General features: G+C 42.3%; 3 protein-coding genes across 7 annotated transcripts in view; 2 read left to right on the top strand and 1 right to left on the bottom strand.

Moving 5' to 3' along the window:
- Nucleotides 1-4,643, top strand: part of FAM89A (family with sequence similarity 89 member A) — an 8,758-nt gene extending 4,115 nt beyond the window's left edge. Inside the window, exon 2 of the mRNA XM_050949212.1 lies at nt 1,978-4,643. Within this exon, the coding sequence (XP_050805169.1) occupies nt 1,978-2,136 (159 nt within the window). The 3' untranslated portion in view covers nt 2,137-4,643. The remainder of the gene's footprint in view (nt 1-1,977) is intronic.
- A 17,026-nt stretch (nt 4,644-21,669) lies between these two features.
- ARV1 (ARV1 homolog, fatty acid homeostasis modulator) lies at nt 21,670-44,368 on the bottom strand. Its single transcript, XM_050949192.1, has 5 exons — nt 44,160-44,368; nt 28,964-29,083; nt 25,046-25,199; nt 22,974-23,198; nt 21,670-22,355 (listed from the first exon to the last, which is right to left on the bottom strand). The coding sequence occupies exons 1-5, from the start codon at nt 44,256-44,258 to the stop codon at nt 22,249-22,251; spliced, it is 705 nt and encodes a 234-aa protein (XP_050805149.1). The 5' UTR covers nt 44,259-44,368; the 3' UTR covers nt 21,670-22,248.
- Nucleotides 44,369-44,487: 119 nt separating this feature from the next.
- Nucleotides 44,488-125,500, top strand: TTC13 (tetratricopeptide repeat domain 13). Of its 5 annotated transcripts, none has more exons than XM_050949045.1 (23): nt 44,488-44,759; nt 51,662-51,756; nt 64,070-64,145; nt 68,364-68,434; nt 71,795-71,860; nt 74,184-74,276; nt 79,003-79,119; nt 80,771-80,881; nt 86,502-86,599; nt 88,194-88,335; nt 90,030-90,204; nt 90,623-90,779; nt 92,913-93,043; nt 93,652-93,784; nt 99,426-99,518; nt 104,248-104,331; nt 105,336-105,420; nt 107,516-107,622; nt 110,930-111,065; nt 112,159-112,238; nt 112,710-112,788; nt 122,002-122,081; nt 124,801-125,500. In XM_050949045.1, the coding sequence occupies exons 1-23, from the start codon at nt 44,525-44,527 to the stop codon at nt 124,922-124,924; spliced, it is 2,568 nt and encodes an 855-aa protein (XP_050805002.1). In that variant the 5' UTR covers nt 44,488-44,524; the 3' UTR covers nt 124,925-125,500. The 5 variants fall into 5 exon arrangements, with proteins under 5 accessions (XP_050805002.1, XP_050805001.1, XP_050805003.1 ...); XM_050949044.1 differs by having other exon boundaries at nt 107,513-107,622; XM_050949046.1 differs by lacking the exon at nt 86,502-86,599 and adding an exon at nt 82,858-82,940.
- Nucleotides 125,501-139,790: the final 14,290 nt, after the last annotated feature.

Raw genomic sequence — 139,790 nt, 5'->3', positions numbered from 1 at the left:
TGCTAGCTGCCATCTTAAGGATGTAGACTTTGCCTGGGCTGCTAAATATTCACTAGCCTTGCAAGGCTGAATAAGATCTTATACTGTGATTTGAGCGGAGTAGGGGTTTAAATTCAGCCACAGGTATCCCACTCTTTTCTCAGTCATGCTCATTCCCTGGAGGGGAGTTGCATTAGTGCTGCTGCTTTTGCACATTGTGCTTCTTTGCCATGGCTGAGAGAAACAGAGGAGAGAAAATGATGTGCTCCTGATCCTGCTTCACTTTTTGATGGGAGAAAAGTTTGGTGCTGGGGTAGCAGTACATGGACAACATTGGCGGGGAGGAAAGGGGGTAGCAGCTAAAGAAAATAATGAAGATGGGGAAGAAAAACAGATGTGAAGGTTATGAGGGAGTTGTGGCAGTGGTCTAGTGACATCTAACTTGAGAACTGATGTCCAGCTTTCTTTAAGTAGAGGGAAGCTGTTTGTGGGATATTATTTTATCCCTTCCTTCACTTCAGAAATGGAGGACCCCAAACAAAGAGCTAACCCTGTCTCACTTTTATCTTGTTTACCCTGTGTTGTATCTGCCCATCCTCTCTTCAGGTATTTAAATCGTAAGATCTCGGGGGCAGGCACTGTCTTTTTGTTTAGTGTACATTACCTAGCATAGTGGGGTCTTGATATCTGATTTAGGCCTCTATATACTACCACAATACAAGTAATAAATATCTTTTCCCTTTCTCCAGTTATTAGTTATGGTAAATTTCTTCCCTGGGACTAACCCTCATTAGGCACTATGTGTCAACCTAATTTTTGTTCTCCGAAATTGTTCGGTATGGCAGTTCACTTAAATTTTAGCTGTGTAGCATTTTTAACATATCGCAAATAAAGGAGATGTTTGGTTTAAGCATTTCCTTTGGTCCGCGGAATACTCTTAAAGGTATATTGGCACTTCAGTGCCAGAATGAGGCAATTCTTTCATATTAAATGGCTAGCTCTGTTGTTCTCCCCTCTGGTCTCTGCCTGCTTTGTACCTGACGGGCGTGTGTATGCTTGCCCACACACCGAAACATGGTGACTTTAGTTCTTGTAATTCTGGTGCCCTAGGTACATGGGGAAAGGTCAGCTCCTCCTACTGCTCAAGTCTGATCTGTCCAGGTTGTCTAGGGTAAAATTTTTAAAAGTACATAAATCGCTTGTTTAAAATAGGACTTTAGCTCTTAACCACTTAAATGCTTTTGAAAAATTTACCCTTAGTCCTGGACTCTTTCTGAGAAGTTGGCACGTGAGGCAGCTGACTTATGCTGTTGCCCTGTGTCAGGGAAAACAAATCAGTGTAACACAGTCCAGCAGGCTACTTGAAGGCAATTAATAGCTACAATCTCCTGAGCAGTGAGATAAATGTATACACCATAGCTTCCAGTCCTGCAAATTTCTAGAATGCTTTGATGTGGGTCCTCAGTAGCCTGATTTTTATAGTCCCTGGGTTATACAGATTTGATAACTCTTTAGTTACACTCTAACCTCATTGGTCCTGAATTTCTGAAACAGAATAGTATCTTGCACACAGTTTGTGTATGGAAGATGAGTAAATGGGACGGATGTGGTCGCACCCGTAAATCTGTCTTGAGCCTCACAGGGCGTACAAAGTGTTTTGAGTTCTCTTACATTGCAGCACACCTGTCTAGGGTTGCACAGCTTTTTGCCCAGTAAACGGGGCATGGTAATATGACTGAATCACAAGGAATGCTGTGCTACACTTTATACCATGGAACACAGCTTTCTCCACAGCTCTTTCATCTGGCTTATTCAGTGGGGTGGATATGGCCTTCCTTAGTACATTCATTAAGCTGCCATATTGCATAATTGTTCAAGATGACACACAACTCATCCTCTGAACCTGAGTAGCTGTGGGGAAAAGTGTGCAAGTGCCACCATATTGCAGTCAAATCACATTTGAAATACCAACATGTCTTTATTTTTTCCCCTCATCAGGTTGGCCTTCGGCAGCTGGATATGTCATTGCTATGTCAACTGTACTCCCTTTATGAATCAATACAAGAATACAAAGGGGCGTGCCAAGCTGTATCTAGTGCAGACTGCACATATGCTTTGGAAAATGGCTTTTTTGATGAAGAGGAGGAATATTTCTAGGAACAACAGAGCAGGGACAAAAGTGCATGGATCAGTCTTTCACCCTGTGTAACTCCCATTTCCAAGAAAGATTGGAGACTGGAATTTATCTAGACATCTCTTCTTGTGGGGTACACCCCCGCTACCTTACCTCATTTATTTCTGGCAGACTGTCAATACAAGTTACACATGCATAAGCTACTTCTGGAAAGTGATGTGCTACACGTTTTGAGGAGTCCTCCAGCATGTTTGACAGGTGGTATCATTTTTAGTTTGCAGGCTGGGTGTTTCCAACCTACTGATTTTTGGCAAGTAACTTACAGCTATAATTTTGATCAAGAGAGTGATAACATCCTGAGTATTCTAATAACTCTTTTGTAATTGTGGTGTGAATAACTATGGATGGTATGCATTTGTCAACAGTACAGATAAATACAGTTTGCAGAAATGATTTGATACACACATTCCAAGCTGTACTAAGCTAGTCTGCTCTTATCAGCCACGTCACTTAACTCCAGTTCTGCACTGGGTGGATTGTTTACACAATTTCTCAGATATTTGTCTTTCCCCCTCTCTACATAAAACCATATTTTGCCACGTTCTTTTCGTCCTAGCCCAAAAGTTATATGTATGCTAGTGAATGTTATCAGTACCTTTTTTTCCTGCTGATCTAATTCACTTTCTTAGTGCTACCAAGGGGCTATAACTTTTACACTGACTTCTAGAGATGTCTTGCATAAACATAGTTCTGTGACTGCTAACATCTGTTTCAAAAGGTTTACTCAGCTTTTACTGTATTGAATAGTAAAAGCATAGGTTCAGTCAGTCTGTCGGCCACTGTGTGGCTTGTAATAAGCCAAACTCTTATGCAAGTGTTTTCAGTCGCATGAAGATGAAGTATCAGGAAACCTTTAATACAAGATACTGGGACAAACTGCAATATTTTGTACTGGGTGAACTTTGTTTCTGGAAGGTAACCTTCAACTTAAAAAAACAAAAACAAACCTACAAAATAAATATATTGGGATTATAGTTTGCATAGTTAATACTTTTGATACCACCATATTTGCTTAGAACTAAGCTTGAAGTATAATTTTTTTGTTTTCAGTGCTTTTTAAAGCATTAAACTATGTTTATTACGATTTAATAGTGCAAGTGGGTGTGTGCGCATGTGTGTAATATTGAATGTGTTCAACATGTATCTGGGAGTAGCCAGCTTTTTTGCACCATTTTAAAGTAAAATAGCAGTGTTCAACATGGCTAATTCCCTTTAAATTTAGAAATTTAAAATCTGCTGTAAAATTCTGACATCAGACTTTGATACAGTCTAATAATTTGAACTGCCTTGAAAGAAAGGGAGAGAACAACTAATACATCTTGGACAATTTAAGTAGTTTATATATTAGAAACTTTCTGGTTTCCATTAGTGAAAGGACTAATTTCCAGGAATCAGTGGTTTATTAAGGTGTTCACTTGGCTATCTCAGATTACACTTTTAGAGAAGCAGCAAAGAATCCTGTGGCATCTTATAGACTAACAGACGTTTTGGAGCATGAGCTTTCGTGGGTGAATACCCAGTTCGTCTGATGCGCATCCGACGAAGTGGGTATTCACCCACGAAGCTCATGCTCCAAAACGTCTGTTAGTCTATAAGATGCCACAGGATTCTTTGCTGCTTTTACAGATCCAGACTAACACGGCTACCCCTCTGATACTGTTAGAGAAGCTATCCTGAATTTAGGATTTGTAAAATGCTTACCTTGGAATACCACACTTCACTAGCTATGCTGAAGGCTGGTTGTAAAGGAAAATGACACTGTACACTTAGGCAGAATACGGTGTCTCAAAGCAATTATTGTAGATATAGTATCTGTGAGCCTTCATAAGACACATACCCACATTGTAGCTACATTTTTGACCTCTGAACTAAGTCTTGTGTTGCGTCAGTATAGAGCTGCCTTAACTGGCTGCAGTTTCTGTTTTAAAAACAGTGACCTTAAGGGCTTATTCTTCAAAGGATGTTTGCCTGGTTCATGTGTTGCATTGACGTAAGTGAAGATAGTTTAGGTTGCTGTTTGTGTGTATTCTCCTTTAAATTGCGATAGTAATGGAATCTAAACTCAACAAAAGTAGAGCTGTTGTATAGGAAAAAGCTATTTCATGTGCAGTAATTTGTGTTTTTACCTCTTTAAATGTGTACTATAGAGTTCTTACATTTTAAAAAAATAATTTCTGACCTAGTTCACTCAGTAAGTGAAAAATGAAAGAATGGAGTTCTGTAAGTTTCATATAGCTAACTTAGTAATCAAAAAGACAACTTCTGTATTTAGATAATTCTCATGTTTGTGTGTATATTCAGCAATTGTACCCTTTTCACCGTGGTTAGTCTTCCAAATGTATTAAATGTAATTATTTGGATACAACTTGCTATACTCTTGGCATTAAAAAAGCTTGTCCTATTCTTTTTACATCTCCCTCTTCTCCTGACCCATCCCTGAAATAAAAATGTGTATAGCATAAAATGTAAATTTGCATGAATGTTAGTTCGTTGTACTGAATTTCAAAATACTCAGTTCTAGAAACAATCTTTTCCTCCTATATCCTGAAGCATAAGCCATGTTCTGGTCATATTGGAAAGCACATTATATGGAAATAGAATATGTATATTTATTTGGAATAGGAATGCTCCAGTATTCTGGTTCAGTTGGTTTCAAATTAAAACAGACATAGATTTTTTTTTTTTACTTGTAATTTAAGGGTCCAATCCTGCAAACACATGTAAATCAGTTTACTGATGGATGAGGTCCTAATGCCTTCACTGGGACTGTGCTCATGAAGAAGATCACTCGTGCATGTTTTTGCATTACTTGCCCTAATAGAGCAACTTCCTTATGAGCAAATGATGGCTTGATGATGGTTTTTAAATCCCAGATGGTCCCTCTACATACAAAGTTTTCAGTAGAGCCCTACAGCGGGACTGGGATCCTGTGGGTACTAGATGGACCCGCTGTCATAATAGTGGGAGTGGGATAAAAATTCAAGAAACTGTGTGGGAGCGAGTGTGAGTGGGTATTGCAGGACAAGACAGGAGCAGGATTAAAAAAATTGTTCCACATAGGGCTCTAGTTTTGAGCACAAATGAATTTTTGTGTCTCAATGTTCACTTCAGAAAAAATTTGAAACTATTAGGTAAGTCTTGTAGCACCTTTAATTTTAAAGGATCCAAAAGCGTTTTACAAATTGGAGTAGTGTATAGCTAAACACAACTGAAATGTAGTCACAGCTGGTGCAGAAGTCAGTAACCAGCTAGTCCACTGCACAATAACAATTTGGCCAGGAAGATCTGGACCACCTTGTAAACTGGAGTAATAGTAATAGGATGAAATACAATAGTGAAAAGTGCAAGGTCATGCACTTAGGGATTAATAATAAGAATTTTAGATATACGTTGGGGACGCATCAGTTGGAAGCGACAGAGGAGGAGAAGGACCTTGGGGTATTGGTTGATAACAGGATGACTATGAGCCGCCAATGTGATACGGCTGTTAAAAAAGCAAATGCGATTTTAGGATGCATCAGGTGAGGTATTTCCAGCAAGGATAAGGAGGTGTTAGTACCGTTATATAAGGCGCTGGTGAGACCCCATCTGGAATATTGTGTGCAGTTCTGGTGTCCCATGTTCAAGAAGGATGAATTCAAACTGGAACAGGTCCAGAGACGGGCTACTAGGATGATCCGAGGAATGGAAAACCTGCCTTATGAAAGGAGACTCAAAGAGCTTGGCTTGTTTAGCCTGGCCAAAAGAAGGCTGCGGGGGGATATGCTTGCTCTATATAAATATATCAGGGGGGTTAACGTTAGGGAGGGAGAGGAATTATTTTAAGTTTAGTACTAATGTAGGCACGAGGACGAATGGGTACAAACTGGATATTAGGAAGTTTAGACTTGAAATTAGACGAAGGTTTCTAACCATTAGGGGAGTGAAGTTCTGGAACAGCCTTCCGAGGGAAGTAGTGGGGGCAAAAGACTTATCTGGCTTTAAGACTAAGCTTGATAAGTATATGGAGGGGATGTTATGATAGGATAGTTTAATTTGGACAATTGATCTTGGATTATCACCAGATAAGTCTGCTCAATGGTCTGCGGGGAGATGTTGGATGGGATAGGAACTGAGTTACTGCAGAGAATTCCTTCTTGGGTGCTGGCTGGTGAGTCTTGCCCACATGCTCAGGGTTTAGCTGATCGCCATATTTGGGGTCGGGAGGGAATTTTCCTCCAGGGCAGATTGGCAGGGGCCCTGGAGGTTTTTCGCCTTCCCCTGCAGCGTGGGGCATGGGTCGCTTGCTGGTGGATTCTCTGCAGCTTGAGGTCTTCAAACCAATTTTGAGGATTTCAATAACTCAGTCCTGGGTTAGGGGTTGTTATAAAAGTGGATGGGTAGGGTTCTGTGGCCTGCCTTGTGCAGGAGGTCAGACTAGATGATCATATTGGTCCCTTCTGACCTAGGAGTCTATACCTTTTGAAAAGCGCCATGCAATCTCTGATGTCTACCCAGAGCAGCCGGGTCCTTGTTTTTACGGTTCCACTGGAATGGTACCACTTTTATGATACCATTTTATCTACATTGGAAGGATATTGGACTTTTGAACTTAGAAAGCATGGTCATTTCTAGAGATTTCAGAACAGTTGTGGTCCCTGCTCCTAAGGCTTTCTATATCAAATGCAGAACTGTAAGCTAGACAAAGGAGGGTAGGAAGAAGCAGTTTGAGGATTAAAACTAAATACTTGTATTTATATAGTGAGCATACAGTGTTGCAGGGATTTCTACATCTGATATATTTAGATCACTAAGCCATACCTCTCTCCCAAGTTATCTGACTAGACAAACTGAAAGGGTGCAGTAACTTTGTGTGAGAGATGCTGCCAGCTCAAACCACACAACAAAGCTTTTCCTATTCATCTCCCTATTTCCAACTTTAATTATATATTACCTTTTGAAGGACGTTCTTGAGGAAACTCATAAATTGTCTGTCTGTAATACCCTCACGTATTTCTGTCAGGCTTTTAGCAGATGAATTTGTTGCAGCCCTCAATTTTTTCTCCCTACATACCAAAAAATAAAGCTGAAATGAACATAGCTGACTTGCAGCTATTTGTAGAATGTCTTCTTATGGCAAAATACTTTAAGGTCACTAGGAGTAGGACTGAGCCCCTGACTTGCAGGGCCAGCAAAATTTAAGCTAGTGGTTAAAAAGAAAAACAGCAGCGACTAGTTGCCCTGAAACAGATATTTACTAGGTCAGTATAGAAATGACTAACTTGTACAGTATCTTTGTGAAATAATAGAGCTTATTACACTCAATCTATCTTACTCTAAGGAAATAATAGTTGACACCTACTACATATTCTCTTCCCCTCCACAAATAATGTAAATCCCTGCTAGGTGATAAAACAGGGTGTGGTAGAAAGTCAGCATCCCTATGGAGCAAACTTATGACTGGCATGTGATAGTTGGAATAATTAAGTCACAAAGGAGAATTTTTCAGAAACTCATGAATGATGGAAAGAAAGGGATTATAGTTGAAACACTTTACAGCCTTACTAACAGTGTTTCCTACCGGGTGAACACTGAAGTTATAACTATATTTGTCCTGCAAGTTCTGTTTACTAACTTATTCTGGCATATGCCTTCTGATGGTACAAGCAGTGAGTTGGATGCTAAGTAAATGATGTATCCCCTATCACGGCAGTGTCATCCAGAGCGGTCAAGCACATCCATTCACCATCAGAAGGATAAAAAGGGCAGTCCATAAGCATAAGTTGAGCTCCACCGGGGCAGGGTGGGGAGCTAAAGAAGCCTCAGCAATAGTTAACCCCACCCTGGTGACCACAATAGAGCCTGCCATACAAAGAAGGATCTTTTGGTTCATATAGTTGTTCTCAGGGGGGCATGTGAGAGCTGAGCCAGAGAGATGAGGGGACTCAGATCTGCTAAGAAATGCACCACTAATCCAAAATACAATCCCGCACCACCTGTTGCTGCTGTTCTGATGTACTGTCAGAGAGGCTCAACTTTTTCAGAACAGGAGTGTCTTGACTTTAACTGGGATTTTGATGTGGCTTTGAGATGAAATCATGAAGTAAGCTGTCTTGATAGTTTACCACATATCATGATGTGGCCAGGGCCCTGCCTTCACACCTAGCTGCCAGGGGAGCATGGTAGTCAGGACCAGAAGGTTGGAAATGAGTTGTCCAGGTTGCACTGATGATATGAAGGGCAGTGTTGATCACTGAGCTTTCCACAATGATGTCTGGAGCCCCATGCGGCTGCGCAGTATTTGGCAGGTGCAATAATTAGGGCATTGGAAGATGTCTATAAGGTTGCAGCACGTCCGCACTATGAGTTGCCAACAGAAGGAGTGTTACTCTCGACTGGATTTTAGGACGTGTCCTCTTTGAAAAGTACTTAGCCAAGATGTCAAGATCAGGTGACAGACGGGACTTCAGTGCCTCAAGCTCCTTCTGGCTCTTGCCAGGTAGATGCCGTTAGTGTACATGAACTTAGCTGCCTAGGTGGACAGCAGGTCAGCTATATATATATATATATATATATATATATATATATATAAAAGAGCATCGGCACTAGTACAGATCTCTCAGGAAGTCTGTTGTTCATACAATATGAGCACCTGGAACTGTCTCCACTCTTGATGATCACTGTTCTGTTATAAATGAGCTGCATAATAAAATCTACACTTTTCTTGTCCAGGATGATAAAGTATATTTTCAGCTTATTGGCAGTTTGTTTTACTAACTGAATAAGGTAAAAGCAATTTATATTTCCAAGACTACAAGAAAGGGAAAAGTATAAATGTTTAACCTCTTACTACCCAGAGGTGGACAGTTTTTCCTGCCTTAGTAAAATATCTTGAGGGTAATATTCCACTGCCAAATCTCCACCTTTAAAAGAAAAAAGATCCCCTCCACTTGGCAGTTTTACAGACTCATCAGCTGTGAGTTGACACTGGTTAAAAATGAAAAGAGTAATTAAGGCTTCTGTTACTAAGGCCATGTCTACACTTACAAGCTTACAGTGGCACAGCTGTACCAATACAGCTGTTCTGCTGAATGGGTGCTCATGTAGACTCATTATACCAACGGGAGAGAGCTCTTCCATCTACATAAAACCAGCTCAATGAGTGGCGGTAGCTGTGTTGGCAGGAAAGCATCTCTTGCCTACATAACGTTGTGCACACAAGCGTTTATGCCAGCAAGACTTATGTCATTCACATCCCTGTGGGACAAAAGTTTTGCTGACATAAGTGCTAATATAGACACAGCCTAAGTTACTTTTTGATTTTATGAAGTGTACCAAAGTAACAGTAGAAGCCATAAATGTCACATTGTTAAATTACTATTTAGTTGCTTTGAAATGTTCTCTATTGCCAAAAGGAGAAAAAAATCTCTCTTATGGGCATTCTGCTGCTATCGCCCCTCCCTCATGAATCAAAGTCAAAGTTCCCAGGAGCCAATGGCTCAACAAGCTGAGGTGACTAAAGCACAAGGTGTCATACCTAATGGAACAGAAAGGGAGCAATGTGGCCAACATCACATCCAACTGCCTTTGACTGCCCTCACCTGCTGGATCAGGTACCCAGGCTGGCCTTTCAGTGTGAGACCAAGCAAGACTCAAACCCACACCTTTCAGGATTGTGGTCAAGCACTGTAATAACCCAGCTATCTGTGGCAGCCCCTATAAAGGGATGGATGGCTGCAGGTCTTACAGCTATGGTGAATGGGTTTTTAGGACCAGATCCAGATTCTGCAGAAATCAGTAGAAGTTTTACCATGTTTTTTAATGGAGCTGGATCAAACCCTTAGTAAAGGAGCTCAAAACTAAAGCTAAGTTGAGTTAGATTATTTCTGGGACTATGGATGATTAACATGAAATGACATTTCAACACTACTGCATAGGAGGTGCTTAGTTAAAACCTTCAAATCCTCACTGTACATACTATTTACGGTGTAACAATGAAATCTCTCTTAAACCATTAAAATGACGCATGAAGCGTGGTTGCTTAACAGAAGTAGCTTTCTAACAAAGTTGGAGCAGAAGTACTCTGTATGTTTGGGATACTTTGGGCTAGTCTCTTAAAACAAGAGGTTGCCTAATAAGGGTGGTGTCTCTTACAAGTTTCACTGTAGACATTGTGAAGTGGAAAGACCAGGTGTCCTAGGACTGTGTCCTTGGATATCTACTGGGAAACAGATGTACAAGGGATCAACACTTGAGCAACAGTGACAGGCACGTCCTTGTCAAGAGTCTAGCCATGCCTTATAGCTGCAGATTACTTTGAACTGAACTTGGTATAGATTACACATCTTACCCCATGCTTAATTTCAAATTACTAGTCAAGATTCAGAATAATGGACACTCAAATTCTTCCACACTTTGGAGGGGAGAAGACATGTCATGTTGAACAGCAGTGCACATTTTTGTCTGTCGAGTCAAACAGAACAGATTCAGTCTTCCCTCTATGAAATAAAGAGCCATCTGTTTTCAGTTCACTAGAGCTAATATATTTGTCATTTCATACTTGACAAATCATTTACAGCCCTGACCTGCTTTCAGTGAACACCATGGGAGTCTCTTCAGGGACTGCAGTGGGAATTAGATTGGGCTTTTATCAGTATAACAAATAAAAGATAATGTAACTCTGAATTGTAATAGAGAATTACTTAAGATATAATGTTAATACTGAGGCCATAGAAAAAAGATTAATGCTGATATCTGAATTTAAAGCCATTGTGATTAAAGCTTTCTTTCCAGCCAAACTATGAGATTTGTTGATGAGAAGAAATTCATACTGAGATTTTGACATTGCCAAAGCTCTTTGAACAGGTTAATTAGGTGACAGGAATGTTTAAGTGCAGAAGAACTGGATAATTTTGATCATGGCCCTGATCCTGCAACTTGTTCCATTTGAGTGCCCCTTGAGCCTGCACAAGTCTATATTGACAGGAGTCTGTCCATATGGAAAAAGTTGCAGGACTGAGGACTAGATGGATAAAATGATTGGTTCCTGAATAGTCTTTTAATATGTTGTGTGGCATTGCTTTTTATAAGCAACAAAATGTATCTATAAGCAGCTGGGTTTTTAATTCCTATTTGCTTTATTCCTGGCTCTGTGTTTTGGGGAATGGGTATTTATTTGAATTGCTCAAGTTGTTTTTCAGGACTGTTTTTGTATCATGTTTTTATTTTTATTAAGATAGCCTCCAATGAATTAAGTCTGCAAAATTATAAATAAAATGGCGAAGGGGAGTGAAAGTTCCAAAATCCTTGTATAGTAATAGCTCTGCCACTTACTGCCCACTTCTTAAATGTGGTTCCCTACCCCTTTTCTTTTTCTGTGTTCTTTTTCACTGTGGTTTAAAGACTGGATAACTATACTTTACTAGTTGTTATCTTAATGAGAAGGTGAGTTACATCCAGTTGTTGCAGGGATGCCAGTTTGCCTAATTGGAACATACCTGCTGTAATTATGTTGCTACATAGCAAAACCAAAACAATTTTATTTAAAAAAGTAGGTAGTACTAAGATTAATGTAGCACCTTCAGCTAACTAATTCCCTCTCCCCCAGGGAATTTAGCTAATTGTAAGGTGAGAAACTTGAAACAGGTGGACTAACAGGTATGTGTTATGGCCTCAACTATTTGTCAAAACATAATAATTTGTCATTTAGCGTCATCTGCAAGCTATTACCAAATCATTTACATCTAGTTTCTTGGTGCCTGCCATTTGAGGTCACATTGAGAAACCTGTTTAAGGCTCATATTCCTTGTCATACCCTGCATGCATTTTCTTAAAGGACAATTAATTTAGTTTGAATGCTAGATAATGCAAGACTAAAGAGACTCATTTAGAAGGATTTCATTTGTCAGTTGGCTCTTACCGTAACTTACATAGAAGTAATTTATGAGCCAAACCATTGCCTTACTTACCAGATACTTGGTTTTCTGGTGTGCTTAAATACCACAAGGCTCCACATAGGGTGGGCCCACAAAGACCATCTATTCTGGGACCAGATCACCTGGACAAACAGCCATAGCCTACAGTTTGTGGAGGTGCTCAAGTCTGGATATAGTAGATTAAACTGTGCAGCTAGGCTTGATTTGTGCTCTGCTGGGGTCTATAGCTAGCAGGCAAATAAAATTGATCGAAGAGTATGAGGTGTTCTGTGATCTTATTGATTCACCTGGCAAAGGTACAGGTTCAGTAAAAGCACACTAGACTGAGGTACACAGAAAATACCCTTTGTGAATAAACTAATCATTTTGGGCCAAGTTCTCTGCTGATATAGCTCAGCTGACCAGCAGAGAATTTTGCTCTTTTTTTAAATGACAAAATTCAATATTTTTGGATGACACTGTCATGTCCACAGCAGGAGCCCATTTCCCCTGCTTCCTTGGCTTCCTGTTGTCCCTGTTAATCAGGAAACTGCACCAGAGAATGTGGAAATAGCAGGGAAATGTTGCGCAATCTGAAACTGATCTAATTTCAGAGGAATGTGCTTTTAGCAAGAGAATTTGTGTTTTATAGCTAAAGGTGGTAAGTAATTTAAAGAGATTAATCCATTTATTTTTGAAACACAGCACTATTTCAGTAGTCAACTGAACTTCATTATTACTGTACTATTGTTGAAAATTAATGACTATTGTGTTTAGACTTAAAAAAAAAACAACCCTTTTCCTGGACCCTCTCAATTTAAAATCAGCACAGGAAGTTCCCCAAAATCCTAGATTATATACACTTTGGAAACATGGCAGCCATTGACTGCAGTCTGCTGTTCATTATTGTATTGTAGCATATTGTGGTTATGTTTAGCTGTCAAATTATGTCTTAAATTCATAATGGCAGAGAGTTTTCTTCATTCCTGCAGCACTCTGTGCTCCCCTTTCAGAAACCAGGAACATTTCTCACATAGGTCATAAATCTCTGTTTGTGATTATCTAGGTAGACACATGAGTAATAGTTCTAGAGCCCTGTCACAAATGATAATTATGTCTGTCTGAGTCCTATCAGTTATTGCTTAAACTGTTCTGACTGGTCAAACTGCAAAGCCATTTGAAACATTAAAAAAAAAAAAAGCCAGTGTGTAAAGGTTATTATTTCTTTGGTAAAAGTAGCAGTACAATACATGGTTCTTTTTACAAACTTCCAGGGGGAGGTTGGTATTTTGTTAATTTTCATCTAATCTTGACCCTTTATTGTGCCTTCAACTTCAATGAATCAGTATGTCATTTTAACCAATGCCTCTATCACTAATCATTTAGATTAAAAAATAACATTCAGGTTTTTATTATGAGCAGTTTTGGTATTGGTATGTTCAGGGGCGGCTCTAGACATTTCGCTGCCCCAAGCAGGGCGGCGTGCCACGAGGGGCACTCTGCTGGTCGCCAGGTGGCTCCGGTGGACCTCCTGCAGGCGTACTGGAGCCGCTGGACCCGCGGACCCTCCGCAGGGACGCCTGTGGGAGGTCCACCGGAGCCACCTGCTGCCCTACCGGCAATCGGCAGAGCGCCCCCCACGGCATGCCGCCCCAAGCACGTGCTTGGCGTGCTGGGGCCTGGAGCCGCCCCTGGGTATGTTTAGAGGATAAAAATAAGAAATGATCCAAAGATTTGAATGAGAAGAAAAAGCTCAGATAAGACCCATTTTAGTAAAAGATGCGAGTTATAAGTTGTTGTTCAGCTTTTAACAATACCACTGTATGTTTGTTGTCCATGCAATAGAATGAACCCCATTTTACATACACTACATTATACTGAATAGAAACCATTTCTCTGAATCAAAGTGATAACATACTTGTTTGAACTAAGATGAAGTACTATTGTCTTATCAGAATCAGCTTGTGATGAAAAATTTACTTCAAATGTGGCAGACAATTATATTTTCTCTCACAGAGTTTGAATTTCAAAAGCCTCTTTTGTCCTTCAGCTACAGCCATTTTGTCTTTTAACCACAGCACTTCTATATTTCCTTTAAAGGTATGATTTTAAAAGTCCTGGAGTGCTTTCTTTTTTCAGTGTGATATTCACCACGGAGTCTCAAATCTCTTCATATCATAAGGGGTCTTTACCAGTATCTGCAGATTGTCTTTGTTCTTTCCATACATTTAATCACATCTTTCAGCTTGGAACAGATTATTTTTTCCTCTTGCAAAGCCATTATAGCATATCATTTACTTGCAGAGAGAAAGAAAATATAATGTCGATTCAGCATATCATTATTATCATCTCTATATATTTATTAAGGAGAAGAGACATTTATGGGCAAAGGTCTAATGTATTTTGGGAACTGTAATTGGACCAATAAAGGATTAAATTTTAATGATAAGCAATTTGGGGTAGAATAGGATAGAGCACAGCTGAGAGGAAAGGTCAGCTTCCCCATTTGTTTCCTATATTGCTTCTCTCATACCCTCTTTCATGCCCAATGGGTTTTCTTTAGATCTAGGCTTATCAGATATAGATCTAAGATAATAGCAAAATATTGACTCTTGACTGGCACAAATGCTATTTTATGATTATGCAATTAGACTTTTTCTCTCATGTCTTGTCACTAGCCATTCATGCAAAAAAGTCCTTTTTATTTATGCTTTACATGCATAGCTTTTCCACAACTGTAAATATTATACATTCCTATGGCTGTACAGCCCTCCTCTGTATCATTACATTCTTATGAGTATATATACAAAACTAGTCCATCAGCCAGTCCTACAGAGGTCAAGGGTATATCACCATTTCTATAGACACACTAATTTGGTGGTGCATTACTCAACGTAGGCTAAGTGCAACAATATAGGCTGCAAAATATTTCTGTTATAAGCAAAAAGAGAGATTATGCACAGCTGTGTTTATTATCCTAGAACAGGGATTACAACTAATGGGTCATCCCCAACCACCTTTTCTTCCATTTTAAAATCATTTTTAAAAAATGTCACTAACTCTTAGGGTTGCAGCAGTGATCACTTTTTTTTTTTTGGTTTGCCATGTATATTCTAATACAGGGGTGCGTTCCTGAATCTAAAGACAGCCTGGAATAATAGCTCTAAGAGGTGTGAGCTGCCCTAGTCAAGTGCATATGGACTCTGATATTCTGCAGGCATGGAATTTGACATTTTTCCAATATACCACAGATTGCAGCAGTAGCTGGCAAAGGATTATGGGGCATGAATATGCTCACTAAAAGGAAGGAGCACTGACCAATTTGTAGACCACACCTCTCTCTTTACACCAGACTCTTCACATTAAAGCTTATACATTTATAAACTCAGCAGACTGTTTAATTAAATGGCAATACTGTAAACATGAGCCCCTCTGAGTGTCATATTAAGTGTCACTACACATAGCCAAAGCTGCCATGCCTCAGAACAGGGGAAATTCTGATTGGGAGCCCATATCTTGGATGCTGGGAGTTGTTGCTGCCAATCAAGTCAAAACAAAACAATTCCCTTCTCCAAGAGAACAGGAATCTGACAAATTCATGATCTAGGTCCAGGTGTTCAGGAACAGCTGTTTAGATGAGTTCAGGAGAGCCAGTATTTATTAATACAGTACAACTAAATAAAATTACAGCTGTGTCATCATCTGCCCACCTTTTACTATTTTCCATGCTGAGTGAGATGGCTCCATACATAGACATCCTGTTCTGCTGTGTTCTGACAGGATGTATTAGAGAGAGAGAAAAAAGTCTTTGAAGCTTTCTACAAATCAGCTCGTGCAGCTGAATTGGATTGATATCACTGTGTTGGTATTTGCAATGACAGAGACCAAGCAATGAGAGGAAAGCCTGGTCTACACCCATTTTTGTACAGTTTATATTGGTACAGTCCCCCATGTGGATGCAGTTATACCAGTGTAAAGATACTTTATACCCATATAGCTTATTTGCCTTTCTGTGCAGGCCTAGCTATACCGGAATGGGCATCTTTCTATTAATGTAACTGTGTCCACACTGTGGGGAAGGGACTATACAATTTTTGTTGTAGACAAGCCTGAAAATACAGAGGCTTCTCGACTAGGATTATACCCCAAGCTATTTGGGCACATTGTTCAATTCACCAGGAAGCTTTCACAGAAAAGAGTACGCCAGTGGAAATGAGAGGTACTTGACAAGGCTGTTAAAGATGTGAACTTTAGTAGATCCAAGCCTCTTCCCTATTTTATGTGAAGAACTGGGCACCCAGCATTGGCAGCTCCTCTGCCACAGTGAAGTTTGTTAGCTTTCACACAGTGAAAATTTGAAGCTCTTGCTTGAGTGCAGAGACATACCAAGGGTTTTCTTTACTGAATGTGGCTCTGCCCCTGCTGAATACTTCACTGATCAGCAATGGCTTACGTTGAATGCACTTCTCTGGAGGTGCAGAAAGTGACGGAGGTTTTTCAGCCTGGGGGTTGTAACTCACCTGCCCTTCCCATATTGTAAGTGGAAGGGAGGCCCCAGCAGGGAACAGGTTGAGACCCATTGTCCTAGAAATGATTATATTCACTTCTCACACTCTCTAGCCCAGACATTTTTCCTAATATAGGTATAGTGTTGGTACTGGCTCCTTGCTGTTTTCAATCTCTTCTGTACCTCATTCAACATTAGTATAAATTTCCACTCTAGTTAGTTGTGATCATTTTATTTTAGCTTAGGATTTTATACTGCTATTTGGATTATGTGAACACATTCCTGATTTAAAAAATTAGCAAAGGCCATGGTGGGCTTCATGGAGTCTGTTTCCCCTCCCATCCCTCTTTTTTAATGAGATAGAAAGCTCCACTTAGGATAGGATTTTTTTTGTTAGTTTTTGGGGGGAGCCGGGGTTGACTTGACAGGGGAATGTCTGCTATTGTGAATGTTTTTCTGCTTATGTAGAAAAGCTTTAGCAAAGCAAGAATGTTGTGTAGTTTCCTAAAGGCTGGTCAGATTCTTGCTTACTCTGCTCTATGGCCGTTCATTCCACCTGTGATCACCTCAGTTAAGAATGTTTTGCTGTCAGTTTAAATGGGCATCATTCTGGACTTTGTGAATGGTATTGTTCCAGCAGAGCACAGCAGACTTGGTAATTTGTAGAGAAAAATACTCTCTCTTAGCAGGCATTTGATCCATTATTTGCTTTGAAGATTAGAACCACTGCCTTAAAGAACAGAGGCTTGATGCATTTATGACAGCCTAATTTGAGGAGGCGGCAGGCAACTAATAGGCACGAATAACACAGGTAGAAACAGCAATATGAAAGTGATAACCATAGTGGCTTATGTGAAATACTAACTCTGGGAAAAGCACTGAAGGTGGTTAGAAGCACTGCTAAGGTGTTTTTTGTTTTTTTTTTAAATGCAGACTACAGTACAGATCAGATATTGGATTAATTGTTCATCAGAAGACTGTTTGTTCTCCTTACGATCTGTTAACTTTCATCCACCATCTCCCAAACTAATTTCATGCTTATTTGGTACAGGGCAATGGGAATAACATCTAGAACTTCACATTAGGGAAAACAGAGCTTTCTGTATGCATTGTGAAGAGTCTGTAGCTACCTCTGCTATGGAACTGTGTTAGGAAGAGTCAAAGTCAATGCTTCACTTAACATAACTAAGAAGGATTCTTTAAACATGCCATTGTGAATAATTTCATATTCTCAAGTTCTTGGCTTGTCAGTTTTCATATCAGAGTTCAGAGTACTTTGACTTCCAAACTGCAGCTAGGAGAAAAAAACCTCTTATTTTCATCTGCAGACAGCCAGCCATTTAATCTTCTCATTACTCCTGCAAGGCAGGTATTGTTACCCCCATTTCACAGACAGAGGGACAGCAGTACATGACTTGGCCAAGGTCACAGAAGACATCAGTCTCAGATCTGGAAGAGAGTTCAGAATATCTTGTTTTCGATTCTTTTGCTCAATTAACCAGGCCTCTTGCTCTAGTTTATGAACAGCAATCCTATTAGCAAACAATGATTCAGAGTTCTGGCTCTGTATGATAAGTTTCTGTGGGTCATCTAGATTTAGGAATTTCAGATAAATCTTACCCAAAAAACCAAAACAAACATCATCCTTTCATGAATAACAACGAAAGCTTTATTGAGACTATCCCTATCATAGCACCTTTTCCTCAAATTTGCTGCTTTTTTATATAGTACCCAAACATGTGCTAGGGCTTTAGGAATGTAAGCCAACAGGTCATGTTTTTGAACTTTTTAGAAAAATGCTACCCTTCTTGGTTCCTCTTCCTAGCCACCCAAAAATGCTCTATCACTAGAAAAGCAGCACTTTAAAAGCATGAGAGAAAAACACAAGTCACATTAGTGACTTTCTTGCAAAATCCTCATTACCATATCTGGGGCATGATCCTAGTCCCAATTAACTCAATGACAAAACTCTGATTGATCTCCCTTGCAAAGGAGCAGCCTCACACAGCTAGCAGGTGTAGTCTCATTGAACATAATGGTACTACTTCTTATAATCAGAGTTTGCACTATCTTGTAATCTTAAGCAGATGTCCACTGCAAAGTAACTTGCATTAAAAAGGTTTAATTGGTGACTGTATAATATTATGTGCCTTTACTTTTCAAGTAACCACAAAACCAGTTATTTTACGTACTCTATCATGAGCATTATCATCACTTATTTTTAACACTTCTATAAAAGTAGAATAAAACGTTTAATTTAAAAAAAATGAATTTGTAAAGGTTTACATAAAAAATTTAAAGTGTTAAGCCAAAATATTTAGTTTTGATAAACTGGAATGAAATTTAAAAGGAAAAAAGCATACATCAACTTCCAAATACACTTTCCTATTGGACAGTTTTGAAAGCAAAACTAAGTCCCTTTCATTTTGGACTCCAGGTGGCACTTTGGGCACTAGTATTGCTTGGTTGGGAGACCAGAGATGAAATACTCAAAAAACATACCGCTTTCTCGACAGACAATTGCTTTCTTTTTTTAAAGGAAGCTGGGAAATAAGTTTTAAATTGAGATTAGTTATTTTATTCCCTGTTCCAGCCACAGTCTATTAAGACTAGGCTAACAAATGTTAGTATATATGTCTCTAGCTTGGCTAATGGGTTGACAGAATACCAGTCAATGAGAAAGGAAAGAAAGGCCTAGCTGACTTCCTTGTGTTTAGTCTGCTAATCAGGACATCTTCATTACAATACATTCTCAAGGGATGAGGCTATCATATTCCCTAGGGCTATCAGTATCACATTCTTAAGGGATACTATTAGTATCATATTCCACAGTTTAGGAGTCCTTGCCCTCAATGTTATGAAATGTTTCTTGGCATCTCTTTATACCACGTTGGCCCACTCAAATAATACCAGTTTCTTTAACGTTTGTCCTTTTAATATTTAGAGACACATATGATATCCATATACACAATCATATAATCATTCCTCATTACGTAACCCCTTCAGACTCCCTCGTCCCCTTTAAGTTTATTGCGCCTCTCTCAGTTCCACAAAGCTTACAGCTGTCTTCCTAGCACAGGTGTGCTTGGAATTATGCCTAGTATACAAGGTGTAATCTCACCAGTGTTGTACTGAAATTTAACTCCTCCTTCTATGACATGTCCATAGAGATAGCTAAAGCTCACATTGGTGGGTTCTTCTACCATCTCACATTGCAAATTTATCTAATCTGCTCTTGAAGAGAAATCCTAATAACATTATTGATTTCCATGTATTTTCTCCTACCAAACACTGTGTGATTTGGATATATTTGCTCTATTTTATTTATTTTTCGCCATGAGCTATACTGTGCCATCAGTTTTTAAGCAAAACTCCAAGAGCATTAAGGGGGGGCATTTTATGACCCAATGTTTTTAACCCTTCTAGGTCCTTTCATATAACAATCTTCCACTGGATTATTCCTAGGTATGAAGAATGACAGGTAGATTGTCACAGTTTCTTTACCATATAAAAGATAGCCGGAGTTACATATTGGACTATTCATCACAAGGGGTTTCATTATGAAGAGTAAAGAGATCGGAGAAACTATCTCAAACAGGAAGCCTCTTAAACTAGCCTATGTTGTCTCTGAGGTTTCTTATTCCTGACAGAATTCATATGGTCTGCATATTTCTGTGCCCTCCTGAAGAAAAATGCAAAAGAAATCTGTGGGGGGACACATGCCTCTTCCCCAGCAGCCCAGGTAGCACATCTGTCCAGGCCTGGACTCCGGAGCAGCCTCAGAGATACAAATCACTGCACAGGGAGAGGGGCTGGGCATGCCTGGCTGCAGGGGAGACGTTGATCAATGTCAGGAGCGGGGCTGGCCAATAAACAAGAAAGACTCTGTCCCTCTCTCTTGCTACTGGGGCTCTCCGGGCAAGGAGGGGGTAGGCCTTTTTATTATGTATGAGGAAGGCTCTGGCCCTGAGGCAGAAATGTAGCAGCCTGCACGCCTAGTAACATGTCTATAAATCAAAAAACCACAATTAAATATTAGTACCGTGTTACTGAAAATTGTTTTTAAAGAAGATAGCTTTTCAAAAAAAAAATCCCATGTTTTGTTAATGTTGCTGTTGATGGTTAAGTGATCTCATTCCAGAAATGTAGCAGCCTCCTCTCAGTCAATTCCCCCAGGAGCATAAAATGTGTAAAAGTTTTTAGGCTCCTACCTTGCCAGAGTGATGTAAAGCCATATAAAAGACAGTAAGGGAATCAGCTAGGAAAATTTATGTGCTTTTTCACTTCTTTCTTGTGCCAAAGTGGCACAATGGGGTTAGATTACAGCTCAGGATTTATTTTACTTCCCCCTTAAAAAACAAAATGATTTAGAGGGCAAATAAGACATTTACCAAGCAGTCAATAAAATGTAAGGACAATGAGAACCAAACAATTCTAAAAGAACCTAGCCAGGTCCAGGACCATGATTAGCAAAATTGTATGACTTTCCATGTGTGAAAGTCTGAGCAATTTAAAATGACCTTTTTTTTTTTTGGCTGTTTGGTGTTCTGTAATGTAATTTAAATGAAAATCCAGGATTATAACCTGGAATGCAGAGTATTAGTTACCAAGTGTTTGTAACTTAACTTTCATATGTTTAGGAAATGCTGAATAGTTAGTGATTTTTTTCTGTATTGTAGTTTAAATAACTTACCAAAACAACTGAAAATGTTGTGATTATATTGTATTATTTTGACAAAATTTTCAGAATTTTTCAGTGCAGAATCCCCCCGGGGTAGTTTCTGAAGCACTGTAAAGTATCTTTTCTTAAAGGCATAGGCCAGATATTCAGCATAAACTGGCAGATTTACAACAAGTTAGGATCTCACCTATATTATGTGTTAGACCACTTCAAATCAATTTTACCACATAGTTTGGTTTGTTGTTGCTGTCCCTTGGAACCCCACCAAATACTGAAGTTGAAAATTTTAAATTAAACCTAAACTGATTAAATGAAATAATCAGGAGCCTTTCTAAACAATTTTTTAAAAAGAAAGACATTTAGGGTTTTCAAACACATCCTTTAAAACACTGTCACAATTATTACACTTTGTAGATTAAAATACAAATAACTGCTTTATTGTTTTGGCTTGTTTCACAAATATCCAAGAATGAAGCTTAGTCTGTCCATTGTAATCAGTCAATTCTGCCCATACTTAGTTCTTTATCTGTTGATGACTCTTAGGAAAACAAAACCAGTACTTTCTCAATTTCAATTTTCTCAGTTACTCCTTTTCTCTCCTAAGGAAAATATCTCATCCAGCTCCTTCTGAAAAAACATCTGAAGTAGTGATTGGTGGTAGTACTGAAATTGTTAGCCTCCATTTTTCTGTTACAGCTGGATCTATGGAAGCTATTAGGCTAGTGGCACACTCATATTTTTGGTGTGAAAGTAAGCAAGTTTAGACTGACATTTTCTGGTATAACACATACAGTTGCCAGACTACTGGAGTTTTTCATTTTAAATCATAACTGTTTCCAGTCAATTACCATGGAAAGCTTTTGTTCATAAAACTATTTGAGGCTGATTTGAGGCTTGCTGTAGGAGGATAATTCTTTGAGAATGTACCATGTTGGTTTTTCTTTAGATTTTCAAAATAATCCAAGATTTAGAAAATGGACACTGGGCTGCCTTTTCAAACATTCCATCCCATTCTCTGGAAGAAGTAGACTATACCATTTTCCAAAATTAATCCACTCAAGATGGCCAACAAAGTGAGCGTTTGGCTTAAATTCAAGGTAACTGCAAAAGAAAACAGAACAAAATGCTCAGTATGTCCAATAGTTGTATTACTGTGGGAGAGGTTTAAACAGTTTGGTCAAAACCTCTCTGATGTCAATGGAAAGTTTGTGTGAGGCTTTTGATCAATATGTATATTTAAGCAGGTCATACAGAAAAGATCTACTTTAAGATTCTATGCACACCTGGGAAGAAAATGCCTCTTTAAAAGCTAACACACAATTTTCAGCTTCAGTAAAAATGATGACAATCAAACTAAATATATGTTACAATATTACACAAACCATGAAATCAACTTTCCTTCTATGTCTGAGTGACCCACATTGAGTTGCCTCAATTTGTACCTGATTTGCACCTACAGAGACAATTATTGTGAGATAAGTTTAAGTTTTCCACACACATTTTCTGCTTCATTCACTTTTGATGAAAGGTCCAGTGTTAAAATTTTAGGCTAAAAAAACAAACAAACCACCCCTATTTCAACAATACTTCAGACATGAAACGTTTTTTAAAATCACTGAAAAAGTAAGTAGAACAATGTGTAGTGGTAACTTACGTAACAGCAACAGTATCTCTTACATTTAACAGATATTATACTAACAAACAGAAGCAGAAAAGTACCTCTAATCCCTTGAGAGTTTGATGTCAGGACAAATACTTTTATGAGTTTGAGGCACAAAGGCGTATAGTCGTGTTCCCAAATAACAGCTGGAATCAGTAGAAGTTTTCCATAGCTAGACAACAGCAGAGCTTTCAGAAGAAAGATGAAGTCTGACTTGGTTTTCAGGCTCTCAGGTCTCGCTAGCCAAAGGGCAGTAAAGATGCCAACCAAATATGCAGTTTGTTCTGAGTAGAAAATGGGACACACCAAATCAAAACCTTTCTTGATTAATCTTAGTAAAATGACAAGTGCCAAATACAACTGAGCTTCTGACTATTTAAAGAAAATTTAATAATCAGTTATGAACAAAACATCCTCTCATTGCCTCCGCACCCACCATATATCTTTATTAACCTAGCCAAGTATGACTCATTCTACCAATAACCCAAATCAGTCCAATCTCCACAAAAGGATTCAGTCACTTCTATCTATATGACTGCACACAACAGGAAAATGAATCTGCAAACTTTTCTCTATTTCTACTTTTCCTTCCTAAATACAGCCTGTCTTTTCAGCTAGTCTTTACCCTGTTAGCCCATGTTATCACTAGGTATATTCCCTGAAAGGTTAGCAACAAAGAATCTTTTGGCTCAGGGAAGAACACACAGGCTCAGTGTGTTACTGAACTACTAGGCCTTCCCTATACTAGTAGCTTTTGGATTAATTCACCATCAGTGCTGCTCCAGCAATGGTAGCATTGGAGGAAGTGCTAGTGAAGACCGAGCTCAGAGGCACTTTTCCACTCTTTAATAAAACCTGCTCAGAGCAATGTTAGATACAGCAATATAAACACCGATCCTCATCTACAGTAGCACTTTTGCTGAGGATATGCACAGGTGATGAATTAGTTAGTTTTTGGTAGCATAGCTACACCCCTAAACTGAAGTTATTAAGGGTTCTCTCAACTTTGAAGTTTATGGCTCTATTAGATGTGTCTAAATTAGACAGAAGTACCACAAGGATTTAAATATACTTTAAAAGAAAGTTAAATTTTTATTTTTTCCCCTTCTGTTGTTTCAAATGCACTTTTAGAAGCTTGGAAACAACATCTCTTCCCTACTTACCAACCAGACTTGTCATTGTTCAATCTGACAAATGTTTTAAAAAATTTATTTAAGGTTCAGAAGTCAACATGTTTTTTCCTGGTTACTGTTTATTTTCATAAGCATCATCGTCAATATCATCTCAACTCTAGGAGTAAAGTTTGCAGTGAAACAATATGTAAGGAATTGATGTTTCCAGTTGCTAATTGCCTCCACAGTAAAAGAATTAAAATAACATTTGTCCAGTCAGGAGAAGTGGTTTTAGTTTTCTTTTCTCTCTTTCTCAATGGCATGCAAAACAAACTAGCTATAAAGAATCCATACAATATTTCCCAAAGTTTCCTAACATTTTTAGAATAGGACAAATTCTAAACTTGAACTACTAATAGGATGCATTAAACAGGTTATATTTAGAAGCAGTATATTTTGGACTGATCTAGCTTCAACATGTGGAAAGGCAACTGGCATTAAAATGTTATGGTGGGCAACCTAAAAAGACACAAAGCACGTGGCAGAACATGTTCATTAACTGATATTTGAATCAATTATACCTTACATATAATGCAGCATGCTGCTTATAGCCTAGAATAAGGCATAGCTGTCCATTACCCTTTATAAACACCACCATGTAAATGGATGCCTATTCAGACCTAGTATTCTGAAATACTGTCATCGTCTGGCACTTTGATATTTAATGCTGATCACCCCAGACTACACTGCAATCAGGTGATTGCCATGTACAGTGGCATTAAAGGAAGGCAGGAAACAGAATATGAATAAATGAAGTAATTTATGTTGTGCTATTTTTTCCTGAAGAACCACAGAAATGTTTTCAACTGTCTACATATAAATCTATCAGAGAAATCACTCAGCCACCTCTGGGGTGGAATATGTCATGCATTCTGTACTAGCAAATTCTTCAATGTATTCATCTTTAAGATTTAATATAAAAGATCATTTGATAATGATATGAAAATCATAGTTCTCACCTAAAGAAGCAATTCCAAACATTCTATAAAAGTCCCATTCTTTGGCATATCTGATTAAGTCATCAGGGTCTGTGTTTTGGCTTGAATCCTGTAGCTGCAGCCACCTGAGATAAGCTTCACAAAGCAAACAGAATATGCAAAGCTTCCCATGAATCTGATATGAAAGAATGTTGACAGCATTAGTATTAAGTATTTTAATTCAAGGTCATCTCTTAGCATCTCTAGGCACACAAGTGAGGTAGCTTTATTACTTTTGCTCAAGAATAGAAACAAATGACCTTTGTTCAGTTCTACTAGATTAGCACACTTTTTAATAACAATTAGCTGCTTTAACATATTAGCCCAATTGGAGAGTTTGGGCTTGACAAGACATATGAGCAGCTGGAGGCAGAAGAAAGCATAAAGTTGTGGTATGTGAGTGTGTTTGGATGTGGAGGGGAAGAAAAGGGGCTCAATGCAAGCATAATTCAGTGTCTAAAACAGAGCTTAAACTATCACCAGAAAAATGTGACTGTAAAAAAAATGGCACAGGGTGTGTGTCCCCAAAATAAATGTGTATCCATATTTAATGTGCCTGGTTTATAAATGAAGTGATCTTCCATCACTAGCAATAGGGAAACTCTGTCAGGGATGTGACTATCAGCCTAGTTCAGGGATAGTCTATTTTTTGTCAAGTTCCAAATTTCTTGGTCAAAGTATAGTCAAGATTCAGACATCCATCCAGCTCCCCTCCCCCCGCTTCCCAATTGCCTGCTAGCTCCCTGCCCACAGAGTTAGGTGATCTTATTTCCCTAAACTGAAAACAGGATGCACGGAGCTGGCCTGAGCCACCTGGCATTGCTGCTTACCCTCCCCCCTGAAATGTTTCCCCATGCCCCCAGTTGAGCCAAGTAGCAGAAATGGAGTGGGAGGGAGGGAGAGGAATGGGTATGGGCTGGGACCTGGGCAGCCAAGCAGGGTGTGAATGTGTGCTTTTTGAGCTTGGAGCCAGGAGGTGAAGCTATTGGACTATGATCCATTGGGGACTGGGTAACAGAGGGACAAGAAGGAGGCTCTGGGTCACAGGAGGGACCAAGGAGACTCCAGATAGCAGCCTGGGGAGATAGGGGGAGGCTGGGATGTGGCAGAAGTGGGTAACTGGAGGTGGACTGGGGAGGTCAAGAAGCCAGTTGGGGCTGGAAAGTGCTCCAGGGACTGGCACCAAAGGACAGAGGGTGGGGAAGACATGAGGCCAGGGTGGGTGGGCTCCAGCGAGCTCTGAGGGCAGGTGGGCACAAGGCCTGGATGGGTTCTGGGGAGGGGGACCTGAGGCTGGGTGGTGGGTGCCAGAGACTGCTTGGGGGCATGGAGTAAGAGGATGGCGTGGGGTGGTGGGCACAGTGGTGGGGCATTGGGCTCTGGGGACCGCTGGGAACACAAAGCATAGCTCTGCATGGCTCCAGCCCCAGCCCCAGCTCCAGCCCACGTGTAGAGGTGACACGTAGCTGTGGCTAGCGGGGAGGAGGCAGGGGGAACAGATGAAAGGTTCTGGAAGGGGTCACATCATCCCCCCCAAAATTTCTCAGGGTGCCCAGAAACAAGGAGAGCACCCCCTATGGCTGCAGCACAGGGAGGGAGAAAGCAGCAGGATGGCTGGCTGAGCTCCTCCTCCTCCCCCCTACATTGGGCTGATTTGCCTTTCCTGCTGGAATCCCATGCATTGCCTCTGCTTCCACGTCTCCCTCCTGCCCTCACTCACCTCGGTGGATGATCGGCAAAGCAGGCAGCAGCGCTGGGACTCCAGCAGCAGGAAAGGCAAAGCAGCCCCACCGGGGGCAGGGAGAAGAGCTTAGTTGGATGCCCTGCTACCTCCCCATGCTGCATGGACCCTCTGCTGAGCAGTACCAGAATTTGAGGCCTTGAAAGTCTGTTTCCCATTCAGAGCCGAAATTAGTGAGCTAAGAGTCAGATATTTTCGTAGTGTGGTTAGTTTGATTACAAGATATACGTGAGTCCTGCTTTCTTGGGCAGAGGTATTCACAGACAAATCCCTCTTAGGTCTGGTCTGCACACAAAGCTGTGCCAGTATAACTAAAGGTGTGATAAACTGGTGCAACGTTTGTGTGTATTCTATCAGTTTAAAACTGGTTATATAACTTTACAGGTGCAAGCAAAACTGGTACAAGCCAGGTTTAAGCCATACAAGAGTCCACACAAGAGGTCTATAAAATCATGACGGGTGTAGAAAAAGTAGATTAAGGAAGTGTTGTTTACTACTTCTCATAACACAAGAACTAGGGGTCTCCAAATGAAATTAATAGGCAGCAGGTTTAAAAACAAATAAAAGGAAATATTTCTTCACACAGTGCACAGTCAACCTGTGGAACTCCATGCCAGAGGATGTTGTGAAGGCCAAGACCATAACAGGATTCAAAAAAGAACTAGATAAATTCATGGAGGATAGGTCCATCAATGGCTATTAGCCAGGATGGGCAGGAATGGTGTCCCTAGCCTCTGTTTGCCAGAAGCTGGGAGTGAGCGCCAAGGGATGGTTCACTTGATGATTACCTGTTTGGTTCATTCCCTCTGGGGCACCTGGCACAGGGGGCCACTGTCAGAAGACAAGGTACTGGGCTGAATGGACCTTCGGTCTGACCCAGCAGGGCCATTCTTATGTTAACTAAACCAATTTCAGTTAGATTGGTGCAATTTCTGAATATAGATAAGCCCTTTCAGAAGCCTCAAGTAAGACATCTCTATCCTGTCTCCAGAAGCAGGTATTTTGCCCCTCAAGTCTTATTGCTTAAACTCTGTGTTCCTTTTCACCCGGGAAATCACTAGTCCACAATTGCCCACCAAGATCACATGGCCTAGAACGATGACCCTGAGTGATTAATTTTCCTTTTGTGCAGCTGCTCTGCAGCACAAAGGGCTTGTCTACACGGTGTGATAATGCACACTAGAAGGGTATGAATTCTAAAGTGCACCAAAGTGTTGTGCATTAACTGGCTTATGTAAACCCTGCTGGTGTGCATTAAGAGTTTTAGCAGGAACTTTCTGTGCACATCAGCAGGGTTTACATTGGCCAGTTAGCGTGCAACACTTTAGTGCGCTTTATAATTCACACCCCTGCTGTATGCGTTGTTGCACTGCATAGACATGCACATAGGAACTTCAGAATTTCAACTGCCAGACACATGAAAGTGCTTTAACCCACACAATACTCTCAACAGCTCTCTGGGTCCTGTCATTGCATGGCAGCTTTAGCTCTTTCTACAGCACTTCACCGTGGGTACTTACGTATCAGCGATTCCTAACATGCAAGCCATCATCATCATTTGCCATAATTTTTGTAACTTGTTTTACTGCAGTAGAGGAAGCCTGTAAAAGAGTAATACTAGTCTTTTCTAGTATAGTAATATGGTAGTATTGTACCTTATATTACTGCTGAATTTAAAGAGCTGCATTTCTAGTGGTGGTTGTAATAAGCAATTTGCAGCAGAAGCAGACCTCTTCCAAAGGCTCTGCTCAGAAAACAGACTACTGAAATATGGCCCCTTCTTGTTCAACAGCTCTGCTCCTTGTCTGTATTCCAAATCACGTGTGCTCACTCTTCTGACAAAAATAAGTTTAACTCTTGCAAGCAATATCTTTAATCTGACAGCTATGTTTGCTAACTCTACCTGGATGGTAGCTCTCCTAGCAGCAGTTATAGAGTTTGGTATTCCACATGCTTTGTTTATAGCATTAGACCTTTAATTTGGGCAGACAACAAAATAGTAGTTAAACTTTTTAGGGCTTGTGGAGGGGCAGGAGAAAGAAAATAAACTCTTAGGGCAGCTACTAAATCTTGTTTTCACTGTGATTCTTATTTACTTGTCATCAGAGTCTCATACATTGTGTACAAAGCCAAAGGAAGAAAAAGACCTAACAACTTACATTTATCTGTGTATTGAAAAGAATATGCCTGTAAGCCTGTGTTTTGCATAAGATGGCATTAATCAAGATGATAACAGGATCATACTCAATGTACTTGTCCACAGGTTTCTGGCAGGATTTCTGAAATTAACGAAGTAACAAGAAGTAAGAACAAGCAAACAAGCATGAGTTTATTTTAAAACCTGCTGTTTTTATTTGTTTACAACAACACTATAGTGGCATCAAGTATTTCTTAAAATTATGTCAGGATTTCTGTGATGAAGCCCCTCTTTGCAATGGATTTTAATTCAGGCAAAAAAAAGCTAGCTTCATTTTTTTTATCCTGGCATTCAAGCTTTCATTTAGTTTCCCCACCCCAACAAAATAAAAGATATCAGCTATTTTGATATGTTCTAAAATAAAGTTCTGATTTATACATAACAATAAATTACACTTGGGTGTGCTACATGGTATTTTGGGACATCTCAGTCAGACAACGGAGTGCCTTCAAACATCTAAGGAATGCACCAGCATCGCTGATTTATATTTTCATTTTTTAAAAAAAACTAACCTTATATTGCAATAATTTCTGTTATGTAAAGAAAGATAGTTCAGAGTAGAAAGCTAAGAGACCATGTTGGGAAGAGAACCCTTTTCCTTGCTGTGAAGCCCTTTCACAATACTGTAAAGGCTGTGTTATCTGGCCCTGTACCAATCGGAATGCTCTATAAACCAGCATTTCTAATCTTCAGAGAAAGTCTGGTTTATAGTCCAGTTGGTGTGGGGCCGGTAGGCTCCCTGGAAGTGGCGACATGTCCATGCTTCTCCTAGGCGGAGGAACGGCCACGAGGGGTTCAGAGTGTGTGGGGGGGAGGAGGGATGTGGGGCTGGCGTGCGGGGCATGGGCTCTGGGAGGAGTTTGGGTGCAGGGCAGGGAGTTGGGGCATGGGAGGGGGAGCGGGGTGCCAGATCCCAAAGGCGCTCACCTCAGGCGGCTCCCTGCAAGCAGCAACCAGTCCCTGCACCCCTAGGCAGAGGTGTGGCAGACAGCTCTGCGCACTGCCTCCACCCTTACCCCGCCCTGAGCACTCGCTCTGCAGCTCCCATTGGCCGAGAACCTCCATTTTTAATTCTGTTATTGTTGGAGAGTTTAAGAATTCAAAAACAGTTAATGAAATTTACCAGAAACTTGACCCCATCAGTAGTGAAGCCACCATTAGGTGCACTGAGTCACAAGGCTTTGTGCTAGAGCAGGGGCGGGCAAACTTTTTGGCCTCAGGGCTGCATCAGGTTTTGGAAATTGTATGGAGGGCTGGTTAGGGAAGGCTGTGCCTCCCCAAACAGGCAGGCATGGCGTGGCCAGGCCCCTACCCCTTATCCCTACCCCCGCTCTCTGTCCCCTGACCACCCCTGGAACTCCCACCCCGACTGCCTCCCACCCCCCATCCAACCCCTCCTCTCATTCCTTACTGCCCCCCTGGGATCCCTGCCCCATCCACTCACCCCTTCTCCCTGCCTGCCCTCAGAACCACTGCCTGCCCCCCGCTGCCCCATCCAACCCCTCCTCCTTCCTGACTTCCCCCCAGGACCCCTGCACCCATTCAACCCCCGTTCCCCACCCTCTGACCGCCCCGACCCCTATCCACACCCCACCCTCGACCACCACCCCAAACTCCCCAGCCCTCTATCCAACCCCACCTTCTCCCTGCCCCCTTACCGCGCTGGCTACAGTCACGCCACCTGGCTGGAGCCAGCCATGCCACCACATAGCACAGAGCACCAGGTCAGGCCACAGCTCTGCAGCTGTGCTGCCCAGCCGCTGAGAGCATTGAGCTGGCGGCAAGGTGTGTTGAGGCTGCACGGAAGGGGGACCAGCAGGAGAGGGGCTGGGGGCTAGCTTCCTGGCCCAGGAGCTCAGGGACCAGGCAGGAGGGTCCCACGGGCCAGATGTGGCCTGTGGGTCACAGTTTGCCCACCTCTGTGCTAGAGGTATGGTGCCCCCCCAAGCCAGTATATTTTGGCCAGGTTCTAAGGGAACCACATTTTGGATCAGAGAAGAAAATGTTATATGGGATTATGTAGTAGGACAGAGTTAGAGGTAATGGATTCAAAAATTGACTCAATTAACCAGCAGTTTGATAGGCTTGAAATTAAAGTCAGAGAGATGGAAGAAAGGGTACAAATAATTGACGAATGTAATGACCATTTAATAGTGTGTGAAATCTACCATGGAACAAATTACAGCTCTAATTAAAGGCAATGTCTCACTTCTTTCATGATTCTTCTTTAGAAAAAAAAATGAACATTCTGAAAAGGCAGTAATTTACACAGGCTTCAGGCTGGTGTAGCACAAGAAACGTGTAAAGAACTGTTTGGAGTTGTGTTCATAGAAACTGTGGACAGTCAGAAGCAAACTGAACTCACCTTTGAGTACAAGGGAATAATGTAGGTGCTTGATGGAGAGAGATGCAAGGTGCCCCCATGTTCGCATTAAAAAGCACAAAACTTTAAAGCATGGATGCATAAGTGGAACTCTAGGAGAGAGTTCTCTATTTGGAGCCAACAAAAAAGTAAAGGACGACAGAACCAAAGTAACGGGACATGCAGAAAGACTACACTGAAGAAGATCAACTAAGCAAATGCCTGTGTCAAGGATACAAGTAGCATGCTGTTAGTCAGGGGTCGGCAACCTTTCAGAAGTGGTGTGCCGAGTCTTCCTTTATTCACTCTAATTTAAGGTTTCGCGTGCCAGTAATACATTTTAACGTTTTTAGAAGGTCTCTGTCTGTAAGTCTATAATATATAACTAACTAAACTATTGTTGTATGTAAAGTAAATAAGGTTTTTAAAATGTTTAAGAGCCTTCACTTAAAATTAAATTAAAATGCAGATCCCCCTGGACCGGTGGCCAGGACCTGGGCAGTGTGAGTGCCACTGAAAATCAGTTCACGTGCCACCTTTGGCATGCGTGCCATAGTTGTTTACCCCTGCTGTTAGTGAATGATTTGCATGCAATTTAGAAATACCAGACCATTCCACTCTACCCAGACTAGGAACAAAGAAATCCCAATAGGGATTCCTGTGAGGAGGCTGCTGTGAACACGCACATACAAATAGCAATTTTGATGACAACTGTGGGTTTTCTACTTTGCAGCATCTGGAAACCATATACACACAAAACATATGAAACAGCCAATGTAGCATCATGATGAGGAGTTCTAGTCTGTCACCACCAACACACACTATACATAGAACACAACAGAAAGAGGATTAGTAGGAACAAAAGTTTGTCACATCACAAACCCATGGCTGAGCGTTTTGACGAATTAAATAGTCTGCAATAACTGCTGAAGTATGTAAACTGATCCTTCCTCAGCCATCTTGCAGAGATAAGATGCATTGAGAAAAAGGTAATTGCTTATTATTAAATTAGACCATTTAAGTCTTAGATTGTATTGAAGTCAAATCCTCTGCCTTTATCCTGCCAGTGGCCCAATTTGCATGAACTCCCTCAGACTAATAGAAGGGAAACACTTTTACTACCACATAATTCTGCTGAATTATGTATATAAGAATAACACAACATATTTTATTTTCAGTGTTGCTTTTGGACTCCTGGTAGCTTCTTTGCCCCGGCTCCACCACATGAATACTTAGCCCTCATCCCTGCTTTCTCTCCTCCTTGCTGCTTAAAAAGGGCTTTTCAGTTAAAATTTAACTGCAGATTGTGTGTTTATTGCTCAATTAATCCAGCTGTTTTATTGTAAAGTGTGAGGGAGAGATTGGTTGAATGACATAAAAGTGCCTTGAATTGCTAATGAGGTGTCACCTAGGACTATGATTTTTACCCCACTGAAGCTCTCCTTTTAAATGCTAGGTGCTTCCCTGCCTTCTCTTTCCTTCCTTCTATCAATGAGGTTTGTTTACAAAAACTGAAATTTTCTCTCAGTTTTTGGGCATTGTCAAACCTTGATAACTTCCCTTTACTTTCTTTGCAGCGTGTCTTCAGGATGGGAAGCAGGATCACCTATTAACTATTAATACCCAAGATAAAGGAAATCATATATCCTCTATCTTCCCTGGAGCACTGAGGCATGGAGGAGACTTCTACTGAAAAATGGCAACTGATAACCAATATGTAGAATTTGGTGAATTTATGTATGGATGTCCACATGGCCATCTAGTAGATCTCATTAGTGGAGACATGACTTCTTTGTCCTCAGACTGTGCTCTTACAGTCTGAACTATGATGCTTGACGGAAGGAAGACTATTTCTTGAATTTACTTTGTGACTAAATGTTATGACAGTTGTGAAGACTACCTATCTGAACAACAATACAATAGTGGGTCTTGCCCAAGAAGGCTCCCAACTTCAAAAGCTCATTTGATTAGAGATAATTCTTAGAAAGCCTGCTTTAATGGATAGAAAGAATAATGACACCTGCCATAGGGGTTCAAGTCAATTCTTTGAAGGACCAGAATGAAATTCCAAGGTTGTGCTGTATAGCCTTTTGGGACTGGAAACAGGGTAGCTGCCCTAAGGAAGCATGTCAGGGTTTGATAAAACTTCCTCTTCTTGAACATGCTGATACCTTATAATACAGACACTTGATCTTATGCTTGGACAATCTCATACACCCTTCCTTGAGGAATTCAAAGCTATGTTGCATTTGGTTAATGCGGTAGTTAAACCACTGACTTTGCTTTGGCCTGTAGAACATGTTCTATTTGTGGACTACTTTCCAGGGTCTGTAAATGTGATATTTACCTCATCCAAGTATCCATTTTAAACCTATTTGGTGTGGGATGGAGGATAAGTTTTGGCAACAGCTGACCTCCTCTGTGAGGTAGACACATTGGCTGGTCCAACTCTAGGTTAATCAGGCAACAGAGATATAGGCTCTTCTGGCATACACAGAATCACTGCTGCTTTTTCCATGCTATCTTTTGCATGATCCTAGGGAGGCATCTAGCAGAGACCTTGCCCCACTTTGCGAGAGTGATCTATCACCTTGTATCCTGGGTCCTGATGCACAGAGATGCCACCGGGCACTTGACTGAACTTTCTGCATCACCAATCCATCAAACTGATTTACAATGAATAAGGATACTTCTGGGTGCAGGTTTCAACTTCTGCCATGTAAGAGATCAGGCAAATCCAGAGTCTGACCATCTCTGGGAAACAATGAAAAATCTTCCTCTTTGAGAAAGCCTTTCCACCCTGAGGGTATGGCTACACTTACAGCTGTACAGCGCTGGGAGTTACAGCTGTCTTCGTACAGCTGTGCAGGGAAAGCGCTGCAGTGCGGCCACACTGACAGCTACCAGCGCTGCAGTGTGGCCACATTTGCAGCGCTGTTGGAAGTGGTGCATTATGGGCAGCTATCCCAGAGTTCAAGTGGCTGAAACGTGCTTTTCAAAAGAGGGGGGTGGGGTGGAGTGTGACAGGGAGCATGGGGGAGACAGAGAGAGTGGATTTTTGGAGCTGACACTGTGTCAGCTCCCTGCCTTGCAAGTTCTAAGGACTGGAAGATACACAGCACCAACCTTCAATCATTTTAAAAGTTTCGACCCCTTCCCCCACCCCTCTCTTATTCACTATATGCAAATAGCCTTCAGACCAGATAAGCAGCTGCTCCAAAACGGACAACCCCCTCCCCCCTGCCCTGTTGCTTCTCTCCTCAAGCAAACTGTGAACATTCCAAAGGAATCCCCCTGCCTGCCTCTGCTCGAGCAAACGAGCTGTATTTGTTTTTTAGATAAGCAGCTCCGGGAGCCCAGAGTTCACAACAAAACAGCAGAGTGGCTGCACAGGCATTCTGGGATACCTCTGAATACCTCAGAGGCCAATTACAGTGCTTTTGGTGGCCACACTTGCGGAGCAGGGCTGCATCACCAGCGCTGCAATCCTTATACCCCAGGCAGAGCAGGAGTGCAGCCAGGGAGATGCAGCGCTGTATGTGCCTTGCAAGTGTGGACGGTGAGTAAGTTGCAGTGCTGTAAACCCACCACCAGCGCTGCAACTCTCCAGTGTAGCCAAGCCCTTAGTGAAAGTGATCACAAGCATCCTTTTCTAGTCCAAACTGCTTCCAAACTTTCCACCCAAAAACCTATCCCAAGCAGAATTTTGACCCTGAAGTCCACTAGGGACTTTGCTACTGCTGTTGATTTTATGTGGCAGGTACTCAGACACTACAGTAATGGGCAGGATCACTAAACCTTAAGATATGCAGAAGATAGGTAAGCCTTGACATTCACCTCCACTTTGATGGGCACTGGAGCATAGAGTTATGAATTTCTGTACTCTGTCCAGGACAGAAGTTTTTTTCTCTCTCAGATCAGGATGATCCTGTTCTTCCTAATTTATTGATATGGTTTTCATAAAACATGTTGAACATCATGACAAGAACAAGACTTATCCCCTGGAAGGAAGATTGCCCTCAATGAGTTACTTGTGTTTCAGCTGGTCGATGCTGTGCCCTTTCTTTCTGGTACCCATTCTTTGGATTGAATTGAGCCCTCTCCATTATCCCCAGCTAGCATATGATATATGGACTGCTTTGCAGGGATTGCCTATGGGTGAATATCTTTGAAAAAAAATCTTATTTGCATTTACTATTTGAGAGAGTGGAGAACAGACAATGGGATCTTGACCTAGGCTAACAGATGTGATAAAGTGAGATGTGGAGTTATTGCACAGGGGTCATGTGAACACTGGTTCTCGAAGCAGGTCTGCATACAGGACCTACATTTCCAATAAGCTTCACTAAGAACTGGAGTTTTAGTTCTGTGACTCCACTCATTTTCCATTATAGCCATCTTCACCTTCTGTTAACATTCTTCTGAGATAAGACATTGCACCGAATAAGATTCATCCTCAGTTCAGGGCTATGAATGATTTCTGTGGCATCATGTGTCTGTGTTTATCAGGAATCCAAGATAGTACAAAAACCATATCCCGATCTGTGTTTGTTTCAGCTTTTTCTCTGTACAGAGCCCTAATCAGAACTTTCCAGGAAGAGATAGGAATTAATTTGCTTCTTTCTTAACCAATATTAATACTACCATGATCTTGAAAGAGACCCTGGAACCACTCATCACACTGTAATGATCGGAGTTGAAGAAAAAAAAAATCATTCATATGCAAAGTGGAGAATTGTCCATTGAATGATAAAATGGGAATGTGAAGATAAATATCTAAAGAAATTCCTTAATGAAGCTTCTTATGGAGCCTTGGGCTATTTATTCCTGATAATCTGAGGCCAGAAATAGTATGAGGAAGGCAGCTCTTGAGGGGATGTAGGTTATATTATTCTGATCTGAAGTTGATGATGTAGATTTCATCAATGTACTGACATTTTCCTGGGTGCTGGAGCTGCATGGACATGACTAATAGGGCAAAACTGTTCCTGTGATTCTTGCACAGCTCCACAGTGTACCTCCTTCTGAAAATATCTAGTGACCTCATAGGTATAGGCACTCCTTCCCCCTGGCCCTCAATATGAAAGAAAATCTGGCACTACTTAGGGGGTCAAAGTCCAGACAGGGCTGGTTGACAGTCATGAAGACTGCTCTAAAGCAAATCACCTCACATCAGCACCCTAGACTTGTTCCAGTCACCATTTGCAACGTGGTATTCTCTCTTGTACTTCAGGGACTACTTCAACTTGCCACATGACCTGCATTCCATTCTATAGTGTTGGCAGGAGCCAAGATTTTCCAATGACTTTGTAAATGGTCGGAAACTCTGTGGAAAGTTGAGGCTATCTCCCTAAGAGAACAGTGGGAACTGATATGCCTGGGCACTAGACCTCAGTGGTGAAGGCGCCATATATTTGCATAAAACAGACTAGCGTTTCTCTACCTCCCCCCCGCGCCCCGGGAGATCACATTGGTCTATTTAACTAGGTTGAAAGGGACTATACTTGCATACTGACCACCCATGTTGGCATTGGTTGTGAAAGCAAGTGGAGAGAGTCAAAACATATTTCATACTTTATTTTTGTTGTTATTGGTCTGTTGCAGACAGTTTTCATACCAAGGGGAGAGAAAGAAAGAGATGTCTGCCTGGACTTGGCTGTCTCTCAAAGACCAGTATAGTAAGGAAAGCACTGTTTCAGGTAAAAAAAAATCTCCCCCACAGAATAAACACTGGATACCTTGACCATCAGGGAAGCTAGCCACATTTATCTTTGGTGGTGACACCATGTTGAATTTGGATTGATACGCATTGAAGAACCTTGTGTCCTTATAAAATGGAGGTCATAATGACTAGAAAGAAGGAAGCCAAGAAGTCCCTTACAGCCTGTTTGTTCTTTCATGTGTAGGTTGGGGGAGGCAGCAGAGGCAGTACATTACAGCAACCTGTAGCAGCAGCTAGGAACAATAATCTGGACATTAAGGTGTGGTGAACCCCCAGTGGTAGCCAGTGGCAAAAGCATGATAGTTAGGGATAAGTGAAGAATATCATATACAATTAAAATCACATGGGGAATTTTAAGTAGACAAACTGTAAATTGGACTTGACACCAGCATTAACACCCTCAACTCTTGCAAAAAGCAACTTTGATTTTTTAATAAACCACAAGTGGCCTAGACTTCTATTTTGCATCTCAATGTGGAATATGCCCCACCCCCCCGAATCACAGAACCCCTTAATACCAGTTTGTTAAATACTGAACCAGAGGAAAAACAGTGCCACTTTCTGGACACGAACAAGGCTCTTGAGTTTTCCCTGGAAGTTACCTCATCCAAATAGTCACCATGACTGATCCACTTCAGTTTATGAGATGTGATAAGTCTGATGCGCTATGGCTTCAGGCGTAAACATTGCATTTGTTTTACTGCATAGTATTTGAAGCGACTTTGATTTCCATGTTTGCAGTGTTGTAGTTGTGCTGGTCCCAAGATATTAGAGAGACAAGGTGGGTGAGGTAATATTTTTTATTGGACCAGCTTCTGTTGGTGGAAGAGACAGGCTTTCAAGTTTGGTGTAAGCTCAAAATCTTGTCTCTTTCACTAACAGAAATTGGTCCAAGAAAAGATATTACCTCACCCACCTTGTTTCTCTTGATTTCCATTTAACAGATTTAAATTATTTATTAAACCTCATGTTAAAATGTTATATAATACTCTTTTCTTAATGTGTGTATCTGTTCATCTGAGTATACTGCTTAGATTATCCACAAATACAAAGTTTGTTTTTAAAGTCATTAGATACATATAGAACATAATTAGCAACAATCCAAATTTAGGTGAATAAATTTAACAATAAAGTTTAGATATTAGCATCCCAAGTATTCAGGTACCTCACTCATGAAAAGTTATACAGTTAGTTATGGAAAGCAAATATAGCAAGGAGTAAGGATTGTCCCCCAGTAATGGAGAATTTAGTGTAGGTTGTCCATTTAGACAATATTTTCCTGATAAATTGTATTTCAGTTACTTTCCCAACTGTCCTTCTCACTGGCACTCCAGCTCATCCCTCCTGGTATTGCCGATGACCCTTGACCAGCCTGAGTGGCTCATGGCAGGGGGCTGGAAGGGATATGCCCTGTTCCAGCCCCTTCCCCAAGGCCCCATCCCTACCTCTTCTCTGCTTCTCTACAGAGCTGCGTGCACGCTGCCGCTCTTCCCTCTCCCCCTCCCTAGGGCCATCAGCTGATTGGCACAGGGAAGGAGAGGGGGAGGGGCAGGAAAGCACCACGCTGGGGGAAGATGCGGGGGATGGGGGAAGCTTGGCTGCCGCAGGACAAAGCTTCTGCCTCCTGCCCCCACAGGGGAGAGCGGTGGGCAGGGGGGCTGAGGGCCGGGACCACGGCAGCGTGCCACTCAAAATTGGCTTGCGTACCGTAGGTTGCCGACCCCTGCACTAGCATGATACACCATTGCAAAGATTTTAATATGTATCTTATCAATGATTTGCACAGTTTGTAGCATAGATCCATTACTAACATACTACGTTACACTAAAACCAAGGGGGTGTGTGTGTCAATCTTTCATTGCAATGTGCATTTTTAAGACCTGCAGAAATCTCCATTATAATGCCTTGTCTTTGCCCTGAGAGATCTACTGAACTGTGCACATTTCTAATGAGTCTGCAGAGATTTTGAGCATGCTTGCAGCTGTTTGATCATTAATTAATTGCTCTAGTGGGAGAAGAAGAGGATAGGAATGTCAACTTTCTCCATCATAATAAATAATTTATCTCTGCCTAGTGTTCAGCCTCTGCTGGATCAAGGAAGACACTCACTCTCTGTTCTATTTCAACTTATGTTAACCACTACTTTTTAAAAAACAAAAAATAATCTAAGACCTTCACAAACCAGATGTTTACTGTATATGCTGTTTGCTATTAATATCAGAAACGTTCAAGCATAAAACTGAAGTGACAGAACACTTAAAATTATTATACATTTTGTCCAAATTCCCTGCTCAACTATTTTGTGTTGTGTGCCCATCATTTGGAGTTTAGTTACAAATTTAGGGCTTGACAGGTGGCAAGATATTGCACTATTTCTTCTCAAGCTGCTAAGAGCCCAAATATAATGCAAAAATATAAGAGGTATATACTGCATAATAACAATGAAATTCCAAATGATACAAGGGTAATTTTTTTTTAGCATAAAACATTTTTCTACGAACTGTGCCACAAGCACATTTTTCTTATTTGCAAGGAATAAACAAGTTCAGGGGTTGTACTGGGACATAACACGAACATGGATAGAAACCAATGGGTAATTGAGGGACACCTCCAGGCTCTTCCATTTCAATACCAAAAATCAAAATCAAAGTCTGTCATACACTAAAATACAATTCTGTAAGTGGCCCTATTTTTCACTCACTACTAGAAATACTCATAAAACAAGCCATTGGCAACAAGAACACAGGTAAGTACTACCAAAAATTGAAAGCTATAAATAAGGAAAGGTCTAAAACAATCCTTAAAACAGAAATGATATTTCAACCTTAACTATGAAGTCAGTGAAACATTTGGGAGAGGAAAACAGAAGCAAGCCTTTTAATGCCAATGAAATGCACTGGACAAAGTGAAGTGTTTTGGAGGCAAATTGTCAAGAAAAAAGGATAAATATCCATAATAATAAAAAAGGAAATGCTCCTCAAATAGGTACTGCTTAGTATGTACAGCCTCTAATGCAGGCATTAAAGACTGGGATATGAAGGAGTAATTATAATAGTTCTCAGATGCACATAAAAGTGACCATCATTCTAACCGTGGTGTTGAGGCAGGCTGCCTCCCAATCTCATTCAAGGCACTTCGGGTCTGAGTTTTGAAACACAAAAAACCCAGAAGTGAGGGATGGTCCCACTTTGCAAAATAGTGCTGACTTTAGTAAGAGACTGAGGTCTGGTGGCATAAGAATACCCAGAACTAGGCACAGCAAGCCAGCAATTAGGATACAATCTACTGGAACCTGCTCCTCGAAAATACCTGTTACTAAGACTGACTGACCACCAAATTGAGGGGAAGAGGAAAGATCCATTCCAAATATACGGCCTGACTAGTGGGGGGGGGCGGGGGAGAAAAAGGGGGGAGGTTTGCAGGAGGATGAGGAAGTAGACAGAAAACAAAACAAAATTTAGACTGAAATTGGGGTGTGTGGGGTGTTCTAGTTTACGAGGAGGGTGTTAGGGCCGATGAGGGGTGAGACCGTGAGGGTGAAGATGGGCCGTATGGCACCATATTAAAAACTGAAAAAATGTTTCGTGACCATTTTATTAGCTTTAACTCAGGTTTTTTAATCATCACACAAATTAAAGTTGGCTACTCAAGCCTTCTATGAAGCACTATATCTACATCCTTCTTGGTTTCTTGTTATAATTTTGCACAACTCTGTTAATGAACTTCTTGAATGCAATGCATTCATCTTTGGTGGCTTTTCATGTGTCCAGTACTTCCATTCCTTTAACTGATATGCTCATTAGTTCATTCACATGATCAGGCAGAAGGCGACTTCTTTCAGAACACAAAATTCTATTCAGTGATGAAAAAGAAAGTTCAACTGTAGCTGTTGTGACTGGGAGTAGCAAGAGATGAATTCCTACTTCTTTCATCCCAGGAAACAGCATAAAGATTGGGTTGAGCCACTAGTGATAATAAAGTTGAAGTCAAATCTTCACTCATTCGTCGTACGATATTCCACTCTGTGTTTGAATTCTTTATTCTGTCCTGAGCACGTGGCAGTCCCATTGCTGGCAGTGCCTCACTCCACTCAACTGTCAATGTTTTATAAGACATGGATCTGTAAAAGCTATGTAAAAGTTGAACAGAATCTAGTAGTCACTGTTGTAGATTTTTAAGAATTAAGTCTGCGTACTTTTTCAGTTGTCTTAACAAACACTTCTTGACCTCTTCACTTAAGGATTCAATATAAATGCCTTCATTAGTCAACTTCTGGACTGAAGTCTTTGCTTCTTTCAGTACTTTTTCAATAGATAACTCTCTCATACAAACGTAGCTTCTATTGCTGGACAAAGATCTACTACTGTTTTAGCAGATGCCTGGAGGACATTGTTTAATGAACCAAGTGGTTTCAACAGTAGACTTACAAGAGAGACAATGGCAATAGTCTTCTCTGAACGTAGTAGCAAAAGTAATCCACCAGCCTCACTACTTAGATCCATCCCATCTTGGTAGATACTTTCCAAAGCCTGTAATAATGGCTGGAGTAATTTTAAGACAACAGCCAAAGATCACTCATGGGAAAGCCGGAGGATTTTTCCAGGTTGGACTAATTTGAACTTCAGTCCCAGTGTATCTTCTATATTTTCCAAGATATTCAGTCTTGTTGGACTGTTGCTGAAAAAAAGAATATAATGAAGACATTATATTTACAGCTTTTAAAATGTATTTTGAAAAGTCTGCAGCTTGTACTAGCACTACTTGGAGTAGATGGCCTCTGCAGTGCGTATAGGAGAGATTAGAGATACACTTATCTGAGCAAAGCTTGTACTCCACCATGTCTTCCAGAGAAGTTTGCAGCTCCATCAAATGCACAAGCAGCCATCTGTTTATGGTCCAACTGACAAGCATTTAATTCTTCTAAGATGTGGGTTGTCACAGATGCAGCCGATGTGTCTTCTATAACTTGAACATCTAAAAATGCATCTATTGGCCTATCACTGACATCAAGATAATGTTCAAAATGACTTAATACTTGATGCCCATTTGCATCAGTGAATTAATCAGACATATATGCACAATTTTTTGAATGTGGTGAGAAAGTTCTTCACTTTTTCAACTGTTGAGTCTTTCACTGTTTCACCACATGCTTCTAGCCAGTCAGTTGAGTTTCTTGCAGAAAGATAGTTAGCATTTGCTGGCCTTGTTCAGAACCAGTGTTCAACTTCAGGATGAACAAGTGACAATGTACTTAACATTGGCCTCCAGTCTGTAGCGTGTGGTATATCTTACTTAAATAGAAAGTATGATGCGACAGCCATGTTTGTTCGCATGAACTGTGTTGTGTCTCCAGCATTCTTAACAGCCTCATTAACACTCACAAGTGTGTCCTTGGTCAGCGGAGACTCAGAGTTCAGAGGTGTTTTCACATGAGTTCACCTCCCAGATGGGGGGCAAGAAGGCACCTTGCTCATTTCCCCAGCTGCTCACTGTTCGCTCTGCCCACTGCTGTTCGTTGTGCCACTGTTCACTCCATTGCTCTGTTGCCAATGGCCCTGCGCAGTCATCTTCTGCTGCCACTGTGGCCTCTGTGAGTTGCTCTCTTGAGGTTCCACCCAGCTCTCAGTGATTTCAGCTGAGCTCTCAGTGGGGGAATCTCACTGCTAGTGCAGACTGGGCTGTCTCTTCCACAGAAACACTGTTCCACAGTAGGTCTAAGCACTTAGACCTGATTATGAGTGATTTCAGCTATAGTGGTCACTTAACAAAACAAAAGACTATCTATGGAGCCTAATCAGCTCTGTATTTAAACAGTGGAGAGGTGCAAATCAAATAGTACTTGTGACTCAGGCAGACCAAGCAAAATACCTGTCCCCACCCTCTCTCGATGCCCTCAATCAGCACAGGCTAAGTACAGTTCTACTACCCTTTACTCATACAATAAGAACAACAACATTTCATTACCTCCTCTTCCCCCCTCCCCCTGCATTCAAGTGATTTGTAACCCAATCCCAGCCAAAATCTATCACTTGGGCAACACAGCTCTGTTTGCTGGATACCTAGGTAGATTAGGTGTGAATGTAAATACAATCTGGTCCTGAAGCCTTTCCCCCCAGTTCACTAGCTGTCAGGGAGAGCTCATTTAGACTTTGCTTACAAATCATAATTTGAAATTATTAGGTTGGCCAACATCACTGAAATGAATGCACTGACATTGTCATAAAAAACAGCTGTATAAGGAAGCTAGTCTATGTTCATACTTTTCAAATCTATCATACTTTTTCAGATCCATGTATTTTATCATACACTTTATATGCTTTAAAAAGGTATATGAATGTTTCAATTTCAATTCAAATTTCCCAGCAATCACTAAATTGGCAACACTGTATGTGACTAGTTCACAAAACTGGGGGGAGGAGAGGGATTCAGGGAGAGGGAAATCCCTGGGTGGGTTTGCGGGAATGAGAGATTAAAGAGATGTGGGACAAGAATAAATATACGGAGATATACCTATCTCATAGAACTGGAAGGGACCCTGAAAGATCACTGAGTCCAGCCCCCTGTCTTCACTAGCAGGACCAAGTACTGATTTGGCCCAATCCCTAGGTGGCCCCCCTCAAGGACTGAGCTCACAAGCCCTGGTTTAGCAGGCCAATGCTCAAACCACTGAGCTATCCCTCCCCCCATAATAATCACACCACACAACGTCCTGGAGCAACTTGTAGGACTGAGCCGTTCGGGGGGTGGGGGGAGAGGAGGGAACGGGACAGAACCCAGGTTTTTGGTTAGACAGCCGGGGTAATCCCTGCCACTGCGCCGCTCGCACAAGGGCTGCCCCCGGGACGGCTTGAAGGTTGCTCCGGCTGCGGACGCGGCGTCAGCGTGCGTATTTGTACGTACAATGCAGAGAGCAAAGGGGCCGGTGTGACTAAAACACCCGCCCAGGGGAGCTCAGGGCGCCTAGCCCCGAACCGGGACCGACAGGGCCTGAGCCCGGGTGACCCCACCCGCTTCACAGACACCCTCACCCCGGAGCCCCCACCCCACTGACCGCCCCCGGACCGGCCCACTCACGCAGATGGCGATGCGCAGCACCCCGCGCTGATAGTCCCTGTACAGCTCAGGAGCTTCCCGGTTGCACTCGACGCACCTGTAGCCGCCGGGCTGCCCCATCCCTGGCGAGAGGCCGTTACCAGGGGAACCCCGCTCCCGGCCGCTTCAAATTCCCTCGCTTCCCGGTTCAGGACAATGAGGAGAAGAAACGCCGCGCAGTGCATCATGGGAGTTGTAGTTTCCAGACTGTGCTCGTTCGAGGGATGCAACGGCCGGAAACTACAAGTCCCATAAGGGAGCGAGGCCGCAGCTTCCCCCACCTGTCGCTGTGGGGGGAGCGCGGCAGAAAGGAACCACCTTGAACATGCAAGGGGGGAGGCGCACGCATGCGTGCTGAGAAGATGGTATCTGCCACCGGGACCTGCTGTTGCTGGGGCGCCGTTGCGCTGGGGCAGCTCGTGCTGCTGCTGTTGGGGGCGGCCCGGGCGGCGCTGGCCCTGACCGAGCACTACCCGGCCCTGTCATTGCTCAAGCAGGAGCTGCACCGGCAGCAGCTGCAGGGCCAGGCTGGGGGCTGCCCCCAGGCGCCGGACTGGGGGGAGCAATACTCGGCCGAGTGCGGTAAGTCGGGTCGGGCAGCGCCACGTCCTGCCCCGCTGCCTGCTGGGGGAGCTGCCGGGCAAGGTCCAGCGGAGGGGGCGCCCCAGGCTGGCGGCAAGGAGGGGCGCCTGGGAGGGGTTCCCCCTTGTCCTCTGTGTGGGGGCGGCGTGTCACCGGGCGTGAGTGCGCGTGGGAGGCGCGCGGCGTGTTACCGGGCGTGGCGGGTCCTTCCTGTCCGTGGCTTTCGTGAGGTGGTGGCCGCCAGTCATTCCTTGCTGCCCTCCGCCGCGGGGTCCTTCCTCCTAGCCCCGGGATGGGTCCCATAGCTACTTACCCTACGAGCAGTGGGTTTGCCCTGCTTTGCTTGGCAGCATTGGCCTCTCTCCCATCTCCCTGTCTCCGCGGTGCCATGAGCCTGGCAAGCCTCTGAGGTGAGAGGTGAATGGTCAATACCTTGTTAGGTACCTGTCACCTGAAGGCAGTGGGGTCATGTGGACTTCTCCCCTCCTTTGACTGTATCTTGGAGAAGGAAGGGGTGTGAGTGATAGAGGCATTTCTGGTGAAATTCACTTCTTTTCTGTGCTTTGTGGGGCTGGGATGACCCTGGAGGTGACTGAAAGTAAAACAGGAAAAACAAAGCACAGATTGATCTGTTGTCATAGGGACACTGATCGATTTCAGCTAGAAGAGAGAATTTTGGCTCAGCTGCTTTGCATGGGCAAACATTGCAGGGCTTAATTTGGGCACAAGTCCATGAACATGAAGAAATTTGTAGGCTCTGGTCCTTTAGTTATAAGAAATGCTGGTGATACAGTCCTTTTTTTGGATAACTGAGCTTCAGGTAATCAAGATTTAAATATTCAGTGTAATGTATTGTTACAGCATCTTTTATATAAACTGTATTCCTAACAAACACTTTAGAGTTGTATAGTACATTTAAAAATTATCAATGATGGTACCAAATCATGACTTTGGCTGTTGCAATAAGCTAACACAAAGAAAAAAGTTTTCAGTTTTCAAAAGGCCAACAGAAAGTGTGAGTCCTCTTGACTGATGTCATTGGTTCTAATCCAAAATGAATGAAAAGAGAGCTGGCAGGTTTGCTAAGTGCAAATACAGAGCCTGTGCAAGCCTGAATTGTGTATTTGGTGGTGTGGAGATTTGCCAGCTCCTTATTTGTTAGTGTATTGAATAGGATTTAGTTTAAAAAAACAAAAACAAATTGTCTTGCTGGTAAAGTTAATGTTTCACTGATTTTATTTGTTTTGTTGTTAATAAAGAAACTGCTTAATTTAGACCCTAATCTTGCAAAGGTTTAAGTATTTGCATAATTTTACTCGCATGAGAAGCCAGCAGTGGGACTAAAGTTCTGCATACACTTGAGTCTTTGTAGGACGTTCAGTATAACATTTGATCGTAAGCACGTATTTATTCATCCTTTGTGACTTAGATATAATGCACATCACTTACAGGCAATACATGTGAACAAAACCAAATGAATATAGAAATATGAAAAAAAGAAAAAACAAAATCCAGTGTAATAGAGAAACTGTCAGATTTATTTATGTAGCTTGTGACTTCCCAGTGTTGTTTTGCGATATGTGTACTGGCATATCCTGCTAAGGTTATTTAGAGAAGTTTAAAACAAGTTTAGCAAAGACTCGTGAAAAGATATTTTTGTCTGTATATGTAAATATATATATTTGGATATGGAACTATATTTGGCTCTGCTCTTAAGACTGCTGCCCTTTAAATTGTTCATGTAAAGCATCCACCTTATAGCAAATGGAAATGGTTAGTTCAGGGGTCGGCCACCTTTCAGAAGTGGTGTGCCGAGTCTTCATTTATTCATTCTCTAATTTATTGTTTCGCATGCCAATAATACATTTTAGCCTTTCTAGAAGGTCTCTTTCTATGTCTATAATATATAACTAAATTATTGTTGAATGTAAAGTAAATAAGGTTTCAAAATGTTTAAGAAGCTTCATTTAAAATTAAATTAAAATGCAGAGCCCCCCAGAGCAGTGACCAGGACCTGGGCAGTGTGAGTGCCACTGAAAATCAGCTCATATGCCATAGGTTGCCTACTCCTGGGTTATTTGTTTGTGTTAGTGTAGCACCTAGGAGCCTTAGTCAGGGACTACATCCCCATTTTGCTAGGTGCTGTAAAAACACAATACAAAATTGGTCCATGCTTCAAAGGGTATAAAACACACAATTCTTAGCACTGTTTGTTTGTTCTCCATTACAGTGTACTGCTGTTTCTTACGTTTATAATGAAATAGGTACTTGTATGACAGGCTGAATTAGGATTCTCCAATGGAGAGATGTTTGGAAGATGAAAATTTTGATGTACTGGTTGGGATATAGCTTGTATGAAAGATGTTATGCAAAATAAAACATGTAAAATGGTAGTTCATGATTAGTTAAACTAATAATATCAAGCAAAGAGTTCTGTGGCACCTTATAGACTAACAAACGTATTGGAGCATGAGCTTTCATGGGTGAATACCCACTTCATTGGATGTGTATTCATCCACGAAAGCTCATGCTCCAACACGTTTGTTAGTCTATAAGGTGCCACAGAACTCTTAGTCTGGATCTGTAAAAGTGGCAAACATGGCTGCCCCTCTGGTACTTAATAATATCAGGTACATTAACATTAAGTTGAAAGTTTTTCTTCCTTATGACTGCATTGATCATACAGTGACTCCTTATTGATTTAACTATGAAACAATATCTATGCTAGTTTTAAAACAAGTGGCACACCAATCCATTGTCAACTGTTTACAAATCTTTCAGTTTTCTGGTTAAATAAATCAATAATTGGAAAAACTCTCCTTTTGTCTAAGAGGATTTGGTTTTCTCAAACTTCTCCACTGCTGTCATGCTCCGTCAGTTCCTGTCTATATTGTAGATCCAGTATGGCTTCTCCTCTGGTTGGATTCTCTACTTTGTGGTTCATAAGGTTGTCTTCTGCGTAACCTAAGAAACAATTTCATGCAAGTTTGACAGTATTTATTAACCTAAAGATTTATGGGTAGTGAAATCCTTCCATAAATAGAGTAATCTTAGAGTTTTGAGAATCTTGTAAATTGGTTCAGAATTTCTTTTTAAAAGTACTGTCTATACTGTGATTTGTAACAGATAGTCCACTCTAATTTTTCCCTTGTATCCTTATGCAAAGAACTTAATCATTAAACACATAGTAGTTGAATAGTAGCTCACTGGCATAGTAAATACTTCTGATGTAATGGCATGGCACTCCACCCCCTCCACCTTGATTCTTTATGCAGATTAGACATTTGCAGGAATTACTGGATTAAACTTTATAGCATGCATTAGGCAGAAGGTCACACTAGGTGATCATTGTAGTCCCTTCTGGTTTTAAAATCTGTGAATCTTGGGCTCCTCAAACAATGTAATTCCTGTTATGAGAATCATCCCACCAAGTTTCATTTATGGTTCATTTAGAATCATAACTTCATTTTCTACTGGCAGTGACTAATTTTTAGTTACCGTTCCAACTTGTATTTTATAACTAGACTGTGTTGCTTTTTGCTCGCGCGCTCTCTCTCTCTCTCTCTCTCAATTACCTGATTATACCATTTTTGTTTGAGTTTTATAATCAGGACACACAAGTAAGATGTTTCCTACAATAGTAAAGAGGAGGAGCAACAGCTTAACAAAATTGAAACAAGAAGGCTGTTACAGAGTTTTTTGCATTTCCACTGATAAATATTTTTTAAAACATTGCTATTTGCAGTAGATAAACAAAGGATTAATTTTATTTCTTGCACATGTGGTAGAAGTCTTTTGCCTTCTTCAATATTTTAAACTGGTGATATACCAATCTCCTAGAACTAGAAGGGACCTCGAAAGGTCATTGAGTCCAGCCTCCTGCCTTCACTAGCAGGACCAGTTTTTGCCCCAGATCCCTAAGTGGCCCCATCAAGGATTGAACTCACAACCCTGAGTTTAGCAGGCCAATGCTCAAGCTACTGAGCTATTCAAACTGGTGAAGAAGATTTTTATTTCAGTTTCTTTTGTAACCCTTCTGCCCCTCTGAATTGGCAGCAACAAGGGCCAGGTTCAGTATCCAGAGGTTCCGTTTCAATAACACAATGCATAACCGGCTCGAGCACCCACCCAGTGACCAGGGACACTTACATACCACACCCCCCTGGGCGCCTGTAGGAGGCAATACTTCCCCTCTCGCAAGCACGGAGTCTGAGTGTAGCAAAATCCTTTTAATAAAGGAAGGAAACAAGGCGGCATCCCATTGGAGAAACACCACAAACAGGATTATAACACAAACCATAAGCAAAAACCCACCTCCAAGTACGTTTGGCAATGTCCTTTCCCCCTTAAGGTCTTAAGCCCAATCACCCCAAAGTCCAACAACCCGAAAGTCTCTGGTCAGTGCCACCCCAGAATTCAAAAGTTTATCTGCAGAGTTTTACCCCCCCAACCTGGGTGGAAATGGGGGTGGGATCAACACAGGGTGTTAAGGGGCACCTTACGTGGGCCAGGGCCAACTGCTCTGCCTCTCTGTGGAGTTCTGCTGCAGCCTTCACCAGAGCCAGCCCCACTACACCAGCTCTGCCGCTCCTCCAGCCGTCCCTGCAAACCGCTTCACTCCACTCACTATTCCATGGGCTGCTCCAACATGCTGTAAACTGCTCCACTCTGCCAGCTGCTTAACAATAGGTCGTCAGGCTCCTCCACTAGTTAACACAGCACTCAGTGATCTCAGCTCAGCTCTTAGTAGGGGAGCCCTGGTGCTGGTGCACCATTGGCCCAACATGAATTCAGCTCAGCAGTCTCTAGATGGACTCCTAATGGAATGAAAATTAACTCTACTCTTTAACAGTGGAGAGAGGAGGATGTGCAATTGGTGTTCCAGGCCCTCAAAAGGGCCCCATACCATCAAGTACATGCACCAGTCCTCAACCTCTCTCCATTCACTGGGTTTTGGAACCCATGTCCCTTGTCTGGCAAGTGTCACTTAATTTATATTGAGACATCTCTGTCATAAAGCAGTCTCGTAGTTCCTCATTCACATAAACGGGTGGCAACGCTTTATTTATCCTGCCCCAATAACAAAGAAATTGGGGATCCCAGAGCTGTCAAAATAACCATCACAGGCTGCCTTGGGCTATGCTGGGCGTGCCCATGCAAATACCCAAGATTTCACATCCTGAAGTTCTTCCCATAATTCACCACCAGATGTCAGGGTAGAGCTGTTATGGTATAAATCCCCACCTCTGAACCTTAGAGTCCAAAAGATGGAGTACCAGCATGAATTCCTCTAAGCTTAATTACCAGCTTAGATCCTGTAGTGCTGCCACCAACCAGGACTTGGAGTGACTGGTACACTCTGGTCCCCCCAAAACCTTCCCTGGGGACCCTAAGACCCACACCTCCTGGATCTGAACACAAGGAAAGTAAACCCTTTTCCCCCACCGTTGCCTCTCCCAGGCTTTCCCTCCCTGGGTCACCCTGGAAGATCACTGTGATTCAAACTCCTTGAATCTTAAAACAAATGGAAATGCACCTTCCCCCCTCCTCTTTTCTCTCCCTGTCTCCCACCAATTCCCTGGTGAGTACAGACTCAATTCCCTTGAGCCTCAACAAGGGGGAAAAATCAATCAGGTTTTAAAAAAGAAAAGCTTTTAATAAAAGAGAGAAAAAAAGTAAAAGTTGTCTCTGTAATTTAGATGGTAAATGTTACAGGGTCTTTTAGCTTATGGACACTAGAGAGAAGCCTTCCCCCCAGCACAAATACAAATTAAAATCCTTCCAGCCAAATACACATTTGCAAATAAAGAAAACAATCAAAAAGACTAAACCGCCTTTGTACTTGTACTCACTATTTGAACAGAAAATTAGAGAGCCTGTAGGTACTTCTGGTTACTCTCAGAACCCAGAGAGAACAACAGACGAAGAAAACACACAAAACAAAGACTTCTCTCCACAGAGATTTGAAAGTATCTTGTCTTCTGATTGGTCCTCTGGTCAGGTGGTCCAGGTTCACTGCTTGTAACCCTTTACAGGTAAACGAGACATTAACCCTTAACTATCTGTTTATGACAAGAGCTCATCCTGACTCTGCTTACACTTATATCTGTCAGTCCAGTTAACTGTAGTCATTAAACTCTGTAATGCCTCAGATTCTATTTTGATATCTACAATTAAGCAATGTATATTTTTTCTTCCCTTTGCTCTCCCCCACTTCCTCACCCCATTTACATACTCTTTCTTCATGTTAGACTTTCTATAATGCCTTTCACTTTAATATCTTAACTGCTACTTTTTCATGTTTGTGTCCCATCCCTTATTTTTACCATTTTTTCTACTCGTCTCCTTAATCTTTCTCATCTATCCCTTTCCAGTCTTTACCCCACTATTTGCTGGCCAGCATACCAGCCACCTTTCCTCCATCTGAAGGCTGGACGTAGACCCATTCTCCCTAGGACCTGAATGTGCTGGCTCAAGGAGTGAGGGACCAGATAGTCTGAAACTGACATGCTCTGCTTTTCCCAATCACTTTCACACTTCCTCCTCCTTAGGTTTCCCCCTCCTCATCTCCTGGTTTTCTCCCCATTCAGCTTCTCTGTGCTGCTACTCTTGCACACAAATTTTTGGGTCAGCTCCATAGGCAGAAATAGTAGGGAAAGTAACTGTATATAACAAGGTTCACATCAGCTACTGCACTTCTTGCCATCTCTCCTGGAACAAACATGATGTATGGAACATATGAACAGTCCTACTCTATGGGACTGCCTTGTAGAGGAATTTTTAAAAGGTGGGGTTGGCATGAGGAAACATGGCATTTGCATGATCTGGTACACTTATACCCTGCTTAAGTATAACAGTTCAAGTAGACTATCCAGAGATAATTCAAATATTTGTTTTTGCAGATTCACCACTTTTGCACTTCCATGAGTCAGATTGTGAACTAAGAGGGTCTTCCTCCTGTGAATCTCTGCTTTCTCTCAATACTGAAAAAATTCTGGTATGCTGTATACTATTTTATTATGTACAATAAGAATGCTAATTGGTTGTAGATGTGAGAGAATTGGGTTTGTGTATCTAATTACTAGATGTCAGAATTATTAATAATATTAGAAATTATTATTATGGGAGACCATGAGACACTACTTTGACCTAAAATTCATTTTTTTAAGTCCAAAGGCCAAATGGCATTTTCTAGCATTGTTCTAAACATGCCTAACAGCTTAAAAATAAGCAGCTAGTTCACCCAAAACAGTAACAAAGTATTCATAAGCATATGAACAGTATACTTACTAAATAGACTTGACCAAGGGAAAACTATCTCATTGTGATGTGCTCCAACATGATTGAGTAGGGTCTAACAAAGAAACCTCATGTTCATAATGTGATGAGTCATTCCATATTCTTTATGAAAATATGCTTATATGAATGACATAACTGAGATATACTTTATGCCAGATGGCTCATGTGAGATATCATTAGAAAGGTTATGATTTATTGAATGCGATTATCCAATTTGTATGCCTGTATCATTTCTGTATCTGAAGTTAGGAATATTGATTATGTATCTGTATTCCTACTATGCTACTTTGGGTGACGCCCACTGCTAACACTTCAGGTGCAACAATGGAAAAGACAAACAGGGCTGATGACTCATCAGCAAGGACAATGAGCTTTGAAAAGCTTGACATTCCTGTGGACACTCCGTACTGCCACTGACTCATGGAGGCTGTGATACTACAGAGTCAGGTGGTCTTGTCACCTGATGCTAAACATTACCTGGGAGGACTTGTAAATTTCCACTGTAAGGGAAGGGGAGAGGGCGGTCAAGTTTGAGAAACAAAGGATTCCCACTGTATGTAAATCCCTTTAAGGGTGGGGAGGAAGGCAAACAGGACTCCTCTCCCTGGCCTTCTGCCCGAGAAGAAAGACTGCAAAAGGGAAGGCAAGATGGAGAGTTCAGACTGAGACAGGGGTCCAGTCTAAAAAGGAATTTAGCTGGAACTGTGAACCACAGAAACTTTGCAAACTGCCTGCAACAATATCTAGGGTGAGAAATACTAGCTGTAACCAATTTCTTTAGTGAAACTAGCTTAGTTTGCGTGTTTGATTTCATTTACTGAGTAATTTACTTTGTTCTGTTTCCCTTTTTACTACTAAAAATCCTGCCTTTTATAGTTAATACAATTTATTTTGTTTATTATTAAATCTAGTTTCTGTAATTTTCTAACTGGGGTAGGGTGAGGGGAAGCTTGCACACTTCTCTCTGCATTGTGAGGGGAAGGAGGGAGGCAATTTCATAATATCTCTTTGGGTCTCCACCCCAAGGAAGGTGGACATCTGAGTGCTGGAGCAAGTCCCTTAAACTGAGTCTCCCCAGAGCTGATCTGCAGCTGGGTGTAGACCTGCCTGTGTGTGTGTTAGAGGAGGTTTTTAGAGTCTGGCTCACCAAGACAGGTTAAAGGGGACCCATGCTGGCAGAACAGGTAGACTCTAGTATCTCAGCGGGTAGCTTCCCAAGGGGTCCAACCTGTCGCACATAAATTATGTCATCGCCAATTATTGACTTCCTCTAAAAAACAATTTGAGACAATTCACCCTTCATTCCAGTCTTAATCCAAATAAGATTTTCTTCCCAAGGCCTTTCCTCTCCTCCTCCTTGCTGACCAACAGTTTTTCTATTGCAGCTGGGTCCACATATGTTTTACTTTTAAGAAAAAAGAATAAGGAGTACTTGTGGCACCTTAGAGAGTAACAAGAAAGCTTATGTTCAAATAAATTTGTTAGTCTCTGAGGTGCCACAAATATTCCTTGTTCTTTTTGTGGATACAGACTAACATGGCTGCTACTCCGGAACCTTTACGTTTAAGATAACACTGGTATGTGGGATGGGAAAGTTTGTTGGCTCCTTTTAAGACAGTTTCCTTTTGTCTTATTTAAAACCATGTGAAGTCACACCTGTTGGTCAGAGGCCTTCTTTTTAGAAACTTCCCTGTATTGTATTAGATATTCTTTGAACCAGACAGCCTCCCTACCTCATTCCTTCTAGCCTTATAACTCATTATTTTCAAGGCCTTCCTTTACTTGCTAGTCAGGGCCTATCTTTATAACACACACATTTTCTTAACCAAACGTAAGCTAATTTTAAATTCTTTAATTTCATATTTATCCTGCACTACAAATTAGTTCTATGTAGAGGGAATTTGTACCAATCGTTTGCTTCTATGGCCACCTGCTCTTGGATCAATATACTACACAAGAAAAGTACTCATGAAAGATAGTAGATTGACAACTTTGGATACTTAGGACATCTACCCATGGAACTAATGCTACCACCAGGCCCGTGCACTGCTTATTTGCACTCTGTTAATATGTCTCAACTCTTTTCAAGAAATGCTGCCTCTGGAAGTGATGGATTAGTGCACGCTCTTCATAGCGAATCTTCTGCTTCTGAGACTGTCAAAGGTGCCAGGACCTGGTCTGACACCACAAGAGCATTTAATGTAGGACTCTATCAGTAACTAATGTAAGTTACTACAGAATGGCCACTATTAACTGGCAGTGTAAAAGGAAGAAGTTATGTATCCCATTACCTGTCTCCTAATCAATTCAGTCACTGTACATCATATTTTGTTATATTGCAAGTGTCATCATCTACTATCATTACACAGAGAATTCTGAAGGGACAGTTTCAAGATTTAAAAAAAAAAAATCAGTGTTTTATAACAATAATGCTGGCTACCCAACTTTTTATTAAAGATCAGAGTAGTTTTAGAGGATTGTAGCAGGGCGGTGTGGCTCCCTTCCTCCCCAGGGAGGGTCGAGCGCCGGAAGGGGCAGGGCCACAGGGCACTGGACCCGCCCCTCAGAGGATCAGGAGGCTACCCAGAAGTATAAAAGCCGGCTGGCGGCGCTCAGTTGGAGCCCAGCCGCCGTTGGAAGCACACCTGCCAGAAGGTGCTCGTGGCTGGGAGGCTCCTGAGGCCCAGGGCAGTTGCCTGGACTGGCCGGAGCTTCCCCGCGCCTGCTACGACGAGGAGCTGCCGGAGTTTCCCCGCGCCCACTACGAGGAGGGACTGCCGGAGTCGCCCCGTCCCTGCTGTTACCCCGAGGAGCAAGCCTGGCCGGACTTCCCAGAGGTACTGCCGGATCTACCACCCAGCCCCAGCCAGGAGGGGCCCATGCTACTGGACTTCCCAGGGGCCGATGCCACAGAACAGGTAGACCCAGAGGGGGAGATTGGAAGTAGCCCGGGGGCAGCCGACCCCAGTCAGGCTGCAAGTGTACCTGAACCCATGTCAGTGTGTTGCAGTCAGGAACCTCACTGACTGTTAGCGGTGATAGCCGCTACTAGGGCCCCGGGCTGGAACGCAGTGGAGTGGGTGGGCCTGCGTTCCCCCTGCCACCCGTACCTGGGTGGCAGAATCCCCCTCTCCCCTGCCTAAGGAGGCCATCAAGTCCAGCGACTGACTGCTCGACCCTGAGCCACGAGGGTCTGAGCCTTAGTAACTGTGTGTTTGGTGCCTCGCCTGAACCAAGGGCTGGTCCCCCTTTTACTGTGCCACTGCTCGATCCTTCCCCAAAGGGCTCGAGCTGCCTGAACTATTGTTGCTCAGCCCTGAGCCAAGAGGATCTGAGCCTCTATAACTTTGTATTTGTTGCCTCACCCTATAGCAGAAGGCCGGGGCCCTGAGCAATTGTGTAGCGTAGCTCAGCCCTGAAGAAAGGGGCTGCCGTAGACGATGTGTATCGAGGCCAGTGTGGCTTCCCTCCTCCCTAGGGAGGGTCGAGCCCCGGCCGTGCGCCTTTACAAGGATATACGATCTCAATGTTGTATAATGGTCACTGACTTTGTGGAATCTCTTATTTCTGTAGTATATCAGCGAGAGATAGTGTCATGGTGTGTGTGTTCACAGGAGAAACTGTTGTAAAAAATAATTGGTCATAGCCTGTGTAAACATGCACTCTGAGGGCTTGGCTACACTGGAGAGTTGCAGCGCTGGTGAGGGGGTTACAGCGCTGCAACTCAAGATGTGGCCACACTTACAAAGCAGAGCCAGCGCTGCAACTCCCTGGTTGCAGCGCTGGCAGTACACCTGGTCTGCCTCGGGTGTAGCGATTCCAGCGCTGATGATGCAGCCCTGGTCAGCAAGTGTGGACACCACCAGCGCTTTTATTGGCCTCCGGGGTATAAGGAGGTATCCCAGCATACCTTTTCAGCCACTCTGGTAATCGTTTCACACTCCACTGCCCTAGGCTCAGCTGACCCCCCCCTTTAAATGCCCCGGGAATTTTAAAAATCCCCTTCCTGTTTGCTCAGCCAGGTGTGGAGTGCAATCAATCAACCAATCAATCAGCGACCATGCCTCCACGCCCGAAACGAGCCCCAGCATGGAACAGTTCCAAGCTGCAGGACCTCATCAGTGTTTGGGGTGAGGAAGCTGTGCAATCACAGCTGCGCTCCAGCCGGAGAAATTATGTTACCTATGGGCAGATATCAAAGTCCTTGCTGCTAAGGGGCCATGAACGGGACGCGTTGCAGTGCAGGGTCAAAATAAAGGAGCTGCGCAGTGCCTATTGCAAAGCCCGTGAGGGAAATCGCCGCTCAGGAGCTGCACCCACGACCTGCCGTTTTTACAAGGAGCTGGATGCCATACTTGGCTGTGACCCCACTCCCAATCGGAGGAGCACGATGGAGAGTTCAGAGCAGGGAGAAGTGGGGGAGGGTGTAGAGGAAGCGGAGAGTGAGGCTACTGGGGTGGAGGGAGACACCCCAGAGTCCCAGGAGGCATGCAGCCAGGAGCTCTTCTCAAGCCAGGAGGAGGCTAGCCAGTCGCAGCAGCGGGAAGTTGCTGGTGAAGAAGAAGCAGAGGAGCGTGTTCCGGGTAAGCAGATTTTATGTTTTGGGGGAGGAGGGTTTGGGTTATGGCTGCCTGCGTGCATGCCTAAATGTGGAATAGCCCACTGATTTGCACTATCACGTCTCTGTAATCGGCCTCGGTAATCTCTTGAAAACTTGCAGCCAGAGCATGGGCAATGTGCTTGCGCAAGTTTATAGGGAGAGCCACCGTGGTCCTTGTCCCGGTCAGGCTAACTCGTCCGAGCCACTGTGCCGCGAGGGGTGGGGGGACCATTGCTGCACACAGGCAAGCTGCATAGGGACCAGGGCGGAATCCACATTGCTGTAGAAGACCCTCCCTCTCTTCCCAGGTAACACACAGCAGTGATATATCTGGCAGTAGGAAACCCTGTTGAGAATGTAGGGATACTTCTCAGTGCAGGTCGGCAGCGTCCCGTCCTCCCCCCCCCCCCCCCACAGGTCGGCAGCTTCGCGGCCCCCCCCCCCCCTTGCAGGTCGCCAGCTTCCTGTTCCCTCCTGTCCCCTGTGCAGGCCCCCAGCTCCCTCCTCTACCCAGTGCAGAGAAACCCCAGTGAGCCATCAGGCAGTTCCCCTTCCCAGGTGAAGTCGGGGCAGAAACACTCACCCCATTGCTCGCCATGCCTTTGCTTCCGTGGCCTCTCTGTGCTATGTTAGGTATATGGGAATGATGCTACAAAAAGTCTACAAACTCCTTCACTGTGTGATAATAAACAATGTAGCCTCTGTGTATTACATGTTTCTATCTATGTTTTTTTAAGTGACCTTGAATAATGCAGCCGGATCACCGCCTGCCCGTCGCTTGCGCGAAAATCAAAAGAAGAATTGATCAAAGCAGTTATGAATCAGTACGCCAGAGAAAGTAGGAAGACGCAGGAATGGAGAGAGAAAATGCATGAGTGGAGGCAAACAGAAAGCAGGAGAAAGGAATTGGCTACCAGAAAAACCTCGAAGCAGTTGATAAGCCTCCTGGCTCGCCAAACTGACTCTTTCCAGTCTCTCATAGCCATGCAGGCAGATCTGTACCGTGGTAACCCACACCCCTCCCAAAGCTCTCTTTCTTGTTCCCCAGTATTTGCACAAAACACCCTTCTCCAGCAGCCTGTTTCTTACTACCCCCAGCTGCCCCCAACACCTGTACGATCACCTACCAGCCCTGATAACTACAATCCTTACCCTGTGCGCTCCACCCCCATGATGCTGCAGCATATTAATCCTGAAGTCCAGCAGACATTGAACAGCAATCCAAACAGGACATATTCAAACCTCTGAATGTACAGTCCACCACCCTACCCCCCTGCCCTTTTATGTACTGTATTTTGAATAAAGGATTTCATGGCTTTTACAATAGTTTTTATTATTGCAGAAAGTGGTGGATACTGTACCCCAAGGGAAAAACGAGCACAGCAAAGGCACCAAACATTACTGTTGGCTCTCAGCATCAAATTGCTCCCTTAAGGCATCCCTAATCCTTGAAGCCCTTTGCTGGGCCTCTCTAGTAGCCCTGCTCTCTGGCTGTGCAAATTCAGCCTCTAGTTGTCGAACCTCGGAGGTCCATTCCTCACTGAATCTTTCACCCTTCCCTTCACAAATATTATGGAGGGTACAGCACGCGGATATAACAGCGGAGATGCTGCTTTCCCCCAAATCTAGCTTCCCATAAAGACAACGCCAGTGGGCTTTCAAACGGCCAAAAGCACACTCCACAGTCATTCTGCACCGGCTCAGCCTGTAGTTGAACCGGTCCTTGCTCCTGTCAAGCTTCCCTGTATACGGTTTCATGAGCCATGGCATTAAGGGGTAAGCGGGGTCTCCAAGGATCACAGTGGGCATTTCGACGTCCCCTACTGTGATCTTGCGGTCTGGGAAAAAAGTCCCGGCCATCAGCTTCCTGAACAGGGCACTGTTCCGAAAGATGTGTGCATCCTGCACCTTTCAAGGCCATCCTGAGTAAATGTCAGTGAAACGCCCACGGTGATCCACAAGCGCTTGGAGAACCACGGAGGAATACCCCTTGCGATTAACGTACTCTGATGCCAGGTGGGGTGGTGCCAGAATAGGAATATGCGTCCCATCTATTGCCCCTCCACAGTTAGGGAAACCCATTTGTGCAAAGCCATCCACAATGTCCTGCACGTTCCCCAGAGTCACAGTTCTTCTTAGCAAGGTGCGATTAATGGCTGTGCAAACTTGCATCAGCACTATTCCAATGGTGGATTTTCCCACTCCAAACTGGTTCGCCACCAATCGGTAGCTGTCTGGAGTTGCTAGCTTCCAGATTGCAATAGCCACCCGCTTCTCCACAGTCAGGGCAACTCTCAATCTCGTGTCCCTGCGCCGCAGGGTAGGGGCGAGCTCAGCACACAGTCCCATGAAAGTGGCTTTTCTCATCCGAAAGTTCTACAGCCACTGCTCGTCATCCCAGGCTTGCAGAACGATGTGATCCCACCACTCAGTGCTCGTTTCCCGAGCCCAAAGGCGCTGTTCCACGGTGCTGAGCATGTCTGTTACTGCCACAAGCAATTTACTGTCTTCAGCGTCAGGCAAATCAATATCATCGTCTGACTCCTCACTGTCACTTTGCAGCTGAAGGAATAGCTCCACTGCCATGCGTGATGTGCTGGCAACATTCATCAGCAAGGTCCTCAGCAGCTCAGGCTCCATTTGTAACAGAAATCGCGCTGCAGACTCACAATGCCGCCAAACTGCTCGGAATGTGTAGCAAAGCACCACGGGGTGTTGGAACAGGAAGCGGAAAGACCCGCACCTTCCGTCCCCTTCCCACAAGCCACAGCGCCAAAATGGGACGAGGTGCTCTGTGGGATAGCTGCCCACAATGCACCACTCCCAACAGCGCTGCAAGTGCTGCAGATGTGGCCACACTGCGGCGCTGGTCCTACACAGCTGTATGAACACAGCTGTAACTACCAGCGCTGCAGAACTGTAAGTGTAGCCATGGCCTGAGAAGACTATCTCAGTTGGAAGCAATCACTCTTGGGGTAATTTTAAAAACAAAAAAAGCTGAACTCTCCTATGTAGTGCAAATTGCCCATTACAGTTCTTAGACTAATTCTTTGTTCTGTCACCACAGCAGTTATTTATTTGGTCAAATCTCCTGATTGACCTAGTATTTCCAGGAGTACTTGTGGCACCTTAGAGACTAACAAATTTATTTGAGCATAAGCTTTCATGAGCGACAGCCCACTTCATCGGATGCATAGAATGGAACATATAAGAAGAGTATATATATACATACAGAGAAGATGCCATACCAGCTCTAAGAAGCTAATTCATTATATATCTGATAACAGGTCATCTTACCTTCAAGTCAGTGGCACTGCTATGGGCACCCACATGGCCCCACAATATGACAACATTTTCATGGCCAACTTAGAACAACGCTTCCTTAGCTCTCATCCCCTTAACGCCCCTACTCTGCTTGCGCTACATTGATGACATCTTCATCATCTGGACTCATGATCATCTTGATTATCACTACAAAAGTTTTTTTCCTGCTGATAACAGGTCATCTTAATTAATCAGCCTCTTAGAGCTGGTATGGCATCTTGTCTCTCTGTGTGTGTGTGTGTGTGTGTGTAATATATATATATATATATATATATATATATATAAATTCTTCTCATATGTTCGATCATATGCATCTTACGCTCAAATAAATTTGTTAGTCTCTAAGGTGCCACAAGTACTCCTGTTCTTTTTACGGATTTTGTATGATGGATTTTCTATGAACAAAATCTTTTAGTTCATTCACTAACTGCCATTGACACTCTAGCCCTGAAAAGTATTCTTTTGTAAATGTACCTTAAACATAATAGTGAAATCCAAAAATGATTACCAGCAGTTTGGATTTCTAACTGTATCAGGGTGTTTAGTGTAGCTCTAATTTCCTAGTTGAGATAACAATTGAAATATTATTACACTTGATCCTGTTGTTGATTCCAATCTTGTATAACAAAGAAACCATACCAATCTTATCATAACTGAGGCATCAGATTCCAGAAACTGAAACAATAATACAGAGACTATATCAGAATTATAGCCTTTTCAATAAGAAATGCCAGTCTCGGTGGATAGGGAATTATTGCAATAAAGAAACTGATATTCCTGTCAATAAAACCCCAATTAAGTATCGGTCACTATTGATTTGCTTTCCTCTGAAGATTTTTTTTTTTTTTCACCAAAGGTAACCAGTATATATTGGCATTTGAAGAATGCTAACAGTTTCTGGAAAAGATTTTTCTTCCAGCCAGTACTATGGCTCTAGCATGTATTGGGCAGTGGCTCTCTTGTGTAGTTTAGGCAATGTTTGTTCTAGGGTGTGGATCATTCCATTAGTGAGGCTAAGATTTAGTTACAGGTATTTTTAGTAAAGGTCATGGACCGGTTACGGGCGGTAAACAAACATTCACAGCCCATGACCTGTCGATTAGTTTTATTATATAAATACCTCTGACTAAAACTTAGCAGCTCCTGTAGCTCTGGGGGCCCCAGGACACTGCTGCTGTGGGGCCGAAGCCACACCTGCTCCTAGGCCCTGGGGACCGTTGCTTGGGTGCTCCCCGGGGCTGCACCTGGGACTGCTGCTTGGGTGCTTCCACCGGGCCAGCCGCCCGAGCAGGGACCAGTGCAGCTTGCCCCGAGACTGCCTGTGGTACCACTACTCAGACCTTCCTCAGGGCCAGCTGCCCAAACAGCGGCTGATGCAGCTGACCCTGGGACAGCCTCTGGGGCTGCTCCTGGGACCCTCCTCAGGGCTGCTCCTGGGACCGCTGCTCAGGTGCTCACTGGGGCCAGCTGTACCGAGCTGCCTGAGCAGTGTTCGGTGCGGCTGGTGGGACCGCTGCTCGAGGGCTCCCCAGAGCCAGCTGCCCTGGGACCGCCTGAGCAGCACCTGGTGCGGCTGGCACTGGGATCAGCCACACCCACCATTGCATCTGCGAAAGTCATGGAGGTTGCAGAAAGTCACGGAATCCGTGACTTCTGCGACCTGCATGACAGAATTGCTGCCTTATCCATTAGTGCCCATTATTCAGATGCACTGTGGAGTGAAACTTTTTAATGTAACAATTCTGTGCTTGTCTTGAAGGGGACAAGAACAAGGCTGAAGCCTTTTGCTGGAGAGGAAAAAATAGGAATGAAGTTGAAGACATGGTGAGAGAGGGACATCTAAAGCAGCAGAAGAAAACGGAAGTGAGAGAGAAATAAGGAAGATCAGACCTGTCTTTCACTTGCTTCTTGACATAACTCACTTTTGGAAAGTCTTTATCAAATGAGCTGTTATATTTAAATTCTTGAGTGCATCCAGTGTATGATACTTCCCTTAGAATAATTTAGATGAGCAGTAATCTAAATATGGGTAGCATTTACTTCAGTAGCAAAAATCTTTCACCCAACTTTGGTTAAATTCTTCATCATCTTTTTTTTTGTAAGTTTTTTTAAAATTTATCAATGTAAATGTGGTTACAAATAAGTAAAACATTAATCTTGTAGTAATGCCCAAAGGCCCCAGTCAGGATCAGGCCCCGTCGTGCTAGGTGGTGTACAAGCATGCAGGACAAACCAAAAAAGTCAGACTGACTGATCAAGAGCTTCAGGATTGTGTGTCCTCTGTACAGTGGGATTTGCTTTTGGTACTAAAAATGTTGCCCACGTTTCTTTGATTCTTTTAGAATTAATATGCCTTAAATTTCTCTCAGCCAAAGATTTAGCTGCATTGACTTCAACAAGAAAAATTGGAGACAGTAGTACAAAGTCTTTTGGATTGATTGTTCAGCTACAGCTACTTCTGGCTACAGTTTTGCTCCTATAGTCCACTTAAATGCCTTCAGTTGTTTTGTGTGGTGTTTGCTGCACTGTATACTTACGTTGTGGCAAAACATGGCAGATTTATCCTTGAAGTTCTGACAACTGGCATAATGTGAGCATATCTTGATGCTGGCAAGAGTTGGGACTCCTTGGTGTATACAGTTATTGTGGGCAGAGAGGCGAAGACTTTTATAATAGACATTTAAAGATATCAAGTAGAGAGTTGGTAACTTTGGAGGTCCATCTTTTTTGTTTATTTGGTAGTAATTGTATAGTTCTCTTTGTAAATGTAATCTGTAATTACATGACAGTGGACATAATCCATCTCCAAAATAAAGGATTCTGATATATCTGCAGCAAGATCCTAATCTGGGTCCATGTTGCAACAGTTCAATCAGCAGTGTTCTGTCATTTACCATTTCTGTTTTCAAGGTGGCCAGACATGACCCGTTTACTAGACATGTGTTGCTCTGAATGGTGTGTGAGGGATATAATATGTACAACTCCTAAATAATGAGGTAGCTAACATATTAATGAAGCTATCTAATAACTTCTATGATCTACATTTGGGAGAAGAAACATGAGACCAGATCCACAGCTGATGTAAATTGACTTAACTTATTGACACTCGGTTATGCCAGTTTACTCCAGCAAGGATCAGGTACAAGATCTTTAGATCATTTGGCACCCTTTCTTCTCTACAGCTTTGACATAAAAGGAACTAAACCACTTAAAAATGCACTTGAATTAAATTAGTAAAGATTACTGGCCCAAACATCACATACTTCATTTAAACTTGATCCATAAGAGGTATGTTTGCATCACGGTTTGAGAAAAGCATCATTGTGGCCCTAAACTGCAATGGGAGTTCTAGGCAAGACTCAAGGAATCAGTGAGAGTTCTCTGTGTGAATCAAAGGTGTTTATACTTGTTTGGACATCTCCTTGTACACTTCATTTTCATATTATCCTGTTCTGCAGATACATTTTCTGAAAAAAGATTTTTCCAGGCAAATCTGCTTTTGTGGTCCCTACTTTCTCTGCAATTCCAGTATATATGTTTTAATTGTAAAGGCATGTAGTAGTGACGAGATTAACAATGCCAGATTTAAAAAAAACAAATCTTAATGAAACTTCTGTCCTTTTATTATTGGGTCTGTTTTCTTATGTATTTGTTTTGTAGTCCTTCACTCTTTCTTCTCACTGGACAAAGGGTAAAACTTCCGTTCCACTATGTAATACGTTGCTTAGGGACATTCCCATAATTCAAGTTAAAATGGGATGTATACTATAGTAAGGACATTGTTTTATATTTTTTGATTTGTCCTACGGGTATGTACTTTCATCTGGTATGTTAAGTTGGCTGTAGTATCAGAGGATAGCAGTGATATCTGAAAAACAGTTTATCCCCTCACAAAACGTTAGGAATAAATTTTAGTGCCTTTTTTCAGTTTTGTTATATCATGGATTTTGCTTTAATAGTAGTAGTTACATTGATGTCAGATGTTCTTTTAAGGATTTAAGCCTTAAATTGTCAATGCCAAATTCTGATTTCGTAGGATTTTTTTTTGTTACTGTCAGTTAAACGTTAAAACCATAATGTTTTACAGAGCCAAGCAAAGTCACTTGCGGAACAAAAACGATTCCCATTTGCCTCTGATAATGACAACACAAATGAAGATTTGGGTAAGATAATTATATAAGGTTTATGGGGTGGTTCTAGATGCCACTCAGAGGCACAATGTTTTGATACTGTAACATTATAGTTGGTAATTCTGATGGATGCTTTAGTATCACTTTTATCACTCCTTTCACAATAAAATTTCAGCCTTTTGTTTTTAATTATGTGGAAAGAGCATCATGTACCTTTTTTCCCCGTAGTACTTCTTTCTACTCTGCACAGTGGGACATTTCACCGTTCATTTGGTCATGCAAATGTTAATAAAATATTTTCCCAAACCCTGTTTAACACCCATGAACTCTTCCTACTCTCTCTTTCCTGTCATGGCTGATAACTTAAGATTTTTCTGGATGTTTGAGAGAAGTCTTCTCTCAGGTGAACTTGCTGCTCCATGGAGCTTGGAACTGCTGTTTTTCCTACCTTTTCTAAGTCTGATAGGCAGGTGGGAGGTTCTTATGGATTTCTTTCTCTGTGCTGTCTACTTGTTGGCACCCTCTAGAAGTGCACCTGGTGAACTGCTGTGACATTGCTCTACAGTCTTCTGCTTCTGTGCTGAGAGGCAGGTATCTTCTAAACAGGTATCTGAGGGAACCCTGTGCTGCTGAGGTTTTTTAGTTTTTTTTTTAAATTGTTTGCCATTTTCTCTCTCTCGCTTCAGCTTGGTCTCTGTCTGGTAGGGGGAAGGTTCGTGGGAGAATTTTGAGGAAGGTTGGAGACTTCCTTAGTCTAGCAGTAAATCTTCAGCCCCTCCAAGTGGTTCAGCATTTGCCACATGGGAGCCCAGGAAGCAATGTCAAAGGAACTCCATTCCCATGTTTGGCTCCATGGCCTGTCATCCTACCTGCCCTACTCCTCCTTCAGGTAGATCTTTTTGGGAGCGTCTTCTTAGGAGTTTCCTAGATGTCTGGTATTTTTCTGAGCCAAGGTCCTTGTATTTGTGCTTATTCTGCTCCAGTAAACCTTAGGGGAAGAAATGTGAATTGTGTCGGGACTTCTTAAAATGTGGGCTGCTCATATCGCCTACAACATTCTAGGCAGTGTCTTTTCATTGTTTTGCTCCTTTCCCCAATCCTTCTCTTTTCCACAAAACTAGTGTATTTCAGTTATCAGTCTACCCTTATGTGACAATAGTTTATTACCTTGGGAATGATTGTAATACCATATGAATGATGGCTAATGAAGTAGATTTAAGAATCTGGCAGAGAAGGAGGATAAATGAAGAAAATGCAAGGAGCGTTTCTAGTTGCCATTGGGTCCCTTTCACTCCACATACTGCAGCAATACTGTGTGCAGCCTCACCTGCTGACTGATTCTCATGTGGTGTATGCATAGTGAAGATTTTTATATATATACAAAGGCATATCCCTACATAGTATAAACAAACACTTCACTCTGCTCAGTGCAGACATGTTAATAGTAGTGCAGGTTGGGTTAGGCCCCCTCCTAAACCAATTCCCAGGACAAAATTAAGAAATGTCTCCCCACAATGACAGCACTGTCCACCTGTATGAGTAGTTTTTCTTTCCTTTACATCAGCAATGTCACCTGAATGTGTTTGCTTTGCAAAAGACAGGTTATTCATGACAGAAAACATCGTGATTGCTGTTAATTAGCACCTTTGTTGGCAATCTCAGCTGAGATGCCAAGGGTTGAATAGGCTGAAGAATGGTTCTCTTGTCCCTAGAAATGATCCCTCCAAGTCAGGGTTGGGAAATATTGGCATGGGAAAATCTGTATTCAATCTCTACCTGTTCTGTGGATAAATGGGTCATTGTTCCCTAAGGATATATATCCAGCACATTTCACAAACACTAAACTCACTGAAAAATATACTACGTATTCTAGGTATTTATGTCATGGTGATAGATGAACATGTTAGAAAAATGAGTTTTGTGATAAATGTAGATAACCTTAACAAAACTATTGCTTTCATCTTGCTTACTAAAGGATTATTTAGAAATTGAGAAGTAGCCTGAATTCCTACTGTCTTTTTCTGACTCCTCCTGTGATAAACTTAGCTGGACTGTCCCAAAACCAAATATTTTACTGAAAGCCTATGTCTGCCATACCTCTCCACCAAGTACTGCATCCTAAAATAAACTTAACATGTTGAGTTTCTATTAATAACTCTTCTGATGCTTGAAAAATAAAGCCTTGGTAACTCCTTTTAGCAATACAGCTGTCAAGGTAAACTAGCACACTCACAAAAAAGTTTCTGATAACTTTTAGCTGTCTTAATCGCTGCGATTATAAGATGTTCTGAACAAACAAACAAACAAACTTGTACCTTAGGCTACTACAGCCAAATTCTGCAATTTGATGGGCACATGCAGTTCCCGTTATCTTCAGTAGAAGTTGCATCTGTGTATCCAAGAGCAGGTTTTGGCTCTTAAACTTTATTGAAGAGCTTACTGCCAGACCTATTTAGAAGACCTACTAAAAGTGTTTTATCATAAATATAAAATTTTCATCCCTGATACTTGCAGCATAAATATTGCCATAGGTTGAGACTTTTTCTCCAATATAACTATAAAAGGTAAGTTATCTAAACCATTCTAAGAAGTTTTGCAATCTTCTCCAAGATACATGACGTACCACTGCTGAGTAAACAAGTGAGGGGAAAAAAAACAGTAGCCTCTCATGTGAAGTATTGTTTTAGGTAAGTATTTGCAGTTGAAATACTGTGGACTACTCTTTATACTAGACCCTAAGCTGTGGAGGGCAGGTATTGCACTTCAAAAAGAAAATAACATTGTCCACATGCCCCAACTTTATACAAGTGCAGAAGACAGGATTAGGAAAAGCCACAACAAAAGCCCTCTACTTTCTAACCTATCATCATCAGTATCTCCCAGTGTGGACCTATCTTGTGTATCGTCTAGACTCCAAGCTCCATAGGACAGGGTCTGCCTTTGTATCTTATTCTGCACTGACCACATCAACACTTAATAATAAGCAAAAATTCAACTAATCCATGTGTAATAATGTCTACCATCTGAGGATTTCAAACTGTTCTTTGATGGCTAATAAATCTAGCCTCACAATATCTTTTTATGATATGGAGAAAATTTTACACATAAGGTAACTGAAATAGGAAGGTTAGGTGCCTGATTTTCAGATGTTCTGAGCACCCACGTCTATTTTTGTGGAGCTGCAGGCACTCAGAACCTTTCAAAAATAATCCCTAAGTGACTTCCCTATTATACATAATAAACCTGCGTCAGAGACAGAATAGAAGCCAGGTCTGCTGACTCCCTATACTGTGCTTTAACCATCCTGTTGTTCATATTAGTAACTCACTTGCTGGAATGTTAAGATTTCAAAGTCAAGCACTCTAAAGTTAGGAAATGACAGAATTAAGGTTATATCAGTCCTAGTCTCCTGGCTCCTTGTCCCAGACTCTTTCCCTAACCCAGGGGTAATCAATTATTTTTTGTCAAGGTCCAGACTCCAGAGAAAATAATACAAAAATAATAACAATGATAAGTTTTTTGTTTTAAAAATTCAGTCTATTCTAAAGCATCTGGTGGTCCTGATTTGGCCCCCATTCTGCCTATTGCGTACCCTTACCCTAACCAGTCCCAGTTCTCCTTCTGCACCCCAGTTCATTGTCAGCTCATCTCCCATTCCCCTGATGCTGGTTCCTAGTCCCATTCTTTGTCCAGCCAGTCCCAGTCTCTTCTGATTCCTCATCTGATCTGTATTTCCCCGTCCCTGTTTCCCTCACCAGCTCCCATCCTCCTTGTCCAGTCAGTACCAGCCTCCCCTCCGTCTTACACTCCAGCTATCCTTGCTCAGCTAGTCCTAGTTTCTCTTCTCTGCCCCCAACCTAGGGTTGCCAACCATCCCGGATAGGCCAGGAGTCTACCAGAATCTGCATCCATCTCCCAGTGGCTATTGAAAGCAATCTGGGATATTTTAATAGGCTGATAAAAGTCCAGTGGCAGCGCAGCGGGGCTAGGGCAGGCTCCCTACATGCCCTGGCTCCGTGCAGCTCCCGGAAGCAATCGGCATGTCCCTCTGGCTCCTAGGCTACTAGCCCTGCCTATAACTGATAGCATCTAACGGCTATATTTGGGATTGGGATCCCCTTGTGCTAAGTGATTTACAGTAAGATACTTAATTTACATTTTGTTAAATATGACCACATTTTAGAATATTTGAAAAACTGACACGTTATCTGTGTTGTTTTTATTTTAATATTTGTAATCTTGCTTTGCCAGCAATTGCCTACGTGTTGATTGGCAGCGGCCTATATGATGAAGCAATAAGACATTTTTCAACAATGCTACAGGTAACTGTTTGCTTGTTCTAGTTTTGTAATTTTAAACTTAAAGATGATGAACCTTGAAATCAATCACTGAGGAAATTGGTTTGTATAAAATACATATTGTTATAAAATTCGATCTTAGAACCATTATAGCATTTGAGGCTGACAAAGCAGATAAAATACATAACTCTTAATAAATCCCAGGACTTAAATTGGAGAGATTCTGCTATCAGATGTGAAAAAGAATACAATGGATAAATGAGGTTTTAAAAAAAATCTCATTACCCCAGTCTCCTAATAAATGAGTACACCTCTACCCCACTATAACATGACCCAATATAAGGCGGGTTCGCATTCAAGGTGGTAAAGCTCTGACACGCTGCTCTGAGCAGCATGTTAAGGGTGCCAGGCCAGGGCAAAGGGTCTTGGGGGGGGGCGGGGGCAGTCAGGGGCTTCCCTGCCCCCAGGGTCTGGGGCACAGGAGCTGTGAGAGGGCACTTTTGGGGGCCCCGCAGTCCCAGAGTGGCCTCGGGGATTAGTGAGGGGCCGGGAGCAGCCCACTCTGCTTCCCTCGCTCTGGCCCCAGCTGTGTCGCTCAGGAGGGGTGGGGGGAGGCTTGGGGGAAGGGATTTCTCCCCCCCGCTCACCAGCAGTGGCAGAAGCGGAGCTGCTCAGCCCCAGCCTGCTCCACTCCGCCAACTCCCAGCCTCAGCGCTCCGCTTTCTGCCACAGGTGAGTATGGGGGATGTCCTTTCCCTAACCTCACTGGCAGCGTGAAGCGGAGCGACGCGGCCCCAGCCCACTCCACTCTGCCACCTCCTAGCCGTGTTGCTCCACTTCCCATGGGGCATGTGAGTGCGGAGGGCATCCTTTCCCTAACCTCCTCGCACTCACTGGTGGTGGGAAGCAGAACAGCCCAGCCCCAGCCAGCTCCACTCCACCAGCTCGCAGCCGTGTTGCTCCGTCTCCCACCAGGCAAGTGAGTGCAGAACCTTTCCTCAGCCACCCCTCAGCGACACAGTTGGGGATAGGGCAAGGAGAACGGAGCGGGCTGGGGCTGCGTCGCTCTGCTTCCTGCCGTGGGGGAGGGGGCATTCTTTCCCCAACCTCCCTGCACTCACTGGCAGCGGGAAGCAGAGCACCGTGGCTGGGAGGTGGCAGAGTGGAGCGGGCTGGGGCCACGCTGCTCCGCTTCCCACCACTGCCGGTGAGTGCCTGTCAGGGTACAGGGGGGTGGGGGTAGATAGGGGTCGGAGCAGTCAGGGGGTAGGGGGGTTGGGTGGAGTCCTGGAGGTGATTAGGGCCGGGGGTCTCTGGAGGGGCGGACAAGGAATGGGGAGGCCAAAGCAAGTTTGATATAATGCGGTCTCATCTATAACATGGTGAGATTTCTATTTATTTATTTATTTATTTTTGTCTCCCGAGGACCACGTTATATCGGTGTAGAGGTGTAAAATGTAAGCCAACTTACTTTTTAGAAAGAATAGCTACAAAAGAACAAAAAACATACTTTATTTTGCACAGTTCAGTTTCCTAAAAGTTCACTTGATTAGGACTTCTTAGTGTATTAGAATGTAGTAAAAAAAAAAAAAAAAATCTCATTCTTGGTTACAATTATCATATTGCCAGTAACTCACTAGCAGAATAACCTCACATGTGGCACTGGCATTATGGGAGCTCCATGTTATAAACCAGACTCCATCCCAGGTTAATACTGGGTTCTCAGTTAAGAACTTGGCTGCTGTAATATTTAAGCAAAATGTTATTTTTCTGATTGGATGCAGTAGACTCCGTATTATTTTATCATTCAGATTGTTTAATGGCCGGCTGACAATTTTTTTAAAAGGGTACCATAGATTAGTCACACTTGATTTATAAATATGTATCCTTATGGACAAGATGGTCTAATTGACTGAAGCATAGGCCTTTGAGCCAGTACAGATATAAAATACATTATGGGTAGGCTATAAAATGGCATTAAAAAGTACTGTGTTGTAATGTAATAGCATCCTGCTATGTTTTTTTAACTCTTTTTTTTTTCTAATGGCATATGTGTTTATGTGTACAGTGAGGGTATGTTTGCACTACAGCTGCTACAGTGACACAGCTGTGTCACTGCAGCTATGCCTCTGTAGGGTAGACAGTTTCCACATCAACAGCAGGTTTTTCATCTATGTAGGTAATACACCTCTCTGAGAGATGGTGGCTGAAGTCCTTTTGTCGACTGGGAGTTAGGTTGACCTAGCTATGGTGCTCAGCATGCAAAATCTTTCACACCCCTGAGTGATGTAGCTAGATCAATCTAAGTTTTAGGTGTGGACCAGGCCACCTGGGGGAGGGGGCAGCCCCCCCCCAAGGCAGTAGCAGGACCTCGCTGGCTCTATTCTTGGAGGATCCCATGGCATGGATCAGCCCAGGGCTACTTGCCTCCTCCCCCTGCCCAGAGCCTCTTGCTCCTGCAGGCTCTAGAACAGAGGTTCTCAAACTGGGGGTTGGGATGCTTCAGGGAGTCATGAGGTTATTACATGGCGGGGTTGTGAGCTGTCAGCCTCCATCCCAAACCCCGCTTTGCCTCCAGCATTTATAGTGGTGTTAAATATATTAAAAAGTGTTTTTAATTTATATGGGGGGTCACACTCAGGGGCTTGCTATATGGAAGGTGTCACCAGTACGAAAGTTTGAGAATCACTGCTCTAGAAGATCTAAAATATAGAAAGCTGCAGCTGGCTAGTTATCCAGGGCAGCAGCAGGGAGAGCATGCAGGGAGTCCCCAGTAATCAGGGAGAGGAGGAGGGGAAGAGCACCAGGATGGGACTGTGCTTCTTCCCCACCCCTGCAACCACTGAGAATTCTGTGTGCGCTCTCCTCTCTGTTGCCCTGCCTTGGCCTTGGCACTTGGCTGACCACAGCGCCGTATGTCCTATGGTGTGAGAATCTCTGAAATAGAAAAAATGAGCACAAAAGTTACCTGTGTGTTGATTTGCTGATGACTGCCCATGCCACATTTTAATATCAGGTATTTTTGCTATAGCTTTAATTTAAAAAAAACTGTGTGGTTAGAATTATTTTTACCATGAGAAAAGAGGTTTCTCCTCAGTAACTCTACTCAGATTTGGTGAAGATGTTTTACTCATTTTCCAAGTAATTCCTCCGTAGGCAGAGATGAAACATGGACATTTTCAGCTCATAAATTGCAAGTTATGAGCTTATGGTGATGATGGGTTATAATAATCTTTTGTGTTTTTTACCTGGAGACCATGACTAAGGCCTGCTAATATTGAACACTGAACATTAAGTAAAAGTAGGCAGCTGAAGAAAGACACCTTCGATTCACCTACTCTAATTTTTTTAAAGATTGTTTTACTTGTGTTTTGCTCTGAATAGGAAGATCCAGAGCTAGTTAGTGCTATTTATGGACGAGGGATAGCATATGGGAAAAAAGGACTACATGTGAGTATTTAATAATTTAAATGATTGTCAGAAGTACTTGCCTACAAACTGTAAGAGGTTACAGGAGCTAAATCAACTAGAATTTATTAAACATATATACAGTCCCAAAGGCTTTCAGTATGTATTGTCATGCTATTAATGTTTTCTCTGAAACATCCTCTTCCTCTTATCTGAAGATGCTTTATGACTGGGGATCATACTTGTCAGGCATCAAAATCTTGGGGTGTGTGTGTGTGTGCGCGCATAACCTCATGGAGATCCCTGAAGAATAAGTAGTAGAGGGGGACCAGCTACTTTGTTTAGCAAACATACAGTGAGATGCTCTTGATGGCATTACTGTTTGGGCTGTTTCAAGCAGCTTCTATTTTGTATTCTTTGAATTGTCTTATTTATATTCTATGGTGTCTGTTGCTCCCCTTCCTCCTGGGGGTCATCCCTAAATACATACCCCATTCTTGGATTCAAGTCCTCAGTGGTATTAACGTGAATAATTTAATTTTATTTATTTATTTATTTATTTATTTTATTTTTGTTAAATAATAAGTATGTGAACTATACAGAGCCTTTCTTGTTTAACACAATAGCACCTGATTGGACCATTGTCAAAGCAGTTTGTAATATAAAGATCACTAGGCAAAGACCAACACAGTGATCCAGAGTTTGAAGAGTTGGCTATTAATGATTAAAAAAAATTAGTAAGGAAAAATGGATTAAAAAAATAGCCCTTTGTTTTATGTAGTGTAATTAACGTATCCAGATCCTGTCAGGAAGCTGAAATTGGCTTTTAGAATTGTGACTTCCTCCACTCCAGATTAATTGGTTGACTCAGTGGAAAATCCCATTGTGCAGAACCACTGTGTGCTAAAGAATGTTGACAGGTACTTACTTTCTGTGATCTTCACATTCATTTCTGTCTCAGCAAAGAGTTCTCTGGTTTTGGCAGCTGATTAAAAAAAGGTCTACTCCACAAATGATGGCTTCTGTGAGAAATATTTTGAAGTTTTTTTTTTTTCCTGACTTGATTCTAAAGATGGGCAAAAGGTTCAGGCAAAAGCTCCAGGTCACTCAAAATTCCTTCCCTTCCCCAAAAACTCAAACAAATGAACCAACCAACAAAAACAAAACAAAACCTTTTTCTCAAGTAGAGTTTCTCTAGCCCAAAACAGCAGAAGAGCCAAAGAAGCTATAAAGTCTGATATGGACTTTGCCAATCTATTTTATGTGTAAGTTACTCCGGTACTAGGATAATGCGTGGCAGTACTGCAAAACCTTTAGATAGGTAGGGGAAGTACTGGGAATGCCACCATATTTTCTAACCCAGATCATCAAAAGGTCTAGATGACACTGGTTTAAAGCACTAGTGGTTCCACACAGTTCCCATCATTCTTGCAGGTGAATCAGTAGTGATAATGGTGGTAAACTTTAGGGAAAAGTTTAGTGTAGACAAGGCCTAAGGAAATATTTTCTCCAGAGACTTGTGGGATAAAAAGAGGAGGCCATATGAACCAGATATTTACAATATCTGTGTAGACTCTGCAGCTAGTTTTGTCATGGTTCAGCTAGGTTATTGGAGATACAGATGTCTTTCAGTTAGCTTGATTTTTGAAAGTCCTTAATTATGAAACACAGCTTTGGCCTTTCTGGCTGATGCAGCTAATGAATTGCTAATTTGTTCTTCCGGAAAAAGCTTTTCTCCATTCTTGGAAAGTAGTGTCAGGAGGAGCTTGTGATATCACGGAAGAGAAGAAACTCCAGTCACATTTATGTGGCTGTAGCTGTTTCTGCTGGGACTGCTTTACTTGGCAAGAAAAAAAAAGTAGTGTACACTGAATCAGACAAAACTGTTTTATGGTACATGTTGTAGAGCCTCATGTTTTTTTTGGTTTCAAGGGAGTGTGACATAGCTTTATATTAGCTGACAAAATGCACTTCGTAGTACCACAATTCTTGGTGAAGAGATTTTGAGCACTAAAACATAATGCTTATTGTATAAAGAATATTTGCAGTGCAACTCCAGTAAGTGAAGATGAAACACTGAGGGGTCTGTTTGCAAAATATTGCAGATGTTGCATATGGATAAAAGGAGTCCCTTTAGTTATTGAGTTTTAGTATACAAACAGCTTGTTCAGTTAATACTTGCAGTATAAAGCATCTTATCCCTATTAGAAATGATATTGAAGTATTTTGATGACTAGAGGTTATTGTTTATTGATTGTCTTTTGACTTTTGTCCTTAAAAATTATTAGTGTAACTCTCTAAGGTCAGTTACTATAATAATAAAGCATGAACTGGCTGCTTATAGGGTTTAATTTCTCTTTTTAAGGACATAAACAATGCTGAGCTTGCCCTGTATGAGCTGAGCAGAGTAATTAGTCTGGAACCAGATCGCCCTGAAGTATTTGAACAGCGAGCAGAGGTGACATTTTTCTTTCTCAGACTTTTCAAGTGCAACTCTTTCAAATACTTAAACATATTTCTTCTGGCTTCATTCACCCTTTTAATGGTTAAAGCTCTTGCTTTCTCCACTAGAGATATCTCCCTGTTTAAATGCTTTTAAAGTATACATATTTGCTACACGAAAAGTACATATTTCATGGTATTTGTGAAAACTTGTATAGAATGTGTAGTGACTAAAGCCAAATAGATTGGCAAGTAATTGACATAAACAAGTATTTAGCTTTGTATATATTGAATAATGCAGAATCATTCTTTCTTTTGTAACCTGTTGTAATGAATCAAATAGTAGATAAAAATCCTGTTCAGTTATGGTTATTGTACTACAAAAAATTCCTAAGTTCAATCATATTGCATTATGGCTACCAGTTAAAACATCAAGCATTCAAAGTGTGTGTTAATGTAGCGCTTTTGCGTTCAGAAACATAAACAAGATTAATCAAGAATTCCGTAACTTTTAGCTGAAGATAATGTTCAGTGCGGTCAGTTACAAACATGTGCACAATTTCTGCAGCCCAGCATCTCCCACAATTCTCAATGTCTAGGCTCTTCCTCTTCTCTCTGCAGTTACTGAAGGTGGATCAAAGTCCTGGTGCCTCGTGCTCTGGCCACTCTCCTGTTCTCCACTTGCCACCAGATTCTCTGCCTCCATGGCAGCATGTGGACAGTAATTCTGTCTCTCCTGCCTATTTTCTTTGGAGAGCTTTTTGGCAATTTTGGGAATGGAGAGCAGTGTTCTCCCTTTCCTCCTTCCTGGTTCGGTTTACAGGTGGTGACTTAACCCACCCTGCTCCTCTGCTACAGTGTCTTCCCTGCTGGCTCCTCTGCACTTATCAGGCATGAACAGAGCAGCCCAAAAAGTGCCAAACAAAATCGAAATGGTTCTCCATTTGTGAGACCACTTTCCTGGGCTTGGCAGATAGTGAGTTGTACCCAGGCTGTAGACCCAGTCTTCTGTCCGTAACTCAGTTAGTTCCTGGGGCTGTGATCTCTCCTGGCTGAAAGATCTCAGGGCAATAAAGGGTAGAGATCACCCTGACTTTGGCTCTATTTTAAATAGTTTCCCTGGCAACAGCATTCATAGGTGAGGCCTTAAGGGGTACAATGAGGTTCCGAGCCAGAGCCATGGTTTCCAGCTCAGTAACCAGGAACCACCTACCTCTCCATCCTTGGAAAATGGATACCCACTCAAAGCACGTTCTGTGCTCTGCCAAGTTTACAGACTCCCTTCTTTTCAGGGAAAAGCTAGACAGGGCAGTGGCAAACCATGTGGAAAAATCGAATCAGTCTTTCCTGGTGCTATTTACTGCTTCCAGTAGAGAATACAGACTTGCCATCGGACAGAGAGGATGCTTTTGGCCTTCATCCTCTCAGATGTACCAGAGAAGGCAGAGCAGATTCTTCAAAGGAGAGCTGTGGAACTGGGCTTTGGGGGAAAGCCCAAAGGGAACACCACCCTTTCCAAAGCCTCTTTCTGACAGAGACCACATAGGCCTGTGCCCAGAGCTGAAGCTAGAGAGCAGGCAGAATTTCCTGTTTCCTGGAGGAGTGGGTTGCATTGACTACAGACAGGTGGGTAAGGGGTAGGGTGACTAGACAGCAAATGTGAAGAATCGGGATGGGAGTGGGGGGTAATAGGAGCCTGTGTAAGAAAAAGACCAAAAAATCGGGACTGTCCCTATAAAATCGGGACATCTGGTCACCCTAGTAAGGGGATAGTGAGCCAGGGCTCCCCCCCTCCATATTCATCCATTTCCCCCATCTCCCACAACCCTATAAAGTGCAATCTGATCCAGAATGAGATGTCTTGTCTTTTAGATATGGAAGCAATTGAAAGTATTCCCTCAGAAGCACATGGCGGGAATCTGAGCCATTCCTGTCCTTAAAAGGTTCAACAGGTGGATAAAGAAAACAAAGTTTTGAATGGAGACCCTGACATCCCTGTCTTGGGGATTCTTCTGGCTTCTGTGTACCTGACAGATACATTCTTCCATATTTCTATCAGATTGTAGAACTGCAGATTTCTAAGGTTTGTTTATGGCAGGAAGCATTATCTGTACTGGATGTTCCCATTTGGCCCGTCCACAGCCCCCAGAGTCTTTGCAAAGAAGTTAGTGGCAATCAGCCAGACTCTCATCTCAGGTTATCCACTGGTATCCCTTTCTGGAATCCTGGATGACATCTTGATCAAAGCTCCATCTCCTTCATTAACACATGCAGCCATGTCCTTGACTTAATCTGCAGGTACACTTTTTTGTTACCAATGTTAAGAAAAGCCTCTTGACTCCATCCACCAAAAATACCTTACTTAGGAATGGACATAGATACCTTGATAGCAAAGATCTGCCCATCCCTAGAAAGATTCCAGAAGATTCTGGACCTTCTTCCATTATTGTGGAGCCACAAGTGAGTGTTTAAAAGTTGGTTTGTAGCACAGAGCCTGTGGTCTGGTAGAGAACCTACAGGTAGGCAGATTTCTTAGAGCAATCCGATTAACTAAATTAGTGGTCAGGCTGCTTTTTCCAAGAACCTGTTGCTTGTGCTGAAAGCCCTAACAAGTCATCTCTTCAAACCACTAACACCAGCATCAGCATTCTGTTTGTCTATCATTACGTGCTTTCTGATAGCCATCATGTCTGCCACATGAGTGTTGGAGCTGTGGCCTTATCTATGCAGGAACCTTACTGCTTGTTCCATGAGGACACGGTGGTGCTCAGAACTCTGGAATCGTTTATTCCACGTTTCGTAGACTCACAGACTTTAAGGTCAGAAGGGACCATTATGATCATCTAGTCTGACCTCCTGCACAGCGCAGGCCACAGAATCTCACCTACCCATTCCTGTAACAAACCCCTAACCTATGTCAGAGTTACTGAAGTCCTCAAATTGTGGTTTGAAGACCTCAAGCTGCAGAGAATCTTCCAGCAAGTGACCCATGCCCCATGCTGCAGAGGAAGACGAAAAACCTCCATCTATGCTTCCCAAGAGGAGATTCTTCCTTCATTCTATCTGAGGTCACAACATCCTGCAGAGAAGAGATGGTGCACCTTTGATGTCAGAAGACCCTGAAAATCTACTTCAAACATATAGAATCCTTGAGAAGGTTGGGTGCCCTATTCATGTCTTTCCACCCAAAATGCAAAGGACACAGAGCTTCCAAGCCTCCATTGCTAGATGGATTAGTCTGTGCATTGTGGAGGCATACAAGGCATCAGAGTGTCCAATCCTGAAAGGGTTCAGGGCACGCTCCCAGTGATCCTTGGCTAACTTATAGGCAGAAAGAGCAAATGGCACACAAGCAATTGGCAAGGCAGCCACCTGGTCAACAGCTGCTACCTTTATCAAGCACTATAAGGTGGCCTTCCTGTCTGCAGAAGCTCCCTTTGGCAGGAAGGTGCTGGACACAATAGCCCAGATATAAATCTTTTAAATGGGGAGGGATACCTTTCTTCCCCCTACCCCTTCTTTCTGACCTTTTCTACAACCCTCCCTACATCTGTTCACCTCTTGCTACTTCCCAGACATCCAGACTTGTGGAAAATGCTGGACTGTAGAACCGAAAATTTCTTACCGACAGTTTCCTTTCTGCTGTTAGAGGCTCCCACAATTTTACCCACCCCAAATGGTTTCTATAAGCCAAAAAGTCAGATACTGGCATGGGATTTTTTACTATGTGAACATTTTATGGTTCACCGTAAATAGTTGGTCTAAAGCGACAAAGAGTCCTGTGGCACTTTATAGACTAACAGATATATTGGAGCATAAGCTTTTGTGGGTGAATACTCACTTAGTCAGATGCATGTCATGCATAGTTGGTTTAGTTACCTCTGGAGTGTTTGTTATTAATATTGTTTATAGAAGTTTTTATGGCTTTGAAATAACTCATCTGATGGTAAGTGGGATCAAAGGGGGAATGGCCCAGAGCACGTAGCTCTGAGACTTTGATTTGCATTGGTGAGCTGCAGAAAGAAGGGGAGCTGCTCAGACATCCAAATTTGTGGGAGACACTGCTAGCAGAAAGGAAATGATGAGTAAGAAACTCTGTTTTTTGCATTCCAAATATGAAGAAAATAAACATCTGTCAAAACACAACATAATTGTGTATACAGTTTTTTTTAATAAAAAGTTTTGATTCACAGTTTTCATGCTATTTTAGGTATGGTGGTTTTGCATTATTCTCATAATTTTTATCTAAGAGTGTATATACCAGAGTTGGTCAAAAACATTTCAGTGGAACAGTTTTCTGTTGGAAAATACTATTTCGTTTGAAATCAAAAGTTGAATGTATCAACTTCAGCTATTTTGACAGAAGTTTCAAAATTAATTAAAATTAGAACAGACTATTTCAACTCATTTTGTTCTGACATTGTACTATATTGTATTGACATTATCAAAATTCAAGCATATTTCCAAATATTTTGTTCTGTGAGATATTTTGAGATTTTGACTTTGTCCTGAATCAGGAGAAAAACAAATATCAGAATTTTCAGTGGGATGAAAATTCTGTTTTCTGACCAGCTCTAGTAAATACACAAAGTAAAATACGTATATACTTGAGAACAAGATTAATTGTACAGGCATGAAAGTAAAAACATATTGCAAGATAAAACAGTTCTGAGATTGCTCAGCATACTCTAGGACAACTCAGTGTACTCTTTCTAGGTTAATTGCTTACTTTGGATTTATAGATATTGTCTCCCCTGGGCCGAATTAGTGAGGCACTGGCTGATCTCACTAAAGCTATTCAGCTGCAGCCATCAGCACGACTTTACAGGCACAGAGGTACTCTTTACTTCATATCTGAGGTTAGTTTTTTGCCATTAGATGCTACATTCATGAAAGAATAAGGATTTCTCCCCTCCCCATTGAAAACTAATCTTCATATAGTTATGACTGACCAGCAGTTTACTTGCCTTTTTAGAGAATTGTGATCAGAGGAGGCCTTAAAGTATTTTGTTTTCATGAATTACTTAGTGGACAGGAAATACGTTGTATAAAAATTAATGCAGACAATCTATAATCTCATAACTACTTTTGTGTCTTCTGGGATCAGTGGGGGTGCACAGAGAAACTTGCTTTGATAGTGAAGATAATTGTCCATGGGGATTATTGTTGGATACTCATTTTTAAAAAGGAAAAATATACAGAACTACAGGGGTGTGTGTGGTGTGAGAACCCCAGCAATATAAAACAATCTATTATCCTCACAAAATGCTGAAATCCTATCTTCTTGCTATGAAAATAATTATTACAGTAAAAGCTATTTTATCCAGCACTTCACCAACCAGAAAGCTCTATTTCTATTTCTGATCTTCGTTTAAATTCCGGTTTATAGTACGGTTGGTACAAGGCCGGCAGGGGATTGGGGCACAGGAGGGAGTGTGGAGTGCAGGCTCTGGGAGGGAATTTGGATACGGGGATGGGGATGGGGGCATGGGTTCTGGGAGGGAGCGTGGGTGCGAGAGGGTGCAGGGATTTGGGATGCAGGGTGCCAGATCTGGGGGGCACTTATCTTAGGCAACTCCTCACAAACGGTGACCTGTCCCAGCTGCTCCTAGGTGGAGGCGTGACAGGCAGCTCTGTGTGCAGCCTCTGCCTTCAAGTGCTGCCCTCGCAGGTCCCATTGGCCGTGGTTCTCAGCCAATGGGAGCTGCAGAGCTAGTGCTCGGGGCGGGGTTGGAGCAGCATGCAGAGCTGCCTGCTGCGCCTCCAACTAGGAGCAGCCAGGACAGGTTGCCGTTTGTGGAAAGCCACCCAAAGTGAGTGCCTCCCCAGATCTGGCACCCTACACCTCCTCCCACGCCCCAACCCTCTGGCCTGAGCCCCCTCCCCCACCTAACTCCCCCCCTCTTAGTTAATCAGCATTTTTCACTTACTGGCACCCCTCCTTCCCCCAACATGCCGGATAAAACAGCTTTTACTGTATTATTTTGGCATTTTTAAGGACACAGCTTCAGGTTAGTTTAGATATTGTTGCCTCAAAAATGGTATGCACATTGAATAGCTGATATCCCAAGGGAATGATGTAAAATCAATTTATTCAGTTGACTTAACTCAGCCTATTTTCAATTCATTTCTCCATTCACTTCATCCAATTTTTTTCTTGCAGCAGTTGCTATGAGAAGAAAGGTGGAAATAAATTGTGCTATACATTCCTTTTTGTTTGCCATTCTGACTGACATTTGGCTATCTCTGCTGCTTTAAATGGTGCTGGAGCTGAATTCCTTCTATTTTCCTTCTTAAGGATATTTGCTTTCCTTGTTCCTTCTAAAGAAGAGGCATTTTATCTTAGCACTATTGAGATTGAGTCAGCATATTAGTATAAACCTAGAACTTGAGATCACTCTGTTGGAGCAAAATGCGTACGTGTAACCATAAGAGAGTTTGTTTGTATTCCTCTTGATCAGCTAGATCTAGCAATTTCTGTGTCATCTGAAAGCTGTTTTTGTCCAACAGGACTATGCAACAGCTCATGAAGACTTTCAGCGTTCCTTGGAACTGAACAAAAATCAGCCTATAGCTATGCTATACAAAGGCTTAACCTTTTTCCATAGAGGACTTCTGAAGGTAAATTTGTTTTTAAATGTCCTCTTGCAGAACAATGCCTTCAATATTAAGTTATTCTAGCTGTTGTAGATATTCTGTAGATGTCCTTGTTTTTTCTCATGTCTGAGATAAATCATTATACCAAACCTTTTTAGGCTCTGTTAAATCCAGTTGCACTTCTTGGTTCACTGAAAATATATCTGATGCATCATGTAGATATGTGCCTTGTAGATATCAGATATTCTCACTGGAACACATGTGACTGATGGAATATATGATGTCAAATAGGGACAGATTTTCAAAAGTGCTTGACACCCAGGGGCTGACACTGAAAATATGTCCAGTTAAGTCCAAAATTTCTTTCTGTCAAATGAAAAAGAATGCCTAGGAATATTGACAAGGAAGGGGACTGGAGAGGAAAACACTGGTAGCTTTCTTACTGCATGAATTAGGAGAAGGTAAGGGGAGTCCCCTCCAGGCAGCCGATGGGGATCTTTACATATGCATTTAATGCATGTCAAACCTGAAACTCTTATGCAAACATTATGGAGGGGAAAAGCCATGTATGTGCTTCCAAAGACTTGAAACAGAAGGCAAATAACTCCCCTTCACACAAAATGGATTTTCTAAAAATCACATGGTTTTTGGACATCTGACTCAGACTTTTGAATGTTTGAGGTTGGCAATACTGGATCTGTTCCTAACTTACTGGAGTGTGGGGAGCTGCTGGTGCTTTTTTCTCAGGGTTCCTCCCTCCCAATCCATCTCCCAGCTGCTGCTTGTTTTCCCCTATACTTTTTCCATTCCTGAACTTTCAATCAAAAATCAGGAAAGAGCAGGTTAAGGACCTTAAATTGTCAGGATGTCTTTTGTAAATCTTATCTGAAAGTAGCACAGTGGCTCTTGGTAGTGAACTAGATCTCCAGTGTAGTGCTGACTTGAGAGAAATGTGCTACTTACTGAATCCCCGCCAGCACTTCCTGCAGCACCCTGGGTTATCATTGTTGCAATTCTATCCAAATTGTGATCTAAACCCACCCTGATTTAATTTGAGACTTGATGAGATTAGATCCTGGATTGAATGTTTGATTGTAATTAGTGCAGTAACTGAATTCTTAACACACTCAAACTAGAATTGAAATACTGTAATTTGCCCGTTCTGTCATTTACCTTTTCTCTAAATTAGTACATATATTCATTTGTTTAAATCCCATCCCTGCCTAAAGGCTTAGTGGGCATTAAGTTCTTCTACTGACTGAAGTCCTAACTGTGCTGTTTGTCATTTAGTAAAGCATTAAACTAAGAAGTATTAAGAGAATTCATTTGAGTCCTAGTTAATGAGCTATGAGTCTGAGGTTTAGATTAATGAAGTCTGGACCATATAAAGTAATTTGAATTCCGACTAACATGGCTCTGCCAGCAAAAAATCCTACTTTAGATGCAGTTATACCAGCAAAACATTATTTTGCCAATGTAACTTATTCCATTTGGGCAATTAGTTTAAACTATACCAGCAGAAAAACTCTTTTGCCAAATAATCTGCATCTCCATGAGGGCAGTATACTGGTAATCTGTCCTGTGAAGTGAATCTGTGTGTAAAAGTTAAAAAGGGTGTTGTGAGTGAGGCGGGGTTCGGGAGGAAGACAGGATGGCCTTGTAGTTAAGGCATTGGACTAAATCTCAGGAGAAGAGAGTTCAGTCCCTCACTGCATGTGGTATTGGGAGAGTTGCTTACTTCATAGCTTATTGTAGCATAAAAAAGGATTCTAGCATTTTTAATTGTGTGATTTGTAGCACAAACTACTGTAATATTTTACTAGTACACTTTTGGCTTTTGTAATGTATAATGCCATGGTCAAACCTTCCACAGGTCTTTCTTAACAGCACAAAATCCTTAGTAATTACTGAATTAATTTAAATTTAAAGTTATTGAATTTAACTGTAGACAAGGATAATTAATGACAGCTAATCATGATGCCTACGTGTGTTTTATGTAGGAAGCTATTGAATCATTCAAAGAAGCCCTGAAGCAGAAAGCTGATTTCATAGATGCATATAAAAGTCTGGGACAGGCCTATAGGTAAGCACATTCAGAAATAGCTTTTTAATGCCACTGGCTTAAAGCCTCTACCACACTTTCAACACTACATATCAATAAAAATAACACACTAGTCTTTAATCACATATTTTTTTCTCTATATTTTGATGTGTTATTCTTGATAGTTATCGATAGCATGGACTTCAGAGTTGAGCTCAGTATAAATAAAACAAAGGCAAAGAGGTTTTAGTATAAATCCAAAGTAAACAGGTCTCTTAAGGTATATCTACACTGCAGTCAGAGGTGTGATTGCAGCCTGGGTAGGCATACCCCTGCTAGCTTTAATCTAGCTAGCACCGCTAAAAATAGCAGTGAAGATGTGGTGTTGGGGGGGCCCCGGCATGAGCTAGCAATGCAAGCATGTACCCAGGAGAGCTTGTACAGTCCATGCCTCCACGTCTTCACTGCTATTTTAGCCTTGCTAGCTATATTAAAGCTACCACGAGTATATCTATCCAGGAGCAGCGCCAGAGTTTCTGGCGCCCTAGGCAGAATTCGGGGGGCGGCATTTTGTGCGCTCCCCACGAGGTGCGCGGAGCTTCCGGTTCCACTTCCATCGTGCAGCCGAAGAAGGACCCTCCGCTGAAATGCCGCAGGCGTCAGTGGCAGTTATTGAGCTGCTCAATTGCTGCGGAAAACAGCGGCAGGCACATTGGCAGAAGGTCCTTCTTTGGCGGCGCGACGGGAGCGGAACTGAAAGCTCCCGTGCACCCCATGGGGAGTGCACAAAATGCCGTCCCCCGAATCCTGGCGCCCTAGGTGACCGCCTAGGGTCGCCTAATGGAAGCGCTGGCCCTGTATCTACCCAAGCTGCAATCACACTTCCAATTGCCCTGTAAACATACCACTTGGGCCCTCATTTACCCGTTCTTTGGCTTCTTATCAGTATCATTGTTGAAACATATCCCCAAGTTATATTGTATAAAGTGGGGTAAACATTATGAACCACAGTTGAATATTTTATTCTCATAATGAGAACTTGCTAGATGGTTTCTGAAATCATCGTAATATTTAGACAGCAATGAGTGGTCTTTGCATGTTTAAGTTTTGACTTAATTATATAGTGCCACAAGTGTGATAAATGCTATATAAATTAATATAAACACAGGGTCTCTGCCCTTAGTGTTTGCAATCTAAATACTTACACTAAAACTGGGAAGTAATTATTTTTAAAAACCAACCTGTTGTTTTTTTGCTCTAAGTATAAGCAAAATAAATTCTTTTTGAAAAACCTAATGTATTTAAATTGCACTCTTATTCAGGAGTTAGGTAATGGGTCATTCTTTAGTTTTGCTTTTAATAATGATATTGAAATGATGAGAAGAGAACTTGACTTTGTTTATTAAGGCTTTGAATTTATATGTCTTTAAAAAGGTGATCTACAGATAATAACTAGATAGAAAAGCAGTTGTGGATAGGTTATATATTTAAAAAAATTAATAATATATAAACCAGTCATCATCCTGACTACTATGTCTGTATATTGTATTCCCTCTCTTCCCTACAACCCTCTGTACTCCGTCAGGTTTTTCTTTCATATTTTGGACTATTAAGTTTGGAAAACACCTACATTATGTGATTGGTGCTACTGCAATATAAATTGTTGCCTGTCTAATCTTAATTTGGCCCCCTGGCAATATGCATTATAATATAGTCTTGAATTATATGATCACCTACTATTTTTTCCTACTGGACCCGTGCCCCATTTTGTGTACAGGATGGACTGCACGCCTGTTCACAAGTTTTTATCCTTATCGTTCAGTGTGCTATTTGCCTCTGTCTTGTTTACCACAGCATCTAAACCTTGCACTGAGTATGCAATTATTAATTCCTCATGCGTTTTCTGTGACGCTCATCACAGTAGTATGGATGCTTCACAGACATTAATTCATTGATCTTCACAACATCCCTTTGAGGGAAGAAGTGGGGATTTTTATTATTCTTCTATACATGGAGAATAGAAGGAAAAATTGTCAAATGTCTCCTATGTTTGGGTGCCCAGTTTAAGGATCCTAGGACCTGACTTTTTCAGATAATTTAGTATTGCCAACCCCAAAGGTTCAAAAATCATGAGTCAAATCCCCCAAAATTATGAGATTATTTTTAAAAGGGTTATGTTGTGATTTGGGGCAGGGTGTTAAAACACAACAGATCAATGTGTGGGTGTGACAGTTCGCATAGCCGGCTTTCCCTGATTTCAGTAAGGTGATTTTGGCCACCATGGCAGGAGCTTTTATTGTGTCCCTGATGGTACAGAGCTTCCAGCATCTCTCTAATCCCAAAATTCTAATTAATTGTCCCTCCATCTGACCAACACCCTCCACCCCAGCAATTTATTGTACAACTCTTGCATCAGTTTTGTCCTCTCCCAAAATTCTAATTAATTGTCCCTTCATCTGACCAACACCCCCCACCCCAGCAATTTATTGTACAACTCTTGCATCAGTTTTGTCCTCTCCCATCTCCCACATCTACTGCTCCTGCAGGTTCATGATTCTTCTCTGCCTGTAGTGGGGGCAGGTCCAGGGGCTCTTTCCCTTCCCAGTCCTTGTGTTGCAGGGATAATGAGGGGAAGGGGGAGGAGCAGAGGGAAGATGATCCATCTTTCACAGCAGGGAGAAGGAAGCAGAGCATCCTTGCACTGCTGGGCTATGTGTTCCCTCCTGTGAGAATGGAGTCGACTTCTCCCTCTCCCTTCTCATGTGAGTGGAGCAGAGAGGGATCTGCCTGCTCCTATAGCTGTTTCCCAGGAGACAGGTAGCTAGGATCTGGGGGCCCTTGCAGCAGGCAGGATTGAAATTCAGGAGAGGGATGGAGCTTCTTGCATCATTGTGAGGCTGGTTCTACCCCCAGCCAAAATTGTTACTTGTGAGGAAATTGCAAGAGTTGGTGACACTGGAATATTTAACATTTTATAGCCCTTTAAATGTTCATAAAACAGATCCCATTGACTTCATTTACATTTATTAACACTTAGCACTGCTACAAATCAGACCCCAGGGCCTCAAGTTGGGAACCCAGAAAATGAGGAACACACAATTAATGACCACCTGTGAAAAGCTTGATTTAAGTGATTTCGTCAGAGTCACACAGGAACTGTATGGCAGAGTAGGGATAGAATTCAGTTCTCCAGGATGGGCTTCAACTGTCTTCACCATGAGACGCTTCTTTCTCTTCCTACAGTCTCCTGCCTCATTCATTACACATCTTGCAACTTCTGTAACAAATGTGGCAAGGATTCTACAGAAAAAAGCCTCCTTCATTGTGCACTCTTGCTTCAATCCCTGAGCACCGTTCATCCTGTCCACTGAGTAAAAAAGGCAGAGATCCTGCAGGGGGAAGAAGTATGATTATCATGCAGTTAAAGACTGTATGCACAAGGGGGCAGAATTAACAATTGCACAAGCAACCTCATAATAGCATATTTAAAAAAAATAGCCTATTAAGGTTATGTAGTGGATGTCTCAAAATAGACATGATAGAGTAGTATTTCAGCACATTAAATTCAAACTTACCTCCTTTTGTCTTTCTTGCCAAGCACAGACCCAATGCAATCACCAGTGCCTTGGTGCACTTCTAATCATGCACTTTCCTGGTAACATCAGACCCACCATGGCTGAGTGCTGGAGCCTGCCTGTAAGGCAAGTCCTGTTTTATTTTCCCCAGTAGTGCATGTGTAAATCTGTATCCATTAAGGTACATGGTATTAACTTCTTGAAAAGTAACCTCTTTATTCTTTAGGAGGTTTTTCAGCACAGCTGTTGCTTTCTTTTCTAATATAGGCAGGCTCCGTCAGTAGGGGTTTTGGCAACTGTTAGCAAAATAGATGGTGGGATATGCAACTGAACAGGAGCTGGCAGTCATGGGTATGCAGGAGTGTTTCATTTCTTATTCAGATCTGCTAATTTAAAGTTTAGCAGATATTAAAAACATGCCAAAATGTGTGTCTCAAGTCATTTGGAAAACAAAGCCAAAATTTTTCAGACGTTATTTGTAGATCACCTTTTAAGCTAAAGATAAGATAATAAATTCTATGGATTTTTTTAAGGACAGAAGGGGTTAATTGTGATGATCTAATCCAGGAGTTTTCCAACTGGGAGTCGGGACCCCTCAGGGGGTCCCAAGGTTATTACGGGAGCTGTCAGACTCCACTCCAAACCCTATTTTTAAATATTAAAAAAAACAGTGTTTTTAATTTAAAAGGGGGACGTGGGTCGCATTCAGAGGCTTGGTATGTGAAAGGGGTCACCTCAGTACAAAAGTTCGAGAACCACCAATCTAATCTGACTACCTACATAACACAAATCTTAAATATCACCTAGGAACTCCTGCATCAAATACATTCTATTTCAATCACAAATTATTGAATCTTTTTTCAGATCATCTGCTTTTGAAAAGGCTTTTGAATATGAACATTAATCAGTTAATGAACCCGCTTTAAAAATATAAACTAGTTCTTCTGCTTGGTAACTGTGTGTGCTTTGATTCTTTATTTTTAATGCTGCTATCTTAAATGTGCGTGGTTGGTTGGAACTCATTTAATATATTAAAATTGAATATTGTAAACTGAATTCAGAATCTTTGGTTTTACATGCCAGTTTTATGAAAAGGATATTAATTTAATTTTTAAAACTATATCATGTTCTATTGGCTGTATCTACTTGTGAAATTAAATAATTCTAAATGTAATGATCAGTTTGGCCACTAACTGAAAATTGGCATGTTTTTTCAAACGGCAGCTTCTAAAAGACATAAAATTTACTTGTACTTCTAAATCCTATAAATAGCTTGAGGGGGAAGGGGAGGGATATCAGCTGGATGTCTTCAATTATATCTTATTCAAGGGTGCTCATTGTAGGAGGCTTTCATTCTTGTCGATTCTGAGAAAAAACTGTCCAGGAAGTGCATAAAGTTTCATAGTTCAGTGGTTAATGCCCACGGAGAATTGTGTGAATCCAGGGTCTAGTGGGATTCTGTATCCAAGAGTAGATGGTTTAAGTGAAGAATTGTGAACAACAGTTTGGTTGTCACTTTTGAAGAAGTTGCAGAACTCTTACCTTACTCAAATAAATTGCCCCAATGTAATTTAAAAAAAAAAATCAGCCCTAGCTATATCAAACCTTTTCTTAATATCTTCATTTGGACTGCATTAAAATTTATTTGGTAAAAAGGTAGGTTTGTATGTTCACCATAGCTTTTTATGTTCCTCACTTATGACTTTATGGAATTACCTAGGGAACTTGGTAACTTTGATGCTGCCACAGAGAGCTTCCAGAAGGCTTTGTTGCTAAATCAAAATCATGTTCAGACGTTACAGCTCAGGGGAATGATGCTTTACCATCATGGTAGCCTAGATGAGGCACTGAAGAATTTTAAGGTAAGCACAGGTAGACTTTAAAGATGTATACTAAATTAAGGATTGATATTTTTAAATTAGACCTAATACTTATCAAATTACAATTAAAATGAAATATAGTAATGTTATATTCCACATTCTGAATATGAATGAAAATTTGTATAGGTCTGTTGCATCTTATGCGCGTTTAACACGTGTGATTTCAGCTTTATGCAGTCGGCAAAAACAGAGAAAAATAACAATTTTAATACTGTAGCTGTAGTGCGGGCTATTCCTCCCACCATTACACTCAATGTAATTTTGACTATACACGATTTTTGCTGTACGCGCTGTGTAACATAACCCAAGTGTAAGATGCGACAGACCTGTATTGCAAGTAAAATACAATTCTGTATACAATCTCTGTTTTGTAAGCATGATTTGTAGTCTTACAATTAGTAAATGATGAACCAGTTCAGGCATGGGAGGGAACTGAGACATTTTCCCCCAGACTTACCAATTGTTAATACTAGACTCTTAAATGGTATTTCATAAGGTTTTGAAAGGCTCAGATTGGTCTTATTCAATAATATTCTGGTCAGAAGTTCGACCCAAAGTTTTGAAATTCCATAAGGGGTTGGAGGGCTGTTCTCATAAGACAAGTAGCCAATTTTGTAATCTCAAGGTTCAGATAAGCATCTGAACTTTTGGATGCTTATCTGAATCTTTTCAGTTTTCTCCGTCATGAACAATAACAGCTAACACTTTTGTGGAGAGTGATCCATCTGAAATTTTAAAAGCACATGCCTGTCCATGAGGCAGATAAATTATATTCCAATTTTGCAGGTTGAGAAACTAAGGCACAGATGTTAAATGACTTGCCCGAAGTCCCACAGTGAGTCAGTGGCAGAGCAAGGAACAGAACCAAGTCTAAGAATCCCTACTTCCCTATCTTAACAAGCACACTTTCCTTTTTGTTTATTTAGAACATTGTATATTTTTGTGTAAATTACCATGTGTCCCTGTTTTGTGACTCAATTTGTAGATCTTGTTGTCTTAAAAACCAGCTTAAATTTAAATAGCAAGTGCTGTGTGACGAGATGCAGATAACTCATGAGTGTTTAATACATCCATATGATCAGAGAATTTTGTTTTGGGGTACCAAATTCTAAAGTATCCAATTGTCTAGCATTATGCTAAAACTATCATGATGTAGTGCAGAATTGACTGTCAAGTAATGGTAGTGCAGTGCATGCATTTCAGAGCTATGATGTTTGGTGGAAGAGAAGAACTGATGGTGGATACATTGTATAAAGTTGCATCTTAAGAAAAATGTCTCCTATTTTTAGGGTCTGTTTGCAATAGAAATAACATGTTTTGCCAATGCTTGTCAACAGTAGGTTCCTTCTAGCCTCACTCATCTGGTTCTGAAAACTTTAGCTGTGAGTGTAGCTTCAACAAAATCACTTGGTTACCAAAAGTGTGATCAAGATCAAGTTTGACCAACACTGTTACATTTTGTGTAATGGTGATAAAAATATTTTCTCCATCTTTGCTAGCAATTAATTAAATTAAATAAAAGTCATTGGGAAAACAGTTGCTGACAACTTTTGAAAGTAAAAGACCATTCTCTGGTGTCTGCCTTGATTAAAGAGCTTAGTAATGTATATTAGACAGTTCCAAGATACCCAGGTTAATTTTTTTTTATTTATTGACTTATTTCTTTAATCTTCTAGAGATGTCTTCAGCTAGAGCCATATAATGAAGTATGCCAGTATATGAAAGGTCTCAGTCATGTTGCAATGGGGCAATTTTATGAGGGCATAAAAGCTCAGACCAAGGTTATGTTAAATGATCCAGTACCAGGCCAGAAGGCTAGCCCAGAGTACCTAAAAGTGAAATACCTGCGAGGTAAGTTACGATTGGGGGGAAAATGTCCTTTGACATAGGACTAAAATTGCATAAGTGTAAGAGTCACTTATGGAAAACTATTTTTAAGTAAGATGTATTTATTCACCGAAGTGCTGTGTTCAGTGAGCTGTCTTCACAGGTGCCTTGACGCTTGTTTGTTCAGAGTTAAAAGCCAGGACCAGAAATCAAATTTGGGTCTTGGTTTAGTAGTAAAGGTAATTATGATTCCACTTAACTGGCCTGGACTTTTAACTATTTAGCTACGATGAAGTTTAACACTGATTAATTTAGTAAGGTATTTATCTTAAATATCTTAACAAATATATACTCCTGTTTTAAATTCTTTTTTGGGGGTACGTAACTGTTGGCCGAGAACAAAAATAACACTTATTTGTATTGTTTTTCTTTACCTCCACAGAATATTCGCGATATTTGCATGCCCATCTTGATACCCCTCTTACTGAATATAATGTAGATACAGATCTCCCTGGAAACTTTAAGGACCATTGGGCCAAAAACCTTCCCTTTTTAATAGAAGACTATGAAGAACAGCCAGGATTGCAGCCACATATAAAGTAAGTGGTTTTTAGACAGACCATTTAGAGCATTCCTGGTAGGATTTTTTCAAAAAATGCACCTGAGGAGTAATTTATCACAAACGTTTAACAGTGCCTGAAGCCCACAGAAAATGTTGGGCACTTTCAAATTCAGAGGGGCTGCAAGTGCTTGATTTAGCTCAGTAAAAAAGACATGGAATCAGAACTTGGTAAAAATAATCTTTTCTAGTTCCATGTAATTCAGTAAAGATAATTCAGGTTATACAGCCATGTTAACTGTTTTTGTTCTTTATTTTGTCTTGGAACTGGATTAGTAATTAGATTATACACCTCTACCCCGATATAATGTGGGTTCGCATACAACGCAGTAGAGCTCTGACATGCTGCTCTGAGCAGTGTGTTAAGGGTGCCAGGCGAGGGCCGAGGGGTTGGATAAGGGGCAGAGGGTTTCGGGGGTGGTCAGGGGCTCCCCCCCAGGGTCTGGGGGGCAGGAGCTGTGGGAGGGCACTTTTGGGGACCCCGCAGTCCCAGAGTGGCCCGGGGGATTAGCAGGGGGCCGGGAGCAGTCCGCTGTGCTTCCCTCGTCCCAGACCCACCAGTGTTGCTCGGGGGAGGGGACTTGGGGGAAGGGATACGCCCCGCACTCACCAGCAGCAGCGGAAGTGGAGCAGCCCGGCCCTAGCCTGCTCCACTCAGCCAGTTCCCAGCCACAGCACTCCACTTCCCACCACAGGTGAGTACAGAGGGTGTCCTTTCCTAACCTCCCCGCGCTCACCTGCAGCGGGAAGCGGAGTGCCATGGCTGGGAGGTGGCAGAGTGGAGCGGGCTGGGGCTGCGTCGCTCCACTTCCCACTGCCAGTGAGTGCGAAGGGCAATCCTTTCCCGAACCTCCCTGCGCTCACCGATGGTGGGAAGCGGAGCAGCCCAGCCCGCTCCACTCTGCCAGCTCCCAGCTGCGGTGCTCCACTTACTGCCACAGGTGAGTGCGGGAGGGGGCATCCTTTCCCCAGCCTCCCCGCACTCACCGATGACGGGAAGCGGAGCACCGCGGCTGGGAGCTGGTGGAGTAGAGCAGGCTGAGGCTGGGCTACTCCTCTTCACACCGCTGCTGGTGAGTGCCTGTCTAGGGTGGGGGGTGATGGATAGGGGTCGGAGCAGTCAGGAGACAGGTGGGGTTGGGTAGGGGATGGGATCCTGGGGGTGATTAGGGATAGGGGTCTCTGGAGGGGTGGTCAGGGAACAAGGAAAGGGGGGGGGAAAGCAAGCTTGATATAACGTGGTCTTACCTATAACACGATGAGATTTTTTGTCTCCCGAGAACCGCGTTATATCGGGGTAGAGGTGTAGATCACTTTAGTTCTAGAGAAACTCAGGATGGACATCCATCCTAAGTGTAGAAACCTCAACTTAGAGTTTTCTTACTGTTGAGTATTTAAGATTTTTTTTTAAGGGTATAATTTCTCAGCTTCTCGGACTTTAGATATATTAATTGTAACTCTGACTGAATGAAATTGTTTTTTACACTCCACCTCTAGAGTGGTAGTAATCAGTCACCAAAGCAAAAGCTTTATCAGATTAGGATTTAAAAGTTTAACTATCAGGGACGTAGACCTTTTCCCCACATGAGATTTTCTTTCTTTGAAAACTGGCCTTCAGTTTTACGGTCATTTCACACAACATGGCTTAGAAACTTGTCGTTTTGTAGGTATGGGCTCAAACCTCATTTCTTATGCATGCAAAACGTCTACTGACTTCAGTGGGAGTTCTGGAGAAGGAATTACAGAATCAGACCCCTAGTCTGTTACTTCTCATGGGTTTTCTTTCATGCCATAGCTTTGATCCCTATGAAATTCAGGATTAATATACACTGAGGACTCACTATAAAGCCTTTTGCAATAATTAAGTCTGATGGTGAAATACTGTTCCTGTTGAGATGAATGAGTTTTGCTATTTACTTCATTGAGGTCAGAATTTCACCTGGATTGTTTTGTGTGTGTATATGCAACATGTGTGTTTTTTGGTACTGCTTTTAATTTTTTTCTGGGCTTGTGTTACTGACCACCACAAATACAGATTGTTTTTAAGTTTTTTTCAGGAACCATCATGGAAGATGGTGGTTGATATTTACTTTGTGACATTTTTTTCTTCAAGGGATGTGCTATTTCAGAATTTTGAAAGCTATAAACCTGAAGTGCAAGAACTTGTATGTGTGGCTGATCGTCTGGGTTCACTGATGCAATATGAGACGCCAGGATTCCTTCCAAATAAGAGAATACACAGGGGTATGCGGGGGGACTTTCCACCTGGGAATGGAAATGAAAAATGTTGATGCTTGCTTTGATAGCACTTTGAGCTAATAAACTTAAGGCTATTTTACACTGGGTACTTATATCGGCATAATGACATCTCAGGGGTGTGCAAGATCCACATTCCTGAAGGGCGTAGCTTTGCCAACTGACTCCTGATGTAGACAGCACTAGGTTGATGAAGAATTCTTCCATAGACCTAGCTACCAGTTATATGGGAGGTGCATTACCTACAGTGATGTAGCTGTAGTGGTTTAATTAAAAATATACTCTTAAAGTGATATGCAGTTGTAAAACCTTTTTCTTTACATTTCCATTAATCTGAAATGTATTAATCAAAAAATGCGTAGATGTAAAATTTACAGATAACCACACTTTGTATCTTAATATGTACATATTTTCTGAGGCATCATGGTCTAGCTCTGGACTGGAAGCTATGAGCTACTGGGTCTTAATACCAGCATTAACACTAGCTGCTTCTGTTCACTTGAACAGGTCTCTTAACTTGGCTGCTTCAGTTCCCCTCTGTAAAATAGAAAGTCTCTGAGTGGACTGACTGGCTCTATATATTCTTTGTTGTTCAGCAATGGGGCTGGCTGCGTTGGAAGTAATGCAAGCCGTGCAGCGGACATGGGCAAACTCAAAAGTTCGAATGAATGGGAAAACCAGATTGATGCAATGGAGAGATATGTTTGACATTGCTGTGAAATGGCGAAGGTAATGCTTAAGAGAAGAGAGCTACTAAGCCTTACCTTGTGATATTGATGCAAGTTCTTGTTAGTGGAATTTAAGATAGACTGAACAGCTGCAGGCTTTGTACTAGAAGTGAAGGCAAATCTCTTCAGAATCTTAGCCCCTACTACTTTAACTGCATCCTCACTTATGGGCTGGTCCACTGTGCAGTGTTTGTAGGGATTTTCATAAAGGGATGTTTAACAACTGTTCATCCAAAGGATGAATACTCTATTGCAGGTTGAGATCTCCTTGATCTGCGCTTGGCAGAGATTAGAGGCACTGCACTTTTTCACAAGATGATTTTGAAAAGCTAAAATAAATAAGTTGCTTTAAAGGAGACAGAGGGTAGTGGGATACAAATTCAGCTAGCAGAATAGAGATCGGTTATTGTAAAGTAGTTTAGACTTTCTTCACATGCAGAGGACTCTTGCATTGTATTTTTTTCCATCAGTTAATTCATTTGGGGAGGGAAGTCCATTAAATAGTATGAACACTACTGAGTTAACTGTAGGAATCAAAAAGATTTGGTATGCAGAGCATGCTTTAAAGTTCCTTTTTATAAAGAAATGTCTGGGCTTTTTTTCTGAACTTTGCACAGAAGAATAAAAACAAGTTGATATCTTGTGATGGCATGCATTGTTTTTAAATGGGAGCCTGGATCTAACCATCTTTCTAGCCTATGCTTTCAATTTTACTTGTTCTCAATAAGGTAAAAATAACTTGAATAGTAAGCCTATTTTTGTTGTAAAAATTATTAACAAAATGTATACACTACATCTATTGTTATTTACAAAAATCTTACTTTTTTTTTCACCACTTCCTCCAACATACTGCCCCTTCCTGGGAGTTGCAATTCAGTTTGAAGAACTTTGTTCTAGATTACTGTTTCAAATGCAGTCCAACTGATGACCAAAAGTTTCTGAGATATGGACAAGGCACAATAATTGTCACCCTTAGTAACAGTCTCAGCAGAGATATAGATGAGAATCAACTATTTCATTCTTTTTTGAGTGATTGGCCCATGGATGTCACTCTTAGCACAAGTGTATGAGATTGGATTCCTTTAGTTCTTAGTTTCTATTAGGGCCATGCCTGTGCTGTAAACTGCCCACCCCATCCCACAAACACACCTGAGGGCAAAGGGCCCAGCTGTCTCTCAGTTCCTTCTTACCACCTGTGATGGCGAAATGAAACCCTTGTAATGTCCACTCTTTGCTCTGTACGTTGCTAGTGTGAATTGGGATTATAGTTGGTAAAATGCATGTTGATTTAAAAAAATTGCTTTGTTACGTAGTCCACATAGACTAGACACCCCAACCTCCAATACAGGGTTGCTAGCAACACGGCAGAAGCTAAATCACCAGAATTAATTGCTTATCCCTTGTGTGATGTTTTGATGTCTATGAATGATGAGTACTCTCAGTGCCTACTCTGCCTAGGAGAGGGACTCATTCCTGGGTGGTGATCTGTATATTGCTCCTTTTGTGCATGCACTTAGAGCTAGAGAAGCCTGCTGGAAGCTGTTCCTCCTTGAGAAATTGATACAAGCCTCCTCTGACTCAGAGAGGAAAGCTACTGCCCAGCCTCAGACATCTGTAAGTCTTGCTCCATTAGTGCCCTGATGAGCTGAGATTTCAGTCCAAGTTTTTAGGCCACATCTACTCAAAGGCCCCATTTGTCTGCCATTATTCTGGTATTGATGTCCTCTGGTGGGCAGGAAAGAACATTGGTTTTAGGGATGAGCAAAGCGCAGGTCACCATCTCGGGTGCCTAGTAAGTTGAGGCACAAGAGTCGTCATGCTTCTGATTTGTGTTGGGCTCCATCTAGGTCCTGCGCTACACTATTGGAGGGATTCGAACTAAGATACACAAATTCATCTACGCTATTTGCATAGCTGAAGTCCAAGTATCTTAGTTCGACTTACCTGGCCATCGTCATGGCAGCAGGTCGACTGCCACGGCTCCCCCGTCGACTCCACTTACTCCTCCTGCCAAGGTGGAGTACGGGCGTTGATTAGCGGATCAATTTATTGCATCCAGACGAGATGCGATAAATCGATCCTCAATACATCGAACACTACCCGCCGATCCAGTGAGTAGTATAGATGTACCCTAAGAGCTAGAAGCCTGTTAAGGCCCCTTCTGCTTCCCAGGTACTGACCACTAAGAGAGCAGAAGTGGTACCTACTAAATATGTGGACTGCACTTCTCTTTGTATCAACCTTACCACTGAGCACCTTGGAACATAGAGTCTTGGCACTAAGTGCATCAGAACTAGAAGCCTGGTACCTTCCACCTCAGTCGTGGTTGCCTTGAAACAGTGTCCAGCGATACCTGCTACCTTGCTACCAGCTATCTTGGTACTAAAGCATACATGGTGCCAAATGGATTTGGTGCTGGAGTCACCTTTCCTTAAGAGATTGATGGTGGGGATCTCCAAACCACCAGCTTGAGTTACCAGAATATCAGGCTAAGGAAGTATTCCTGGTGCTGACCTTTCTTTCAGAGGCAGGGCAGTCCCGGTAGAATGGCCCTTTCCTTTGGAGGAAGTATATTATTATTATTACTACTACTACTTCTCCACTTCTGAACATTGTAGGAACTCATCTCCCACCCATCTGCTCTCAACTCCCTGGATAGCACAGTGGGAATCTGGAAGATATTCTAAAAAAGATTCCATGAGAGTAGCAGAAAGAGATCTGGGAGTCATAGGGAACATCCCTCCTGGAACCCCTCCATGTGTTCACACCGCAGTGCATACTATGGCTAATGCAATAGCAATGAGAGAGGTCATCATAGCTTCACTTCCTGGGGATTCCCAGGGAGTTCTAGGCAACAAGCAAGGACTTACCATTTGAGGGCAACAAACTTTGGCCCTCCACTCCTTTAAAGACCTACGGGTAACTCTGTACTCTCTGGGCCTCTTCTTTTTGGGGCAGGAAAAAAAGGTAAAAAAGTCAGAACCCTTATTCAGACAGCACTTCTCTGTCCAATGTTGTCATCAACCACAGAGGACTTTAGAGCTACAGAGGAAGAAAGAGAGTCCACTGGAGGTGGCCCTCTGACTAGTCTTCTGCTGCCCCTCAATCTGAGGCTTCCACCGGTCAATTTCAAAATCTTGGTAGAACCATCAGAGGATACTTTAGACTCCTCCCCGCCCTTTCCACATCAACATAGCAACTGTCTTTTTTATTTCCAGGAAGGTTGGGCTCAAACCATCTTGGACCAGTGGGTCCTACAACTGGAAGCAGTGGAGGAAGTGCCCTTGGAATTTAGGGGCAGACATTTTTATTCCTGTTACTTTCTTATTCCAAAGAACCATTAGTTGGTGACCCATCGTGGATTTTCAATATCCCAACAACTTCATTTGCTGTTTCAAATTCAGGATGTTCATTTGGCCTCCATAATTTTCTTGTTAGATCCTCAAGGCTGGTTTGCAGCTCTCGACATGCAAAATGCCTGTTTCCATACATCCATTCATCCAGCCCGCTAGATATACCTCCAATTCCTGGTAGAAACATCTCACTAAGGCCTGGTCTACACTGGGGGGGATCGATCTAAGATACACAACTTCAGCTACGAGAATAGCATAGCTGAAGTCGACATATCTTAGATCGAATTAAAATTACTTACTTCGCATCCTCGCAGTGCTGGATTGATGGCTGCAGCTCCCCCATCAACTTTGCTTCCACCTCTTGCACTGTTGGAGTTCAGCAGTCAACGGGAGAGCGATCGGGGATCGATTTATCGCGTCTACACTACATGCAATAAATAGATCCCCAATAGATCGATTGCTAGCCGCTGATCTGGTGGGTAGTGTAGACGTACCGCTTATGACCACTGTGGCATCGCTGTAGTATCTGAACATGTGAGGATAAATACATTAAAGACTGACAACACGCACATGAGGTAGGGAAGTGCTGTTATCTCCATTTTATAGACGAGGAACCAAGGCACAGAGAAACTAATTGACTTGCCCAGGATCACACAGGAAATCTGGCAGAGGAGGGAGTTAAATTTAGGTCCCCTAATTCCTAGGCTACTGCCCTAAACACTGGACCATCTATCAGTGAGTCAATCATTACCAGTACAGAGTTCCGCTTTTTAGTTTTCCACGGCACTGAGGATACTCATCAAGTACTACTACAGACTCTGGCTAAAGAACTGAGAGACAATGAGGAGGGAAGCATGAGGACATCTAGGGCACTGACATGACTCGAATCAATATTGCTGGCTAGAAGAGTCCAGTCTCATGCGCATGCTCACTAAAAGCTGGAAGTCGTGTGGAGAATACATGCAGAAGAACCAGTTACTGTGTGTTTGTAACTATTCTTTATACTAAAGTATTGCCTAGAGGCAGGACCGGCACTAGGGGTTGAGTGGCCCAGGTGGACGGCAATTTCGCTGCCCCGTGCACTGGTCCCGCGGCTCCGGTGGGCTGCCGCAGTGGTGCCTGCGGGCGGTCCACCGGAGTCGCGCAAGGAGCCGACCGTCCGCCCGCCCGCAGGCACGACTGCAACAGCTCCACCGGAGCCGCGGGACCAGCGGACCCTCCGCAGGCACCACTGCAGCAGCTCCACCGGAGCCGCCTGCTGCCCCCTCTGGCAAAACGGCGCCCACCAATTATTCTGGCGCCCTAGGCGATTGCCTAGGCTGCCTAAATGGTAGCGCCGGCCCTGCCTAGAGGCCTTAACCAAGTCAGGACCCCATTGTGCTAGACTCTGTACAGACATGAAGTAAAAAGACAGTACCTATCCAAGAGAAGTTAGTCTAAAAGACAAGATGTATAACATGAGTGAAACAAGTGGGAGAGGGGGGATGTAGTAACAATAATATGAAAAGGTTTTTATCCTAGACTGGCGATGTGCACAATTATTAGGTGTAACAAGCTAATCAGTAGCAATAATCTATTACTGTTCTTAAATGTAAATCTACCCCAAATAATATTTGAAGCATACCTGTCGGGCAGTATTGGGGAAGCTTGCCCTCCCACCACCTGTGCTCCACCCGTTCTTCGGATAAATGAAGGACTTTGCTCTTGAGCTAGTGCCCCCATTTTAGCAGCCCTACCTGAGAAAAGATAGGGAAGTAAAGTTACTGCCCTCTCTTTCTTATAGGAAGTGATTCTCAGATACCAGAGGAGGATACAAGTTGCTAGGTTAGGGCATGTGTTTAAAAGTTTCTGTGGGTTCATTTTTTCCTGAAAATATTCTTGTTTTCCCTTTTGTGTTAGGTGGTTAAAGAGCTATGAAATATTGCAGGATATATTGCAGCGATTTACTCTGCTAGCAAAGAGCTAACTGTTTCAAACTGTCTAGCTGCATTAGTGAGAATTTTATGAACTGCTTTCTTCCTGTTACCGAAGCTGATACACATTTCAGTTTAAAAAAAAAAAATTCAGCATCCTGTTTTATGATCTCTGAATTCAAGCTTTGCTTGAAGGCATTGATGCATGAACCAGCTTCTCAGACCCATAGGTTACATCAGATGGCAGCACAGGTTGGCAGTTATGTTTAAGATGGAACTTCAGAAATTTTAATATCTGATATTTTCTTGATTTAAAATATGACCTGTAATAAGACTTCTTTAGGTGCACAAATTTTAACAGGGTATTTCTTTGTAGGATAGCTGATCCAGACCAGCCCGTGCTTTGGTTAGACCAAATGCCAGCTCCAAGTCTTAGTAGAGGCTTTAATAACCACATCAATCTAATCAGGTATGAAGTTTTTGCCTAATCTTGTTTGCATTAGGAATTGTGCTAAAATATGTAGGCTGTTAATGAGCTATTATAGCTGACCACGTTCAGTGTGTACATACTATGAAATGTCTAACATTTTGACTGTTTTGTTTTTAATTCTAGTAGAGCTTTTGTTAATTTTTTCCACTCGTTAAAAACAACTTATCTCTCATGGGTTTTTTCACCCCTTTCTTTTTTTTTAATCTAATGTTTTCCATTGTCTTTATTTTGTGGAGAGATAAATGTGTCCCAAAAGATAACTTTTCATTCTAGTTTTTAATTCTCAAATTAAAATGTCTATTTCATATACTTAAGATTAAACCCACTGTCGTTGATGTATTTTCCACAAATGCTACTCCCAGAAGGCAATACTGCCAGCTGTAATTGCACAGTACTAGGCAATCTGTGTTTCCTACTTTGTAACCATCATCCATTAGTAGTATTTAGAGGAAATGTTTCATCGTGGAAAGGTTAAAGACGCAGGTGTCAAAATAGCTAAGAAACTGAAAGCTAACTGCAGTTTCAGAAAAAAGTTCAAATTTGAAAAATTCAAATCATTGTTGTACGTTCCTTCTTCTTTTCATAAAACAAGATTCTGTATAGCAAGCATTACAGCTCCACCTACCACGAAGCAATGGAGAAAGGAGAGACATGTAGCAAAATCACTGTCAATCACAAATGGAAAGTGTATGTAGCCATGCTCCCATCTTCCTTTATGGGAAGCAGGATCCCCATTTAGTCCTGCTACTTTTATTTCTAATCCTGTTTTTCAGTGTTACTCAAAAAGAAAAAAATTAGAAAAAGATCTTTCTAAAAATATTTTACAGAAAGAATTACTGATGTTTAAAGCTCTTAGTGCACAGGATGATGATGTTCTCTCTCTTGGCAACTCCGACCATTTCCCATTCCACTGAATGGAGCCCAGCAGTCTGACGTTTTCTCTGGGATATGTAAGTGCAGGTTTGGCTGAAACTCTGATGTAGCTCAGTAACTGCCTTGTAGGGCCAGATACATTAGCTGTTTCCAGCTTTTCAGGGACAATGTTATGCTCAGACTTCTGTATTCTTCCTATCAAATTAAATTCTGCTTCTTGGGCCCCAGTCTTCTCTTGACTTTTGCTTTATCCTCTTCTCTCTCCCATTAAAGATGTAGCAGAATCCAAACAATCTTCATAAAGTGTGGAGGGCAACCCCTACCTCAGGCCATAACTCATTACCTGTTTTTTTCCTCAATATGGGAGATAAAGGGAGAAGTGGAGCTTGAACCTCCAGCTTTGGCTTGCATCATCAGCAGAAAAAAGATAACTCTAAGATATGCCCTACTCTTGCTAGTGTTATTAATAGTGAGGAAAGAGTGACTACTTTGCAAAGGCATTTCTCTGTCCCTGGCCTTCAGTTCAGTAACTCTGCTTGTCTCTCAGTAATCTAAATATTTCTTATGCCTTTCTCTCATCAGATGACACTAGCAATCCTATAGTTTGATGTTCCAATAAGTCTAGTGAGTCCCTGTGAGATGTCTAGGCTATACTTGTACTGAAATGAGTTACTGTCTCTTCAAAAGGTGCAGGACCAGATTGAATCGATTTCTGACCTTTCCTTTTGGACTGACCTGTGCTCCTTGGGTCTGTACCATGGCTTGAATAATACTGATAGTGTTTTCTTGACAGAAAGATTGTAATCCAGGTACGGATATTAATCAGTTTGCAAGGGCCTAAATCTTCCCAGACTAGTGAACCTTCATGCTTCCCCATCACAAGTTTTGACTGCATCCTTTCAGAGTCCAAGAGTCCACTTTTTCCTTTGCACACTACTGAATTCCTTTCTGAGAATAACCATTAATCTGGGATTGAATGAGGCAGCTGGAGAGAGTAGTAGGTAGTGGTACTCTCCCAAGCTCTGCCTTCCATCCACTCATGACATCAAAATGAGATATCACTTGCAATAGATTGTGCAAATCTGCACAAATAGGATAATCCCTTCTTGTGTGCTTTAATCAGCCATGAAGTAGCTTTGAAATACTGCTAATTCATATATCATAACTAGGCTTCAGAATGAAAACCTTGTTGAGCTGAATGGGATCATTTCACACCTCTGGGCTGTTGTTTCAGGCAGACTTAAGCATTGGTTTATGGGAAGTTTATATTCTGAAGGCTATTTTCACAACCATAAAGGCTAGAGGCTTAATCTTTATCAAGCTTGGATTCTTGAGCACAAAATAGCAGGCTCAAAAAAGTAATGCTAATTTGGAGAGCTGCATGAACTAGCCCAGTTTGATTTCTTTATATGGTAGTTAGATTAACCAAAAAATTATGTAGATGGTTTCAAGGAGTACCAAGAGAAGTAAGTTTGATTATGTGCAGTAGAGCCCATAATAGACTGCTGGGAAGCTGGAGGTGAACCAAAATTACATCTTTTTTTCACACTTTGATTTGCAGGATAAAGTACTTGTTCTCTTGGGAGTGGGGAAAAGGGTTTGGAAACTTATCTCTACTCACTTGATTCCCTTGCATAGTTATGAAAGATCAGGTCAGATGGTGCTCAGCCTAGTCTCATAGAATCCCTTTGTCCCATACTGTCACCTATTGTTTCTGTACATATAGTCTTTTTGTTTGGTCCATGCTAATGATACCTTCTTTGTCTGGGACTCCTTTTATGCAAGGTCCAATTCTATTCAACAGTTCTTACTACTTGAGTCTGGCATCTTGGAGGATGATAAATGATGGTTTCTGCATTAGATTTTTCCTTGTAGAGGCTTAATGTCTGGAGAGTACCAGAAAACTTTCTACCATAGTCTTTTAGTCACTCTAATTTGGAACATTTCTGTTGGGTGGTCCTTTGGGAACACTTCAAGTGTTTACAAAGTCTTTTTACTTGATTTTCTTGGAGTTCTGTAAGGGTCTAGGGCTTAGCATTCTTAAAGTGCAGATATTAAGCTGCCGTTTCTGCCCTTCTGAGTCAGTATAAGAATGCCTTTGGCTCACCTCCATCCCGTTATAAGTTATCAGATATCACTTTGCCTTTTTGAAAGTCTAAACTTTTGTTTTCATGGGCAAAACAAGGATTTGAGACCTGTTCTGACTGAGGAAAGCTGTCAGTATTCCTCCAAATATATGCTGAGACACCCACTACTACTATCTGTTCTTGGGCATTCTGAAGAGGTGGCAGTTCCTATCAAGTAGAGGGAGTTGAGGAACAACAAACAACTCCTGAGTCACTACCTGATGTCTTTCCTTATTCATTACCACTTTTCTCACTGGCTAGATCCAACATCCTTTTAGGCTGACTTTGATATCGGAGTTCTCCAAGCTACCATTCAAGGAAATCCTGTTTTCTTATTTTTACTCCTTCATACTTCTGCCTGTTGTACAGAAAGCTTTTGTGTAGGATGGAATAAGATGGGACGTACAACAAGGACTAATTGTATCAGTAATTGTTTATCATCCATTCTCTTTCCCTTTCTTTTCCAACATACACACTTGAGTATTCTAATTCTGATCAGTGTTTATTCCCATTGAGGTAAATTAAAAGCAGTGGGACTGTGTGAGTAGTAAGGTGTGCAGCACAAAATGAGTTAAGGTGCTAGAATCAAGCCCTGAATAATTATAGAGAGAGGATAGAGACTGGCTATAAACATCTCCTATGATTGACAGTGGTTTTTGCCTCCTGGTGTATGTAGCTGTAACATTTTGCTATATAAAATCTTATTTTGTAGACTGGAGAACAGGAAGGATTCCTGCAAATGCAATAATGGTATGTAATGTTCCCGTTGAAGGCATTACGTATGGCTACAATCCTGACAGGACTCTCTTGAGAGTTTACAGGCTCATACCTAATGTTCAAGGAAGAAGGCACCAAGTCAGCTGTTTGTTTGCTTGTGAACTGCTGGTTAAATATTTAATTTCCTGGAAGAGCAGTAGAGTACTGTATTTAGATCGCAACTAGAAATGAAAATGTTCTTGAAAATGTCCTGGAGTTTGAAACATCTGGTGTCTTTCTGTATGGAAACGTGTTTTAAAGTTATTGTACTCCACTCATTCTCCTCCACCCTTTAAAAAAAAAGTGAATACTTGATATTTTTCAGTGTCCTTAAGATATTCCCCCTACTCTGAATCAGAGTTCAGTGACTCATCCTGAAAACATGTTTTCGTTTGCTTTTTTTTTGTTTTTTAATTACAATTCTATGTGTGGGATTTAGGGACAGTTAATACAAACACATCCATGAGAAGAGGATACTTAAGTTGTTTAGAACAGACATCACAATCACATACCAGAGCTCAAAGTAAACCAGTTACAGTTAGGATTATCAGTCCCTGCATTTATCTTCACAGATAAACACACACAGCTTTCTACCGGAGTAAATAGTTGTATACAAAAAAGATTTGCAAATCCAAATTTGTACTATTTTTGTTTGTGTTTTTTTAAACTGTGCACAAGAACACTGGTGGTAGTGGGGGAGCACCCATGAAAAGTAGCTTGTTGAAAAGCAGCAAGAGCAGTGAGACCTTGAAAATTCTACAAGTCCCCTGTTGAAAATAAATGGCTTGCTTATTTATTCAGACAAACCTCTGATTAAGCTTCCACTACTCTACCATACACTTCTGTATAGAAATCACATCTCATGCTTTTATGAACCACATACATGTTAGTTATGGAGTAGATTATCCTAGTAGACATTTTAAAAGTATTTTTTATTTATCTTCTATCTACAGGGGACAAGTCATTAACATGAGATACCTGGAATATTTTGAAAAAATACTTCATTTTATCAAAGACAGGATCCTTGTTTATCATGGGTACATGGTTTATTTAATACTTTTTCCTTCCTCCTTCAATATCAATTCAAATTTGTATTATTTTCATAGACCATACAGAAAATCTGGGGAAATATTTTCTTAAAGTTCTAGTACCAGCCATAACTATGCCATCTTACCAATGGGAGAAACTCACTAATTGCCATAAGAAAGAAAGCAAAGTAATCTTCTCTTTTACATATGAATGATAATAGTAATTTAAGTAATTAACTTTTGAGAGTACCTGTACCCACCCTTCTGGCCTTTATCAGGCATGGGTGGATCTTAGCCCTGTCTTACAAGGGAGGGTATGTTTTGTTCAAGGTGGTCATGGAAAATGTTGATTCATGCTCCAGGTTACGGGAGCAGAATTAATTATTTTTGGACCAATATTGGTGGTTGATGTATGAAGCCTATAGCAGGGTGGGAGATGTGGGTATGGATCATCTGTGGAGGGTAATATGTAGAAAGTTGTGATCTGTGGCAGGTATTACGAAGGCTAGGAGTCAGAGTGTTTTCAGCCCTTATAAGTGAGTGATATCTGTAGTTTTAAAAGCCACCCTAAAGGCTTTTCTCTGGAATAGTGAGGTTTGGAGAAAGTTAGATGGAAGGTGATTAAGGATAAAAGGAAGATACTTAACATTGCTGTTGGACTATAGAGGATATTTTCAGACTTCCTGACAAGTGAATTAGCCTCCTGGAGATAGAGCCGGATTCCGGAAGACACACGGCAAAACTGGGAGGGTTAGCAACCCTAATTCAGTCATAGAAAGAAAATCATTAGGTAAAAAATGCTTTATTGTATTGTTTATTTTTCACCCCCGACCAAATGGGAAGAGCGGGGAAATTTGCCAAGGGAAATGTAGTAGAATATAATGTAGTAGTTCACTCCATTAACCATGAGAAATGGTTGGTTACATTGAAACTAGATGGATGTTCTGAAAAATGCCAGTTGTGTTTGACCATTGTGTTGCTGTATGTTAAAATTGTTGCATGTTTTATTTTAGTGCTAATAATCCTAAAGGTCTGCTAGAAATTAGAGAAGCACTGGAAAATGTACATAAAGTAGAAGACCTTCTTTCCATAATGAAGGTAAGTTCAGCAACAACCTTCAGCTCATGTGGGTAACAATTTAAATGGACAGTTGTATGTCTAATTTAAAATGAACAACTGCAGGAACTATGGCTATATTCTAAAGAATTAATGTACTAATCAAAATGACTGCAAATTTGCTCATCTAAGGCTTGATCCTTCCCTTAGATGCATGTGATGTGTACCTGAGAAGACTTAATCCAATAATTATTTAAATTAGTAAAAGGAAAATATTCCTGTTAAAGGGAGAAAAAAATTCTGTGATTGGTTCCTTGTAGCCAGCCTTCCTAGCAATAAGGATTTTTATTTAGATACGGAATGACTGGCTCAGCATAACTGTGTAAAACAATTGAACAAACGGAAGAAAAGAGTTTATGGAGTTGGAGTTCATGGAATACGGAACATTTTTTCAGTTCAGGGCCACTGGTTTGAATGTGGCCCAGAGCAGTAATGAGCAAAAGTAGTTGCCTCTTAATGGCTGATGGCCATTGTGGAATGAGCTGGTGGCTTCTACTCTGATATAGTGGAAAAGTGCCAGAATCACCAAACCCAACTCCCCCCTCCAAATTATTAGGGTTTAGTTCTAAGATTTTTTTGAATACATCTAACATTGGATGAGTTAGATGAGTATTTAAATCTTTGGGAATGTGGCAAGAAGGGCTTAATTTTAAAGATTTTTTAATTTAAATGAACAGAGTATAAATAAAATATTCAGACTTGAATAGTTTGGAAAGGAATGTTCACACCAATCAAAGCAGGGTAATTCAAAGTGATCGTATAGATGTCTTCACAGAAGCTTAAACACTGCTACCTAGACTTTCTGTGTGATGCTCTGATAAGTGCTGCACGTCACCTCCAAGTTACTTTTTCTTAAAGGATATATTAAGGATTGTCCAAGGGTTAGGGCAGTTTAAGACCATACCTTTACAGCCCTGTCTGCTCTCAATCTCCAACCCAGTGTTCACCTTTTTTTTTTTGGAGTGGATATCAGTAAAACTAAACAAAAGCCTGGGAAGGAAGAATTGAAAGATATTTGATTGTCCTGTACGACACATTATGATATTGGAAATCATAATGTAAGGCCCTGTAAAACAAAATAGATGCCACTTTTTGCGGAGGTGCTTGACAAAGGGAAATGTTATCAGATGATTTGAAAATGCAGATTAGTGCAGAGAATGACAAAAATATATAACTCTTTCTTTAAGGGACTATGAATGGTTTAGCTAGAAATAAATATCTCTTCCTAAGAACTGGTAGCAAATATTCCTGGTCTTCAAAAAACAGTGATTTTGGTCTGGTTTGGATTGCATGTATACTGTTCTCAATTGTACATGTCACATTGGAATGCTGTTTCTCAATAAAAACTTTAATTTTTTAAAAAAAATGAAATTCTGTCGGCCAAAACATAATTCCACGGATCATACTATTGTATTTTAAAATACATGGTTGCAAAAGCCATTCATTCAACAATAGAAATGGAGCAATTGTCTTTAATGCTGCATGGATAATTGAGAGGGATGGTTAGTATTTAAGTGGTCTGGTTGTTCAAATAGGTGGGTAACTTTGAATAAAACTTGACTTTTAGTTTTATTTGAATAAAGTTATTGTGGTTTATAATTGACATTAATTATGGCATTTGGCTTCTATTTTAAATTTAAATCACTATTTTTTGGCTTTGCAAAATTTGAAAATGTCTTTGTTTTGTGTTTTTCCTTCTGGTGAGGAGAAAAATATGCAAAGGATGTTGAATGAGATTGGCTAGCAGTTAAAAATTGTGAGGTATGTTCTGGAATGCAATTTAGAGTAATTCATTTACTTACAAAGTATAAACACAAAATACAGACTCTGCAACTCATATTACTGTTTTCACATTAATATATCAAATGGTGAGTATCATATTGGGGCTTGGGAAAAACATTTGTCTGTATAGTTCTAGCTTAGTCTTTTTTATTTAAATTTTTTATTTAGGAGACCATAGCTGCACTAGGTATCTCTTGTTAAAACTGTCCTCTAGAAATCAGTGTTACAGAACAGTGGCTAGAAAGCTTATCCTTCTATATTTATTCTAATATATTTCATTTTTTTCTGAAAGCAGTTTAACAGTAAAGCAAGAGATGGGTTTACTGTAAACACAAAAGTCCCTAGCCTCAAAGATCAAGGGAAAGAATATGATGGTTTCACAATTACAATAACAGGAGACAAGTACGTTTGCTTTAAAAATTCATATTTTTAATCTAATCTTTAAGGAAATGGCAAAGAAATGTTGAAGTGTTATGAATTATCAACAGCAATTAATTTCTTGTTCTAATGGCATTTTGTACTTGTGTGATTGGGCCCTTTGTGTAGATAACTTAGTTTCACTGAGTCTGGATATGGTTCTCAAGTGTGCAGCATCTCAGCCAACAGTGACCCTATTATTCAACTCATTCTGTTTGAATGCACATTGAAAAGTTTTATCCTTCATAATATAATAGTATCCACAAAATTCTGATCAGCAGAACTGTATGGCTGACAGCTTGGTGAGTCAAAGCTGTCTCTACTCATATAGAGTTAAATGTTTTCTGCTCTGAGAACTTTTCAGTCTACTTCATAGACCATAAAAACAGATCTGAATGCTCTGAATCAGAATGGATTGGAAACCACCATCATAGTGGATCCATTCTAAAAGTGGGGATGGATAGAACAGGGGTTTTTGTCCTTCTCACTTTACTGAGATTTTTGAGTGATCTGTGTTGCTTCAGGCAATACTCTACAAGTTAGACTCATCTAATTCCTAGTTGGTAAAGTGCAGTGAGGAGGCATTGGGTCCATTACTGATTGAGATAGTAAATACCCCTTTTGAGAGGCAAGAAGCCAGCACTCCTAAAGAGTGATTTTTAAGCCCATGTTCAAAAGATCTCTATAGTCCCACTACAACAGTATGGAATTGATAATTTTCTTAGACATTCTTTCTATTCAGATTACTTAGGGAATCTGAATTCTACACCATCATTTAAAGTGTTCTACAACCTACTGCAGACATCTTTAGTGTGGAAAGTAGACATTTTACTGAAACCCAGTAGATTTTTCCCTTTTGGATTTTAATCTCTAGATCTTCTAAACATTCGTAATGGGATGATGCACAAGATAGTTTCATTATATTGGGAAAATATTTATCTATGTGAAACTGTCACATCTATGAAAATTAAGTAACAAGTGTAAAATTTTGGTAAGAATCTGAATAGTTCCACATGCAGACCAAACAATACAATTTTGTAGTAATTAGCACTAATTAGGAAACAATTCCTTTTCTGGAGTTTCAAAGTTAACAAAACAAATATGCTGTGGAGTCTAAACAAATAAAACAGAAATAGAAAAGTACCATGAGAGAACATAAGAGTGGCCATACTGGGTCAGACCAAAGGTCTATCTAGCCCAGTATCCTGTCTTCCAATAGTGGCCAATGCCAGGTGCCCCAGAGGGAATGAACAGAACAGGTATTCATCAATTGATCCATCCCCTGTCGCCCATTTTCCCAGCTTCTGGCAAACAGAGGCCTAGGAACACTATCCCTACCCATCCTGGGTAATAGTCATTGATGGACCTAGCCTCCATGAATTTATCTAGTTCTTTTTTGAACCCTGTTATAATCTTGGCCTTCACAACATCCTCTGGCAAGAAGTTCCACAGGTTGACTGTGCATTGTGTGGAAAAATACTTCTTTTTGTTTTAAACCGTCTACCTATTAATTTCATTAGTGGCCCCTAGTTCTTGTGTTGTTTACCTTCCCCACATCAATCATGATTTATAGACCTCTATCATATCCCCCCTTAGTCGTCTCTTTTCCAAACTGAAAAGTCCTAGTTTTATTAATCTCTTCTTATACGGCAGCCGTTCCATACCCCTATTAGTTTTTGTTGCCCTTTTCTGAACCGTTTCCAAGTCCAATATATCTTTTTTGAGATGGGACGACCACATCTGCATGCAGTATTCAAGATGTGGATGTACCATGGATTTATATAGAGGCAATATGATATTTTCTGTCCCTTTCTTAATGATTTCCAACATTGTTAGGTTTTTTGACTGCTGGTGCACATTGAGTGGATGTTTTCAGAGAACTATTCACAGTGACGCCAAGATCTCTTTCTTGAGTGGTAACAGTGAATTTAGACCCCATCATTTTATATGTATAGTTGGGATTGTGTTTTCCAATGTGCATTACTTTGCATTTATTAACATTGAATTTCATCTGCCATTTTGTTGCCCAGTCACCCAGTTTTGAGAGACCTTTTGTAGCTCTTCGCAGTCTGCCTAGGACTTGACTATCTTGAGTAGTTTTGTATCATCTGCAGATTTTGCCACCTCACTGTTTACCCCTTTTTCCAGATCATTTTAAATTTCTTGTTTTCATATTGTGTGGATAAAAGATTTTTTCTGAGTAGCACCTCTGAAAAATTACAAAGACAGACAACTTGGTAAAAAAAAGTAGGCTAAGTAGGGCTCAAATTTAGTTATGGTAAAACAAACATCCTTGAAACTCAGACATTAACCAGTAACGTCCCACTAGAAGGCAAAAATGTTTAGAGTAGAACAGTTCATATACCTGTGCAGGACCATGTTAGCCAACAGAGACCTTAAGAAGGAAGTGATATCAAGGATAGGAAAGACATCTGTTACATTTACTAAACTCAACAGCATATGGAAATCAGATGTACAGCACCAAAACAAAACTAAGAATTTTCAATTCAAACCTAATCTCATTGCTAACATACAGCTGAGAGAGCTGGAGATCTACTAAAATGTCAAACAGAAAACTAGACACATTTGAAAATAAATGCCTACAAAAGAGTCTGGGCATTGGTTGGAAAGACTTAGTCACCAACGAAAAGATCTGAAAAATCACCAACCAGCAGCTCATTTCTACCAGAACCAGAAAGAAACTGCTGGATGTGTTTGAGGCATCTGCTTTTGGTGCCAGCACACAGACTCCCTCATGAAGCTGTTAAGTGGAAACCAACTGGTATGAGGAAATGAGGGCATCCAAGAGAAACCTTAAGAAAAGCCCTTAGCAGGAACGGCAGGCTAGTCTATCTCAATACCACCGAGCAAATTGAAGGAGCAGCAAATGACGGTGGTTAATGGGAGAGACTGGTTTCCACCATGTGTGCCAACATTGGTGCGGGAAGGGTATAAATGTAAAAATAAAACTTTAATGCTCTGTCTAAAAAAACCCCAAAATCCTCTAGACTTCCTTCCATCAAAATATTAGCAGTTATCTGCAATTTTTTATTGCAAATAACACGTATCACTTTGTCAGTAAGAATATTAAAATATATTCTCTGTTTCTATTTCAACCTCAGTGCTTCTCATTTGAGTGGGCAGCAGATTTGTTTTCTTGCTTTACGTAGGGGTGGTATGGGAGAAGGTTTGGGGGAGGGAAGAAATATTAGCCTTAACTATCCTGCATTTTTGCACCTCTTAAGTATTTGATTAGTGTCTTGAAATTTATTCAAATAATCTTTTGTATTAGAGTTGGGAACATATTATTTTCAGTGGAAACTCAGACAACGGAAGAAAGAACACAACTGTATCATGCAGAAATAGATGCCCTATATAAGGATCTAACAGCCAAAGGAAAAGTACTAATTCTATCTGCAGAACCTGGGGTAAGGTTTTTATGGAAACAATTAATTCATACTAGCTTCAACTTCAAATTTTGTCTGGATGTGAGGTGTAAATTTTTTACAGTGAGGGTAATTAACCGTTAGAATGCTTACCAGGGGTTGTGGTGGATTTTTCCATCACTGGCAATTTCAAAATCAAGATTGGCTGTTTTTTCTAAAAGATATTCTCTGGTTCAAACAGGAATTAATTAGGGAAGTTCTGTGGCCTGTATTATGCTGAAAGTCAGATTGGATGATAACAGTGGTCTCTTTTGGCCTTGTAATCCATGAATCCTTTTATATAATTAATTTTAAATATATATATATATATGCTATCATTTTTTATTTTTGTCAAAATACAATCCAGTTTACTGTGCATTGCTCTAATATTCAGATTTTTTGGCACAGTTCCTAAATAAGTAATAAAATTCACCTCTTATTGAAATGCTACTAGTCAGAAGAAGTTAAGTGAGAGGTTTCCATTGTTTAAGCGTAAATATTAAGTTGCTCCATTTTGCTAAGTAATAGTTTAATTCCAAACACACAGCATGAAATGTTCCATAATAAAATTGCCATTATTTTTTTATCCTAGCTTGCAACCACCTCATATTATTACCATGATGAGCACTATTTAACGTTGTTAATAGACTGGTTCCTGACAGCCCGTTGTAAAATGAGAATTGACATAAATATATGACAAAACAATAAAATTTGTTTTCAGGTTGATTGCATTCTACCTGAGAAGCTAGCTGTGCTTTAGATTTATCAGGATCTTTGACATAGCATAATGCCTTAATGCTGGGTGAAATGCAATGCTAGTTTGTTGTTCAAGCTAATTCCTTAGCTTGGCCTTTTTGAGTTACTTGATCTTCCAATGTTCACAGTAGGGATGGTTCAATTTTATTGAAACTTACGGCATATTTTTCTTTATTTAAAAAAAAACCCAAAAACAACCCACACCTTCGGGTTGAATATATTGTTTCATTACTTAGTGCTCTTTGTAATACCCTCCATTAACATTATTTTATGTTTCTTCATCTCATATCTGTACACTAAAGTATTTTTTGAGCCCCTGCTTGCATTTTTTTTTACCTAGGAGGCAGATGCTGTCTGCAATCTAATCCTGTCTTTAGTTTATTACTTCTATAACTTAATGCCACTCTCAAGAGGATCCAGGTTAGTGACTGATTTTGTGCATTATCTCTCCATCTGCTATTCTATTTTAGTGTATGTGGGATTGTTTATCTGCTTAATGGATTTATTAATAAAGGGACTTGTGATAAATTGCAGTTGTTTCTCATATGTTTCTAGGGTCTCTTGTTCTAATTATACTAATAACATTCCTAATGCTGTAGCCCTCAGGAGACTGAACCTTTATTGACCACTATGGTCTGAGGCTAATCAGTATTAACTAATTAATCAGTAAACAGTTCATCGATAAGGCTACAGAACTACAGTTCCTCAGTACCTGAATCCCTGATTTTTACGAAGATGTCAGATGTCTGTTTTTATCTCTAATAAACAAGCACTTCAAGGTATTTTTTAAAAAATTTTTAATTGAGGAGTAAGAAGTTGAATTTGTATAATGTAAAATAATTCCAACTGAAAAATATTACGGAAAGAGACTTGTTGCTCTTTATTTTTTAGTGTGATAGCTTATTCGGTGATCATGGGAGCACTGATGGCAAGTGGGAAAGAAGTAGCAGGAAAAATACCAAAAGGAAAGGCAAGTTCTACATAAAAATACATTGGCTCAACCTAGATAACAGAAGTGATACTTCTAAGTATGGAGAAGCAGCTGAAGGAATAAGCAAGGACTCAAAGTGTGTCTATCAAGTGTTTGCCCATGCTTTACTATGGTGGCTTAAAGTTTTATAATGTTTTTTAGGATTCATTGCTTTTTGTGGATTCTCAGATGACAACTGTGGTATATATTATGTTTCAGCATCTATGGTTAGCCCTGAGGCTGCAGCTGTTCCCCTCCGATGTGGACCTTTCATGATAATCTGTGCCTTTGTAACTGTGAGGCCAGATCCCAGTGGTGACCTCCTACTTGTGGCTCCCCTTGAAGGAGTCTCTGAAGATTCAGCTTGAGCAGAATGCAGATCTTATCTCTGGAGTGCAGTGGGCTCATGTGGGCATGCAATGTTAGCGTTTCCTCTTTGCTTTCACATGCAGTTTAATGTGGTTGCAATTTACAGAGTTCTGAAACACATTTATATGCATCTCACCTCAATTCTGCCACAGGATTTATATATGATCTGCTGAATTACCTTTGCTGTTGGTTTTGGAGTTTAAAGTGAAGTTCTGGTCTGAAAAGTGACTATGGAAAAATGATACCACCTCACCCATCAGATATGTTCCTTTTGTGTAGTTAGTCATAGCTGCTGACTTCACTGACAAAAATAAACTGCTTCTTTGAGTATTATCTCTGTGGGGGCCACACTTCAGGTGCACATGCATCTCAAGACTGGGACCTCAATCTGGTTCTTAGTTACAGTAGAACCTCAGCGTTACGAACTCCTCAGGAATGGAGGTTGTTCGCAACTCTGAACAAAACATTATGGTGGTTCTTTCAAAAGTTTATAACTGAACTTAATACAGCTTTGAAACTTTACAATGCAGAAGAAAAACGCTGCTTTTAACCATCTTAATTTAAATGAAACAAGCACAGAAACAGTTTCCTTACCTTGTCAAATCTTTTTTTTAACTTTCCCTTTTTTTAGTAGTTTACATTTAACACAGTACTGTACTTGCTTCTTTTTGGGAGGAGGGGGTGCCTCTGCTGCTGCCTTATTGCATACTTCTGGTTCCAAATGAGGTGTGTGGCTGACTGGTCAGTTCGCAACCCTGAGATTCTATTGTACCTTATGAAACATCAATTTGAACCTATAACAGCCTGTTCTCTGTTCCATTTATCTATGTCCTGGTCTACACTACGAGTTTAGATCGAATTTAGCAGTGTTAGATCGATTTAACCCTGCACCCATCCACGCGACGAAGTTGTTATTTTCTACTTAAAGAGCTGTTAAAATCGATTGTGGTACTCCTACCCCGACAAGGGGATTAGCACTGAAATCGACCTTGCCAGGTCGAATTTGGGGTAGTGTGGTTGCAATTCGACGGTATTGGCCTCCGAGAGCTATCCCAGAGTGCTCCATTGTGACCGCTCTGGACAGCACTCTCAACTCCGATGCACTGGCCAGGTAGACAGGAAAAGCCCCGCAAACTTTTGAATCTCATTTCCTGTTTGGCCAGCGTGGTGATCTGCAGGTGAGTGCAGATCTCATCAGCAGAGGTGACCATGATGGAGTCCCAGAATTGCAAAAGAGCTCCAGCATGGACCAAACAGGAGGTACGGGATCTGATCACTGTATGGGGAGAAGAATCCGTGCTATCAGAACTCTGTTCCAAAAGACGAAATGCCCAAACATTTGAAAAAATCTCAAAGGGTATGAAGGACAGAGGCTATAACAAGGACCTGCAGCGATGCCACATGAAACTTAAGGAGCTGAGGCAAGCCTACCAAAAAACCAGAGAGGCAAAGTGACGCTCTGGGTCAGAGCCCCAGACATGCCACTTCTATGATGAGTTGCATGCCATTCTAAGTGGTGCAGCTACCACTACCCCACCCCTGTGCTTTGACTCTATCAATGGAGTAGCACGCAACAGGGAAGTGGGTTTGGGACAAGGAAGATAGCACACAGCAAGGAAGCAGAGAAACCATTTTCCCTGACAGCAAGGAACTGTTTCTCACCGTGGACCTTGAGTCGGGTACTCCCCAAACCCACCCATGGCTGCCTCCTAGACCCACCAGGCGGAGAAGGGACCTCTGGTGAGTGTACTTTGTAAATATTATACATGGTTTAAAAGCAAGCGTGTTTAATGGTTAATTTGCCCTAGCATTTGCAGCCAGTACAGCTACTGGAAAAGTCTGTTCACATGTCTGGGGATGGAGCGAAAATCTTCCAGGAACATATCCATAAAGTTCTCCTGGATGTACTCCCAAAGCCTTTGCAAAAGGTTTCTGGGGAGGACAGCCTTATTCTGTCCTCGATGGTAGGACAGCCTTATTCTGTCCTCCATGGTAGGACATTTTACCATGCCAGGCCAGTAGCACGTAGTCTGGAATCATTGCATAACAATGGCAGCATATGGTCCTGGTGTTTGCTGGCATTCAAACAGCATCTGTTCTTTATCTCTGTGTTATCCTCAGGAGAATATCATTCCTGGACACCTGGTTGAAATAGAGTGATTTTATTAAGGGGACATTCAGAGGTGCCTGTTCCTGCTGTGGCTGAGCAGAAATGTTCCTTGCTGTTAGCCATGCGGTGGGGGAAAACAATCATCCCAGAGATTTGGGGGGGTGTGTGTGTGTGGGGGGGGACAGTTAGGTTTGTGCTGCACATTAACCCAAAACCCGCAGCCCCTCCTCCTTTTAAATGGCCAACCCAACAGCTGCTTAGTATGGGAAATGAGGGCACTACTGTTTGAAACCATTCCCACATGTTATGAAGGTTAAAGAAGCCAAAAGACTGTGTCTTCCCATGGCTGCCTGCAAGCCAAATTCTGTTGCCCGGCCCAGCGTGAAAGATGTCTCGCACCAAACCAGCATACCCTCAGTAAGAGGCAAAATGCAACCTTGTATGAAGAGCACATGCGCTGTGTAATATTAACAGCAAGGTTTACTGTGAAAGAGTCTACCCATTGTTCTCTAAAATGTGTCTTTTTAACTACCATTCTCCCTTTTTTCCTCCACCAGCTGCTCACATGATCTTCTCCTTCCCAGAGTATGGCGAAGATTAGAAGGCGAAAAAAACACACTCATGATTAAATGTTCTCTGAGCTCATGCAGTCCTCCCACACTGAAAGAGCCCAGCAGAATGCATGGTGACAGATAGTGTCAGAGTCCAGGAAAGAACAATATGAATGCGAGGACAGGTGGTGGGCTGAAGATAATAAGTGGTGGGCTAAAGATGATAGGTGGCGTGAGCTTGGTGACAGAAGGCAAGAGGCAATGCTGAGGCTACTGGAGGAACAAACTGATACGCTCTGGCGTATGGTTGAGGTTCAGGAAAGGCAGCTTGAGCACAGACTGCCACTACAGCCCCTGTGTAACCAACCACCCTCCTCCCCAAGTTCCATAGCCTCCTCACCCAGACGTCCAAGAACGTGGTGGGGAGGCCTCCGGGCACCCAACCATTCCACCCCAGAGGACTGTCCAAGCAACAGAAAGCTGGCATTCAATAAGTTTTAAAGTGCAGTGTGGCCTTGTCCTTCCCTCCTCCCACACCCCTCCAAGGCTACCTTGGCAGTTATCCCCCTATTTGTGTGATGAATGAATTAATAAAGAATGCATGAATGTGAAACAACAATGACTTTATTGCCTCTGCAAGCAGTGATCAAAGCGGGGAGGAAGGGTGGCTATCTTACAGGAAAGTAGAGTGAACCAAGGCAGGGGAGAGGGGATTCATCAAAGAGAAACAAACAGAACTTTCACACCGTAGCCTGGCCAGTTGTGAAACTGGTTTTAAAAACTTCTCTGATGTGCATTGTGCCCTCCTGTACTCTGCTAACCGTCATGGTGTCTGGCTACACGTAATCAGCTGCCAGGTGATTTGCCTCAACCTCCCACCCCACCATAAACGTCTCCCCCTTACTCTCACAGATATTGTGGAGCGCAGAGCAAGTGGTAATAACAATGGGAATATTGGTTTCGCTGAGGTCTATCTGAGTCAATAAACTGCGCCAGCACACTTTTAAACGTCCAAATGCACATTCTACCACCATTCTGCACTTGCTCAGTCTATAGCCTGGACAGTAGTCAGGAGCTGTTCGACTGCCTGTGTATGGCTTCATGAGCCATGGCATTAAGGGGTAGGCTGGATCCCCAAGGATAACTATAGGCATTTCAACATCCCTAACGGTTATGTTCTGGTATCGGAAGAAAGTCGCTTGCTGCAGATTTTGAAACAGACCAGAGTTCCTGAAGACGTGAGCATCATATACCTTTCCTGGCCATCCCACGCTGATGTTGGTGAAACGTCTCTTGTGATCCACCAGTGCTTGCAGCACCATTGAAAAGAACCCCTTTCGGTTTATGTACTCTTTGGCTTGGTGCTCCGGTGTCAAGATAGGGATATGGGTTCCATCTATCACCCCACTCCAGTTAGGGAATCTCATTGCAGCAAAGCCATCCACTATGACCTGCACATTTCCCAGAGTCAGTACCCTTGATATCAACAGCTCTTTGATGGCTACTTGCATCACAGCAGCCCCCACAGTAGATTTGCCCATTCCAAATTGATGTCCAATTGACTGGTAGCTGTCTGGCGCAGCAAGCTTCCACAGGGCTATCGCCACTTGCTTGTGAACTGTGAGGGCTGCTCTCATCTTGGTATTCTTGCGCTTCAGGGCAGAGGAAAACAAGTCGCAAAGTTCCATGAAAGTGCCCTTACGCATGCGAGAGTTTCGCAACCATTGGGAATCATCCCATACCTGCAACACTGTGCAGTCCCACCAGTCTGTGCTTGTTTCCCGGGCACAGAATCGGCGTTCCATGGCATGAACCTACCCCATTGACACCATGATGTCCACATTGCCAGGGCTGTACTTTGAGAGAAGTCTGTGTCCATGTCCTCATCACACTTGTCACTGCGCTGCCATTGCCTCCTCGCCTGGTTTTGCTTTTGCAGGTTCTGGTTCTGCATATACTGCAGGATAATGTGTGTGGTATTTACAGTGCTCATAATTGTGGCAGTGATCTGAGCAGGCTCCATGCTTGCCGTGCTATGGCGTCTGCGCTGAAAAAAGGAGCAAAACGATTGTCTGCTGTTGCTCTGACAGAGGGAGGGGCGACTGACATGTCTTACAGTGTTGGTTTACAGGGTTGTCACACAGAATGGCCCCCTCAAGGATTGAATTCACAACCCTGGGTTTAGCAGGCCAGTGCTATCGGGGTGGATATCTGGATGTGTATCACTTGTTATGAGACCGCAGAGTTTCATCCTGTTCAAAGGATGAAAGCACATTCTACCAGGTCACAAGCAACATCCACTGCTTTGCTTAAGAACATACCAGTGTCTGAGATGTGTAGGGCTGCTGCATGGGTTTTTGTACGTACGTTTTTGAAGCTCTACTCTTTAATCCATGCCATCAGATCCAATGCAGCTCTGGCTGCTGCAGTACTATCTTCAGTTCTGGACTCCATTCCAAAGCTCACTCCTCCCTCTGGAAAAACTGCTCAGAAGTCACCTGAAGTGGAGCACTCAGACGTTACTCAAAGCAGAGGAAGAAGTTACTCACCTTGTGCCGTAACTGCAGTTTTTTGAGAGAGCTATCTCTATAGGTGCTCCACTACCTGCTCTTCCTTCAGCTCTGCTTTGGATTGTTCTATGTGGATACACTTGTGTGGAGAAGGAACTGAGGGTGATTTGCCCGCGCATCCCTACATTGCCTCAGTGTCCAGCACGAGGAGGCTTTTAGGGCGTGTGTGCAGGCTGAAGGGGCACTGCTAGTGTACGAATCTCTCATCAAGGACTTGAGAGGTGCATGTGCAGTGGAAGTTGAGCACCCACAGGGAGACACATCTTGGACAAACTGCAATTACCGCACAAGATGAGTAAACTCTCTTTTTTACTGTTAACACTGCAGAACCAATTCAGCTAAGGGAGAATGAGCTGAATTCTATTCCTCCTTATGTCTCACCAACAGAATTGTTGACTAAGCTCCAATGAGTTATAAAACCGTTGAAGAAAATTATATTATACAGGTGTAACTGATAACCAAGTTTGACTTGCAATACCTTTTACTGGTGATGAGGCATGAAAAAGGAAGTACAGAACCTAGCTTCTCTGTTCACTGTTGATGAGTTTAGAAGGCTGATAGCAAGAAAAAATTGAGCTAATTCAATACTGAAAATTGACAATGAGCAGAGAACAAATAAGAATGGCCAGTATCCTGTCTTCTTACCGTGGCCAGTGCCTGATGCTTCAGAGGGAGTGAAAAGAATAGGGGAATTTTGAGTAATCCATATCTTTTCATCCAGTCCCAGCTTTTTGCAGTTTCGGGACATCTGGACCAAAGGGGTTGCATCCCTGACAATCTTTTGAACCCACGATTATACCTGTGGCCTTCATGATGTGCCATGGCAGTGAGTTCCAAAGGTTGATTTTGCGCTGTGTGGAGAAGTACTTCTTTATGTTTTCCTTTTAAACCTACTGCCTATTAATTTCACTGAGCAACCCCTAATTCTTATGTTTGTGAATGGATAAATAACACTTTCTCCACACCACTCATGTTTTTATAGACCTGTCGTATCCCCTCTTAGTCGTCTCTCTTTCTCACACTGAAAGGTCCCAGTCTTTTTAATCTCTCGTAATATGGAAGCTGTTCCATATCACTTCTCTACACTTTTTCCAATTCTAATATATCCTTTTTGAGATGGGTGAACAGAATTGCACACAGTATTCAAGGTGTGGGCTTACCGTGGGTTTATATATTGGCATATTTTCTGTTATCTATTTGTCACGGAGTCACCGGGCGATGCTCTGGAACTGCTCCCCACCAAGCCAGTCAGGACTTTGGGGAGCCTCCTCTCCCTTGGAGCAGACTTGTTCAGGGCAAGAAGCTCACACAGCTTCACCTCCTGGGTCTCTCCTTGGAGCATTTAGCATCCTCTGCCCCTCCGTGCGCTTCCCACAGCGAGTCCACCCCAGCGGGGTCCTGGGGAAGCCACCGGGTTCTGCACCCCCACTTTGCAGTCAGACGTGACTCTCAGCCAGCCAGTAAAACAGAGGTTTATTCGATGACAGGAACAGGGTCTAAAACAGAGCTTGTAGATACAGCGAACCGGACCCCTCGGCTGGGTCCATTCTGGGGGGCAGTGAGCCAGACCCCCAGGTCTGCCCTCCACCCTTGACCCCAGCCAGCTCCAGACTAACAACCCCTCCCAGCCCCTCCTCTCTCCTCAGCCCCTTTCCCAGGCCAGGAGGTCACCTGATCCCTTTGTCTCCAACACCTTCAGCTGGCACCTTTGCAGAGGAGGGGCCCAGGCCATCAGTTGCTAGGAGACAGAGTGTCAGGCATTTAGGTGCACTGGCCCTTTGCTCTGCCAGATACTTAAGAACTGCCATGGGGACACTGAGGCACCAACACAGTATTCAGAGAAAACATTAAGAACTTTCCCAGTTCGTCACACTATTGCTTTCCTAATGGTTCATAACATCGTTAGCTGTTTTGATTGCTGCCTCACATTGAACAGATGTCAGAAAATTATCCACAATAACTCCAAGATCTTTCTGGAGTGGTAACAGCTATTTTAGACCCCATCATTTTGTATGTGTAGTTGGAATTAGGTTGTCAGGTTTGCATTTCTTTACACTTATCAATGCTGAATTTCATCTGCCATTTTGTCACCCAGTTTACTGAGATCTCTTTGTAACTTTTGCAGTCAGCTTTGGACTTAACTATCTCGAGTGACTTTGCATTGTCTTTATATTTTGCCACTTCACTGCTCAATCCTCTTTTCCAGATCGTTTATGAATATATTGAACAGGTAGGTCCCCAGTACAATTCTTGGGGGACCTTGCTATTTACCTATCGCCACTGTGAAAACGGACCATTTATACTTTGTTTCCTATCTTTTACTTATCCATGAGAGGACCTTCCCTCTTGTCCCTAACTGCTTAGTTTGCTAAAGAGCCTTTGGTGAGGGATCTTGTCAAAGGCTTTCTGATAATCCAAGTACACTGTATCAGCTGGATCACCCTTGTCCACATGCTTGACACCCTCAAAGAACTCTAATAGAACCTCACTGCCACTTCTAGTCACTTCAAAGTGAAATACACTTTGAACTTTCCATGTCCAGCAGCAAGTCTTTCTCAGTGGAGGGCCAATTACTAATCTGTTCTCTTCAGCAATCCACCAGAGCATGAATTTGGTAAGCTTCAGGGCGGAGTGCAAAATATATTTTTCTGACTAGTTTTTTGATTGACTTTTATGAGATGAAATAGGGCAGTGGTGGACAACCTGCGGCCCATGGGCCGCACGCCACCTATCTGAGTAATCCGCTGGTGGGCCGCGAGACAGTTTGTTTACATTGACCGTCCACAGGCACAGCCACCTGCAGCTTCCAGTGGCTGCGGTTCACCATTGCTGGACAATGAGAGCTGTGGGAAATGGCGTGTGCCACAGAGACGTGCTGGCTTCCACTTCCTGCAGCTCCCTTTGGCCAGGAACGGTGAACCATGGTCACTGGGAGCTGTGGGCTGCCGTGCCTGTGGATGGTCAATGTAAACAAACTGTCTTGCAGCCTGCCAGCGGATTACCCTGATGGGCTGCGTGCGGCCCACAGGTTCCCCACCACTGAAATAGGGTATTGCACTTTCACTGGCTTTTACTGATGTGAAGCTGCTCAGGTGTTTTGGCTGTGTTTAGTAGTGTACATGTCAGAATTACAAAAAAAAACCACGCTCAAATCATACTTGTTACTAATGCTAAGCTGGAGTTCAGAAATACAGAATAGGAAGAATTAGATTAATGCAAAATGCTAGAAAAGCCCAATATTATCCCAGATTTCTGGCATTACTGATTTTTTTCAGTAGACCATCAACTAATACTACAGAACAAACATCCAGCCTTCCAATTTGTATTTATTAATGGGGAATACAATCTATTTTAAAACCACCCTTGATTTCATAATTTTATGGCATTTAATCACCAGTGTCCATTAATTCTGATTAAGACATAAGAAGATATGCTAGATTCCACTGCAAAAGGATGAGAACGTTGGTTCCAACCCAGGTGCTTATCTAATTCCACAGGTTTAGTTTTTCTTCACTGTGCATTCTCGTGGATGTGCTAACAGTAAGTTAGCATTTTTTGAAATGCTGTATTTTCTTACTCCTTTGTAATTATTTGTTGATATGTTTTGTTTCAGTTGGTTGATTTTGAAGCCATGACAGCACCTGGTTCTGAAGCTTTTAGCAAAATAGCCAGAAGCTGGATGAATCTCCAAAGGTAAATGTATTGTCAAAGAAAAAAATTCAAAACTATTAAATGCAAACTTAAACAAAATGTATGTGTATGTAAAACAAATATGACCTGTGATAGTCCTTAGTAAACCATAAATGTTAAGATGATCATGCTTCCTGTGAGCCAGTTTATTGTACTACAGCCTGTCATGGTAAAATTCACTCTAGTGTAAAGGGCATGCACAAGGCTATATGTACCAATGAAAATTCACTTAATGTCTATGCTACAGGTTAATGTGGTACATATAGCCTTGCGTAGACCCTCTGTATTGTGGTGAATTTCACCATTGGTCCCCAGCAGGATATTATAATTTAGTCTGTGTTAAATGGTTTAAACTGTAACTCAATACAGATTTTTTTAAAAAATTGCTATCACTAAATACTCTATACCACTTGTGCATAGGAAAATTAGTGACTTTCAGTATTAAGCTTAAATAAGTCATGGGCCTGCCCAGCAGTCTAGGGGTAGTACAGTAACTCCTCACTTAACGTTGTAGTTATGTTCCTGAAAAATGCGACTTTAAGTGAAACGATGTTAAGCAAATCCAATTTCCCCATAAGAATGAATGTAAATGCGGGGGGTTAGGTTCCAGGGAAGTTTCTTTTTGCCGTACAGTACAGTACAATAGGTGGGAGGTGCCCCTGCCTTACCCCACACAGGCACAGCCCACTGGCACTGAAGACAATGAAGCAGGCAAGGAGGCTGAAGATGCTGTAAGCTGGGAGAAGCACGTTGTGCAGCAGCAACAGTAGCTTCCCCTACACTGCAAGCACCAGGGGCAGAGGGGCTTAACCCTCGGACCATCCACTCCGCCCCTTTACTCCACACACCGCATCCTCGCTCCGCCTTCCTCCCTCCCCTGCCTCCTGCCCACAGCAATCAGCTGGCTTGAGGCATTCAGGAGGGAGTGGGGGAGGAGCGAGGACACAGTGCGCAGGCTCCCTCCCTTGCCTCCTAAACGCTGCAAGCCAGCTGATTACTGCAGGCAGGAGGCAGGGGAGGGACAGGGGGAGTGCACTGCGTCCTCCCCACTCCCTCTTGTCCTTGGCAATCAGCTGGCTTGCGATGTTCAGGGGGTAGGAGGGAGAGGGAAGGAGCGAGGACTTGTCGCACAGCCTTCCCCCTCCTTCCCCTGCCTCCTGCCTGCAGCAATCAGCTGGTTTGCGGCATTCGGGAGGCAGAGGAAGGAGGGAGAGCCTGTACGCCGAGTCCTCGCTCCTCCCCCCTCCCTCCTGAACACCGCAAGCCAGCTGATTGCCATGGGCAGGAGGCAGGGGGAGGAGGGACAAGGCACTGATCCGTGGGATCAGGCAGCAAGGAGGCATAGGGGAGCTGATGTGGTGGCTGCCAGCTGTGGACAAAGCAAGCAGCCAAATGACGTTATAGCGAAGCATTGCACGACTTTAAATGGAGCAAGATTGAAACAATGTTAAGTGAGAGGGAGTTACTGTGTAAGGTGTTGAAGCACACAAAGAGATAAGAATTTGAGTTTGGTGGCACCAGGAGGAAAAGTGAGTCACTATTGAGCCATCCGACTTTGGCTAATTCACGTGGTGCTGGAGGGATCCACATCTAGCTCATTTCCTGGAGGTTCTCAGCAATACCAGGCCTCTGAGGGCATTTATGGAGGAGAAGTTAAAAAGGGTTAAAAATGTGAATGTTTTTAGTGCAGAATGAAATCTAGTATTTTAAAACTACTCTTTGGTGCACACACACACTAGACTATATTTATGTATCCAGACATATTTACAATAGAGTAAACATGTTCATTCCTTGTAAACAGGTGCTCACATCACAAAACTGTCACAAACTTGGCACTAATTGTCCCTTTGTGGTCATTCTCAATACAAAAGCAAAATTTTGAATGGGCTGGAGACTGAAATAGGTTCCTAAACATTCCTAAAGGTCCCCCCTATAAGTCAGGATTAAGGCACTTGGTGGGATAGCTTAAGGAAATCCTGTACTGCTGCTCTATGCTGTACCTCTTCTGTTGATAGTTTAACTTAATTATCTATGGTTGTCAGTCTGCTAACTTTCACTAGAACTATATTCTATTTAAATGAATGAAAGCATAAACATTCAGGTACATTACTTTGAATCTGAGACCAATTGCATTTTCAGATAATAAATTTACTTGTAAGTCAAACACATTAAATTTCCTCTATATGAAGGAAAGGAACACGTTAAATATTACTACACTGATGCAACATTGAAGCAGACCATTTTTTTAATTGAATCCACACAAACTTTGACTTTATCATCTTAATACTCATGATGTGCAAACTGTAAATGTTCATTTTGCAATTTTTACTCGCACACTTTTAATGAATTATTAAAGTATTAAAACAAGTGCTGACACCGCCCTCACTATGAAGAGTAATGAAATGATATATCTGAATGAAATCAACTTCTCCCAATTTGTGGTTAGCAGTTTGGAGTGGTTATTTTACAAAATGAATAATGGTTGTTAGAGAAGTAAATCTTAGTTTATCCTAATTATTGCCATCCCAGAAGGCTCCTTTATATAGTGATTGCCTCATTCTCCATGCTGAGGCTACTTGCTGAGGTGTGAGTCATGGTGAGCAAAAGATTTGAGCAACAAACTCCTGACCAAGATTAGGCTCTAAATCAGGACAGACTGAAACTTTGTCCTAGAAGTACACTTTTAAATTCTATTTCAGTTTAATTTTGTTCTCTTTTTCAGTATTTCTCCTTCTTACAAGAGTCTCCCATCAGTATCAGAGACTTTTCCAACGTTAAGAACAATGACCGAGGTGCTAAATGCAGATTCTTCTCGTTGTCTTAAAAAAACTATAGTTGCTGTATAATTTATACAAATAAAGGGCCAAGACCTCTTGTTTTGTAAATTATTTTTGAAAAGGAAAAATTCTGAAGAAACTGGGTCCTTTGTTACTTTTGATACAATTTTTGATAAATGTAATGTTTGAACCATTTTCTTTACCTTAGGGCTCTCAACAAACAGGAAAATCTTGGGATGAATGTTTTCATGCCTAATTTAATGCCACTGCCTTCCTAATAGCAAATTTATTTCAGTGACCAAACCTAAAGGTGATATGATATAATTGAATAGGAACTATTTCGAACCTGCTGCAGATATGGATTTTGTTCTTAAAGAATGTTTTCCTTAATACACTTTGAAAATCTCATATCGCCTCTGTCTCAGTCATATGTCTTCAGGTTCTTCAAAACAAAAAATTTAACTGTGAAAACTTTATGAACCATACTATGTGTGTAATGCATAAATACACACTTTACGTAATGTTGTCCTATGAAGAAGTGTTTCAAATACCTGTTTGACAAATAATGTCAGGAACACTTGTAAAGAAATTGGTTTCAGGTAAACAAACTTTGGAAATAAAAATAAACAAATGGTATGCTTAAAATGAGCCTTTTCTGGTGAGCAAATGACAGACTTATACTGATGGGCTTTGAGTTACTTGCAATTGAGGCTGGCACGCTGCTGTTGGGTTTCTTGATGTGGAGGGCACCAATAGGTTGTGAATGTACTGGGAGAGCCACCTAAAATGCTGCTTAGGCTGGTTTGTCAGATGGTGGCAGGGAGGGACAGCATCCTGCGGAAACTCAGAGCTAGTAGGGTAGCCCATCAGGCTGGCCTGGCTCAACTCAGGCAGTGAGGGTGACACCACAGTGAGGGTGACACCACAGTATTTCATAGAAAGAGGTGGATTTTATTTCAGGCAGCAACAAAAGTGACCACCATGATTTGCAGGGAGTCCCAGTAAATTGTGGCGTATCTTCAGAATCAGGGAGACCTATGTAGCCTATGCAGATTCAGTCTCCTGAGTGATCTTGGCAGCTTTTGTGAAGTAGGTCGCTTCAGCCACAAAATCTCCAGTAAACTAGGGTGGATTAGATGGTTTATTTCCTCCAATGTGGCCATTTTCTCAATTATTTAATCTGGGCTAGTTTTTTGGTTTTTAATGTTCTCCTGCACCTCAAAAACTGTAAACAGAAAAAAAAAACAAAAAAAAAAAACAACCTACTTCTGTTTCTAGGATCATGACTTTCAGAAGTCTTTTTTCACAATATCACTTTACAAAATTAACTTTGTTGTCACAAGCACTTTGTGGGCACAGTATTCCCTCTGCTAGTCTCCATTAACTATGTTCTTTGTTTTATGTACTCTGAATTTTCCAGAGCTCAGGGTTATGTGGGCAACTGCAAGGCTGTCCCCTAATAAGAGAAAGTGTGAGAAATATCTGAGGGAGCAACTTCTTTGCAAGGAGTGTAAAAATAACATACCTGCAGCCATTTGAAGCTTGAATGTGACAGGTGCAGAGAGATCATTTAGCAGCAGAGCGCAGGCAATCCCCAACACCCTGATTATCAGACACTGCCCAGAAGAAAATAGCTACACGTCTTTATGTAACCTTTTCTGCTCCAGGCACTGAGTGCTGCAGCTCCCTGATGAACTCTAGTGACTCAAGATACACATCCTATTGCCGCAAGAAGTGGCTTTTTGAATTTGAGGATGTACATGAGGAATAAATAATGTCCCCCTAAAGAAAGTGGCAAAGAACTGGGAATGCCCATGTCTGTGACTGAAAGGAGGGGCCTCTGAGAATAGAATTGGTGGTGCAGTGGAGTTAGGATAGAGAGGGGAGTTTAAAAAATACACCCCCGAAGAGGATTTAAGTATTAAACAATACTGTGTCACCAGTAGACTATATTACAGAGTGACTGCCTTCACTCCATACTTAAGATTGCATGTGAGTTTCCATTACAAGCTCAGTATTCCCCTATCCCTAAAATTCAGTCATACCGCTCTCAAATCAGTAGGTTACGTCTGGGGCTGTGACAGAAACTTTCAACAAAGTTTAAAGTTACCTGAACAGGAGGGTTTCCTAATTTGACATCCTAAAGATAGTGTATGGGAGAGTTTAGTTTTCTAAAAAAGTCAGTATAGCAAAGAACAGAAAATGAGAGAAATCAAAACTTAGTTTATGGGGCTCCCCAAGCAGATCTAAAGCAGAGGTTGTCAACCAGGGGTATGTGTACTCCTGGGGGTACCAGAGGTCTTTCAGGGGGTATTCAACTCATCTAGATCAATGTTTCTCAACCTGGGGGTTGTAACACTCGGGGATCATGGGATGAGTTTAGGGGGTTGCAAGTACAAGGCCAGCATTGGGGTGGCAAGCATGGCAATTGCCCAGGGCACCATACAACAAGGGGCCCTGTGAAGCTATGTTACATGCTTCAGCTCTGGGCAGTGGGGCTTCAGACAAGGCTCACAAGTGAAAAACAGGCTCAGATATCACATTGAAATCTAAGTATGATATTTATATTCCAGTTGATTTATTTTATAATTATATGGTAAAAATGAGAAAGTAAGCAATTTATCAGTAATACACTTTTTGGTATTTTTATGTCTGATTTTGTAAGCAAGTAGTGTTTAAATGAGGTGAAACTTGGGGTACACAAGACAAATCAGATTCCTGAAAGGGATACAGTAGTCTGGAAAGATTGAGAACCACTGATTTAGAGACTACACTAAATTTTTTGTGGATTTACAACCAAATTTCAATAGTTAACTAGGATCATTGCCACCTTAAAAAAGGACATCATTTCATAGCTGGAGATATAAACTTTCACTTGTATAAAAAGCATCTCTTGCCCATTACTTTGGGGGTAGAGAGACCTCAGTGTAACCTCAAAAATGGGTGTGGTTGGAGCCCCTGTTCACTTTGAACATTATAGTTCATAGTGCACACCAAAGCTACCTGAGAAGGGTAGTGAAAACACCCATCTCTTTCCACTTATCTCTTACTGCTCCCATGCATTACTGAAACAAATCATACTTTGTTCCACATTAGCTACCCCCTTGTGTAATGCAAGTGAGGTTCACATATTTTTTTTTTCCATTATGCACTTGTAACTCCCACTTAATGGTAATGGAGCTGCAAGTGCAGCAAGAGTGGTCCTTTGGAGAGAAGAGATAATTGAAGATAGGATTAAATTTTAAAGATGATTGAATCTTGGTATATTATTGGTATACATGCACTCACCAGATGACCTGTTTAATATCTTTTGGGTGACTAAATCCAGACAGAGCTTGAAGACCTCATATGCAAACAGACCCAGGGCTGCAAGAATAGTCAGTCACATTTGACTGGAAAGTGCTGTGACTTCCCCCAACCAAGAGTTATACCAGTAACAGTGGTTCAGCAGGAAGTATATGGATTATTCTTTTCATCTCCTTTCCCAATTATTTTTGTTTTTCCTCCTGCAATGCTGCAGAAATGGACAGACATTGCCCAAAGGTCAGAAAAGCAGAGTTATGAGCAGGGGTCTGGGTACAGGAAGTTCTTCTTCGAGTGCTTGCTCATATTGATTCCAATTAGGTGTGCACCCGCCGCATGCACGTTCGCCGGAAGATTTTTACCCTAGCAACACTCCGTGGGTTGACTGGGTGCCCCCTGGAGTGGCGCCGCTATGGCGTCGGATATATACCCCTGCCGACCCAACCGCCCCTCAGTTCCTTCTTACCGCCCGTGTTGGTCATTGGAACAGTGGAGTGTGGTTTTACTGATCTCCACCTCCCTAGCTACTTGTAGTTCTCTAGTTATTTTTGTGTATATAGTCCAAAGTTATATAGTTATAGTTAATTTTTATCGTTCATAGTTAGTTATAGTTAAGAGGGGTTCGGGGATTAGCCCCTTCCCCGCACCCGGTGCCGGGGCCTATCGGGTTTCAAACCGTGCTCAGCCTGTCACAAGCTAATGTTGACAGGAGATCCACATGACTCCTGTCTTAAGTGCCTCGGGGAATCTCACCTGGCAGATAAGTGTCGCATTTACAAGGCTTTTAAGCCGAGAACAAAAAAGGAGCGGGACTTTCGGCTAAAACAGCTCCTCATGGAGGCGGCTCTTACCTCTCCGCCTTCGGCACAGAGCGCCGGTCAATCGGCTGGCAGAAGCGCCTCCTCGGCACCAGACCGCGCCGGTACTACCAAGGCCTTGGCACCGGCCGTCACCGGCACCAAAGTCGACTTGGCACCGCTCCTTCTCCCCGAGGTCGAAAGAGCCTAAGACTCCTGCTGCTTCTGTGCCACCTGCACCACAGCCAGAGAGCTCATCTAAGTTGGTCGCCCAGCACCAACACCTGCCATGGCACCGATGATGTCGGCACTGTCGATTCCGGTCCCATAAGGGCCGTCGAGTCCGGTGCCTGTCAGCTTCCCGGCACGAGCCATGGTTGAGCTTACTATTCCATCCACGCCGGAGACGTTCTCAACGGCGAGGGATCTGATTGCCATGACAGAGTCGACGCTGCCTCAACCCCCGGCATCGCCGGTGCGGGTAATACAGTCTATTGGTAAGCCCGCCTTGATAAGACCATCCTCTGTTGGCACAGCAGAGCGGCACCGTTCACAATCATGGTCCCGCAGATGTTCTAGGTCCCGTCAGCGCTCTTGCTCCCGACGCTGCTCGCAGTCCCGGCACCGTTTTCCTGCTCGGTACCGGTCGCATTCACAGCACCGTTCAGTATCCCATTCGCTGGCCCGCTACTCTCAGCACCGCTCCAGCTCCCGGCACCGCTCCAGGCGCCATGACTCCCGTAGCTACTCCCGATGTCGAGCCTCAAGATCTCGGTCGACCTCCCGGCACCGCTCTGGTCGCAGGTCCCAATCTCGTTCCTGGTACCGGTGTGCCTTCCGGTACTGGTCCCCGGTGCCGATTAGAGCAAGGTCCGCTAGAGACAGAGACTCTGCCCAGGGCTTTTCAGCCCCTCCATGGCCATCCAGACGCGCATCAGTGTCGTCCCACGCGGACAGCTCTTATGCACAGGACCGCGATACCAATGTGCCCACCAGAGTCTTCCAAGAGACCCAGGCCCAGGACCAAGGCCCCCATCAGTGGTCTTTCTGGACACCTTGGGTATACCACTAGGCCCAAGGCATACCAGTAGTTCCGCCCCACTCTGTCCCATCAGAGCACCGAGTGCCAGAGGCGACAGTTAGCCGTCCTCCTCTGACTGCTATGGAGGAAGCTCCAGTTCACCCACCGGACTCCCAGGTTCCACTGGAGCAGGAGGCCGCCCAAGAGCAAGAGGCCACACAGAACCCGTTCGTCCCCGACATCTCCTCTTTCTCTTCTCCAGATGAGGCGGTGGCAGGAACATCCTCCTCGGGCCCTCCTCCAATTGACCTGAGAGCTCATCAGGACCTCTTGAGGAGGGTAGCACTCAATATGAACCTCCAGGTGGAGGAGGTCCTGGAGGTAGAGGACCCGGTCGTGGACATTCTGTCGGCGGATGCCTCCACCAGAGTGGCCCTACCGTTTATTCGGACCATCCAGGCCAATGCCGATACTATATGGCAGTCTCCAGCGTCTATCCCTCCTGTGGCCAGGAGAGTCGAGCGTAAATACATGGTGCCCTCTAAAGGGTACAAGTACTTGTATGTCCATCCTCCTCCCTGCTCACTAGTCTTCCAATCTGTTAATGAGAGAGAACGCCATAGCCAGCAGGCACCAGCCCCGAAATCGAAGGAGGCTAGGCGAATGGACTTACTCGGCTGCAAAGTGTACTCGGCAGGTGCCCTACAGCTCCGGGTGGCAAATCAATAAGCCCTGCTTAGCCGCTATAATTATAACACCTGGGCGGCGGTGGGTAAGTTTACGGAGCTATTCTCTCAAGACTCCCGCCAAGAGTTTGCTGCCGTCTTGGAGGAAGGGAAAAAGGTGGCCAGAACTTCCCTCCAGGCCTCGTTGGATGCAGCCAACTCAGCAGCCAGGACTCTGGCCTTGGGTGTTGCCATGAGGCGCATCTCATGGCTTGAGGTTTCAAACCTCCCACCGGAGCTGCAGTATACCATTCAGGACTTGCCATTTGATGGTAATGGTCTCTTCTCAGAAAAGACTGACCCCAGGCTGCAAAGCCTGAAGGACAACAGGGTCATAATGCACTCTCTCGGCATGCATACGCCGGTGACCCAACGTAGGCCTTTCCGTCCCCAGCCTCACCTCCTTACTCTGCGCCTAGACCAAGACAGGACATTGGCAGGCGGCATGGCCGAGGTGGTCGTAGACGACAATCAGGACCCCAAGAGGGCCAAAATCAAGGTCTCTCAAAACCACCAGCCGGACCAAAGACAAACTTTTGAAGGTGCACCCGAGAGTGGCATACCAGTTACAGGCCAGGATCCTTCTTCTCCCTTCGCCAACCGTCTCTCCTACTTCCTCCCGGCATGGTACCAGTTAACTTCAGATCACTGGGTCCTACGCACAGTGGAGTATGGGTACCACCTCCAATTTATTTCAACCTCGCCCTCCCGCCCTCCAACCCCGTCCCTCTTCAGGGACCTCTCTCACGAGCAATTTCTCTTGCAAGAGATGGGGACGCTCCTCACCATGGGAGCTATAGAGGAGGTACCAAAGGACAAAAAGGGCAAAGGGTTTTACTCCCATTATTTCCTAATCCCCAAGTCGAAGGGAGGTCTCAGACCTATCCTAGACCTGCGAGGACTCAACCAGTTTGACAAAGTTGAAGTTCCACATGGTATCGCTGGGGACCATTATCCCGTCCTTGGATCCTGGAGACTGGTATGCCACCCTCGATATGAAGGACGCGTACTTTCATATCGCCATTTTTCCTCCACACTGGAGGTACCTCCACTTCGCAGCCAACCGTCAGCACTTCCAGTTTACGATCCTGCCGTTTTGACCTTTCTACAGCCCCAAGGGTATTTACAAAGTGTATGTCCATAGTTGCCGCCTATCTCCGCTGATGTCGGATACACCTTTTTCCGTATCTGGACGATTGGCTCATCCAAGGGGCCTCCGAGACACAAGTCACCCAGCATGTGTGGGTCGTCAAGGACCTATTCACACGTCTAGGCCTGATGATCAATATAGAAAAATCCACTCTGGTTCCCACGCAGAGGTTAGACTTCATAGGAGCTATCCTGGACTCCAATCTAGCTAGGGCCTGCTTACCGCAGCCGCGGTTTCAGGCGATGGCAACAATCATCTGAGGTCTACAGAATTTCCCGACGACCTTGGCTCGCACTTGTCTCGGTCTCCCGGGTCACATGGCTGCCTGCACGTTCGTAACCAAATACGCTAGACTCCGCCTCCGTCCTCTCCAAGCTTGGCTCAACTCGGTATACCACCCAGGCAGGGACCCAATAGACACGATAGTCACCATTCCCCTAAGCACCCTAGGCTCCCTAGACTGGTGGCTAATTCCCTCCCTGGTGTGTACAGGGCTGCCGTTCCATCCACCCCAGCCCTCAATGTCCCCGACGACGGATACGTCATCTCTCGGCTGGGGTGCTCACCTCAGACACCTTTGTACTCAAGGCCTCTGGTCATCTCAGGAGCTGGCATTACACATAAATGTCCGAGAACTGATTGCAGTCTGCCTGGCGTGCCAGGCGTTTCAGCAACATTTACAAGGCCGTTGTGTCTCAGTGTTTACAGACAACACAACAGCCATGTACTACATAAACAAGCAGGGAGGGACACGATCCTCCCCCCTTTGTCAGGAGGCCATCCAACTCTGGGACTTTTGCATAGCCCACTTGATAGACCTGGTAGCGTCCTTTGTCCTAGGGGTTCGGAACGCTCTGGCGGATCAACTCAGCAGGTCCTTCCTGTCTCACGAGTGGTCGATCCGCCCGGACGTTATTCATTCTGTTTTCCAGAAGTGGGGATTTCCCCACATAGACCTGTTCGCTTCCTGCGCGAACAGGAAATGCCAGTTGTTCTGCTTCTTCCAAGGTCTCTCCCTGGGATCGATCTCGGACGCTTTCCTGATGCCGTGGAAGAGCCAGCTGCTTTATGCCTTCCCACCGTTCCCGCTGGTTCACAAGGTCCTGCTAAAACTCCGCAGGGACAGAGCGCGCCTAATCATGATCGCTCCAGCATGGCCCAGGCAGCACTGGTACACCACATTGCTCGACCTGTTGATAGCCAACCCAATTACCCTGCCACTCCACCCAGACCTCATAACTCAGGACCACAGCAGGCTTCGCTACCCAGACCTGCAGGACCTTCACCTCACGGCATGGCTGCTGCGTGGCTAAACCAGTCAGAGTTACGTTGCTGTGCATCAGTATGACAAGGTCTCCTGGGTAGCAGGAAACTTTCCACCCGGTCAACGTATCTGGCCAAGTGGAAGCGTTTCTCCTGCTGGTACAAAACGCATAATCTTACTCCCACGGAGGTCTCGATTCCCTCTGTTTTGAACTACCTCTGGTCTCTCAAACAGCAGGGCCTAGCAGTATCATCACTGAGGGTACACTTGGCAGCCATCTCTACCTTCCACACAGGGGAAGATGGCCGTTCCGTGTTCTCACACCCTATTGTTTCGAGGTTCCTCGAGGGCTTGGAGCGCTTATACCCCCAAGTATGCCGCTCAGCCCCGACCTGGGACCTCAACCTGGTTTTAACCAGGCTTATGTCTCCCCCATTTGAGCCGTTAGCAACCTGCTTGCTACTCTACCTGTCTTGGAAGACAGCTTTCCTCGTAGCCATTACATCAGCCAGATGAATCTCCGAGCTTAGGGCTCTTACGGTGGATCCGCCGTACACTGTGTTCCACAGAGACAAGGTGCAGTTGCGGCCACACCTGGCATTCCTCCCTAAGGTGGTTTCAGCCTTTCATGTTAACCAGGACATCTTTCTCCCAGTCTTCTTCCCGAAGCCACACTCAACGCGACGGGAGCAACAATTTCACTCCCTGGATGTCCGTAGAGTGCTCGTATTTTATATTGAGCGGACAAAACCCTTTCGTAAAACACCCCAACTCTTTGTCGCAGTAGCAGACCGAATGAAAGGCCTACCTGTTTCCTCTCAGAGGATCTCATCTTGGGTGACAGTGTGCATCCGCACTTGTTACGATTTGGCTCATATTTCCCCAAGCCACATCACTGCGCATTCTACCAGGGTTCAGGCTTCATCTGCCGCCTTCCTGGCTCGTGTACCTATCCAGGAGATATGTCGCGCAGCTACCTGGTCTTCGGTCCACACCTTTGCTTCGCATTATGCCCTGGTTCAACAGTCCAGAGATGATGCAGCCTTTGGCTCAGCAGTTTTGCATTCTGCAACATCTCACTCCGACCCCACTGCCTAGGTAAGGCTTGGGAATGACCTAAATGGAATCCATATGAGCAAGCACTCTAAGAAGAAAAGACGGTTACTCACCTTTGTAACTGTTGTTCTTCGAGATGTGTTGTTCATATCCATTCCAAACCTGCCCTCCTTCCCCACTGTCGGAGTAGCTGGCAAGAAGGAACTGAGGGGCGGTTGGGTCGGCAGGGGTATATATCCAGCGCCATAGCGCCGCCACTCCCGGGGGCGCCCATCCAACCCACTGAGTGTTACTAGGGTAAAAAATCTTCCAGTGAAAGTGCACGCAGCGCGTGCACACCTAATTGGAATGGATATGAGCAACACATCTCTAAGAACAACAGTTAGTTACAAAGGTGAGTAACCGTCTTTTTTCCTTAGAGCTGTGCTCTCCACCCATTCCTGCCTATGTGCAACAGGAACATTTCTGAGTTGGATATTCAAAGAGCAGAGCTCACTTGAGGGAGCTTATTTTTATAAAACAATTTTTGGGACTAGGTATGACTTTAGAGTACTGAACTTAAGCATCTTAAACTCTAGAATCCCCCAGGAAGTCTAGAATAATGGACAAATATGGAAATTTGGTGTATAGTATATTTACTAGGGAGTATTTGTCCAACTCACAAAATTGTCACAGCATTTGGGATGATTGGCATTTCTTGCTCAAGAGAGGGAAGTGAGAGACCAGAACAGCAGCAGAAGTTAAAGTGCAGACCTAGGTCCATTAGCAAAGCTTGTATTATGGGAAAATTTGCATACAGCCTTCCTGCACTGTCTGGCTCTAACTAGTATTAATGATCATTCTCTTCAAAGTCTTATGATCAAAAAGGAGTACGTTTAAAATCCTAGAATAAGTGTAATGTTCCCCATAAGAGAGATGGGAGCTGTTACAGTAATTTGCTGCCAAATTGTGGTGTCGGGGGGGGGGGGGGTCTTATCTTGTTCACCCTCCTGCTTGAACATATTTTTTACCTCCCTTCTTGTAAGTACGTACTACCTATTTCTATTGGACCTTCTATCTAAGGGTCTCAAACTTTTTCCAAACAATAATAAATTAAATAGAATATCCCTATGATAAAAGTAATTATCTTTAGCCTGGTGGAAAAGCTGAGGTACAGCAGCTTTCAGGAGCAGAGCTCAGATCTCTGGAGTGGCTTTATTATAGCCATAAAATATCTTTCCTTCCAGATTGTAAGTTTTCCTATGATTGTATCATTTAGGCAGAAGAGGGAAACATATACTAGGGCTGGCTGGCTGGGAAGTTACCTTTGTGCTTTCTCTTATTCTGTCCCTCATGCCTGGGAGGAACTCCTCATAAAACATCTGCAAAGCTACCTCAATATTCTTCAAATCCCTCTTTAAAACCCTTCTCTGTTTTGATGCCTACAAAAAGCTTGACAACTTGGTTGCTGGTGGGCTGACCAGTACTGTCTTAACATTTCCTTATATTCACATGGCTGTCTTTCTGTGTCCATCAGTTGTCTCTTGTCTGATACTTAGTCCCTGCCCCCGAAGTGCTTAGTCTGTCTTTTTATTGTGTTTGTACAGTGCCTACCATAATGGGATCCTGGTCCTTGACTAGGGCTGCTAGGTGCTATGATGATGATAAAGCCAAAGGTAACTATAGCAGGACCACTTGGAAATAGTGACCATAATACAAGAGTATTCAACATCCCTGTGGTGGGAAGAACATCTCAACAGCCCAACACTGTGGCATTTAATTTCAAAAGGGGGAACTATACAAAAATTAGGGGGTTAGTTAAACAAAAGTTAAAATGTACAGTGACTAAAGTGAAATCCCTGCAAGCTGCATGGGCGCTTTTTAAAGACACCATAATAGAGGCCCAATGTCAATGTATACCCCAAATTAAGAAACATAGTAAAAACTAAAAAGAGCCACTGTGCCTTAACAACCATGTAAAAGAAGCAGTGAGAGATAAAAAGACTTCCTTTAAAAAGTGGAAATCAAATCCTAGTGAGGCAAATAGAAAGGAGCATAAACACTGCCAACTTAAGTGCAAGAGTGTAATAAGAAAAGCCAAAGAGGAGTTTGAAGAACGGCTAGCGAAAAACTCCAAAGGTAATAACAAAATGTTTTGTGAATATATTAGAAGCAGGAAGCCTGCTATACAACCAGTGGGGCCCCTTGACGATCGAAATACAAAAGGAGCGCTTAAAGACAATAAAGTTATTGCAGAGAAACTAAATGGATCCTTTGCTTCAGTCTTCACGGCTGAGAGTGTTAGGGAGATTCCCAAACCTGAGCTGTCTTTTGTAGGTGACAAATCTGAGGAACTGTCACAGATTGAAGTGTCACTAGTGGAGGTTTTGGAATTAATTGATAAACTTAACATTAACAAGTCACTGGGACCAGATGACATTCACCCAAGAGTTCTGAAAGAACTCAAACGTGAAGTTGCGGAACTATTAACTAAGGTTTGTAACCTGTCCTTTAAATCGGCTTCAGTACCCAATGACTGGAAGTTTAGCTAATGTAACACCAATATTTAAAAAGGGCTCTAGAGGTGATCCTGGCAATTACAGACCGGTAAGTCTGACGTTGATACTAGGCAAATTAGTCGAAACAATAGTTAAGAATAAAATTGTCAGACACATAGAAAACCATAAACTGTTGAGCAATAGTCAATACGGTTTTTGTAAAGGGAAATCATGGCTTACTAATCTATTAGAGTTCTTTGAAGGTGTCAACAAACATGTGGACAAGGGGGATCCAGTGGACATAGTGTACTTAAATTTCCAGAAAGCCTTTGACAAGGTCCCTCACCAAAGGCTCTTACGTAAATTAAGCTGTCATGGGATAAAAGGGGAGGTCCTTTCATGGATTGAGAACTGGTTAAAAGACAGGGAATAAAGGGTAGGAATTAATGGTAATTTCTCAGAATGGAGAGGGGTAACTAGTGGTGTTCCCCAAGGGTCAGTCCTGGGACCAATCCTATTCAATTTATTCATAAATGATCTGGAGAAAGGGGTAAACAGTGAGGTGGCAAAATTTGCGGATGATACTAAACTACTCAAGATAGGTAAGACCAAAGCAGATTGTGAAGAACTTCAAAAAGATCTCATAAAACTAAGTGATTGGGCAACAAAATGGCAAATGAAATTTAATGTGGATAAATGTAAAGTAATGCACTTTGGAAAAAATAAACCCAACTATACATACAATATGATGCGGGCTAATTTAACAACGAGTCAGGAAAAAGATTGTGGATAGTTCTCTGAAGATGTCCATGCAGTGTGCAGAGGCGGTCAAAAAAGCAAACAGGATGTTAGGAATCATTAAAAAGGGGATTGAGAATATATTATTGCCCTTATATAAATCCATGGTATGCCCACATCTCGAATACTGTATACAGATGTGGTCTCCTCACCTCAAAAAAGATATTCTAACACTAGAAAAGGTTCAGAAAAGGGCAACTAAAATGATTAGGGGCTTGGAGAGGGTCCTATATGAGGAAAGATTAAAGAGGCTAGGACTCTTCAGCTTGGAAAAGAGGAGACTACGGGGGGGGGGGATATGATAGAGGTACATAAAATCATGAGTGATGTGGAGAAAGTGGATAAGGAAAAGTTATTTACTTATTCCCATAATACAAGAACTAGGGGTCACTAAATGAAATTAATAGGCAGCAGGTTTAAAACAAATAAAAGGAAGTTCTTCTTCATGCAGCGCACAGTCAACTTGTGGAACTCCTTACCTGAGGAGGTTGTGAAGGCTGGGACTATAACAGTGTTTAAAAGAGAACTGGATAAGTGCATGGTGGTTAAGTCCATAAATGGCTATTAGCCAGGCTGGGTAAAGAATGGTGTCCCTTGCCTCTGTTCATCAGAGGATGGAGATGGATGGCAGGAGAGAGATCACTTGATCATTGCCTGTTAGGTTCACTCGCTCTGGGGCACCTGGCATTGGCCACTGTTGGTAGACAGATACTGGGCTAGATGGACCTTTGGTCTGACCCGGTATGGCTGTTCTTATGTTAAAGGGAAAAAAATTTTGAGGTGGGAGCGGGCAGGAACATTTCCCTGGCTGCCTCAACAAACAAATTCCTGCTGTTGATATTTTTATCTACCATTCTTTCTTCCACTCTTCTGACTTTATGCCCACCCTTTCTTTCAAAATAAAGGCATCTAGAAGAAAAATTATATTAATTGAAAATGAATAGACAGGTGTGGTGTGTCAACTTCCTTCTCTGGGTGTGATATACAGAGGCGGATTAATGAAGAGTGAGCTTTAGTCAGATGCTTCCAAACTAGTTTAACAAACACAATGAGTGGGCTAATGGAAGAAGCCTATTATATGGTAAGAAGTTAACCTCCCTCCTTTCCTCTATCAGTCCAGACAAGGTGGGTTTTGTGGCAATATCATTTTCAGCTCAGAGATTGGTACATTTGGATATGACAGCCCAAACCCTTGCAGTAGCAGAGAATCATCAGCCTGTAATCATCAACAATATGCATGAACCCATATGGATACTGATTAGAATTAATGTGTTTACCTTGCAATCAGTATCTATAGCAGATAGAGCTCTAGTGATGTGAGTTCTGTGCTGGCAACTAGTACCTCTTTTATTTTTAATGAAACAGGATTCTCCTGCACTTTTTAACCTGTAGGACTTTGTGCTATTGGAAACATTCCTCTTGAACCACACCAAGCTGAGCAAAAGTTTTATTTACTGTATTTGTTTGTAGAAAAATCATTCATCCATTGCTCTGGGTACTTTCACAATAATAGAAATACTTTCCAATACTTCTATATATTTATGCAATAAAATATAATTATTCTAATAGATTGCCCACTTACAGTCAAGCTACTGAACTTTCACTTATCTTAAAAAAAATTCAAACACTACTACTGAGTCTGTTTTAATATGTTGAAGTAACCAATTCCACACAGCATAACTCAACTAGTAAGCGCTTACTAAATCTCTCTACTGGTGGGGGGGACAAAGTGAGAAGGGTAAATTGATTAGGGGGCAGGAGATCTGGATTCTATTTCTTGCTGTGTCACTGACCTGCTGGGTGACTCTAGGCAAGTAATTGCCCCATGCCTCAGTGTCCCCATCAGTAATTACCTCCTTTGGAAAGCACTGGGTATTATTAATAATTACTGTGGAAAAAGCAATAGCACTAAGACTACCTGATTCAGGATGACACCTCCTCCATGAGTCATTGGGTTTCCTCCAATATGTTTCTTGCACTGAATAAAGTAATACTGAAATAGAATCATGAAAAGTACATGAGACATGCTCAGGAGCCTGACTAAAACCACACTCTACAAGTCACTTTGGATGAAATAAAAAAAATGTTAGCTAGCCCCATATCCCTGAACACACTTCCAAAATGAAATGTGGAAAACTAATGTAAAATCCTACCAAAGAGAGAAGCAGAGGGTAAATTCTAAGGGTAGGGGGTGACCAGTGTGACAGAGAAGTAAAAAAAAAGAGCAGCGTATACTTCAAAATACAGAGGATGTGCAAGAAACATTTCCTCAGATTATCAGAAATGGTCAAATTTACTAGTAACAAATAAGTGAAAAACTGCAGAAAAGAAAGGAAAGAGACCT

Source organism: Gopherus flavomarginatus, chromosome 4, assembly GCF_025201925.1.
Source record: "Gopherus flavomarginatus isolate rGopFla2 chromosome 4, rGopFla2.mat.asm, whole genome shotgun sequence".
Lineage (NCBI taxonomy): Eukaryota > Metazoa > Chordata > Testudines > Testudinidae > Gopherus > Gopherus flavomarginatus.
The sequence above is the reverse complement of the archived record's forward strand: the minus strand, read 5'-3'. Positions and strand labels throughout refer to the sequence as shown.

Excerpts from the sequence above, each read along its gene's own strand:
- ARV1 (XM_050949192.1), bottom strand. The coding sequence starts at position 44,258 with ATGGGGCAGCCCGGCGGCTACAGGTGCGTCGAGTGCAACCGGGAAGCT. Across the intron at positions 23,199-25,045 it reads GTTTGGAATTGCTTCTTTAG|AACAAACTGCATATTTGGTT; the intron begins GTGAGAACTATG and ends TTTTCTACTCAG. Across the intron at positions 22,356-22,973 it reads AAACTCTCAAGGGATTAGAG|TTACCTTGAATTTAAGCCAA; the intron begins GTACTTTTCTGC and ends TTTCTTTTGCAG.
- TTC13 (XM_050949044.1), top strand. The coding sequence starts at position 44,525 with ATGCGTGCTGAGAAGATGGTATCTGCCACCGGGACCTGCTGTTGCTGG. Across the intron at positions 44,760-51,661 it reads GCAATACTCGGCCGAGTGCG|ATTCACCACTTTTGCACTTC; the intron begins GTAAGTCGGGTC and ends TTGTTTTTGCAG. Across the intron at positions 68,435-71,794 it reads ATTTTTCAACAATGCTACAG|GAAGATCCAGAGCTAGTTAG; the intron begins GTAACTGTTTGC and ends TGCTCTGAATAG.